This window comes from Acomys russatus, chromosome 24 (assembly GCF_903995435.1).
Source record: "Acomys russatus chromosome 24, mAcoRus1.1, whole genome shotgun sequence".
NCBI classification, from domain to species: Eukaryota; Metazoa; Chordata; class Mammalia; order Rodentia; family Muridae; genus Acomys; species Acomys russatus.
Genome location: NC_067160.1, coordinates 23,681,575 through 23,809,442, shown reverse-complemented (window position 1 = coordinate 23,809,442; position 127,868 = coordinate 23,681,575). Strand labels below are relative to the sequence as shown.

At 39.8% G+C, this 127,868-nt stretch overlaps 3 protein-coding genes, 1 long non-coding RNA gene and 2 pseudogenes across 5 annotated transcripts in view; 2 read left to right on the top strand and 4 right to left on the bottom strand.

The window, feature by feature from the left end:
* Positions 1-1,552: 1,552 nt before the first annotated feature.
* LOC127207302 (prolyl endopeptidase FAP-like) lies at positions 1,553-20,692 on the bottom strand. Of its 2 annotated transcripts, XM_051166682.1 has the most exons (5): positions 20,543-20,692; positions 19,033-19,105; positions 18,621-18,705; positions 2,618-2,716; positions 1,553-1,684 (listed from the first exon to the last, which is right to left on the bottom strand). In XM_051166682.1, exons 2-5 carry the CDS (start codon positions 19,036-19,038, stop codon positions 1,569-1,571), a joined length of 306 nt encoding a protein of 101 aa, XP_051022639.1. In that variant the 5' UTR covers positions 19,039-19,105; positions 20,543-20,692; the 3' UTR covers positions 1,553-1,568. The 2 variants fall into 2 exon arrangements, with proteins under 2 accessions (XP_051022639.1, XP_051022638.1); XM_051166681.1 differs by lacking the exon at positions 20,543-20,692 and having other exon boundaries at positions 19,033-19,175.
* On the top strand, positions 19,043-21,415 carry LOC127207305 (uncharacterized). Its single transcript, XR_007832909.1, has 3 exons — positions 19,043-19,160; positions 20,688-20,832; positions 21,123-21,415. It is a non-coding gene; the product is annotated as an uncharacterized LOC127207305 (long non-coding RNA).
* Positions 21,416-35,377: 13,962 nt separating this feature from the next.
* LOC127207824 (uncharacterized) lies at positions 35,378-35,511 on the bottom strand (annotated as a pseudogene).
* Positions 35,512-44,272: 8,761 nt separating this feature from the next.
* Ifih1 (interferon induced with helicase C domain 1) lies at positions 44,273-94,827 on the bottom strand. Its single transcript, XM_051166132.1, has 16 exons — positions 94,227-94,827; positions 87,037-87,205; positions 81,131-81,277; positions 68,947-69,051; positions 62,911-63,131; positions 57,769-57,979; positions 56,648-56,865; positions 55,353-55,469; positions 53,583-53,706; positions 52,851-53,126; positions 52,122-52,381; positions 49,386-49,535; positions 47,689-47,850; positions 45,209-45,399; positions 44,600-44,690; positions 44,273-44,513 (listed from the first exon to the last, which is right to left on the bottom strand). The coding sequence occupies exons 1-16, from the start codon at positions 94,677-94,679 to the stop codon at positions 44,334-44,336; spliced, it is 3,075 nt and encodes a 1,024-aa protein (XP_051022089.1). The 5' UTR covers positions 94,680-94,827; the 3' UTR covers positions 44,273-44,333.
* Positions 94,828-115,068: 20,241 nt separating this feature from the next.
* Positions 115,069-127,868, top strand: part of Gca (grancalcin) — a 28,045-nt gene continuing 15,245 nt past the window's right edge. Inside the window, exons 1-2 of the mRNA XM_051166672.1 lie at positions 115,069-115,238; positions 123,177-123,350. Of these exons, the coding sequence (XP_051022629.1) occupies positions 115,212-115,238; positions 123,177-123,350 (201 nt within the window). The 5' untranslated portion in view covers positions 115,069-115,211. The remainder of the gene's footprint in view (positions 115,239-123,176; positions 123,351-127,868) is intronic.
* LOC127207580 (leucine-rich repeat protein SHOC-2-like) lies at positions 118,968-122,992 on the bottom strand (annotated as a pseudogene).

Genomic DNA, 127,868 nt, shown 5'->3' with positions numbered 1-127,868 from the left:
AAATTTTAATTTGAAAGTAAGTTGCTTTGTGCTTTTGTCACATGTGTAAACAAGAAGTGAAACAATTGTCTTTTATCTGCCACTTACTCATTCAGGAAGAGTCACTTAAGTGCCACTAACACTAGAGCATTAGACTTTCAGATCCACATATCTGAGCCCTCTTCCATAGTATATTGACTGTATCCTCCTGTGTTTGATTAAACAACAACATGCTACTCTTTGATTTCACCATTTGGAATAGCAGCATAGTTTTGTGAGGTTAAACTGAGCAAGAATTAACTAATGTGTTATGGTGTCAAAGAGTTTTAGAGACACTAGCATAATTCTTCTGTTTCTGATGGATATCAGGATCCCTAAATAAAATTTCTTTACCCTAGAAAAAAAAGTAATTTCTGCTATTTGAGATTAATCAGATATCTAGACTACAAAATGTCAAATTATAAATTATTGTGTATGTTTCAGCTATGAATTATGAATTCATTGAAATTTTTTTATATTTAAATATAGATCTAGAATCCTACTGGTAGGCTCCTCCTCTTTTAATTTCAGTTAAGTTTCTTACTTTAGTACACTAACCTGTGTGTTAATGCATATATCAAAATTAAGTAGTTGATACCTTTGAATAATCACTTTCCAGATATGCAAATTGCCGGTCAGATGACAAACCATAATCTGAAGCATTCACACTTTTCTGAAATTATGAAGAAGTTGGTTAGAATACAGAAAAAACTGTCATAATTTTTTTATTCTAAAGGGTTATCATATCGCTGATACACACACACACACACACACACACACACACACACACACAATTTCAAAGCAATTTTAAAAAGAGGATGCCATATCTAGAGCATATGAGGGAATTTACTAGACACTATGGGAGGATATAATAAAAAAAAACAGCGATTTCAAAAGCACATAATATTCAATCTTGCAGATGAGTAACAGTGCAAATTAAAAAGTTATAAAAGTGATTCAGTACAACATTGCAAAAGCATTAAGCGAGAAGTGACGGAGTTGAGACGAGAGGATAGTTGGTTACAGAGATGACAGGAATATCCTTTGAGCTCAGTTTGAAAGACTAGTAGGCCTTTGAGGGTAGAGATGTAAAGGGCTTGAAAGCCCAGGAAGATAGAACAGCATCAACCAAACATCACAGCTACCTTCCATAGAGCACTTCTTCTATGTTGAACAATGTCCTAAGCACTTTTCAGTGTTATTGAATTTAAATTCTATATTAGCCTAAAGAAGTAATCTTGGCCTCATTTTATGGTAGAAGAAACTGAGGCATAGCAAGCTAGGGTAGTGAAATAACTTACCCAGAGTTTCACACTAACGACAGGAGTTGAATCTCTGTTCACTTCGTCTGGGTTCTTACCTCATATCTTAGGTCACGTATTTACACACAGAGAAAAAAAGATACTATACAGTAGAGCAGAGGAAGAGGGCAGTGGCGTAGAAGAAGGGACAGGGATGGAAGTGGGAAGATGGAGGATGTATCTAAATCACAACAAGAATTTGAATGTGGTCCTGGGTCAGCGGGGTGCTTGCAAAGGTTTCTGGGGGAGTCATACGATGCTGATACATACCATGGTGCTATTACTCAAAATGATATATGATTCTCTTGTTCCAATATTGTAAAGTACTATGTTATCATCCTCAGATTGATGAAGGTATTCTTGTTCTTTAAATACAAAAGAAAGCAAAACAGAAAGTGATTGCTCTTAAAGAAAATGTTTAAAACAAAATAGAGATAAGCCTTGTTTTCTTCCCTGTCCACTAAATAAAAGCTGATGATGGGGGATGGGGCAAGAAAAATGCGTTCTTTCTGCGTCTTTTACTAGCAGCCCTGATCTAACTGATTCAGGGTGCTCAGAAACAAAATTTTATTTTCTCTAAGCCACAAAGAAGACAAACTCGTTTAAAATGGAGAGTTTTTTTTTTTTCAATAATGAACATAAGTTTTATTTGGGCTTTGTTTTGATTTAGCATAACAAATACTTTAAATGAACTTTCTTTTTTAAAAAAAAGAGCAATGACAGTAATCTTGGTAAATGACCCCTTTATAGACACAAGTATGAAGTCATCTACTTAACCTTACCGTTTCTTTGGTTCGATATCTTTGACCACACTCTAATTATAACAACTACGAATATCAATTCTGTAACCCTTAAAGGTATTTTTGTCAGGGTGGGGGCTGTCTTGTCCTCAGATTGTCTAGATTAATTATGGACTCTCTCATAAGTAAAACTCTCATGACTCCCCCTGAGTAGGGACCTGCTCCCCACTCCTAAGAGCGCTGTCACTCACTGACAATATTCCTACACAGCATTCCGAACTTCTTTCCCCATTAAGATTCAAGGTCACCTCCACAACTGTGGAAGACCAGATTGAACGGTGGTGTAAAAGAGCTCCTTGAGTATTCTGAATAATTTGTCTCTTTTTTCATTTCTAGTGGTGAACAGTGGTTCCAGCAATTCTAAAATAGCCTTACCATCAATAACAAAGTATATATATATATATATATATATATATATATATATATATATATATATATATATATATATATACATATGTATATAACAAACTCCCAGTAGATAAGAAATGATCTATTTACCTGAAATCCAATTTGGAAAATATGTCTTGTATGAGAATGTTCCATTTAAAATATCCTTCAGAGTGAGAGCTCGCCTTGTGTTTCTTTCAGCATTGTGAACTTAGGGGCAGGAGGAAACATATTATTAGCAACAAGGTTAATAGCCCAACTACATTTTAAACTTTCTTCCTGAAGTAATCATATGTTCTGCCATTGCAGAGTGCCTGTTTAACTCCTAAATAGACAGTGTCTTTGCTGACAGGGCCACCCAGACTTAGGGAAGTCCTCTGCCAATCTTGGTGGGTGGGGGCAGGGATTAGGTAAAGGAAGGTGAAGACTGTGGGGCGGCTGGGACACTATCCTGTCCTCCAGCAGTAAATATAAAAGTGTCAAGGACTTCTAGGAAAGGAGATAACATTCCAGTCGCCTCGGACCTTACATAACTCAGTCTAAAAGCCAGAAACAGCCTTGAGGTCCCATCTCCTTCTCTGTACCACATTTTCTCACTTGCAAAGCTCAGGCTTGGTTTTCCTATTCTTATTATTTTATTTTATTTTATTTCGTTTTTTTTTTCTTTTTCCAGACATGGTTTTTCTGTGTAGCCTTGGCTGTCTTGGACTCGCTCTGTAGACGAGGCTGACTTCGAACTCACAGAGGTCCGCCTGCCTCTGCCTCCCTGAGTGCCAGGATTACTGGCCTGCGCCACCTCGCCTGGCTCTCTTCGTTTTTCAACGATATAGTTTAGAATTTCTCTTGGTTGAACAAAATCAGCCAGAATTCTTCTTACCCTCTGAAATTTTAAGAAGGGACGTAGAGACTCCAGACAGTTTTCTTAGCCTTGACATGTACATTTACAAAACGGAACTGCACAAGGAGCGCCACATTAAGGGTCTTAAAATTGTATGTAAATTCATGGAAAAGCAAACCTTATATGGCTCAAACCGCACGGAAGTTTCTTCTACATGTGAATCCTTCTGAGCAGTTGTAATCTTTAACATGACTTTATTTCCTCAGAAGCTCACTAGAGAGCCCTGAGACAGTCAGGTTAAGCCAGACAGGGAGTGAGGCAATGCCCTCCCAATGTACCTTAAAGGTCCAGCTGCCGCTCTCCGTCTCTCCCACCTGCTCCCTTCTCCAGGACACCACTTAGAACCTCAAAGCTACAGGAAAGCCCAATACCTCAAAATAGCATTTATGAGTCTGGCATTCACCCAGGTGAAAATAAAACTGTTAAAGATGAGAACCATAATATTATCCTTCTGCTAACAGTCTTGCATAGCTTGCCATGACTCTCATTATGAAGATAAAAAAATTCTAAATATGGACTACAGGTCCTGGCAGGTCTAGGACAGCCCCTCCCACCAGTCTTTCCTGCTCCTCCGCCATTACTTATGTTGACCTCAAACATGCTGGGCTTTTATTTCTAGCCCATAAACACCAGTATTGGTTACTTTTCTGTTGCTGTGATAAGGTGCTCTGACCAAGGCAATTTAAGGAGTATTATTTGGTTTTATGATTCCAGAGGGATAAGAACCCATCGTCACAGGAAGGGCTGGCAACAGGAGCAGGGAGCTGAGACGTCACATGAAGAAGAGGCAGCAAGCTAGATGTGGCATGGGGCTTTGACCTCAAAGCCCACCTTCAGTGACGTACTTCCCCCGGCAAGGCTGAACCATCTAAGCCTCCTAAAACAGCGCCACCTACTGGGAAGCTCATGTTCAGATACAGGAGACCATGGGGGGGAACTGTTCTCATTTAAACCATCACAACATCCCGGTCTGTTTGCAGGGCCGCTGTATCTCCTTCCACCCTCCTTCTTTCCCTCATGATTCCTATTTAGGCTTCAATGTTTAATTTTAGTCTTTTACTTCTGAGAAGCCCTTCCCGACTCTCTCCTTCAAGTCAGGTTTCAATGTTACAATCACAAAGTTCGTGCTATTTCATTTCAGAGACGTTGTCTTTGAAATTAATTCTATGTGCATATATGTGATGATTTTATTAATTGTTCTATAACTTCTATCACACTATGCAACCCAACTCCAGGCTGTTAGGATAAGCTCAGAGACCCTGTCTTATTTTGACTGCCATCGTATCTTCCATGTCTGGCATACACAGATATTTAATAAGCATTCATTGAATGAGTATGTACAGGAAGGATGGATAGAGCCATGTAAGTGTGAATGAATGGTTATGTATTCTTCCATTAATTCTCTATATTGCTTTGGTAAATCTCTGGGGGCCTAGCTTGCTCACCTAAAGATAAGAGATGTTGCAAGAATGCACGGACTATCCCGTTCAGGCATACTAGACTACGCTTGGAAATACAGAGCCCAGGCTGCTTTATTCACCTTAAAGTAGCATATGGGCATGCCCTGTAGTCACAGCGAAGTTGTTAACTGAATGGTGGCATCCTAAGCTATTTTAGCCTATTCGCATAGATGTGCATATTGTCCACACATATGATTATGACCATTGGTTGGCTTGCTGTGGTGGTTTAATAAAATGTTCCCTACAAGGCTCAAGTGTTTGAATACTTGGCCCTCAGCTAATGACACTATTTGAGAGATTACAAAAAACACTTACGATGTGTGCATTTAGTGGGGAGCATTCTGAAGAGAAGAGGAGGAGGGGTGGATGGCGGGGAGAGTGAGTGCTTGGGAGGAGAGGAAGGAGGGGAAGCTGCAATCTGGATGTAAAGTAAATAAATAATAAAAAAGAAAGAACAACACCCCCCCTACCGGAAGAATTTATAGCCTCATCTTGCATCCAATTCCCTTTCTCTCCTTCCTCTCCCCGCCCTTTGCTTCCTGTGTATGGATGGGATGTGACCAGTCAATGTTGAGTGTCCTGCCGTATCTCTTTTTTCCTTACTCCTTTTAAACAGGATTTCACTCTAAAACTGAAGGTAAGCTGTCTACGGGAAGGTCCCAGCAACCCTCCCATCGCATCCTTCACAACACTGGACTACACCTGGCTTTTTTTCCCCTTTAATGTGAGGTTTGAGGATTTCAACTCAGGTCTCCATAATAACACAGCAAGTGGCTTAACTGTCTCCCCACAGCAGCAATAATCTTTAAACAATGTACCCCCGTGTGTGTGTGTGTGTGTGTGTGTGTGTGTGTCTGTGTCTGTCTGTCTTCCTGGGTCTATGTGCATGCACATAGTAGAAGCAGAGGTTAAAGCTGGTGTTTTCCTTTATCCTGTTTTATTTACTGAGAAAAGTGCTCTTGGAAAGCCTAGAGCCTGCTGGTCCCGTAGTCTGGCCATCACACCCATATCATTCTGGCTCTGCTCTACAAAACTGGGGCTGCAAATGTTTGCCACCAGTCCCCAGCCTTCATGTGGGCACAAGGGACCCAGACTTTGATTCTCATTTTTATAAAGCAAATACCTTACCCACTGAGTCATTCACTCGTCCTTCAATAAATTATTTAGACCAATGTTTGCCAAGTAATTTGATCCCTGGGCATTTTTTGATTGTGTTATTATTGAACATGAGCTAAGCCATGGTTTTAGCTATGTGGATCTACCTGAAACCAACACGCATACAGTGAGAACACACTTTCATTCTAGCTTGACCCAATTCCTCAGTTGCTCTTGCACTGCTTTGGCTATTGTGTAGCTCCTTAATTAACATGCCATAGTTAGGCCTGTAAATAAAGTTAGTGCCAATGCTGCACATAGGGCCAATTTTCCAAAGCATTCTTAACACCTAGTCATTTTCTCTTTCACATATTACTAGTCACCTGGTGTTTATTGGATTTCTCAGGAAAATACCCAGAGTTTGCTATTTTCCTTTGAAATCTCTAAATTACATGGTAAAGAAAGGTTGTACTTGATAGAATATGTCATATGATTTCATAGTTAGTCATTTATTTATATGGGCACATAGTCGTTATAAATGCCAACAATCTATTTAGAGAAGTTAGCATATGTCATATTATGGCTCAAAATATCGCTGAAGTGTTTAAATAGCATTAATCATATTACTAACTGCCATACTGAGAACAGTACTTACCTCCAATCAAGCATGGTGCACAGCTTATGTGTGCAGACACAGGATAAATCTCATGGCATACATTGGGATAGAAAGGTCATGTCAAACCCAATGATATGTTTATAGGCTAAGGAAGTGGGAAGTGTAGCCATGCTGATGTTAGGCTGGGCCTGGTTACATCCATCCTTGGTGGAACAGGGAGATTTTAAATTGGGTGTTCTTCTCCTGATGGGATTTGTCAAGTATCTATACCTCAGTGGATATTGCATCTCTACTCTAGGATGTTGCATCAAATAGCAAAATAGTGGAAATAAAACAACAAAGATCATTAGTGTAACACTAACATCTGTCATCTAACCCATCCCTGGTACTACAAAAGTATCACTGGAGCTGTGCCACTTCACCACCTCAGTGTTGAACATGTACATTGCTCATGTCTGGTTAAGAGTTCCATAAGGCACAAAATGCCAAGAATGAAGCCAAAATTAAGGTTTAATTTTTCTTACTAATATGTGCCCTGCTTTTACAAAAAACAGAATCGTAAGAAATATTTTTTGATGGGAAAAAAAACTCTTAAGTTTACAGATACTGTGTTGTTACCTTGTTTTTGATAATTCTCCCTCAAAGATACACCCATACTCATTTTCTATGCAGTAGTCTATATTGCAATACATATGTAAATTATAATATAATATAAATCTTCTTTGGAGCCATGTGGAGTGCTACTTAAAAGATACATTTCTGAGTCTGACATGAACTCTGGTGCCCCATATTTGACCACCTCTCTTTGGTGGGGAGGCCTGGTGGCACTCAAAGAAAGAATAAGCAGGCTACCAAAATGAGACTTGATAGCCTATGACTATATAGTGGGGGAGGAGGACCTCCTCAGTCATAGACCTAGGGGAGGGGGATAGGGTGAAAGCGGGAGGGAGGAAGGAATGGGAGGATACAAGTGATGGGATAATGAGATGCAATCTGAATAAATTATTAAAAAAAGAAAGAAACAAAAGGAAAAAAAAGAAAGAAAAGATAGATTTCTATGCCAGGTGGCCCACTCCTATAATCCTAGCCATTCTGCAGGCGGGGGTAAGAGAATAGAAAGGTCAAGGCCTGTACAGGCTACTGAATATGTTCATGCTCAGCCTAGTCAACCTCATGAGACAACCGGGTCAAAATAAGAAACAGGAAGTAAACATGTATGGCTATAGCTCATAGGTTGAGCACTTGCCTAATATAAACAAGGTACTGAGTTTGTTCTTCAGAACTGCAACAAAGGAAACAGTTTTCTAAAGCCTTGCATGTCCACTTTGGCCTATCATCCTAGCCTAGGAAGGCTCAGGCAGGGGAATTGTTATGACTTTGTAGTTAGCATGGGCAAACACAAAAAGTTGAAGCAAGGAAGTGAACAAACACAATTTTTAAGAAGAATTTGTCCAACTCAAGCTCACTGAAGCAGAGTGTCTGGCTGAGGTCTGGTGGTTGGTAATCTTTTTCTTTTCTATGCTTCTAGCTGATTTTTACTTGCTTTACTAAATCTGCTTTGTTGAAAGCATCCCTCCACCCATCATTAGATCTGCTTGCTAACTACAGATTCCTGGGAGTTCATAAGGCTCTATGGTGATCTGTATGCTGTGCAGAATAGCTCCTATCAGACAAGGCAGTGATCATGGCTCTCGGGAAATATGGATGCTCTCTTGTAACACTTACACTCCTGTGCATTGTCTACAGAGGGATTTCCTTCAGGCATACTCACTTTACTAATCCGGAAGAAGGAGAGAAAAGGCAAGTTGATTGACCCTGCTCCTGATTAAGTGTAAGATCACAGGAAAACATTCTGCTCAGTGTGTGTGTGCATGTGCATGTATGTGTGTGTGTGTGTGTGTGTGTGTGTGTAAAACACTATAAGATATATATGAATAATTAAACAGAACAAATGAGTTTGATTACAATTGCATTAAATCATTTCATTATTCAAATCTTGGATAGATAAATGGATTTTATAATGATTTTCCAAACAATGACCAGTGCTGGAATATAAGCATCGGATGATTTTAGAATGGTCGCTTTGCATTTGTGGTTCCAAACTCTAATAGCTTAAAAGAAATAGAGTGTAACTGTCAAAGCATATTTATCTGTTCTACACAACTGACACTTGCCCATTTAACACTTCATCCTTGGCTGTGCCCTTCAACTCAATTTGGCCCATCTTTGGCATAGTTACTTCTACAACACTTAAACACCCTAATTAGCCATGCTTTAATTATTTGAGTTTTCAACATATTAAGCAAAGCTTAATGTTAGCTCAATTATGTATCTAAGAAATTACAAATCACAAAATGATTCACAGGCAAGTAATGAGCCGCGTAGTCCTAATTCTTTCTTTCTGAAAACTTTGTGTCTTTATGGGGCTGCATCTGCCTTTTAATTTACCAGCCCTACAAGATTGATCGTGTTTATCAGAGTAGAAACATCCAGTCTTCATGATAGAATTTGTCAGGAAACACGTGAAGAAGTATGACATCTTAAGAGGGCACATAATGGCAAGCAGGTCTTTTTGTTCTTATTGTCATGAATGAGTCAGGACTGATGCCACCACGCCACTGCATGGAGTCCAAATAGCCCCAGAACACTGTTCCTATCCTCAAGCCAGCTTTGTGAAGAGCCTATTTTAAAGGAGGCACCATTTGAATCATCACACTGGGTCATGCTTGCTTCTAGAGGAAGTCCAAAGGAACACGAGTTGGAAATAGCTGAGTGAAAAATATACTTAAATCTATTTAAAATCAAATATGAGTCAAGACCGAGAACTTTGGGTGAAAGAAGGGTCTGAAGCAATTTTCTGTCAGGAACAGGATGCATTACAACTTACTAAGTTTTTACAAGTTGCAAGCACTCTCACACATGTGCCTGTTAAGTCCTCACAGTGCTCCTCTGAGATGCATACTGTTGTACACACAATTTGCAAGTTACAACATGGAAACTAGAGAGGCCAACTAGCATGCATGCTTAATGAATGCATTGCAAACCTGGACTCTAAATGCATCTGATTACACAGGCTAACTATTTTAACCATGATAGTTGAACATGAAAGCACACTTGTAGTAAAACAACAACGAATATAAGAATTAGAACAAGAACTAACCAACACACAAGAGGTAGAATAATTATACTCCAAAACATAGATGGGAAGAAAATGAAGAAAGAAATCTGAGCTTATTGTGAGCAAAGAGCTTTCTAGTTTAGAGCACTTACTGTCTGCTCAAAGAGGGGAGTAGCTCTTCATCTCAGAAGGTAGCAACCATACTGAATAACAAGCCACTCAAAGAGGCATCAAGCTTTTCCATAGAAAACTATGAGCACAGGACATGGTTGGCATAGAGCATAAGACCAGGGATACCAGTGCCGTGTGTGGATGTATAAACACAGAAACCATCCTCATCTATTTTTAAGACTTGGTCTCCTTAGGCGGCACATCTTCTTCTAACTGCTGTTTGAGATTGTGATGATGCTTCTTCATGGACACTGCATATGACCTGAGAAGCAGCCACTTTCTGAAGTCATTTCATTCTTTAAGGATGGTACACATGTTTTGGGAGCCACCCAAATTTGTAGAACCAGTACCAAATTTGAACATCACTTCTATACACTACAGATTTGTGTGTGAAATTTTTAAATATCTTTACTTTTACTTCAGATTCAGAAAAGCTAGAGGTGTAGGTCGGTGGGGGGAGGGGGGCTATACATGTGCATGCTGTTGGGGGATGGTCTGATGTATGTTGATGCTAATTACTGCTTGCTGTCTCTGTGACCCACCTTTTGATAAATAAAAAAGCCATCCCACCTAGGCAGGGCAGAAGAGATAGAGGTGTGGCTAAGGGTCCCAAGAAGGAGAGAGAGGAATCCTGGTGGAAAAAAGATATACTGACAAGAAAAAGAAGGAGAAAGACCGGAGGAGGAGGAGGAGGAGGAGGAGAAGGCCACCATGGGTTAGATGGAGGAGAAGTGCATGCTGGCATGGATGGGGAATTTGCCCCAGATGAAGAACGTTAACAAGTATTTGGGATTGTGGATGGGAAGTAGCTTGATAGAAATTAGTAGAACCAGATGGCATGGGATTGGGGCAGGGATCCTATACCTGCCCCACTATGGGAAGTAGTTTAGAGAATTAGTGTCTGCCCTGCCCCAGGTTAACTAAGGCTATTTTAAAATATAACAAGTGTCAATGTCTTAATTGATTGCTAGCTGGGCATACTGATAATACCGGTAATTTGAAAACATTAACACGCAGAGAGAAAGAATGGAGAGGGGAGAAGGAGAGGAAGAAGAGGAGGAGGAGGAAGGCATTTTTTAAAAGAGGAAAGAAAGAATACATGAAATGAAACAATTCTCAGTCTTATCCCGGTTTCCCTGCACAAATGTTACTACCTTCCCTCTACAAATCCCTCCACGGAAACTGCATCTGCCACATTTCCCTCTACTCTGATGGCCTTTCTCCATTTCCTCTCTGCACCACACTTGAGCGAATGAGTTACTTTGCTGCTGTTTCTTTCTTTCTTTCTTTCTTTCTTTCTTTCTTTCTTTTTTTTTTTTTTTTTTTTTGCAGTTTTCTAATGACAGAATGATGTTGAGCTCCACCCACATGCTTACTAGGCACTTGCCAATTTTCTTTAAGTTGTTAATTTCCCTCCTTGCCAGGAGTTGTTACAAGTCTTTAGCTACTCTTCCACCAGCTTGCTTATTGGACATGCTCTCCACAAATATTTCTTCCCATTTTATGGATAGCCTTTTCGCTTTTGTGATGTTGTTCTTAGCAACTTAAAGGCATTAACTTTTGGAAAGTTTGGATTTGGAAAGTTTTGTCTTTTGTGGTTTGTATTATTGGTCACAGTTTAGAAATTATCCCTCTGCCCAGGTCCTGGAGACTTCCCACGGTGCTGAGAGTTTGAATATGTTGACCTTTTATTTAGGTCTTCGAGCCACTTTGAATCTTTAGACACATTAGGTATGTTTTGCCACGTTAAAAAATTTTGTTTTCTGATCACCACACTTGAGGTAGTTTTTTCGTTTATTTGTAGCTTCATTCTAGAATGTGTGTATATATATATATGTATGTATGTATGTATATTGGGTTAATTGTGGCCATAGAATTGGATTGGATTTGGGATGAACCTTCTCCTAGAACAGCCATGCCTTCTAGGGTGGTCCACATAGAAAGAAGTGTGAGGGGAAAGTAGTACTCCCCTTTGCCTGTCCACCTTGCTAATGAGTGCATCTGCTCTATTGCTGCTGCTGTCCCCACCATCCTTTGCTGTTACTGAACCCAACCTTTTCAATCTTCCAACGTGGCCTGAAACCCAGCTCTTCTACAGGAGTCCATTTGGTAGTTCTGAAGCCTTGTAGACTCAGCAGCAATCGAATTGTCCACCTCTCCCACATGCACAGGGCTATTGCTGGATTATCAAGACTGTAGCGTGAGAACCAATCTCCCTTTGTAAATATATCTGTATATGTTGATTCTCTTGTTTTCTTGTTCTGGGCTTTGAGAGGGGTTTTCCTACATGCTGGCACGGAGTTGGCTAAGTAGACCAGGCTAGCCTCAAATTTTCAGCTGTCTTCTGCCTCTGTGTTTCCAGGGCTTCGATCGCAGGTGTGTGCTACTATACCTTGCTCCCTTGCATATTTTTATTGTGAAAATTGTCAGTATTTTCTCAAACCTTTTCTCTGTAATGTTTTAATGATAATGTAGGTTTTGCTCTTTTTTTTTTCAGTTAAGAAGGCTTATTATATTCATATAAAAATGTAAAAACAACCTTATATATTCTGGGAGAAATCCCATAGTTCTGATGCACAATCTTTTAAATTATCACTGAATTTGCTTAACTATCATAATTTTGTTGAGAATTGCTAGGTTTATTGTCATAAAGCACATTGAACTACATTTTCCTCTTCTTGTCTTGTTTTGTTTGTTTTAATATCAGACAACACTGACCTCTAGAATGAGTTGGAAAGCCTCTCTGCTGAAGCCATCTGGGCTTAGTTTTGGAGGGTAATTTAAAAATTAAGAACTCTGTTGGGTTTTTTTTTTCCTTTAAGTTTTTGAGGCCAGGTCACAGCTTACAGCACAGCCAGGTGCTCTGAACTCCAGGCTCATGGCACGGACCCTCCAGCCTGAGTCCTGGGATAACTCATGTGTGACAGCACACCCAGCACTCACTCAGTATTTTTAGGAATTAAAGTATTCCAGTTTTCTATTTATTTTGGGGCAAGTGAGTTAATATCTAAAATTATTGGAGAAACTTGTCTCATTTAACTTGCCTGGATGCTTGTTTGCTTGGCTTTGGTTTGGGGCATATGAGTATTTTTGATCTGTTCCTTTAAAAAGTACTCAGCAGATTGACTTTTCTGCCAAATATAAAATCACAGTTTGAATAAGATCAATTCAGATCGTAATGCTATTTTTTAATTGCTAATAGAAATAAGGTGAATACAGATTGTGAGTTACTCTATGTTGCCCCATCACTTTGGTCAATTTGTGATGATATAAAGATAAGCAATACACTGCTGCGCTTAGATCCCAATTAAACCTCCTGGAGTTTAAAAAAAAGAAAACGGCGTGCTTTTTCACATCCTCAACTTGAACTTTAGAGCCTGTTTGTGTTTTTTTCTCAAGGTATGTATGTGGCTTGGCTAAATGTTCTTGTAGAAGGTGTAATGTAATCATCTTTGGAAATCTGAGACAGGGAAATTTCTTTGGATTACAGAATTAGTTAAAGCTGCTGACTATTTTTGTAATTATTGAGAACTTGGCAACACTCAAAGAGAGTTTGTTAAGACTCATTTTCTCTTTTGGAATAACATTAGAAAAATGCAATCTACAAATTTGATTTAGTTATATTCCACTCAAAAGATCTTTTATGCCCATGACCTTTCTGGTTCTTTCCTTCAACCTTTCAGAATTTCCCCCATATTTCCTTCAAAATAACAGTGAATTAATAAGCTTAAAATTCTTCAGAGATACCACAAAGTTTGCCTCACAGTTGTAAATGTTAATACTGGCAGATCTTAAAAACATTCACATCTCCTTTCAAAATGACTGATTTCACCAATTTTGCTTTTGTTTTTGTTGTTGTAACTTTGTTTTTGTTTTTCAAGACAGGGTTTCTCTGTGTCCTGGACTTGCTGGCCTCGAGATCCACCTGCCTCTGCCTCCCAAGTTCTGGGAATAAGGCTGTGTTCTACCACACTAGGCTACCAAATTTATTTTTGCAAAAAGTAATTGCTGAGTTATAACAGTTATAGTTACCATAACAATAAATTTCTACCTAAAAATAAGCATTGAAGTACTTTACTTCTTACAAGATATTAATCTCTAACCTACTTAAATTATTTATGAATTCAAGAACCTCCAAAAATACATTATATAAGGTAAGAGTAGCAGTTCTTAATGAGTAACAGTGCTAACAGTGACACATGTCCATACAATATCCCTTTCTATGTGTAGTTATAGTCATGAGTCAGGGACCCTGTACTTTATTTTTCCCAATAATGAGGGCTTGCTATGAGCTTCTATCCTCTTTTGTTTTTAAAGTCCTACTTCAGATATCTTATCAAAGAAAGTGTTATAGACAACCTGTGTTACCTTGTATGGGTGGAAATGTGACAAGTTGAAGGCTAGCGAGCTGGCTCAGCAATAAAGGTGCTTACCTCCAGGTCTGATGACCGGAGCTCTGTCGTGGGATCCACATAGTGGAAAAAGAGAATCAAGGCCCAGAAACTGTACTTGAGCCCCACACGGGTGGGCACCTTGGTGCTTTGGTCTGGGAGGGTTGGTGTTGGTATAAGAAGAGGAAGCAACACCAGGGACAAACATACGTACGGAAAAGTTCCAAAAAAGGATACAGAGACCTTTAAGTCTAAGGAAGGCTGCACAAAGAAAAAAGTGGCCACCTTGGTCTTAAACTTTCAGACCCCAGAACTGTGAGGAAATAAAATTCTATTCAAGTTGTTCTGTCAGCCAGAAAGGACTAGTTTTGGTACCGAGGAGGAAGCTCCTGTAACAAAAATTTAAGCATTTGTAATGAAGCCCAAGTCTTAATTTTTTAAATGTGAAATATGACTTTAAAATTGGCACCCAATACAAATTGCTATAAAACATATAAGGCCAAATTGACAGCAATAACGAATGGAGGAAAAAAGTGTACAGGCAGGTAAAAGACTGTCTGGGTGGTTCAAGGCTGAAGCCACAGTGTCCTGTTTCCTCAGGAACCACCAGAGTGCCACCCCCTCCAAGAGAATCTGTGCTTCTCCACATGCTGTGACTCCTTTTACTTCCTCTCAAGAAGCTTCCTACCTCCAACTCCTTTCCTCTTTCCGCAGTTATTTATTTTTTCATTTTAAGACTGCCACACACAGAAAGTTTCTAAAACACTTGTTGTTTTAGGTCCAAGTAGGTGGAATATAGAAGCAGGATAACTGTCAGGGACAAAGGCTACTACAATCATGAATTAAGGAGAATTTCTTAAAAAAAAATTAAAATACGAAACAGAAAAGTCTATGAATCATTTTTTACCACATATATATGCTGGTGTTATTATGGAAGAGAAAGCAGTTGTAGACGCAATTTTTAAGTGTCTACCACATGCTATAAAATTTGAAATAAAAAAAAAAAACATAGCTGAGATCATGAGATGGCTCTGCAAGTACAGGTGATTGCCACCCTGCCTGACAACCTGAGTTTGATCTCAGGAACCCACATGGTAGAAGGAGAGAACCAGCTCCTGCAAGCTGTCCTCTGACCTCCATACAAACATGCATATGTACATTCATATAGACACACATGTAGCCTAAATAAATAAGTGCGATAAAGCATAGCTAACACTTATTTTGTGCTCGTGCATCGCTGCAGGTACTATAAAAAAAAAAAAAAAAAAAAAAAAAAAAAAAAAGGGGGGGGAGAAAAAGAAAAAATGAGGAGGAGGAAAGGGTAAAATTCAGAAAATGTAAATCATGACTCAAAGAAAGCTATAGAGCTGTTTAAAAAATTCTATGACCTTTGCAACTTTCTAATTCTGGTTTTAGGTTTTTTTTTTTGTTGTTGTTCTTTTTTTTTTTTTTTTTTTTTTTAATCATCTTTACATCTCTTGAAGCAAGAAAGTCTGTGAGATTGCCATCAGCGTAGATAAGGGGAACAGAGGACTATTGTGTTGACTTTTCACCTAGTTGCATCTTCCTACTGGAATAAAGGTGATATCAGGAAAGAAAATCCTCAAGAGAGAGAAGGGATGGAGGCAGGAAAAGAAAGAGGGTCACATGAAGGGGCAGAAGCCAAGGATCACATAGGACTGTTGGGTAGAAATGTGTTGTGTTGTCTTCAGTTTGGATTAAAATTAAATTGAGACATTTTTGGAGTTTCAGAAAGAGAAGAGCTGTGACACGTTTGTTTTTAATATGTAGGTGAGCGACATAGCATTTTCATTCACCACCACATTTCCGCCTACTCCTAAGATTTGTTCTCTTGCCTCCAAGACTGCTTTAAGGTGGATGCTGATTCTTTGTAGATTTCCAGCCTAGAAGAGCAAGGCTCCTGTGCCCCAACTTTATTAATTTCACTTATGCTTGTGGTGAGCGGCAGAAATCTTCCTCTGTCATGGTGGTGGTGGCCAATTGTTTTGGGGGGTGCAGAGTGAAGAAGTATTCCATGTTTGCCTTTCTAGGAAAAATTGAGACTACTGACCTTTGAAACTTCAGCAACAGCGTCATGACGGGGGCGGGGGGGTGCTTAGGGAGACGTAGCGCAATAGTGTATAAATATTGGAATGGATGGATATTTCTTGACTTCTGTTGCATTGGACCGGGAGCCCAAGGGCACAGCAGACAAGTGTGCGGTGGTGGCGTTTCTGATGAAGTGGGTGCAGCGACTAAGTTAGCTTTTGCTTCTCTTTTCTGTTCCCTTCCTACTTTTCCCTGACTTCCCACCTCGGCTTCTGTTCTCACAGGCACTGAGAAAATGTAAGCAAGGGTGGGACCCATACGCAGCCTAGACACAGGGAAGGGGTGGGGTGTGAGCAAGAAGAAGGGAAGTGAGAAAGGAGGCCACCATACCAGACACCAGACCTCAGACCCGCTGTGGAAATAAGGGACAATTGGTCTCACTCAGATGCTGTCCAGGTGACAATCTGAGATGTTCTTAAGTATAAGAAGACAGTCACTTTATAGTCCTAAGCATGTTTTTTTTTTTTAACATCTGCATTAGAACTAAATGAATAAAAAAATTTCATCTTGAGGTTAATTTCATTATTTCACAATAACAGGAAATTACTTAGAGAATTATATTTTCCATTGAAAATAGAAATCTGTTATATAAAAAAACAGGACTTTTATGTTATATATAGTTTATAACATATTTTTGAGTATGCTATTCATAAAAACTTGGAAAGAAGATAAAGACTGGGATTATATGTAATTACACAAATGTCTATATCTATAAATGTAAGTATAGACCCAAATATCTATCCTTACATGCTATTTGCAATGGATAAATATGCTTTTCATTGGAAATATACTTCAAAGTACATAGGGCAACACTTGTGGACACAGGAGACTCTCTCAACAAAGTCCACATACTTTGCTCCAAAAACTGTTAATTTTTGAGGGATCAGAATCTCTATTTTAAGCTCTGGTGAGTGTCTGTAAAAAACATAAGATAATCTTTAATAGGTTGGATTAAAAGGGTTAGAGATGTGGCCTAGCACTCAATAGCTCTGGAGTAAGGACATATGTCCTCTAAAACACTGAGGCAATCATCTGGCTTAAAATCAATTTGAACTTGAATTTATTTTGGGAAAGAAAGAAAGAAAGAAAGAAAGAAAGAAAGAAAGAAAATAGGAGCATACATCTCAGTTGCCCAGGAAAAATCTTGTGGAGTGAAAATGCAAGCTAAAAATTAAAAGTGCAAACACAAGGACACTGCCTTATCAGGTTAGCCTCTGTACTTCTAATTCTGTGAAAGTCCCACAAGCATTTTGAACTCTTCAGCTTTTTGTATGTTTCACTTTTTAAAAGCAACAGATAATTCAGAGCTCACATGCTCTTTGGCTGATGGAGTTCTATTAACCCCTCTTTAGTGTCAGTTCACACTAAGCATAGGCATTTCCCGGTTCTTATCAACTTTAAACATTTGTTGTTCCCTGGATCCTATGGTACAGAGTCTGATGCCATTGCAACATGGTTCTACTTTAGAAGCGCAAGTTGCTATCCCTAAGAATTTTCATAACAAAGTCTTAGTTTATTACTGAATTGATAATATTATAATTAAGACATGTTTCAAAATCAGTGCATAGCATCTTTCAGGTGTCAGTCAAGTGACATCATTACCAGCCTAAGCCTTTCTGTACGGGGGTAGGGGAAGGGGGGCCGGAAAGGAACCTATAAAACAAAAACAAAAACAAACAAAAAACCCAACTGATTTATCTTAATAATGCTTGCTTAACTATAACAAGCCTCCCAATTTAATGGTTAATTGCTACTGCATATAGAACAAGACTTTTACTTTTTCTATATGGTTATTCCTGAGATTTCTATTCTGAAGTCTTCCTTAAATTTTTGGAAGCACTATTTAGTGATTTCAAAGCCTCCATAGGTTCTTTTTTTAACTTTTCTATTCTTACTCATTATTTTTACTTGCCACCAGGCAAATCTAGCAATAGAAAACAATGCTAGTTAAAAATACTGTCCTTAAAGGCCTATCAGAGCTTGTCTTCTGCATGTATTTTTGGGGGTGGTGGGAGTGATACACAATAGCCCACAGGTTTTTCTATTGCTGAGATAACACTGTGGATCTCTTCCATTTAAATCCCCAGTGTTTCTGGTCTTGCACACAACATAACTGTGAACTTACACGTCTTCTTAGAAATAACAGGCTTACTTTGGAAAACAGGCACTTAGGAAATGTTCACCCATTTGAGTTCACACATCGGTGCAATTTCCAGGCTCCGCTAGGCAGATTGAGTGAATCAGGAAATTTCTTACCTCTTGAGGGACGTAAGACAATGCATATCACCAGTAAAGCAAATGCAGCCAAGGTGGCAGCTCCCAAGACAGTTTTCAGCCATGTCTACATAGAATGAAGAAAATTAGGCACGGGCTTAGTTCCTACGAAGACATGGTAAGATTTTTGTCTAGCCCTGGGTTCTACTTCTCCTTCCTCACAAAGCTTCCGATTGTGTTCCACTGATCTGGCGGTAATTGCTGGATCCTTTCCAGTTTCTGCTAAGACAAATGTTTCTACAGTATATTTAGAGCCCCTTTCCAATCCCAACACGCACCAGGAAGAGATACTCACACACAAAGCCTCCCCTTCTCTGAAGAATAAAAAGCTCTAAGAAGGCTCAGCCCGGGCAGCCTCTAATCTGTGGGAGTCCCCGAGACTGCACACACTAACCTTCATTTTTCCAGATGTTTTTGAAAGTTAGCCGATTCTCACTGCACAGCGTGGGTCACTGCATCTGTGAAAACTGTTGAAAAGAAGCAAGTCTGTCTTCCAGTTGGAAGCTGAAGTCAGGACATGAGGTTTGTTGGGGTTTTTTTTCCCCCTTTCCACGGACTTTCGACTACCGTGCCAAATTTCGAAAGATTTCTGTAAAATTAGAAACAGATCTTGGGGGCGTTCTTGGCCTTTAAATGAACTATGAGTGGCTCAAGGGACACTTTATAGCCTTCTCATCCTTGTAAATTCTACACTAATATCTGCTCTTGTTGTCATACAGAGGTTGTTTTATTTCACTTTTTTGGGAGGGGAGGGGATTCAGACTTATGTTTCATTTTCTCCTAGAATTCACTTAAGTCCCTTTGGTAACAGTCTTTTCTACACTCCTCCCATTTGCAGTGGAAAGGAGGAATTTCAAATAAAGCAACTTTGTGATAGTGCATTATACACATCTAATTTTTAGGAAGGGAAGAACACTGTAGCCAAATATGGCTTTGGGAGAGAAGTACACGGTGTGACTGCACACTTTTCTCCTGGGAGCCTATGAGGTGCTGCAGGCAGAAATGTTTTTCTTTCAGCACAATTTCTTTGTCCATATAGCACCATATGCACTTTCAGTAAATACAGAAGTTTAAAAATTCAACTGTCTAAACCCACGGCTGCTTTCCTTTAAAGAAATGAGGCGCCATCTGTTGAAATGGAGTATGGGTTAGGTGTGTTTGCACAGGCTAGAAGGATGGAAAGATCAGTGGGAATAATTTACCAGCAGACCTTTGGAAGAATGGAAATGGCTTTACAAGAGTGATATTTTTGCTTTGCTCTCAGAATATCTTCTGAAAAAGGAGAACATTTAGTAATTATAAAGACCTTAAAATAAAATTTAAAAAGGCAAGAAAAAAGAGTGGTTATGTGTATTTCATTTTGGCTAAGTCCACATATTCCGAAGTGATTGGTCATCTTGGCAGATCACTAAAATGACTGATTGAATTCACAGCAGGAAACACACACACACACACACACACACACACACACACACACACACACACACACTCCCTCCACACAGTTGTTTTTTAGGACCTTCTATCTGGACCTGAGCAATTTCCTAGGGCAGATTCTCAGTTTTCACATGGATACAATTACTAAAATATGGCATCTCCAGGTTTTCCACTGATGGGTTTCATCAAAAACTTTTAATACTCTTTGCCTGACTGTGCTGAACTTTATACTGATCTTTCATGAATTGTTTATGAGAAGTAATGAGGAAACATCACTGTAATATGTTACTGTTTGCTTTAGTCGGCTGGTCTGGCTACCACAGGAAGCTTTCGCCGCCATAAAGCAGAACAGTTGCTTGTGAACTTCCTCTCAGCCATTCTCCAGACAGCCATCCCCCAAATTCCAGCCTTAGGAAAGTTCTAGTGAGGAAAGTGAGTCATTAGTGTTACTGGCAGAGAAATGTACTCACAGCCCCAGCGGCTCTGGGATGAGGCCGCTCCCTTTGCAGTTAAGTGAGCTCTCGCTTTACAGATTGAAGCAGTCACTGGGAGTAACCATAGGTGTGCTCTGCATGTACAGACATCTCCATGTGTCCTGATTGCTTTTAATCCCAGATAAAACCAACAGCCTGCTCCCAAACGAAATGCCGTCAAGAGAATCTTCCCAGGCTGGTTGCTTTCTTTGGAACATCCACGTAGTACTTTCTCAGAAGTTCTGTCCCAGTCTGCCAAATCCCAAAAAGTCAACAAGTACTCTGTGGTGAGTGATTTCCAAGACCTCCTTTTCTGTACAGAGAGTAAATGCAATAAATCATTAGGGTGTAATTAAAATGCATACTGCTAGCTTTAGCAATTAAAACCACTGTCACGTGACTGGGATGAGATGCGCTTAGGATTCTAGAGATGAGAAGAGGAGTCCTCAAAGATCTGATAGACTTTATGCAGAAATTGGGGAGCCATAGGAAGCAACATTTAAGTTGAAAGTGTTAGTATGTGTGGAAATTATAGAGATGAATAAACAGGTTTTTTTTTTGTTTGTGTTTTCCTTAGGAAGATGAGTGAATCAAAGTATGACATCTGAAATATTCTTGACTGACTGAACTGTTCTAAGGAGAATGTGGCTGAGTGAAGAAATGAAGATGGGTGCTTGCACATAATTTCATGAGATAGGAGTATATTTCCTGTAACAGAGTCACAGATGGTTACATGAGCTAGCCTGTATCCAAGCAAAGGTGTCCAAAGTATTTGGACATTCAGCCGTTGCAATAGCTTTACCTTTTTTCTCTTTGGGAGTCAAAATAGAAATAATTTTGATAAGGATTTTGTTCTTGTTTTTTCACTAAGGAAAGTGATATATATATATATATATATATATATATATATATAGTTTGTGTGGCTATATATACACACACACACATATATATATATATACATATACATATATGCATACACATAGACAGATAAAAGATAGATAGATAGATAGATAGATAGATAGATAGATAGATAGATAGATTCACACAGGTGTCCAGTCAGTTCTTGTACATGTTGTTGGGAAGACAGACAAAGATAGTTGAGAGAAGCTATTTTCTTAGACAGCAAGCTCTCGTACAAATATGGAAGATGCATCTCCACTTCTTTTTCCTTTTTGGAGCGCTTGCTGAGTATTTCAGACTGGAGTTGTATTCTGTAGGAGTGCCCTGATTGATTGGTAATTTCTTCATGGACCTGTGAGAGGGAACAAAAGAGACACATGACATGTGTGTGTCATCCTAAAGTGAAATTGTGCCATTTGTCAGCATTGGAATTTTTCTCATATACAGAAACAGACAGAATGGCATTGATCAATTAAAAACTCGAAGGAAGAAATTAGGGTAATAGACGCCATGAACTATCTCTTCCCCAACAGGAGTCATGTAGGGCTTAGTTTGTAATATGATGCCATTCTGGTAAGCACATAAATGGTAAATGGGCAGTACCACATGTCAAGGCTATGAACAGACCTTGCCAGAGCATTGGTTGTTTTCCAAAATGACCCTATCTGGACCTGGAGTGGCCTCTAGAGACTCTTATATTGAAGGGTTGGTCTCTAGCTGTGGGAACTCAGGGGAGGTGTTAGAAACTCTAGAAGCTTCAGCTGAACTGAAGAAGGTAGGATGCTGAGACTGTTCCTGCCCATTCCTATCTCCTTTTGCTTCCCAGGCAGTGTGAGGTGAGCAAGTTTGCAGTACCACCCTTTTTCTATAATGTTTTGCCTCCCACAGATGGAGAAACCATGGAGTATTTCAGACCACAGGCTGGAACTGTGACTCAAATTAGACCTTTCCTCCTTTCAGCTATTTATCTCAATTGATGGAAATGATGGAAGGTGATCAATACAGATATACATGTTCCCCTCCCCAATATATCTAATTATGATTTTTGAGAGTGTAAAGAAAAATAATCATTCTGAGAACATAACTAAAGATAGTATGTTTTTTATCTGGGGGTGGGAAAATTAAAGGTTAATTTATTAAACTAAGCAGTGATTTCTTTTTAATGAGTCAATTATAAGAATAGGGCTACAAGTGGAGACTGTACTAGAAACCTTGATTCATATGCTTTCAGTTCAGAATTTGTTTCTAAAAAACCTAAAAGATACAGAGGTGTTGCTCAGTGGTAGCATACTAGGCCAGAATGTCCAACGAGAATCTAAAAGCTTGACATTTAGACCTTCAGTTACAATGAACGTTTATTCCTTATTCTAAACACAGTACTTTAATATGTGTTTTCACTTTACTTGTCTCCAAACTCATTTACTGATTAGAAAACAGAATACAGATAAAATTTAGGTAAGTTGTCCATAATTTGAACAATGCACAATTGGAAAATATTACATTGATTCTTTCTTAAGTTGTTTCTAAAGTGATGATTATTAATTACATTAATGAATATCCCATTGCTTTTCTATTTGGGACACACTTTGAGAGTACCATGGCATTCTTAAAACTAAAGCATATGCAATCCTCACACCCTTGGTCTGCTTCACCATTGTGCATTTCTCAAAGGAGCAGTCTCACTCTACGAAGGCCATGGTCACAGTTGGACAGAGCTTTGTGAGAATTGGCATCTAGTATCAGAGAAATATGTATTTTCTGGGGGCTATGAGATCTCTCCTCAAATATGTGAGCAATTTAAGGAATTTGTCAGATTATCATCAAAGAGATTTCTCAGATTCAAGCAAGAATGTGTCCTGACATCTTGAGAGCATATAATAGCTGTCACATAGTTATAGATCTGAAAGAAGTGGTGTGACATAGTGTCGATGAGAGACGATATCACTTAAACTGCTTTTAAAATCTAATCTAATTTCTAAAATTATGATCTTGATGTAAGGGAGAATATGAAGAAACATGTCTCTCAGTTTATAATTGGTACTCACCACCTTCACATATCTCATAATTAAATGCCAGTGGTTCATTATCCTATCACAATTAGAATGAGTTCTGGAAGCAGAGGTAGCTATCTATCAAATTAGAATTAGAAAGAAAATAACAATCTATTTCCTTGTATGCTATTGACACAAATACTCAGAAGATAAATCAATGCTTCAATTAAATCTGTGAGTGTTTTGTTTTTGTCTTTGTTTTTAACTTTTATTTTTTGGTTTAAAACTCACCATGTAGCTTAGGCTAGCCTCAGTGCTTGATCCATCTGACTCTGCTTCTGGAAGAAGCTGGAACTTCAGGAACTCATGATGGCATCTTTAATGATATTTGAAGTAATCTCACTTTATGTGGTCTGTCAATGGGAAGATTAATCAAACAGCATGCATTTCTACCTTAGCTCATAAAGTATACAGTTTTCTTAGTTTGTGAAGCTAGAGAGTACCATAACTAGTAGTCAATGCTCATTGCAAACTTTTCCTGAGCCTAGCATTTTCATAAGCACTTTACAATTACCATCTATCTCAGTTCATCCTCAGGGCTTACTGCCTTTATTGCCCCCATTTTACAGGTGAGAGCATGGACTTTCCAAAGTTACACAGCCTTTGAGTGGTGTAGATGGAATACACACCCAATTACTCTCTAGTGCAATTTGACTGATCCATGTCAAGGTTCTGGATGGGAAGATTTGAGGCACATGACTAGGTTGTAGGCACATAAGGCACATAAGACTAGAACTTAGAGATGAAAAAAAAAGCAGAAAGAAGTCTTTGGATGAGCTAAAAAACTGAACCTTTTTATGTATTGAAAAGTACATTCCCAATGTGATCAAATGAGAAGGAAAGGGTTTTCATTAAACGTCAGTAGGTTTCAGGTAAAAAAGAAGTCCTTGCTGACAAGAAGAAGGGTAGACTGAGAAAAACTAAGTGGGTAAGAGACAATATATTGCCAACAATTGAAGGCAGAGGAGAGTCATCTTGAGTAACATTGCAAATTCTTTACAAGAGAGCTGGAGAAATGGAAGTCCAAATTCGAAAGCAACATATGCATTGGTGTCTTTCCACTAGACTTTAATGCAGAGGAAAAGGGACCAGTGAAGAGAGTAAAGAAGGTGTCATTGGACAATTGTGCAGAAGGTAAACATCTCTCAGGGACACACTTAAAAGTGATTGATTTGCTTGGAAGACATGAGGAGTGCCAGAGCTGACTTGGAGTTCAGAACAGAGGGTGAGAGGACTAGTTGGACACGAATATATGGACATTTGGCCTTTGTTTGCAGATGAATCTGCGGTGTGGCACTGAAGTCAGGCCAAAAGTAGATTTAGTTTTAAATGATATCAACTTGTTACTTGGAAGTATCAAGATATCAGCACATCAAAGCCAACCAATCGCTCAGCTTCCTGATTTCTTCTATCCCCATAAAGGGGTACATAATTTCATATCGACTCTAAAAAATATAGTTTTATTAAAACAAGGCAAGTTAAAACTTGAAAGCATGAAAGAAAAAATGAATAAAACAAAGTTGAGTAAATAGGGAAAATATCCAAAGGCAAGAAAAACAACAAATAACTGTCAGATAATCCTAAGAATTGAAACAGACATTACTTGAACAATGTTATGTTAAGCCCATCATTACCATCATTTATATAAAAGGCTACAAGAAAATACTTAATAAAAAAGGAGGATCTACCCAAGCATTAGTGTGTGTTTCTCAGGAAGAGTCACAATTAAGTATCTCAGCAGTAGACACAGACAGTGTCTTGGTGGCTCTGAAGTTACACCCAAGAGATCATTAAGAAACTTTTCCTTTCTTGTTGATAAGTGAGATTACAAGCATCACCAACAGAATATAAGAGATGGAAGACAGAATCTCCAAGGTAGAAGATATGACTGAAGAAACAGATACAGTAGTCAAAGGAAATGTTAAATCGACAAAGCTCATGACACAAAACACTTACTCAAAGCCCTAGGTTAGATCCTTAGCACTGCAAAAATAAACAAGAAAATAAAAATAAAACTGACCCCTTTTCACCTTCTGCTTCTCTTACTCTTTCTAGCCCCCAAAGAGCTAATCGCTTCCCAACGTCCTGTGACATTCTCACTTATTATCGTTATTGCTTCTTGGCTCCTTCCCCTATACAGCCCCATCATGCAGATATTTATTTCACTCACATGCCCAGCACTTAGGGACAACGCTTAGCTTACAATATGTACCTAATAAATACTTGTGGTCAAATACACGTGGGAAGGGAGGCAAAGAGGCAGAGCTCTGCTCCTGCTCCTAGGGGGCCTGCTTTGACACCCTGAAGGGGCGGGACACTTCCAGGCATGGTTAGTACATGGCCAAGTTTGTTTCTGAGATGCAATCAGATATCAGCCATTGTTATCATACAATGGCCATGTAATCCTGTGCTACTGCACCAGGGTGGCTTTCTACGTGGGTTGTGTGGTTTAGATGGTAAGTGGAGCATTAGTAAGAGGAGACTTTGCTGCAGCTATTCGTTTTTTTCCCCTATGAGAACCAGGGAAAGTTTACCAGCTATTTATTGGAAGTATCTCTTCTAAGGACTAGTAAAGCGAGAATTAACTGAACTCCATGTCTCCTTTCTGGGACATTTTAATTAGTGAAGTTTCAATAAGTGCACAGTCTAACCAGCAGTACTGTAACCTAGAAACATGGACCTTTAAAGATGTACAAATGTACTAGAATACGATTTAATCATAGAACAACTATTTGATTGAATTTTAGACGTGGCAGAAGCCTGGGAATCATTAGCTCAACAATGCAGACCTGTGGGATGAGTTTTAGTGAGTCATTTACCTAGATTGCATGGATGACCTGGTGGCACCATGTTAAGTGTTAAGTGTTGCTGAAGTTACGTGTTGCAAAGGGCACCTCAGAGCTCTGTAGTGCCTCTGGGGCCACCGGGACCAATGGCTCCCTTCTGCTCAAACTCTCATACAACTGGTCCTTCCTTTCCCTATAGTTCCTCTTCTGGACTCATCCTGTGGTGAAAGCATTCTTGGGGTGGTCTCAGTTATGAGGAAGGATGGAGAAGGACAAGTGAGAAGCTGTGGTCTCCATGGCTGGCATTGTGCTGGCATTGGCTTTGGTGTATTTATTATTCTGGGGAATTATTACACTATGGGAGGATCTTCCCAGTAGCAGATAAGATCAAGCTTTAAGATAAAGAGGATCTTTATTGCTCTACTCTCTGTCCTTACTCAGCATCCTGAAAGAGCTCTCTGCCAATCAGAGGCCTTCAGGAGTCCAGTAGTGAATAGAATATTCTGAGGAGGGAAGGCAGAGTGCCACAAAAAACAGCATTGTAGTATAAATAGTCTCTGGAAAGACAGAGATTTCCAGGGAAGGAAAACAGGTGAGGCCTGTGTTAGAAGATGCAGCATTAATGTTAATGAGCAAATCAGGTATAAACCATGGAACTGACTGACATGCATCTCCACCCCACCGATAGGCCCCAAAGAGCCAGAAAAATAGAGACAGAGCAGGTTGTTCTTAGCGGATGCCCTGCCTTCCATGTGGTGAAGCAATTACTTTTCTCATTGATGTCACCAAATACCTGACAGGAAAGGAACAAGGAAGAGAAAGGGCTTACTTTGTCTAATGGTTTAAGAGAAAATACAGTCCTCCATAGACAGAAGGCATGATGGCCAGAGCGTGAAAGCAACAGAGTGCCTCGTGTCCCTCTTTAGGAAGCAAGTTGAGGAAGACGGCTAATGCTTCAGTGGCCTTCTCCTTGTTACTATTTTAAGCAGTCTGTACCCTAGCCCACGGGATGGTGTTACCTTCATTTGTAGTGGAGGTCCCTTCTTTAGCTAGAACTCTCAGGACATACTCTCAGAAGAAGCATATCACAGTGGCACTGAGTCCTGTCAAGCCAAATGAAGAGCACCAATCACGCTATTCAATCAATGGCCTGTTAGATTAGTGATAACTGTCTCACACTTCAGCCCAATGATGTGACTGCATGTTTTGAACATACCTTCTCTTGCATTGTTATTTTGGTCTTTAGGTAAGTTACTATACAGGAAATGGCAGGTAATAAAAGTAAAGGGGCATGAATGAAAGGGTCAGAAGGAGCTGTGGTCTTGCCTACATGTGGGGAAGTTTAGTTACAAGATACAGATATAAGAGAAAGCCCAGGTCTTTCTTCCCCCGACACCACACTCTTGCCTTGGATGTAGAGAGAGGCAATAGTCTCTCTTAAGCAGAGTTCATTGTACACAGATTCTAAGATGGGGTGATGTAAGCAGGGTTTTTGTTTGTTTGTTTGTTTGTTTGTTCAAGGGGGCATTGTTCTCAGTTCCCTGTACAGAAGTGAAGGAGATATAATCTTACAGAAGGAAATGCTAAATTGCAGTATAATCTTAGAGGAGGCCTCATCCAGCCCTGCCAGGATCTCAGGAGCTGGGATGTCTCATCACCAGTTGTCAAAAAATGGAGTGTGGGAAAGAGACTTGTGATCCCCATCAGTCATCACTTGCTTGGCTTCAAGCCACTCCCAAAGGAGGATGGTCCTCAATACTAGTTGAGGCATTTGACACAGCCTAGGACAATACCTACAGGGTGGCAGCTGTGAATTGTCAGGTTCAGGTATTGGTCCCTGGCCCTGAAGAGTTTTCTGCATCTGCTGGCACTATTCCAACAAATCCATGAGACTGGGGGAATTTATGAGTAATGAAAGTTCATCTCTCAGAGTTCTAAAGAGCCTAAGTCCAAGATCAAATTATTAAGTGTAGGGTGACCCCCTTGTCTCTGTAGTGTCTGATGGCAGATGGCAGAAAGGCAGGAAACTCTACTTACACCCTTCACAGGTGACAGATCTCATATCCCACCATCCTCAGTACATGTCTATTAGGTTCTAGATCTCAACACAAATATGGAGGAAGGTACGTTTAAACCACAGGAGACTCACACTATCTATTACAAACTATGATTTAGTTTTGATGGGAGAAAATGTGTACCACCGAAATGGGAAAGATAAAAGGAAGAAAAAAATAAAAGACTTTGGACTTAAGTAACCTTCAAGGAGTGAGTTGAAAGCTTCACACCTAAACCAAACTCTGTCTGTATCTATCTTTCAAAAAGTAAACTGTCCAGAACTGCCGTATCTTCTGCTGTGACCACCAGCCACACATGGTTACGATCACTTGCATACAGCCTAGAAAAAACTGTATATGTATAAAATATACATCAGCTTTTAAAAACTTGGGGGGGGGGAGAGTGAAATAGGCTACATTATCCTAATAATTTTCACCTTGATAGTATCTCTAAAGAGTTCAATAAGCAAGTTTTAAAATTTCATCTATTTAGCTTTAAAATATGCCTATCAGAAAACTATGAATTTGCTTTTGAGGGATTCTCTTCCTTCCTCTCTCCCTCTCCTTCTCTCTTTCAGTGTACAGGATCAAAGAAAGGATCCGAAGGATGCTGAGCAAGTGTCCAATCATCAAGCTGCATCTTTAGCCTAAAAGAATCTGAAAGTCCTAATGTTATCATTTTCTCAGGCCACAGTTTAAGGTAGATTTTTTTTTAAAAAGCATTTTTTAAATATATCCAGAAACTTATTTCTGGAGTTTTGGAATGTTAGCCCCAAAACGCTTTGCTTGGCTGTTAAGAGACTGTATTGAGAGGCTTTCACCATAACAAAACACTACGTATCGGGTAGTCTAAGTGATAAGAACATGCTGTGTCCCCAACACAAACACAGTTCTGGAGGCTGTAACTCAAAGACCCAAGTACGGGAATGACTGAGTCTTAGAGACAGGTCTCTTTCTGACTTACAGATTGCTACCTTTCTGATTTATACCCAGTGGCAAGAAACTGCAGTTCCTTTTGTTCCTAAATTGGAAATGGACACAGGGTACCTAACATTCACTGGCCACTCCTCCAGGGAAGCAGAGTCCTTGGGAAGCCAATGGGTTGATCTCATTGACTACTAAAAGAGATTCTGATTCACTTTAAACCTTTTCCTCCAGGCAAGAGAATTGCATGTACCATAAGCCAGGCATCAGTGTGCCTAGACTAAGAAGCAGCTGTAACTCATCGAACAAGTTCTCGGGCACGATGACATAGTGATTCCATATGCCAGCAACGGGAGGACACGTGGCAGCGGATGACAGCCAAGCAGAGCTATGAGTCATGTTTAGGGCAAAAATAAGGTAATGCAAATAAATTACTTGTATTTGTTTCTTTCACCAACTGTGCTGCACTTTTGTATTTATTTTATATATTGCCATCGATTTCATGCCAGCAGTATTTTCCTTAGCTAGTGATTTTATTACGGAAGCATCCAGAACCACTCTTTCCTTCCATTCCCACTGCCAATGACCAAGTCCAGATTTCTGTTACCTCAGCCAGAATGATTCCTTCCAGCTCCTTCCTTACTCTTTTTCTTTCCAGTTTTTTTTTCCCCTCTTCAATCTATGATTTAGCCTGTTAACTCCTTGTAGGTCATCTTTTCCAAAACATGTCATTTTCCTGCTCAAGAAACTAGAATAACAAGAAACATGTCATTTTCTTTTCCTAAAACATGTCATTTCCTTGCTTAAGAAACTAGAATGACATCATACTGTCCAGACAGTATGGCAAGCCCAGACACAGTATGGCACTCCATCAACTCCAGACACAGCATGGCATTCCAGTAGACGTGTAAAATATGTTAGTCTTTCTTCTTCTGTCTTTCTCATTTAGAACACACTTCCTGCCCTAACCTACTCTTGAAACTGTACTAAATTAATATATATGGAACATTTAATATATATGGTATTACTTGAATTGCTTTTTCCTTCCAATCCAGAAGGACTTCACAAGCAATCCAGAGCTTTTTTGGGTGATTGCTTTTCTGAACGCCAACTCCTGTGCTCGGTGTCACACTCTCTTGTACACTCATTGTTTTCCTCTGATCCTCTCATGCTTCTCATTAGCAAACTCATACCCAACTGGCCAAGCCCTTGAGGTCAGAGATGCTGGATCGGATCTCAAGTCAGAAACGGAAATTCATATTTATTAACCACTTCCTCTGTGCCAGTCACTGTAAAGTGTGTTTAGCATTTGTTATTCAGAATTCCCTGTGTCGCTCTCCTATGTGTGTGGTGCCTTTGCATCATTCCCATGTTGCCCTGCCAGACAGCCCTGACGACTGACGCCAAATAGCAACAACCCAAGTTGTAGATTTACTGGTGTTCTGAGACAATGAGGGGATTTCCACAAGTCAACTCTGGGCTGCAGCCTCCTTGGCTTGTTTCTGGAGCACACCCCCACATTCTCCATCAACCTTTCCCTCTCTTTCTAGCTACTTCTAAGTGGTCCTATGTTATGCAAGACAGTTTAACTATCTTTTTTTATTCATTCCCCAAAAAGATTAAAAAAGGCTTACTTTAATAAAAAAAAAAATACAGCCTGGAAAGAGTTCTTAAAACAAAGAGACTTTGCTTTCTTTTTGAAGTGTTTTCTTCATGCTTCATTTTCTATGCCACACATGTTTTCCCACCCGATCCTCTCACTAATCCACTCCCCAGCAGCAAGCAATAAACATTTCCTGGCTGTTTACTTTGCACCAGGGCTGGCCTGGGTGTTCTATCTGTTATCTGATTAAGCCTGAGCTATAAACACTATTACTCTTCTTCACATTTTACGAGTTTGAGAACGAAAGTAAGCAATTGTATCAGAAAACTTGAAGAAAAATCGAAAGTGTCCTAGTTTTAAAGATGAGGCAGTTTTACCCAAGAAGCCAAACACTAGATGTTGCTATCCTTGCTGAGTCCTGTGAAGTCACAAGACCCAGTGTGGTCATGGAAATGGCCAATACTGTGCCAGGGCTCCTTGCCTTCTCCACAACAGCAGCCCATTGTCCTCATTCCCGAACGTCCGTACTTGGTCACACAGGTTAACGTCACAGCGATGCACTAGTAGGTCTCTCCTTTTGGAATTCTTGATTTTCCCTCTTCTTGATTCTCCGTATTCTAGTATCAACAAACATCCCATCAAAATACCTCCTATCTGTCCATTGCATCTTTTTCATGCCGATTCACACCGGCACACTAGCCCGACACCCTCCTACTCTCCTCTCTGCGTCCATGCTGTGCCTTCTTCAGCATAACTGCATAGAAAACCAATCCCTTCCACTCCCCTGAGGAAGATCTCAAGTGCCTTCTGATTAATTTGGCCTTAAGTGCAACATTAGACAGTAGTCAACAGGGTCACCTGTGACCTGACCTGTGTTCCACACCAGCTCAATAGCGACTGACCATAATTTTTAGTTGTCCTATTTAACCACTCTGGACGTTTCCTATAGTTCTTTGACTAGAATACATTTAATTTCCATTTAGGACTCAGTCCATGCTGTTGATGGTACCTAGGACACGCCTCTGCTCCCTTTTAAGGTAGTCAGCTGGCTGTGCACATCACCCTGTAAGTGTCACTTCCATTTAGTCTTTTTTTGAGCTTGTGCCCTTCTTCCGACCCACATTTGTTTTCTGAATAACATCTAAATTATTAAATGACTAGTAAATCCAACAGAGACTGGGTGTTTGTGATGACAAACCCTATACTGATTGATGCATGGGTGACATGAGCGGACCCACTGGAGACAGAAAGCAAAATACATAAAATAGCTAGAAAGCAGATTTAAGGTAACATGTAAGAAATGTTTGCCATACAGGTTAAAAGCATGGTGTGTGAGGAAAGCTAGTTGGATTGAGGGAAGATTAGCGTAGGGGCTCATCAAAGTTGGCTTCATAGAGCAGTAAAATTTTACTGTGCAGTGTTGCATATTTAGAAGAAATTACTCTATGATGTTTAACTTGGTATGAACAGAGAGGTCGGCTAGACAAATAACAGCCAGGCATCAGATTGTGAACAGCACACAAGTTGCATGTTCATATACCAATTTGAAATTCATATTAGTAATAGATTTTAGAGTGTAGTAGGAGCTTGGCATGGTAGCTTGGGTTTTAGTTTTAGACACCTAGGAAGCAGATGCTGTTGATTGAGAGTCCAAGGATGTCTAGGCTACACAGTGAGTTTACTGCCAGCCTGGGTGACTTAGTGAGAACGTGTCTCAAAATAAAAGGATAAGGCAACCAAGGTTGCATAGATGATATTGCCCAGCATATGAAGAGCCCTGGGTTCAACCCCCCAATATTGCATATAATGAAGAAAAGAAAACACAGTAGAAATCACACTCTTTAATACCACTGCTATCTCTCCAAACAGTTAGAATGCATTTCCTGTGAGATGGGAAACACATATTTTTGTATCTATCAGTAGTCTATCAAATATTTGCTGTTGTATTGTCATTTTTGGAGATAGGAAAAAATTCGCTTTTTTTTTCCCAGTTAAGTCTAGAAGATTAATTAGTGATAAATGACTATTAATATTAATATTTAGTATCTTTAATGATCCACATTCTTATTGTATGTTGGTGGTAATCTCTGCTTCCATCAGCTATCCATCTTTTCATATACATATCTATGTCTGCCTGCATATCTATTATCTATGCATATCTATCAACCATTGCATGTTCTGAAGGTCCTACTATTGGAAGGATCACAAACCTAGTGCATCCGTCCAATCACAAACCTAGTGCATCCATCCAATTACAAACCTAGTGCATCCGTCCAATCACAAACCTAGTGCATCCGTCCAATCACAAACCTAGTCCATCCATCCAATCACAAACCTAGTGCACCCATCCAATCACAAACCTAGTGCACCCATCCAATCACAAACCTAGTGCATCTGTCCAGTGTAGCAAGAACAGAATATGGGCACCTCAGGCTCACTGTATGCTCAACCATCTCACTCACAAACATGGACCCTGAAGATATCTTGAAAAATAAAAAAAAAATTTTTTTTTTTGGGTATTGGTTTAACTTTGGTCATAAGATTCTGAATACTTCTATTCCATTTAATACGCAGGTTCTATAAAAGAAAAACATTCATTTTAAAATATGGTCATGATGGCTAAATAAGCACTCCATAGAGAATTTCTGTGCTTAAAACTAGAGTCCTATATTGATTCTTTGTAAGAAAATATGTCTTTATTTGCTTTGAAGCCTTAACAGGAGCATTAACATTTCTTATTGGAAAAGTAAGGAATCCTTAACTTATTTGTGTATATCACTGAGGACAGGTTACCTGTATATTAATCATATTTTGAGAGGCCAATATCCTCTGTATTTTATATACCTTCATCATTATATTTTAAACTCACAGGAGCAGTGGAGGGGTGATGGGCCCGTAGAGAAAAATTCAGGAACAAGGTTGTTCATAAAGAATAAAATGTGTTGTCTTTTCAGCCACTGAGATGATTGTACAACTATTTTTTTTGATGAAGTAAATAAAATTTGTGTAGTCATAAAGCACGTTCTGTCTACTTTCTAAGTTATTTGGGTAATTGGTCAAGTGTGTTGAATCATTTCCTATGTGAAATGTAATGCTTATACGTAGGAGTGATTGGCTATCTGGAACTTATAATTCTCTTATTTCCTTAGTGATGATTGTCACAGTCCAAATCAAATCTAGAAGGGGAAACCAGACAGTAATTTAAACAGGTAAAGTTTAAAATAAATCTGCCCTGTGAAGGGATTGGAATAATCATCACCTGGACTCCTCTCAGATATCCTATTGTTGCCATGTGTCATGGAGTTCCTGCAGATCAGTAGTTCTGGTCCTTTTATGCATCCCAACTATTCCTAGATCTTATAGTTTTTGGGACGGACCAACTCAGGGCTCTGGATATGGACCTGGATGGTAGCTGAGGTGGTCAGCACCACCAGGATAAGCTCTCCAGCAGTGCTCCAGCAGGGTCAGCTCTCCTGCTCTCATGTCCTCGGGGCTGTCTCACCCACACCCATGCCTCCAGAGCTAGCTCCACTGTGCCGCTCAGTCAAGGAGCAGGACCCACTATCCTCAGTGTTGCAGTGGTGAGGGGCAGGGCCAGCTCTCATGACTCCAGGGTCAACTCTCTAGACTGCATCTGGTGACAGGAGCAAGTGGGTGAAGGGCATCTCCCCTGCCCAGGCAACCTCACAGAAAAGGAGTGTTAGGGCTGATTCTCCCACCCTCTCACTCTCAGGTGGCTCACCTGTGCCCTGTCCCTGGGGTCAACTATGTTGTGCTGTCTAGGTGAAGTGTAGGGGGTCATTCTACCAAGTGTTGCAGTTGGTGAGGGGCAAGGCTAGCTTTCCCATGCTTATGACCCTGTAGGAAAATTTCCCAAATGCTGGAGTCAGCTTTCCCACTCTTACACCCTTGGACCAGCTCACCCACACTTTGCCACCAGGGCCAGCTCCACTGTGCTGCCTGGCAAATCACAGGGCCAGCTGTCCTGAGTGATGCCATGGGTGAGGGGTGGGGCCAGTTGTCCAGAGGGTCAAAACCAGTGAGAGGCCGGGCCAGTTCTGCACAAGCCGTGGACATTCGCTTGGTCCCCAGCAGCTACCCCAACCAAGAACGTCCCCATGTTCTTTAGTCATAATATCAGCCATGGATATCGACATGGACCCCTGCCCTTGCATAGCCATGACACAAACATGGCCATCAGTGGCAGCTCGGGCTGCGACCATAGTCCCAGGTGGAGGGGCTGACCACTCACAACAGGCTATCTTCTCCTCTGTCTCCAGTTCCATCTCTTCATGATGCGCAAGCTTCTACTCTGCCATCTGTCTACCACATATTTGCACATTGTTGTGGCTCCTGCTGCAAGCTGGCCAACCCAGCTAGCAGGTCCCATGGTGACACCCTCTACGTGCTGCCTGTGCTGTGGGTAGCACTGTGGTCTTCAGGTCTCTGCTTTCTCCTCACGCGTTGGCCTGCCTGGATTTGATGTTTTTTTTTTTTTAACTTGACTTGGTTTTTTATGTGTCCTAGGTATAAAACAGCTTTGGCCACCAAGCCAGGCATCAAGCGAGCATGAACAAAGGACTCTGTCCCTAACTGGTATAGGGACAACACCACCAACAAGGTATCTTTTTGTCCATTGCCAGGGAGTGACCATCATTCTTAAAATTATGATAGGACACAAGAGACCAAGATCCAGATGTTTCTGGAGAAGGTAATATGGGCCACTGAATAACGAAGATGCCATAAGTCCCTGGTGTTTCTTGGAATGTGCCCTGTAATGTACCAGGGAAAACTTCACAACAGATATCTCACTCGAGGCACTAAACACATCTGCCTTAGCGGGTACCAGGAGAGCTGCCTGTTGTAGAGTACTGTCAGTAACAGGTACCATCAAAGCACGGGATGCCGGAGTTACCTATAATGCAAACAGTCAGGAACCAAGAAGCAAACTCTTTCTTCCTACAGTAGCTGCCCAACACTTTGCTACTGCAAAGAAACAGCCATTAAAGGCCTAGGGTGTGTTTTTAGAGTGGCTTCAAAGGTTGTGTTAGGAGATAAAGAGGCAATACATTGATTGCCTTTTTTTGATATTCAGACACTATAAAATGAATATTCACAAAATTTCCCTTCTTCCCAAGCGCTATTACCAAGTCAGAAAGGCCACTTATGGCTTTATCATCTATCAAGCTCCAAATAATGAACAGGCAGAGGCAAAGGATTGCACATGGTATCCCTATTTTTAAGAAAGTCCAGGGGTCCTGCTCAAACTATCGCACCAGCCAAGGACAATACATGCAGTAAACTTTGAACTCCTACACAGATCTACCCAATGAACAGGACATTCTTTACAGATGAGTGGAGAGTGGGGTCTGACTTTCACACGAACTCTGGTGCCCCATATTTGACCACGTCCCCTGGATGGGGAGGCCTGGTGGCACTCAGAGGAAGGATAGCAGGCTACCAAGAAGAGACTTGATACCCTATGAGCATATACAGGGGGAAAGGGTCTCCTTCAGTCACAGTCATAGGGGAGGGGAGTAAGGAGAAAATGGGAGGAAGCGAGGAATGGGAGGATACAAGGGATGGGATAACAATTGAGATGTAATATGAATAAATTAATAAAATATATTTTTTAAAAAGCCTGGCAGAGGGTCAGAGGAATACAAATAATGCCAGGTAATTTAAGGGAGATAATTTCAAAGAATTTTGAGAAAAAAATGTGGTGGTATATCATCGGCTCATGAAATAGTGAATGGTTCTTTACAAAAAAACAATTCAAAGGAATTAGAAGATTTGTGTAATGTGTAATTATCTTTTGCATTTTCTGCATACCAGAAGTTAATATTTAAGTTAGTTTTTAATTAACTTGGCTGTTGGTATTAAGTTCTTTCAAATATAATTCATGCTGAGAGAGATGCAGCCTCATTGGGGTCAAATGGGGTGAAACTGATTTGTAGCATTAATATTTTTGTTCTCTCTCTCTCTCTCTCTCTCTCTCTCTCTCTCTCTCTCTCTCTCTCTCTCTCTTTCTCTCTCTCTCTGTGTCTGTGTGTGTGTGTGTGTGTGTTTGGGGTGGTTTTTTTTTCCTTTGAGAGAAAGAGATATCCCTGGTTGACCTTGATTTCATTCAAGATGACACCCCTGCCTGTGATTACAAGTACGAGTTACCACATCCATCTTCTAAAACCTTTTTTGAGTACCAAAATATATCATACCTCAGCCCAGTATCCTGTGTCTGTGTACTAAGTAAACACTAAGTTGGTGGTGGTGTCCCTATATCAGTCAGGGCCAGAACAGATTGCTATTTCTCATTCAGCCAACCACAGTTCTCCATAGCAGTCTGAACTTCTCCTGAAGAGCCATAGATAAATTTATCAAAGCAGATTTAAAAGTCGTTACTGATTTCCTTATGTCTCCACTTTCATCTTCAAATCTTAGTAGACAGCTATTGGCAGATGACAACAGAATTAATCCCAGCTACTGTTGGAATTGGACCTTAACTTTATGGCATATCTCTCTTTCGTTTTTACGTTTCTGCTTTTGCGTCCTGGATGCAGTGGTAACTGCCTTCTTTGTCTAGCTTTATTCTACTCCTCACCTTTGTGGCCGTCCTCTTCCGTATCCCAAGACACCTCTTTCCTTCTGTGCTTTAAGTGTTTCGTTGCTTCCCGACTCACTTCTCAGTTTGAAGATGGCTTCAGTTTTGTACCCATTGTTAAAACGTTCCCTTCCATCTCCTTCTCTTTCATGCAAAGCCCTTTGAAGGCTACATGAGTTACCTCACTTTCCTGTTCGCTTTCACTGAAGAATATCTACTAGGCTCAATTGCGTAGTTCCACTAAACTGACAATGCATCATAAAACATTTAAAAAATTTTCAGCATTATTTGATACTAGCCATGGGTTTTTTGTGAAAAAGATGTCATGAAGATGAACATAACCACCAGCACTGAGTCTTCCTATCTGCCTCGCTGGCTGCAGAGCAGAGTCTGACACTCTGAGCATTCCTTTCCACAGAGTGGCTTTACAGAAATGACTTTGACCTGGGCACATGACTCTAACAGGCCTGATGCTAAGGCTTCTGTCTAGAAGAACTTGAGGGAAATGGGAGTATTTTTGAAACAGGAGAGGTGTGCTCAAAATGGAGACACATGTGGGTTTCTTTTTACTTCTGGCTCTATCAGAGAATCCTGACCTCTGTTAGATCAAAAGTCCACATCTTCGTCAAGTTTTTTTCCCTCAACTACTTATAGAAGAGTTGAATCTCATTAATATTGGCTTAATATATATGTAGTTCTTTAGATAAGTAAAGTATAGAAATGTTCTTTCATCAAACATTTTTATTTCTGCAATACTGACTGATAGTCTTACCACCTAGCACACTCTTCAAAGCAGAAGTGCTTCTTTTACCCAGACTGTGTTAGAATGACTTGCTTTTCCAAGGCCTAGTGACAACTAATAGGTCATTATCTTTTTGTGGCTTGCTACAGTTACAAGATATTGGTTGTTGACACTTCCACCCTCAGATATGCTACCATCTTTGACATTAGGAAATCTTCCCAACACTCCAAACTCTAAGGTGGTTCTCTTTCCTCTATGGCTCTTTAGTATAAACTTTCTTACTGCATTGTTAATCTGGTCAGTATTGATTCTTAAATACTGAAAGTCATAGAGAAGATGCTCTTATTTTATTCTTTGTTGTGTCTAAAATGCAATTCCCTAAGTAGAAATCTCTTATTTGTATCTAATTCATTAAGTTTATTTATTTTGATTATTCCAACTTTATAGTTTATCTTAAATAAATTATAAGAATGAAACACTGAAAGCTTGCAGCATATTTTATATATATATATGAAAAATCTGTTACCAAATGATTCATTCAGTTGAACCTGTCTTCCTATGTATCAAAGCAATTCCACTTTTTAACATTCACATAAAAACTAAGGTAGTAAACTATATTCAAGTAACGTTATAGCCCAAGTATATTATTACATACAATGTTGAACAGTACTTTCTATGATCAATATTTTCCCCATGGTCCAACATAGGCTTTATTTGTATTTAAAACTTATAAAGTAATCGAGCTAACTTCTGTTCATATTTCATCTTCAAATGAAATGCTTATGGAATAACTGATTTCATGTAAAGAAAGACTTGGTATTATGCTGTGAAATTTTTCTAAATATTGCAAAACAACCTACACATTTCCATATTTCATATTTTAAATGTTTTATTTTTGAGATTATATCATTATATCTCCCCCCATCCCTTTCCTCCCTTTCTCTTCTCCATTTCTTCTCATGTACATCCCCACTTTCTTTCACATTCATGGCCTCTTTTTTTTCTTTTTAAAATTAATTTATTCAGATTATATTTAGGTTGTTATCCCATCCCTTGTATCCACCCATTTCTCCCTCCCTTCTGCTTTCACCCTATTCCCCTCCACTATGCCTGTGACCAAGGGGGACCTCCTTCCCAACTATATGGTCATAGGCTATCAAGTCTCATCTTGGTAGCCTGCTTATTCTTTCTCTGAGTGCCACCAGGCCTCCCCACCAAGGGGAAGTGGTCAAATATGGAGCACCAGAGTTCATGTCCGAGTCAGTCCTCGCTCCCCATTCAACTGTGGAGAATGTCCTCTCCATTGGCTAGATCTGGGTAGGGGTTCGATGTTTATTGCTTGTATTGTCTTTGGTTGGTGCAGTAGTTGGAGCAGAACCCCTGGGCCCATATTTGCCCATCATGATGTTTTTCTTGTAGGTTTCTAGGACCCTCTGGATCCTTCTATTTCCCCATTCTCCTATACTTGTCTCACCTAGCATCCCAATAGGATGTCCTTACAACTATCCCAATCTCCTTGTAAGTAAAGACCTTCATAGGACATCCCTTTTGGGCTAGTGTCCAATTATAAGTGAGTATATATCCTGTGAGTCTTTCTGCTTCTGGGTTAACTCACTCAGTATGATCATTTCTAGTTCCTTCCATTTGTCCACAAATTTCGGGATTTCCTTGTTTTTAATAGCTGAGTACTATTCCATAGTGTGAATGTACCACAGTTTCTTTATCCATTTTTTGACTGAGGGTCATTTAGGTTGTTTCCAGGTTGCTGGTGTGTGTGTGTGTGTGTGTGTGTGTGTGTGTGTGTGTGTGTGTGTGTGTGTATGATTGTATATATTCTTAAATATATAAATACAACCTGTTCAGTCTGCACAATGTCACTTGTGTATGTATCTCTCTTCAGGACTGACCACTTGACATTGGATTAGTGGCCCAGGCTTGGAGTTTGAGACTAGCTCTGGGGGGGATTGGGACAGATGTGGGAAGTGGGGAGGATGTCAGACTCACCTGGATAAACCCTACAGAAGGAGCCACATTTCATATTTTGGATCTTTAGTTCTGAGAGAAATTTTAAGGACTTAGAAACAACCAGATAATTACTATAATTTGTGTTATACAAAAATTATTATTGATAACTCAGTTTTTCTTTTTCATGTTGTTCTTAACACAATCACTGATACAGCATTATTACCAGTTCTTCGGGTGGAGGCAGAACATAATTAAAATCATTCTTAGAACTAGTTAAGTCTGAAAGTCATTGAGTAAATACAATGATGCTTATGTTTACATTGATCTTTGTGTTTTGCCCATAGAGGCTAAATCCTCCCATTAGCCACCCTAAATGTTGCATATTAACAACAACCATGTTTGTTATCACTACTTCTTGGGGTGGCCCTTCTATGACAAGTGTCAATGCGAGAGACTTCAACTTCGCATGTATTTTACTTAAAGATTAAGGGCAGATCTAAAATGTACCATTACCGTGCTGTTGCTACATCTTTGACTACTGCAGATGCTTCAGGTCTTCCAGTAGCTTTTTACTGTGCCCTGTGGCTATTTAGTGCACTTGATAACTGCTGGCATTGTTCAGTTCAGTGCCGAGGTTTCCCAGAAAACCTTTGAAGGAGGTTATTACTTCCTTTGGCCTCAAAGAGATTAAGTGGCTTAATCTGAAAGTTCTCAAACTAGTAGTGATCCACGTCTGAGTCTATCTTATTCCACACTTTATGTACAAAAGTAAAAACATATCTAGCAAGACTAAATAAGGCAAAAAAACAAAGGTGCTCAAAGTTCTTAAGTTGCAAATTAACATCATAATTCTTAGGATTCTTAGAACAGCACCAAATCTGGGTCTTGTTTTGTGCTTACTTCTCTGATTCACGGACTTGTTTACTGATTTCTGGAGCGTTTTATGCTGAGGGTGAGTGAGTAATACTTTCCTTACAAGCTCTCTTCATTTCTGTTCTGGAAATGTAAATGCAGATGAATTCTCAGAAGTGACATCTGGATTTTGTTTTTGAAAAACCATAAAAGATCTCTTCTAAAGAAGTAGCAAAGAGTGGCTTAATATTTGTTGAGTAAGGACCGGGTGACCCCAGAGTACTGTAGCAGGAGTACTAGGGAAGGTACAGAGTGTCACAGGTACGCAGTAAGTGACGGAACTTGGGAAATTGAGATATTGCTCGTTCTCACCATTGTTCTTCCCTAGCTCCCCTAAGTGTGTTTGAGACTCTCACATCGTAAAAGCTACAATGTCAAGGGCGATTCCAACTCCTCCTTGGCTTCTTCAGTTGAGTCGTAAACAACATGTACGACGTCTTTCTCCAGGGCAGTACTTCCTGCTTTAGTGGCTACTGCAGTGCAGAGAAGAAAATATCCACTTCTCTTAGAGCACATTTCACTTGGATTATGTACTTCTGACATAAACTAATGGCTTTTGAGAAATCATTTCATACTCATGGGCTAAGCTTTAGGACAACAGTACAGACAGGGAGCGAGAAGCAACAAGCCATGGAAATGTTAGGGCAGTAAGGAACCCTTCATCCAGATGCTTTATGGCTCGAGAGAACACAGATGTGTGGTATGGAGGTGCTGCAAGCCATTCAAATAACCAAAGGACTAAGATGCAGTTACTGTAAACCTCAGACTCACGACTTTGTGTCATGAGTATATTCTGTTAATCAATGTTAAGCTATTAAAGTGTACATGGACTCTAGCTCAAGTTGCCAGCTATCATCACATACTAGAACACTTTTAACTTTAAAGTAGAAATAACTTTTTACTGAAAAGAAGAAGAAAACATTGACAAAAGGAAACCACTCTGATATTTGTTGATACCTCAAAACAGGATACATATGTTACAGTGATCCATTTAAATACCTTAGGTATTTGGTGTCTTGCATAGTTTCCAAGACATTTTAGAATAAAGCAATACTTTAAATAGAGTCTGACGGAATTTTAAGGTATTTTAAGAAAGCCCATTCTTCTTTTGTCCATCCATATTCCCAAGAGAATGAGTATATTCATCTTGGCTCTGTTCTCATCAATAAAAGATTAAAAATATCTTAATATGGAATTAAACTAATAGATCAAAACTAAGAACGAACTCTGTCTTTACTCTTCTTTGTTCCCGGTGGAGGAAGCCATCCATGAGACTGGTGTCAGTTCAAATGGCTGACTGAAGTTACTGTCTCCAATCTTGGCTTTTATGTGACAATGGAGGGGCTCCATTTCTATTGGATGCAGGCCCAGTAGTGAAGACAACTAGCCCTGTATCACCATCCATGATGGAACTTGGAGAGGCTTTTGTTCTTTACTCCCTAGAATACGTATCAGCCTTTGTTCCCAGCTAAGCCCCAAGGAAAGGCTGGACAGACTGTTGAACTTCTCTCTCCATGGACACTGGTAATTCATCTTACGTGCATTAGAACTGGTATGATTAGGTTGCATTCCAGTTTGATGCTGGGTTTGCAGAAGAGAAAGCTGAGGAAGCATGACTGAAATGGCTTGATGCCAAATTTTAGTAACATTGTTTCCTTAATGTTTGCAGAATGTTTCCTGTTTGTCAAGGTGCTTGTGTATGGTTATCTATACATTATAATAGCAAAAGAGTAAAGAAATGGTTTGGTGGTCAAATTCTAAAATGACCTCCACGATTTCTCCCCAAATCATGTCAGTTCATGCATGATACCCTGAAATATCCCCTTATTTTGAGCGTAGGCATGGCCTATTGGCCACAGGGGGTTAGACATGCCAAAAAGGTCCTTATCCCAGGTGACTGGAGAGTTTACCAGTTTACAAGTAAGATTAAATTTTTATGCCTGCCTATTGATATGATGCCTAGTTCACAGCACAGTGTACTGTGTTCCATTATTATAGTTAAGCAACTTGGGGAGTATCTACTACTGGCCCTGAAGAAACACATGATGTGTGCTGTGGCAGGCTCCTGAAGAGGCCACCGAAAAAAAGCATTCCTAGGATGTGAGAGTGATTCTTAGCAGAAAGAGAAAACAGAAATTGTAGCCAGGCAGCTGCAAGGAAATGAATTCTGAGTGAGCATGGAAGCGGATTCCTCCTTCAAGGCCTCTGGGTGAGAACTGTCTGGCTGAAACCTTGAGTTCAGTCTTGTGAGAAAACTACATCTGGACGTTTGGCCTACAAAACAGCTGCTGTAATAAAAATGGGTGCATTTGAAACCATAAAATGTGTCAATCTGTTGAACAAGACCAGCAAGCTACTCAAGCAGAGCAGATAGCGGAATCAACGTTTCACTCACTGGGAGGCTGGTGAAGCAGGGTTGGGGTAGAGGCTAATTTGATTGTGACACTTAGTGACAGCCTGGAGGGATGGCTCAGTGTTTAAGAGTAATTCTTTCTCATGTAGAAGACCTATGTTTGATTCCTAGCACTCACATGGTAGCTCACGACCATCCATAACTCCAGGTACAGGGGATCTGGTGCCTTCTTCTGACCTCCAGAGGCACCAGGCATACGTATGGCACACATACATACATGCAGGCCAAACATAAATACACACAAAATAAATACACCTGAAAAAAATTAAAAATCAGTGACAGGTCTGAGATTGGCACCTTCGATTCTCATCTGTATTCCAGTATTTTCCATGATACCATGACATTTGCAGAAATGCATATTATTGGAAGATTTTCTTTATTGGTTGGTTTTCTTTATCCCTCCTGTTTTAGTTACTTTTCTGCTGCTGTGACAAAATACTTGAAAAACCAACTTGGGAAGGAAGAATGTATCGTAGCTCACAGTTTGAGGTTATAATCCATTACCGTGGGGAAATCACTGTGATGGAAGCTTGGGGTAACTCGTCACAATGCATCCCACAGTCAAGGAGCAGATGTATGAGTGCAAATGTGAGCACAGGTAGTTTTCTCGGTTTTATACATCCCAGGACCCAAGCCTGGAGAATGGGACCACCCACAGTGGACAGGTCATGGGCATTCCCAGAGGCCCATCTCCCAGGTGATTCTAAATCTCATCAACTTGACAATTGTGATAAACAATTACTTTTACCAACCAGTAAGATTTACGAACCTAAAACAAAACCATCAAAATCATACTCAATGTTGAGTTGGCAACATTTAAAAATAATCATGAATCAAGAGCTAGTCTTCATCACTATACAAGCAGTATTCTGAGCAATCTAGATCAGGAAATCTGATAGGGAGTTCCATCCACTTCTTATACTGTTTCTTTGGTGAGTTATTTTTGAAATCCACTACAAAATTCCTTATTTTAAGACAAGGCAAATCTAAGCCTTTGTGTACCATCATTGTTCCCCAAGCCTAGAAAACAAAAGAGAAAGAAGTCAACATCCAATTTAACATTCCTTTTGGTCAAAATAAAAATGAACCCACTAGAGTGTACTCACTTGGCCACATTTGCAGATAATCTCTCCGTTTGCTTGATAATCAGCAAATTTCTTTTGCAGTGCTTTATTTTCTCTTACAATGTAGAGTTCCCTAAAATTATTGTGGAGAAAGGATCATTAGTGAGATTTGACAAAATGACAACACGCAGCCATGGGTTCATGTTGGAATTGTTAATGACCCACATTGTTGGGTTATCTGGTGCCTTGCTCTTTCTCATCTTCTGCTTCCCAGGATTTTTGTGACAAATCAGATGCATGTTCTCATCCTAAAATACACCTCACAAGTGTGACACTGTCTCTGGGTCTCCTTTGAAGTCTGCTGTTATATTAGCTTTTCAGTCATTAAAAAAAAAAAAAAAAAAAGAGAGAACAGGGATGGACATCCAAACATTTTGATATAAGTACTTTAGATCAAAATGGCTTTGTGTCTTAACATTACTCTATGTCTCAACGAAGATTACTTTCAAAACAGACACAAGAGATCAGAATATATTTGAGGGACTACAAAAGGGAAAGTTGTGAGGAGGGAAAAAAAACCTCACTTTCATTTTATAAGAAGAAATGTTTCAACCCCATTAACCTCAGAAACTTGGATCTTGTTGCACTCACTTGAATTCCGGTGTCATATTCACGTGATGCATCTTCTCAATTACATGGATGTTCTCTCCTGAGCAGACCAGGATACTACAGTTTTTGCAGAGAAGAGTTACTAATGATGGATTGTTGTTGTACTGCTTTGCAATACTTCTTTTGACTTTCATTTTCTTTTCCAAGAGACTTTGTACCTGTAATTTCAAAATCTGCAGGAAGAAAAGAATAAGGAATTGCATTTTTTTTCATAATTTTACGGAAGTAAATGAGCTGAAATTGATATATCTTAGATTGTAGTCTAGAAGATTAAAATGAAGAGACCATGACACCGGATAGATTTAGTATACAATCTTCTACTGTAGTAAACCAAAGTCCAAGTACAAAGAAGTGACGGAGTTAAAAGTGGTGTGCCAAGTCACGGGAGATGTTTGGGTTCATTTTAGACGTTTGATAAAATTTTAACTTTTCAGTAAGACTGACATTTTATGGCATGCAAAATAGATTTTGTCTTTTGTGTCAACTCTCACTTTTTATCAGTGGCTGCCTAAACACTGTTGAAAAGGTGTTGAAAATCAGAAGAGTGGAGCTGCTTGCCTAGTAGCCAATTAAGTATCAGTGCTTTCTCGGACAGTGTACGTGGTCTTCGGTGCTTTTCTTTCTTTCAGCCACCCGTGAAGCCTTGGGAGGGCAGGTCTCTTCCTCAAAGGAGACTGAGAAAGGTAGTCCATTCTAGAGTCCCCAAGTGGATCCCGTGTTATGATTTGAGCATGGCTTGCCCCTCTATAGTCAGTCACGCCGGAACTGAATCCACAGTCATGTGTTAATAAGACTTAATAATTAAAGGAAGCAAAACTTAATGTAGTTGTGTGCTTAGAAAAGGGGCCCTTGAGAAGAGATGGTCTTGGATTAGGATTTAGAGGTAGAACCCACAGGATTGAATTATATCAGCTTTGTAAGGAGAGAGCACAAAGAAGCTTAGATACACATGCATTCTTGCCATAATGTGACAGTGGATCAGCAGGTGAGGCCTCACAGAACCCTCCATGTTCTTAGACCTTATGGATTTAACTCTGAGTCAAACCAATAAACCTTTTGACACTATAAATCAGCCTACCTCAGGTATTTCAATAAAATAATGAAAGACTAATTAGTACAATGTTTTAGTTGACAGATTGGGAGATTTTGACTTGTAAACTATAGATTGTCCTAAAATTGCCCTAGACAATTTAGTAATAACATACCAGCTTTCACAAGAACCTCACTGATTCATTCTGTTTAGTCATAAATATGAGAAATAAGTTTATAGTGGGATTATTTGATGGAAAATGCTTGGTTTGGCTTATATTTTTAAGGGGGTTTTTAAAATGTAAGTTTGTATGAAAACCTGGCCAGGAAACCTTGGAGTTGGTTATATACTTTGCACACCAAATTGAAAGCATCCCTTCCCTTAAACTCTATTTAGGGAAGAGCCAATTCTAATGTTAGGAAACTAACATTCACACCCATATGCAAGGGTGTGAAGCTTCTTCTAAATGGATTGTTTGCTATTATAGGAGTTACAGTCTTTACTTCAGTGGTATAAACGTTTCCTGAAATATTGTACAAATATATCCGTTTTCCCCACTGCATTTCCTTTACCCAATTCAAATAACTGTTAATAAGTTGATATTCAGCTACACGACATATTATATATGCTTCAGACTTTCAGAATCAGCCTCAGTGTCAGTCTCTAAGTGGAACATATCAAAAGTAGCCATCTAGGCAAGTGGTTTACACCATACTTTACTACTCTGAGTTTTTGTTTTGAGATATGATTCACTCAGTAGTCCAGGCTAGAATTAAACATATTATGTAGTCCAAGATGACTTCAAACTCCTGGCGTAATGCTCTTGCCTCTGTGTTTTGAGAGCTGGGATTGTAGATATGAGCCACCAAGGCTGGTTATACAATCCTATCCTAATCCCATAGTGCCGACTCATGCATGACATGCACAACATTGTTAAATTTCTGTTTGTTTGTCTTCCACCATCCTCAACAAGCACACAATAAAATCTCTATTTCACATACCATGGGTATTATGTTTTGTTTATAACTATGTTCTCTGCTTTTAAAATACTGCCTGGCAGACAATAGGCACTTTATAAATATTTCTGTAGTAGAGACACTGTTTGTACATATGGATCGGATCAAATTGAAACTACTAGGTTAGTCCAAATGAGTGAGTTGTACAAATCTTTCTGGAAAATGGCATCCTAAATTTATATTACCAAAGTTGATGTTTGGTTTCCCTGCAATGATCAAAATGCCCTCAGCATTTCCTGCCCTCCCACAGATCATGGGGTTTTGTGTGTGCATCTGGACTAAGAACAAATCTTCAGATGGAAGCTGCTCACTCAGCACAATTTCTGTCTGGAGAAGTAGCCACACAGACATCAGTGGCAACCAAATGGAGCCATTTTCTGATGAAAACTAAACTCAGTGGTGGCCAAGGACCATACCTCACGTGAATACTCCTCTGGTTTCATGTTTTGAACACGGTTTATAGCTGTATACATCATCTTCTCTCGGAAATCATTAACGATCTCACGTTCAGTAACTCCTGAGCCACTGCTGGTAACCAGGACATAGGTGCTTTCATCAGCTCTGGCTCGACCACGGGCCTGGAAACATGAACAAAGAAAAGAAGTGCTATGTCTTGCTCTGAGCTGTCCTGCTTTGGCCCTGGGAAGACAGTCTTTATTCTGTATCCCAGGCTTCAAACCATCTCTCTAGTCTTAGTGAAGGTAGTCATTACCCATGGCTTGTAGACACATTTTTTTTCAAAACTTAAATGTTTTTTAATACAATGTTCTAGAATGATTTGGGCATATCTCAGAAGCCAAAATAACCCACCACCCATCTAGCCCCGTTGAGCCCTGAGCAGCTGTCTTAAACCACAGAAACCCTGAGCAGTGGCTTGGACCAGTGCAGCCATCTATTTGGAAGGGGGATGAATGAGGACAAGGCACATCTCTGACCTTGGCACCGGGGCTTCTGAGGGCAGAACTGTTCCTGGCATGCGACTTGGGACTTTAAGCCCATTTCTCAGGGGAATATATGCAGTAGAGTCAAATTTCTATAGGACTCTTAAGAAGCTGAATGTTAGGTGCATCAATTTTTTTTTTTTTTTTTGCTGTTTTTCTTTAAAATTTTTATTCATATAAACAGCAAAATATGATAATATCCACTTCCCCTTTGGCCCCTCCAACTTCTCCCAGGTCTATCTACCCTGCATCCACTTTCAATGTCCTCTTATTGATTTTGAATGACCTCTGAGGCCACTCATTTAGTGATGTCCATATGCACATGGGTATTGGGCCAACCAATGCAGGATGAACAATCTACCACTGATCAGCAGTGGTGTAGACACATGTTTAATAGTAGAAGCTTTGGTTACCGAGCTCAAGAGCTTAACTATCAACTACAACACCATTCTGAAGGCAAACGCCACTCATATTGTAGCCATAAGCCTCTGACTTATATACCACTACCTGAAATAATCTTGCTTTATATCAAGATGGCTGTAACTTGTCATCTACCCAACGGTGAAAGAAAACTCCTATATTTTAAGAGTAACGTCATGCACTTTCTTCACCATAACTCTTTTACATAGCACAACATTGTTAATATAGATGAGTAAGAGAGCTGTGAAAGTGATAATTATTCATTTATTTATCATATTTGTAAGGGACCCCCACTCAGTATTTTATGAAAGATTAAAAATATGGAAAAGTTGAGTGACTAATGGAGGAAAACAGAACTGTAGGGCTCGCTAAGGTCTGAGTGGGATTTGTGGACAGGGTGGTTCAGGTTCCTGATCCCACTGGGGGGTTCACTGACCTCTTAAGACAGAGGAGGCCTTCTTTGATTCTTGTAATGGGGCCTATATTGTGCATGGTCTTGGATAGTCTTAGGATATAGAAGAGCAACTGAAGTCGAGTTGTTAGTTAAACTACAGGAGGTTGCTACAGGAGTGCAACAAACAGCAGTCATACAGAAGGCATTCCTTCGCAGTTCCTTAAGATGGGTCCTTTAGCCGAAACACTTAAAGTACACTTAAAGTTGAGAGGTTTTGTGTTGGTTTAGTAAAAGGGAGGAGCCCACATAGGAGCACAGGAAGGAGACGGAACACATAGGGGCGGATCTCTGCACATACCTGGACCATGGCTATCTCATTAGTGACGAGACCATACCGGATAACGATATTGCATTCTTTGATGTCCAGGCCTTCCTCTGCTACTGTAGTAGCTATAAGCAGATTTATTTCTCCAGTGCGAAATTTACTAATGACTTCTTTTTGTTCGTTCTGTAGAAACATTTTAATAAATTAAATTTTGTGATGCTAAACACATTCAGATCTTCTAATTAGTAGGAGAAATAATAAATTGCAACTGGTCAGTGTAAATCAGAGGATTAGATCATACACGAATTTGCTGCCATCTGTTTTTGGCAATGAACAAAGACATGATGGTGAGACAACATTTGATTTCCAATCTGGGATTACCACACAATAACAAAAATATTTCCATCCTGCAGTCTGGAGGTGGGAAGACATTCTTTATGCCAAGGAAATAAATTGATGGGCGATTTGAGAGGAAGAAAGGAAGAGGTGTTGCTGGCTGAGAAAAGGCTTTGGCACGATTAGAACAGGGTTTACCTTTCAGTATATTAACGTCAGAGTCTGATATGTAGGTAATAAAATTCACTGAAACTTTTATATCAGTTTTGAGACACAGAAAATTCCCCACATATACCATAGGTCAGTTTAAGAACCATCCAGGAAAGAAACCTATGGATTATTCCATAAAGGACACAGGAGAAAGTCAAAGTATCAGGTGCTTCCAGGGAGGGGAGCTGGAACAGTAAAAAGCAGTGTTGTCTTTAATTTTACTTTGAGAAAGGTTTAACTTTAAGCAGCATAAACTGCAGGTGCTCCACAAGGAGACCAACAGAGCCAACAAATCTGGGCCCAGAGGGACTTGCAGACACTGATGTACCAACCAAGATCCATGCATGGAGAGGACCTAGGCCCCCTGCTCAGATGTAGCCCATAGGCAGCTCAGTCTCTATACGGGTCCCCTAATATGAGAAACATGGGCTATCTCTGCCATGGACTCTGTTGCCTGCTCTTTGATCACTTCCCTCTGGTGGGGAGGCCATGGCAGGCCACAGAGGAAGAGGATGCAGGCCATCCAGATGAGATTTGATAGGCTGAGGTCAGTTGGTTGTAGAGGAGGTCTCCCCTTTTTAGAGGACTAGGGGAGGGAGAGAAAAGGGAGGAAGGGTGGGACTGGGAAGAGATGAGGGAGGGGGCTGGATGTAAAGTGAATAAAAATTTAAAACTATAAATAAAAAAGGTCTAATCAAAAGATAATGTAAATTAAAAGGGATGAGTACATGACTAAAGCATAATTACAACAAGTATTTTTTAAAATGTGACCTTTGAATACACACCACACACACACACACACACACAAAACTTCTGGTCTTTTCATTGGAAGAATGGCTGAGCATATATCTCATCTGATATGGACAGTGAGTGGTCCTTTATTTCCATTCTGTTCTCATCAAAGCTGCTAGCCTATGTGGTATTCAGTGTACACTTTTATCCTTATAATTTGAGTGTGTATTCTCTCATGCACTTTCCTTTCTTCTTAGAGGTATTGTGAGTTTTTATTTGGCTCATCACCAAGAAAGAACATTATAACAAGGTTCCTGATGACTCCCTGGTAATTTCTACCTTATTGCTTCACATCCATTGATCAAAATGACGTCTTTGGGGGGTGGGGAGATGGCTCAGTGCTTAAGAGCACTGGCTGCTCTTCTAGAGGTCCTGAGTTCAATTCCCAGTGCCCACATGGCAGCTCACAACCATCTATTAAGGGATCGTAAGCCCTCTTCCATGTACATGCAGGCATGCATGCAGACAGAGCACTTAAACACATAAAATACACATAAATAAGTAATTTTAAAATTATGTCTTTGATTTTAACATATAAATGTGCCTGAATTTCAAAGAGTACTTGAATAGGAAATTCCAGGCTAGTACTAGGCTCTCAGATCAAGTATATGACTAATTGCTATCAGGACAGATGAGTTGGCTTCGGGTGAGGAGCCACTGCAGTGCGTGGTATTTTGGCTGCAGGCCTAGCGTTAAACCTGATAAGGAGCTACCAAGAGGGAGTGTGCAATGTGTTGGGTGTTAGAATGGGCAATCTCTAATTTTCTTCTCTTACACAAACAGTAAGTGGATTTGGTTTGCTCCATTGTGTGAAACAGTGGTGGCTATCACAAAACTGAAGTATCCCCCACCCTGCCCCCACCTCCAGCAAGACTCAGGGGGAACTTAGCTTTCAGAAGAACATTTAAATGCTTATATAGTTTACAAGTGGCTTTTTCCCCTGTCAGAAGTGTTTCTTTAACCATACATACAATAAATCATATGATTTAAAAAGTTGATGAGAGCAGAAACCTTAAAACCCTGCCCCCAACACAGAAAATACTTTAATTCTTCCAAGTTCTTATAGACTTCATTTTACAAATATTTGTTGCACAGTTTTGATTATAATCCACACATCTTGAGCAGTTTTGAATCTCCACCTGATTTCATACTGTAACTATTTCTTTACGGTGTTGTTAAGGCAAAATTTACTCATTTTTACAAGAGATGCCAAACTTGAGGCGTTCCTGTATGTAAAAAGGAAAGGGGATTCCATTTTAACTTGCCCCTTAACTCATCAAGTACCACCATCAGCCTATCATTAACTCAATATACCAAACCAAGATCCTTCTGTGAATGTATCTCTGAGATGATGGGGGAATTTAGGAACATTAAAACCAATTAGAGAAGGGTAGTTGAAGTTTAAGACATGGATTCCAAAGGATGCCATACCTGTGTCATGGGCTTGACTTCACTGCTATGTCCTGCTCCGATCAGGTGGTGCGCTTTGATGCCAACTTCTGCAAACTTTTCATTTTCCATGATCCACTGGGAAAGTGCATAGGTGCTCTGCCGTGTTTTTGTGAAAATAATTCCTCGAGACGACTCCTCAGTCCTTGTGAATTGTTCCAATATAGTGTTTCTCAATTTAGTGAGTTTTTCATTTTCATATTTTGGGTTCTCAGCTAATTTTTTCAACATTTTCCTGTTATCTTTAAAAATAATTATTCATGTTATCAGCTTGTTTTAGCTACCCCACTAAATACACTCATACACCCTATTGTATGCCATATACACATCCAATTTCTGAAAGAAGAAATCAACCTAATAACTATTAAAAATAAAATTAGTTTGCATCAGTAAATAAAACAAAATATTACACGGGCACTCTTTACATAATGATACACTAAGGCATGACTCATTGTGATATAGTTAGTGCTCAGAGTATTTAATTAACTAATTGTGATAGTCTTCGCAATAAAAGTAGATGATCAAATGATTAATTACAATCACACAATTAAAAGTTAGCCCGGCATATCAAATTACAAACCAAGTCTTCATGGTATTCTTTTTCTTTCGAGATGAATTTTGAGTGCCTTCTGGAAAACTAGAAGGAAGCAGTGAGTCCCTGTCTGAGAGGACCATGCAGGAGCATGCCCTTTGTGCTATACTGAGTCTTACCAAAGAATAAATCCATGAGAAATTCATCCGTTTCGTCGAGTTTCAAAGGTGTCTTTACATTGCCCTTAACTTCATCATCGTGACTGTTAGCATCATCTTCGCTCTCATCATTGTCCTCCAGGACAGCAAACTTCTTTGCTTTCTCATCAGTGTAGAAACTTTCCAGGTGGCTGTACGCGTCGATCATGCGGATCGTGTCATTGATTTGTAGGGCTTCATTGTATTTCCTCAAATGTTCTGCACAGACACGGTCTTTGCGGTTACCGTCCTTAGCAGCTGTGGAAGAATAAACTCTGTGAGTGAGGCAAAGGGCACAGAACTGTCCTAAAAGTGTGTTGTGAGCTTCAATAAATTATAGCTCCAAGGGTCCTGAGTTCTAAAAGGGGAGGTTTTCAACTCCAATGCTTGCGGCTTGAGCTCAGTGTGAGCAGGAGTGTGGACCTGACCCATAGCTGAACAGCTTGGAAAACACGTCAGTAAAATTGCCTTTGAAGACAGAACTGTTGGTAGCTGCCTTGATACTTTATATGTAATAAATGAAAGTGAAAACTGAATGAATTGACGCCTCTTTCCTTAGATGAGGAGTTGGAACGCGTGTGGGCTTGCCCACCACACAACACAGAAACTCTACTTGATGTTCCATTTGCTTTCAGATTGCTTCTGAGCCTAAGAAGATCATCTGAAGTCTTGGTGTAAACACGGGAAAAACTGTTAGATCACAACCCAAATTACCTTTTTTTTCCATTTGAATGGCCCATTGCTCATAATGCTGGGTTCCAAAATCTGACATTGGACTCATTTTGCAGTAAGTTTGAATGCTTGCCATAATTTCTAGAAGTTTCTCTTTAAATGGATTCTAAAAACAATTATACATATATGATTAAAGTTGTTTGCAATGGCATTCATTATCTTTGTCAAAATAATTTGCATATTATAATGTGATTGGTTCAGTATCATTAACTAGACTCTGTAACAGAATAATCTCTGATCACTTCTTTGTTAGCTACAATTGGTTTTTAGTTTTATTTCTACTGTCAGGACATATCAATCCTGACACCATAAACCTCTATCATAAAGTTGCCAAGCTAAATTTTTTTTTAAAAAAGTAATGCTAGTGAGTGTTACAAACCTTGAAAGTTAAAGGCAATTAAAAATATTCTGTTGTGTTAATGTCACAATTATTTAGAAAGCCTTTAATTTTATTTAGGTAATATTCCTATGTAAATACCACGTTTCAGTACTATTACTTCCAAGATAAAAAGCATTTGACATACTTTGGAAAAAATCCAGATATGAAAGAATGTATGTTATGTGATTCAACTTGGATAAAGTTCAAAATCAGTCAAAACTAATAGTTTCCCTTGGTGTTTTGAGAGCCTTGTAATATGTTGTCTTTTTATCTAATTTTTTTTGCATACACTTGGCCAACTATTGAAAAATCCACAAGTCCATATTGTTCTTTTCTATATGCACTATATTCTACTGAAGAGTAATTTTAAAGGTTAAGAAAAAAAAAAAGAGTGGCAAATTCTTTCCAAAAGAATATTCAGAGAAACGTCTTTGGATGATCAAGAATAGAAACACAAATTTGAACTTATCAGGTAAACCCAAGTGACAGAAATGTAAGAGTGAGTATAGTGTAATCAGTGCCAGCATAGTTCTACTGCAGAATGAAATGGGTAAATTGTGGAGGTTGGCCACCAACACTGGTTTAGTGTCCACATTTTTAGTATTATTTACTGCACACATATCCCATCATTTAGTCCCAGTAGTCTTATGAAGTAGATTCTCAATGGAATTTAGCTTATTATACATTTGTAAAATTTATCAAGTTTTAAACTCTACAAAATAAAATATTGGAATAATTTACTAAACATAATGGCCAAATGGACTATAAGTTGATTTTTTTTTAATTAGTGAAAATATTCACCAGAGAAGCGGCAGTATACTCAATATTTCAAATTTTTTTTTTTACAATCTGTTTTCTAAATAAAGAAAACACACAAATCAGTATTTCTGTTGTGATAGCCAACTGCAACAAAATGGCACCCCGGAATGTCAGAAAACTAATCCTGCAAAACACCAAAGCAGTACAAGGGCACTAACTCCCACAATCCCTCTAGGTTAGCTATCCAACCTTCCCCAACCCAATATTCTACTGCTCCAAGAATCATAAGTAGCCAAGTAGGGATGGTAGAGACAATTAGTAACGGTCTCATATTAATTTGGGAGGTAATCCCCCTCAGGAACAGTCATAGGGGAGGGGAATAAGGGGAAAAGGGGAGGGAGGGAAGAATGGGAGGACACAAGGGATGGGATAACCATTGAGATGTAACAAGAATAAATTAATAATAAAAATTTTTTAAAAAAGTTTAAAAGCATAGCTTATTCTATTAAAAATGTTAAATGGGACTATTCAGATGGTAAATGTAAAAGAGACCCGGCCAGCTTCCAATTGGATATGTGTTACCAGACAAAACATATGAAGTGCTCAGCGCATACTTCTCTGGTGTCGTCAGCAATCACAAACTTCTTCCGTGGATCCTTTATTTGCTGTTTAAGTTGACCAAGATTCTCCCTCACTGTTTTAATAGTGAATGCATCAAGATTGGCACATATCTGGAAAAGAGACATTTTAAGCTTTCTTTTCTTAAAGTGGAATGCAAATAGCTTTGCATAAGAAAAGTGTAATATGAGATTTTTTTAGCATAAGTAGGTAACAACGTTTAATTCAAGTAATATGCAGCACTATTTATTCATTAAATTCAGCATTTTATCACTACTTACTATGGATTTAATTGACCAATGATCAATAATATTTGTTCTGATGTCTTCCAAAAGTGTATTCTAAGTCTAATTTTAGAAAAAGATGTCCTTTAACTGTCATTTTATAGCTGAAATACAGGATTTAAAACAATAGAAAAATGTACGTAAATTAACAGCATAGTTAGGTGGTAACTGTTATCTGATTATATCAGGCAGCTGCATTCACAATCAAGCTGATGTTCACGGATCCTAATGCCCGTTCTTTTGTACATACAAAGAAAGCAGCACAAGGGGAGGGTCTGCCTTAGTGTTGGCACACAGACCACAGGTAGGAGTTTGTTCTTTATCCCAGTAATAAATTATATCTTGGAGGCAATCCTTCTCTGAATCTTGTTCACTTTAACAATTTCTACTGAGTTTAACCTACAGTGAGAGGCTCAGGTACTCTGATGTCCTTACCGCTTTAAATGGCACCCCTGTTGGGGAAGCTGGGTGTGTGTGTGGGTGCACCTTTAATAAAAGATCCTGGCATCATCTCTACTTTCAACCCCTTATTTTGAGATGTCTCACTCTGCAGCACTAGCTGGCCTGGAACTCACTATATAAACTCACTGCAATCTGCTTGGCTCTGATTTCAGAGCGCCAGGATTAAGGGTGGGAACGACCATGCTTACCTCTTCTCTTTTCATTTGAGTAAACCATATTCTAGACTGACACATAATGGGAAAAGACAGGGAAAGCTTGCTGCTTTGAAGGCCAGGGAGTCAGCTGCAAGCCATTGGGAGTGAAAACTATCAACTTTTGCTCTGTCCGTATCACAGGTACTTATCAAGAGAATATCACCTCTTTGTAGAAGATTGAGGCTATTATTTTTTCTAGAGGTAAAGCAAATAGCTTTTATTTAACTGATGACACTGGCACTTGAACTATCAACACCACTTAAAATCCTAAAGAGCGTAGGCATCTGACACAGTTTGTTTGCTTGCTTGTCTGTCTGTCTGTTTTGGTTATACACACACTCAGCGACTTACATTTAAAATATGCTTTTCAGCCTCAGATTGCTTTTTGGCTCCTCCAACACCAGGTGAAGCCGTCAGTCCTAGTATCTGTGGCAGCTGGGTTACTGGCTTGTTTTGCTTCTTGAGGGTATTATTCTTCAACTTCTGCTTCAGATACCGTCTCATGATGTTGTTATAGACTGCCTCCTTGTTGGTGTGATGACACTCATCGATGATAACGAGGGAAAAATCTTAACGGAAAAGAGGGAAGGTCTGTTTACCCAAACAGGCATGCTGCAGTGAGACAAGCACTCTGAAGTTAAAGGCGTGAGCTGCCGCTGAGTGTCTTCCCTCGGACAGAATAGTGAGTGATACATCCCTACGTCGATCCGCTGGCTGGTATGACCTGAGCTGTGACTGGCAGCTATGTTTATGAACACAAAGTTCGTGTGTGTTAATCACGACACTGTTCCTGGTAGCTATTAATCTGTCTCAAGATGCAATTCAGAAAGTGGTAGTGAAATGCACACCTGTCTTACAAACAAACAAACAAACAAACAAACACAAAATCTTCCCAGGGCTCCTGTTTGTTCTTGAATAAAAAATTAATGCTAGGCTGATACAGCCTATTTTTGTAACACCAAATGAAAGGAATACTATCTAAAGAGGTATGATTTTGTGTTTTTAAACCTTGCACTTAATTATTGTGATTGCTTGTACTTTTCTCTGTTTTTCACCTAGTTATTTAACCATTCCAAATAATGTAGGCAGGACTGTAGTTTTATTTTATTGTAAAAAAGATAGTTCTCATAAAACCTATCAGCAAATGTGTGTGTGTGTGTGTGTGTGTGTGTGTGTGTGTGTGTGTGTGTGAAGTAACAGAAGAACACTGTGACTGCTTGATGCTTGATTTAGTAACAATGTACTTATGCAAAAGCAAGCCATCCAGTTAAACATTTTCCTGGTTTTGTTCATTTTCCCAGGAGGTACAGCACTTCAGTGAAGCCTTACAAAATAAAAAAATAACTTATATAGCTGAGGTTAATCTTTCTCATGTAAAAAAAAAAAAAAAAAAGGATTTAACAAGCAGCCTCGGTTACTATCTTTAATATCTCTGCCTGTCTTTTCTTCTAACAATACCGACTCCAACCAACCTGATAGCTGCACACCGTCATCTTCTCCACTCTCCCTGTTTAAGAGGGAGTTCTCGAGGATCTGAGCTGTGCTGATAATAACATCATAAGATTTGACAACTTCTGGAAACGATATTTTCAGCTGGGTATCACCGCTTAATCCAATAATGCGATACCATTTCTTTAAAAATGGGTTGAATTCTTTGCGGAAAAGTTGTTCAGCTAACATCACCTTTAAAAAAACAAGAACATACAGATTTTTTTTTTTTTAATTTGGAAAAAAATAGAGAAGAGTGCAAAGTGAAAAGTATAGAGGAACATCAGTCAAAAGACTATATGTGGACCTTTAAGAGAAATATTTACATTTAATCAATGGATTTGATGTTACCATCTTCATAGCATTCTTTCTATTCATCTGTCATTTGTATTAGATGTAGGCATTGTATCTAGAACACAAAGGTAGTTAAGATAAGGCTGACGACTGGAGAGTAAGCAACTCAGTGTAGTTGATGATTTGTTCTATGACTAACAAAACAGCCCATCATACACAATGCAATTCTTCTCCCAGAGAGAAACAAGCAGAGTGACAGTGCAGAGAAGGAACAGCTGACTTCCCAATGGAAGGCTTAGAGGAACTCTGGTAAGCTGTGGGTCAGCCAAGAGTTAAGCTGAAAGTGTAGTTGATACAAAATGGGTTGTTAATTTGTAAAGCAGGGTCAGCTGTGAACAGTAAGTAGAATATTCTTAATTCAGTATAACAGCTCTCAGGATTCTCGTGAGTAGGATTCTGAAGATCCGTTCTTCTCAGTGCCTGGGATCCTCCTAGAGGCTGTCTGACTACAAAGTTGGAAAGAGCAGGAAGCCAAGACAGTAGCACCAACACAATTATTAGGAGAATGTATGGGAGGATAGAGAATGAAATACTACAATGGCTTTGACGTCTGAATAAAAAGCAAAAGGTAGCAAGTGAGGGTGAGAGAGGTGGGAATTCACCTTCTTTCTAGCCAACTCTGTATGCCGCAATATCTACTGAGTGACACCTATAAATGCTCCTCACTCAGAACACCTCTCAGACTGAGCAAGAGACAAGCTAGGTTATCTTATTCCTAAATTTTGTTTTGATCAAGAGGGGGTGTTATCACTTAGTCCAGCTGGCCTTGAACTCTCTATGCAGCTTGGGATGACCTTGAACTCGTGATCCTTCTGTCTCTACCTCTTTTTTGGTGCTGGAATTACAAGGCTGCTCCATCAAACATGACTTTGTGTGGCATTGTAGTGCTGAGGATAGAACTCCAGGTTTCATGTACGCTAAGCAATTGCTCTAACACCTGGGCTATCTTGCCAGCCGGAGTCAGGCTACCTTGAGGGTTCCATTCTAGGAGGACATAAAAGAAAATGGTAGTCCAGGAGTATATGGTATAGCAAATAGAAAGCTGGCAGGGAGAATCTCAAGGCCAGGCTGGCTTCAGCACCCTCTAGTCCTTATACTGTGGTCACCTGATAACCAAGGCACCATTGGATCATCCTAAAACTCACTCTGGGCGGCATTGACTTCCTACTGAAGGACACGGGGGAAGCCAGATGCAAGTCTGACATGGCTAATTGGGAGGTGTGTGGTCCCTTTTGGAGCCTTTTCCTGAGATGTGACAGAGTGCTTGCCAAAACTAATCAAGCCCAACTGCTACCCACTTCTGCTGAATCATATGGGGCTGCACTACAGCGTCTGAAGGAACCTGGGATTCATCTCTCGTGATGCTGAAGCCCCAGATAGGAAATGGAAAGTCTGGGAGCACAGGTGGTGTTTGCGTTTCTCTCTGCACTCGAAGGCTATAACTTTGGAAAGGACGGAGACAAAAGTAAATGGCATTAGAGACCGGGATTTCTGTACTCTAGATTAAAAGTTATAATACATTGCCACTGGGCTGAACACGAATATGCCACCCTTACTAAGTTAAGAGATTTTCTGACAAAAACACCAATAGTTAAAGCTGAAGCTACTTTAATTAAATTTAAAAACTTACAGCAAATAATTATTATACAAATAGGGAGCTAGTGGAAAGACTGTCAGCAATCTCAAGGAAAACAAGAAGGAAGCAGAGAAGGACTGAGAGGTGCTCTCAGCTCACTCAGTGGGAAAATGGCATTTGAAAATTCATATTTTACATGTGGAACTCAAAAGCTTTGATCTTTAATGGGAAATTTTCAGTTATTCTACTACATGGTCACAAATAACTATGAACATTAGAATATCTTTGTTTAGTCTCATAGCTTTTGCAAACAGCCACTAAGCATTTGGATTTTTAAGTACCTACCTCACAGACTATGCTAAAGGAGCATATGGGATTCTCACAAACCACAGAGAACCAATAACATTTGCTTTGATTCTTAAGAGAATCCAATGCAATAGATACAAGTAATGAAAATTATAAACATTAAACGTGCCCATACATGTGCATGTATAAGACTGACCTAGATTTTATGGGTTGAAAGTTTCCTAATTAGAATAAATCATCACATCAAGTAAAAGGATGTTTGTACAAGTTAAGGTACTGTAGACTATTACAAACTTAGATCTAGGGCTGGAGAGGTTGCTCAGTGGTTAGAACACTTGCTATTTTTCTCAGAGGACAAATTCAATTCACAGCACTCACATAGTAACTCACAACTATTTGTAACTCTATTCTCGGAGGATCCAACACTCTCTGGTGGCCTCCATGGGCATCAGAAACACATGTGGTGCACAGACACACACGCAGGCAAAATATTCCTGCACATAAAATAATAAAAGAATAGATCTAAAATGGTCAAATGACATGAGTAAGAAAAATATTGAATGCTTACATTGAAACTTGAAAATTAGTGGCACAAAAATAAATCAAGGTTTTAGCTTAGAATGTATTCTGATGTGTAAATGTACGCCTTCCTCACCTCTCCTCCACTCCACATGCCTAAGACTGCACCTACAACATTTTGTCGAGTTCTAAACACTATGCCTGGGAGAATAAGAGGACACCGAAACTCGAGGGGCCTGGCAATGGTGTTACATGCATAATAAAGGCACTATGCATCACCCGGTACCCACAGGATGCTTTTCATTGTAAAGGGCCATTGCAAAGCAAGAGACAGGGGAAAGAATGGCTGTGGGTTTCATGGAACACATAAGTTTGGGTGAAGGCATGCATGGATTTCTTTGCGTGGCAAATGTGGAAATGGCTGTGATTGTTTTGAAAGACGGGAGAGTAACCTGGGTACCAGGCATTGACCAGTAAAAGTGGCCTTATCTCTCTGCAAAGGAAGAAAGCTACATCATGAAGGTCTTCTCGGCTCTTCTAGTCTACGGTCCTCTGACCAGATAAGGAAAATAAGGAAGGAAATGAATGAAAACTAATTGCTGGTCTGTGAAGCTACATGGTTTGGATAAGATGGTATACATAAGAAAGAGACAGATAAACAGGGAAGAGGACCTCTGGGAAGGGGGGTGGGGGGGTGAGGCTAAGATTCAGAAATCGGTGCACTGCCCAAAGACATCAGTTTAGGTGACTTTGGATTCGTTTGACAACATTACTTCCTCCTACCCTTTGGATCTAGGACTCAATTCTGTCCAATATGTAAAGTATTTGATTTCATTAACTTCTAGGTGATAAAGACAGATAAGAAAATATGAAAATCTAATGAGCCCCTATTAGTCTCTTTTAATGTATGAGTACACACACATACACACACACACACACACACACACACACACACAGAGAGAGAGAGAGAGAGAGAGAGAGAGAGAATCTAATTTTAAGATCAGAACATGGGAGTTAATTTAATTTTATAGACTAGATGACAACTAATAAGTTAGAAAATGTTCTGATTTGTCTGAGGTCAAAGTCCCAGTCGGTAGAAATAGGATTTAAGCTTATTATATTAAAAAGGGGGAATAAATGAAAGGTTTTGAGCAAATAAATATTAGTGTATCATTATCACCAGCAAAAGAAAATTTAAAAATATTGTCCTTATGGTGGATAGAAAGGTATACAGATACGTTTCTTCGTTTTATTTTGGGAGCCCTGCATGTTCTAGACAAGGTCTCTATGTCTATGGGCCACGCCCACTTCCAGGAGAGTGTGTTAGACTCGGAAGGTGCACACGCATCCATGACAAACATTGTGATAGAACTCACTCAGACTGAGGATCTGGCATGTGTTTTTCAGTGTGGCAAAGCATCTTCCTACCGAAATTTTTAGAATGACATCAATCTTTAAAAAATTAACAGGAGTCTTAGGAGTCTATTAGTGTAATTTCTTTCTTTCTTTTTTATTTATTTTTATTTTATGTTCACTGGTGTTTCGCTCACAGTGTATGTCTGTATGAGGGTATTGGACAGACAGTAGCTGCCATATGGGTGCTGGCGACTGAACCTCAGCCCTCTGGAAGATCAGCCAGTGCTTTTAACCACTGAACCATCTCTCCAGCCCTGATGTAATTTCTATAAATGAATATATGATAACAATAAAAAGGCTGATCTTGAAAATCAAACTAAATTTTATTTCCTAGACTAGAAAAAATAATATTTCCAAGTCTATAAATGTATAAATTCTCATCTAAAATTTAAATAAATAAATTTTGTTTACAATGTTAATATGAAGATGGTTTGGGGGATGTTTACAAGATACAGCTTTTCAAGTAAAAGTTCACTAGCAATACATGACTTACCTACACTTTTCCAACATCATTTGCCTATTTAACTTGAAATAGATAAATAGTCACTTAATTTTTTCTTTGTCTTTTGGTCATGCCCTGTATATTCTGGATAAAAAATGATGTACTATATTTCATTAAGGACTAGTGTATAAAGAGACTTTAAAAGGAGGTAGTTGATCCTAGTGCCAGGAACACTTTCAGGTCAAGCATGCTCACATTCATTGGTCTTACAGTGTTTGTGTTGGTAAACTTAATTTTTATATGTAAGTTAGCACTATCTGACTTAATGTTCTAGTTTTATGAAAAAAAATCTATTTTAAGGTGAATCTCAAATTTTAGATATGTAACTTAAAGAGGACGTGACACCTAATTAAATGAATCTGTGTGTGACTTGTTGCTCCAGGTGTTACCGTCCAGCAGCTTCAGAATAAAGAAACAAAAGCGGGATTCCTGACAAAGTCCAGCGGCAGATACCTTATTGACAAGGACGATAACCTTCCCGGATTCAGACGCCTGCTTCTTCTTGTCCAAGTGATCTTTGGTGATGTAGACAGCCACTCTGGTTTTCCCGCTCCCCGTGGGGAGGCAGATGATAACGTTCTTCCCGTCCAGAGCTGGCTGCGCCACTTCCATTTGATAAGGCCGGAGCTGCAGTTCTGGCTCCGGGGATGTTCTTTGTGTCCCTACCCTTTCATCTAAAGGAAGTAAAATGGGAAAGCAGCGTTAGAGAAAGGGCAACAAGAACCCAAGGCCCAGAAGCCTTAAGCCGCAGACAGGCTTCTGCTGGTTTAAGTTCCTTTCCTCTGTGGGCCAAACCAACCCATTTTCTGTTTTCTGTACAGGGAGTGTCCCAGGTGACCCAGGTTCCAATGAATTAACAGCATGGAGGCCTTGAGAGGAAACAACATGGGGAGGGGAGAGAGAGAGAGAGAGAGAGAGAGAGAGAGAGAGAGAGAGAGAGAGAGAGAGAGAGAGAGAGTGAGAGAGAGGGAGGGGAGGGGAGGGGAGGGAGGAGAGCACTTTCCCCTGGGATTGTAGGTTTCTATTTCTAATGCACAGGGTTTCTCAGAACTTTATTCAACCATTTGTCCTCCTGGTTTCTCTTAGCCCCCTACCTGTAAACCAAGAGGAGTTAGAAAAAAATATATAGGAGTGATTATTTCTCACCACTCTCACTTCTATTTTTTTTTTTTTATTAAAAAGAAAAATAACAACTGGAACTACTTCCTTAATCTGCTAAAATATCATCTGACAACTAAATGCCACAAAGCGCGTACCTGCTGTCGTCTGTTTGTATCTGTGCGGCTTTAGAAGCTAGGTCTGCATAGAAACTGGAACATCACGTGTATATAATGTGCATATATATCTTCTTACAAGTTATTTCTACTTTTAAACCTATTTTTAATCTGTAAATGTTTTATAAAAAGCTATTTTATTGCTTAAGGAGTGATCACTAAATATGCCTACATATTCAGTAAAAAATTTTTAAAATATAGTTTGGATACGCTGTTGACAGAATCTACACGTGTGGTACATGTGAACATGGTGGGGGTCTGCTCTGTGTGCATGAGAAAGAGGGGAGGGAGAGAGGAAGAGACAGACAGAGACAGGGTGGGGGAGATCTTTTGCATTCGAGACAACTAGGCTGTAAGGCATATTTAGGGAGCAGTAGGAAAGCACTTCTTATCCTGGCTTCTAATTGATAATGTTTGCATCAACAGATAAGACATAATTGTGTAGTTTTAAACTAAGTCATCATGAATTTTGCCATGTAATTTTAAATTGTAATTTTTTAAATTTTTTTCTTCTTTTATATATCTATTTGTATTATTACACACATATACAATAAACTACCTACGGCAAGAAGAACCATGAAACAATCAGGAATTATATGTAAGTCTCCGTGAATTTGTTCTCCTGAAACCCAAAGCAAAAAATACTACACGTATTTCCATAACAAACATTTTTTAAAACTAGAAAAACACTGGCAAATTCAATGCTAATGCATAGTGACTTTATAAAATGCTAGAATGATGCTATCATAACAAGTCTTGTTTGTAAGTGACCGTGTTTTCCCATTTTATTAGCCTCAAGGGAAGGCTCTAAAAATGCATTGCTTACAACATGGAATGTAGTAAGACAAATATTATTCCAACATAAATGCCCACCTGTGCCCTCCAGCATCAGAAAAGATGAAATGACAGTGCTTATCAGTATTTCACCACACATGAATTGAGTGCTCATTCCCTAGTCAATGACCCCAATAAAAGTAAACTAACACTAGCCCATTAACTTAAAAAAACTTGCTGACAGCTCCATTTCCGCAAACCATCGATTCTATTTAAATGGGTTTTAACTTGCTGAGATGGAGCTATCTGAACAGGTAGGAAAATTCACACCAAATACCACTTAGTGAGACCCTTCTACAAAGTAAACAGGACATTTGCCTTTTACGCATGAATAAGGGCAGATGCAACACATTGAAGCTATGGTTGGGTCATCTGCTGAGTCAGTTAATATGTTTTTTATGAAAAAAATCACCCAGATCATCAGCATTTTAAGTTCACTTTCCCATTACATTTCTATAAGGTTCAGATTTATTTAATGACAACATTTCATCTCCACAAAATGGCTTTTATATGTAATGAAAATCTTAATATTTCTTCTGTACTAAAAGCAGCTAGTACCCAATTTTTCCAAAAAGAACAAGAATATTTATAATGAAAGATATATTTTAGGTATTATCTAAACCAAGACAGAAATTTATATCAATAAATTATCTGTTAATTCTACTGAATCAAAATTTTAGTTTTGATTTTAAAATAATAAACTATCTCCTCATAGTAATTATATTATGTTTTAGTAATAACTTCCCCTTTGATTGCTCTGTTTTCTACTTTATTATTTGGGAGTAAAACTTGTTAAGAGAAACATAAGGAAACCGAAACTCAAGTAACATGAACTCTTCGTGTCACTTATGCACGTGTTAGGGTTAGAAAGTGAAGTGTCCGCACATGCAGAAGACTTTTCATGCCCTGTGCTCTGCTTTAGGAAGACACTCTGGGAGGTCGAGTCCAGCTGGAGGACATGAATAACAGGGCTGCGACGAGGGGGACTCTTTAAGAGTTACAGCTGTTAGGCTGCCAGAGAAAGAAGATAGATAATTCACTCCCCAGCTTCTACAGGCAGGACTGACACTCCGCACCCTGACTTGCTCCACCTTGATGGATGGTGCCCTCTTAAAGCACAGGCTAGAGTAATTCTTGCTTCCCCCAAGTTCTTCCTAGCCAACCATATAGTTAAGTGATGAGAAACATGACCAATACAACCAGTGGGGTTCTGTTATATTATTATAACTTTATAAAGGGTTACCAGAGGCAAAGGATCATCACTTTTAAAACTTAATTCTGGAACCAAAGTTATGAGGTCTCAGTGCTACTGAGCTGGTCATGTGCCACTAATTCGTTCTGTAGGCACCTACCGTAAGCGACATCCTGCTGCAGTAAACTTGTTTCTCTTATATATTTGGTTGTGATCCTAGCCTTTAACAGCTGAGCCATCTCTCCAGCCCATGAATTTGTTTGTGAGAGAATCTCAGTACAGGGAACTGAGGTACTATATAAGTTATCTATAAATAGATAACCATATATATTTTTGAGTCAGGACTAGGAGGTCCAGTGCGCAGTCCAGAGATTTAAGACAGAAAAAGAGTGGATTTGGGAGAAAAGAAAAAAAAAAAAAAAAGAGTTGGGTTCAATGTGAGAACCGCATCCAAAGAAAAATTCTGGGTTAGTGCTAAATATTCTGCCTGATTTTTGTCTTATCACATCTTCTGACACAGGCATGGAAAAATTTATCCACACAAGCAACGAGAAAAGCATTCCATCGTCTCCATCGCCAGAAGGAGAAAACTGGGCTGCAATCAGTGAGCCACAAGCCAATACCAAGAAAAAAATAAAATGTTTGGTTTTGGTTTGTTTATTTATTCTTGGCTCTCTCTCTGATGTACACAATAATATAACTCAATTATATAACCCATATGATTCAATTATATAATCAATATAACCTAAATGATGAAACCCAATAATGAAAATGGTATTTAAAATAGTGACAGGCAGGCTTGGAAGTATGTTGCACATTCCCTTTAAAAATAAAAGCCAGTCAGAGATATTTAAATTATATTACAACATGTAAATGGTCAAAAAGGAAATGAAGTAGAGTTTTAAATAATAATAATATTCTTTTGGAACTACACCATGTGGCAAATTTCATTCTCACATGGATTTTGACAGCTGAGTTATTCTTGGAGAGAAAAGGTCTGCCACTGCGTGTGTTTGAAATTGACAAAGCATCCTTTTACCTATAGTGTGTAACCATGGGGGGAAAACATTCCTATTGGGCAAATATTAATAGACATCTTCTCAAAATAGCAGGAGGCACATTCTCCTTATCAGGTCAATGTGGATTGATAAAAAGTGTCATTGCTTCGAGAAGCAATATATTTTTCTAAAAATGGGAGAAAGAGAAATCTTGTAACCTAATTAGACTATTTAAACTTGAAAAGTGCCTGAAGTCATATTCTGCTACAGTATGATACTTCAATGAAGATCATAATACAATTGTCTTGGTTCTCATTATGTCACCTTTGAAGTGGGATTAATGATGTGGTGATTAAGGTCCCTTATGACATCAGCCTAAAAGGTGAAAACAATTTCAGTTCTTACAGTATTATTCAATAATCTAGTATGCATTTAACCTTCCACCAATTTACCCAAAGCTTTTATTAAGTGACTTCTATACAGCTTTAGTATGCACTTGAGGGTCAAATATTTCATAAATGTTATGATTTCTCAATTTTAGTGCTCACTCTACAAAATCATTGTTTGCTCCTAAGTGCTGATCCAACTAGACCTTGAAGAGAGTCCTTGGAAAATGCACTTGCATTTTAAAATGTTATTTGCCTTTGAAAATGTGTTTGCTTTTCAAAAGTAGGTTGCGTTCAGATTTATCATGTCTTTCATGCCACATTGGAGACTAGAAATCAGCAAATACATTTGCTAACAGCTCTAAGTAGGCAAAATGCCCTGCAAATAGAGGATGCGTTTTATCTATTTATTGAGTGAATGAATATTGTTGAAAAGCCCTTACTTAGTCAAATACAAATTAGGATAGGGCAAGGCAGCTTAAAGCAACCCATATGGATCGTAACTATCAGACTGAGTATATTTAGAGTTCTAGAATCGGTGGCATACAGTAGGAGCGGTAAGTATTAAATTTTACTACTTCATAACAAAGACAAAGAATCACATTCAACCCGTATGAGGAACTTAACACTGACTATACTGAACAGAAAACAAACTGGCCCCTTTTTAATGACAAAGTCACGACTGACATTTGGTGACCTGGCTTTCCTCACACTAACTTGTGAAGGACACAGTAGCGAAGCTGGGAGGGAGAAATATACCGAGGCGTGGTGTAATCCGACTTCAAAAGCTTTTAAGGCAAATGACCAGGCTTCTGCAAAATCTTTTTCCCAGTTGTTGATCCCTAGTTCTATAAATCTTGCAGTGCAGAACAATATGAACCACACAGTGTTTTCTAACTAGAAACAACCCAATCACAAAGAAGAATTTGACAACTTATTTCTTAATTTGTCAGTTTTCCTCTGGTCCTTAATTGGCTCATTGACAGTTAGTTTTGTTTGTTAATTTTTGCAGTGCATTTTCTTCAAGCTTTTAGGCAAATATAGAAAGGTGAATACCAGACATCAATAACTCATCAGCCACAAGTTGCTAGCTGCCCCCCCCCCATTCAGTAATCACACATTCAAGAGATAGAATGAGATAATTCGAATTGATCAAGCTGACAAGTTAGGAAGTTTAATAAGAGAAAGTATTGATAAAGGGGGCGGGGGTACTGGAAGCAGGCATTCTCACTTCCTGCAGGTGTTAGAGGCAGCCAATATGGAGAGCAGTATGGGAGATGTCTACTCAAGTTTTCCTTTAGTGGCCATGTATGATCTGCTACTATTATATCTAAGCTCTATGTGTAATTTCAAGCTAGACTCCCGTTTTAAGAGGGACCCTATTTATTATCTATAGCCACATGAGTTTTATCCAGAGCATTAGTTTTCTGTCATGGTACTTTGAAAATAAAATATAAAAAATAATCCTGTAAGAGAGAAATATACCAAACTTCACAAAGAACTTCAGTACAGTTAAATTAACTGAAGCAGATCTCATGAACACAATAAATGACACCAGTCTATGGGACGTGATTTATGCCTGACCGAAAGATACACACTAGATCAAAATTATAGTTTTCCTTGTAAGACTTGAGCAAGTTATACTGTTAAGGAAAGTAAATGGCAAAGTTCCAAGATGACTCGCTGTTGAAAAATTGCTTTAATTGCATAAATCCATTAGGGAGGCCATGAACAGCCCCTGTGCATTCCACTATATGGTGTCTTATTTCACACTTTTTCAGGTTTACACAACAGTTAGGCAGTACCTGAATCACTTCCCATGGTGCCTGAATCACTGCCCATGTTGCTGTTATGTCCAAGACTTTCATCTAAGCAGCTGACACTTCCTTCTGCCAAACTTGTGTCTGATTCTGCAAAGGAAAACATTTTAAAATATTTAAAAAATATTTCTGAGAATAAACGTATTTTAACTGCACACCTCTACAGCACACAGTACATACAGTTCAGTGCAAGTGGGGAAAGGCACACCCGAGCAAGTATGAATAAAAGGTAAGAGTTTCTCACAGGCTACACTAAAAACATTCCACTACGGATGAGCAGCTGCCGAGAATGACTCAAATCCGCATTACCTACCCACAGTCCTTAACACCCAACGGCAAAGTAAATGTGAATTCCTGCGCATTTTGGATTTGAATTATGTATCTTACCTGTACACATAAATTCTGTCTCCTGAAAAGAGCCTCTAAGCTTAATAGCAGCTTTTAAATAAAAGTTGTTATAGAAACCATTGGGCCGCATTGTGCAACATGACGGTGGGATGAGCAAAGCATAATATTTAATAAAGCATACAGACCTACTGACCAGTTAGAAAATTAACATTTCAGAGATAAATAAACATGAATTTAAAGATCTCAAAAAGAATCTTCTCAAAGAGAATATGACTAACGTTTGGCATTGCATTTGTTAGAGTCCGTGAGTCTGGAAATGTTTCTCTTTACTATAATTACACGAAGCTGCCATCGCCCAAGAGTATGAATGGCGAGTGTTTGCCCTTTCCTGTATCCCAGTGCTGCTCTAAGTAGGCAGGGTCACTTCCTTGACGACCTTCTTCCTTATCCAGCTTATCTCCAAAGATGAATGCCATCTCATCCACAAGGATCAGAGCCAACACTAAACTGAAAAATGTCAGGACACAGGAGTTCTTGAAGCTGACTTGGAAACAGAAAGACTTGTGACGCTTGCTGTACAGGTTGTTTTGATCCTAGGCTCCTCTTATGGAAAATGGATGTAGCACCAGTTACCTTTTTCACTTGGATACCCACTGTGCACAGTACTAGACACAAACAACCTACTGGCCAAAGAGCTTAACTGAAATGAAAGTCAAATGATTGATGTCTTACTAAGGCAGCATCCCATTTCATAACATTCTATAATCAATTTGATTTTGTAATATTTATATTTATAACTTGATAGGCAATTATCATTTCATCTCCAAACACTAGTAAGCTATATTAAGATACTTGTTAGTTATTTAAACTACTATCAGTACCACAGGTTTTTTTGTTGTTGTTGTTGGTTTTTTTTTTTTTTTTTTTTTTTGGCACTGAAATAGAGACAGATGAAAACAAACACATCGTATATTGTTGGGGACAACTCAGGAAGGAGACAGTGCAGGCTCAAAATTCTTAGTGTGTTCTTTGTTTTAAGTGCTTAGTCATTCTGAAGCAGATGTACTTAGCCTCATCATGAAGATCACTTTCCTGAGTGTGTGGTTCATGAGTTTGACAAATGTTTTCAGTCTGCAAGTAGTCACTACCACTGTGAAGATATTTCTATGACCCTACAAGTTCTCTTTCTTTGTTGTCAATATTTTCTGCTGTCCCCTGGGTATCACTGGTCTGGTTTCTGGCTCCACAGTTTTACCCTTTCCAGAATGTCATGTGAGTGGATTTGTGCAGCATACAACCCTCCTTTAACTTAGAGTGAAATATTTGAAAGTCATTCATGCCCTGTGTGTAACAGTAATTTGTTGGCCTTATGGAGTTATGTTCTTGATATCTCCCTATACTTTGACCAAATCCATTTAGATATTGTGAAATTTCAACCCATCCTAAGCAAGTATGTAAGGCACTGTCCTTAAAAATTAGAATCTGAAAAGAAAGTTGTGAAAAAGCTCTCAATGGACATACATACTGTTTAAGTATATTAGCACAACATAAATACACTAATGTGAAAATACTGTGCTTATCAGTTGTCATAGATTAGCTCTGGAACTCAGATTTGAGGAATCCCTCATGATCACACAGGAAAACCTGTATATCTCACAGAGAGATTTTAAATATGGCACTTTGCAATTCCCAGAGGTATGTCTTGTTAGAAGCTCAGAGGCAAGTGTGGGGTAGAACTGTCAAGTCGGAGAGCGTTTTGGGCAGATGTACTGATGAAAAGAGAATATGATTTGTAAGGGAAAGGCAAGGTGTAAAATGAGATGGGAAAATGTCATTGCAAAGATAATTCCAGTTCTAGACATATAGGCCAAGATTTCTGTGGCAAAAAGTAAATTTTGACATACTTTCCATTTGTTATTTTAAATGTAGAATCGAGAGCTGAGGAGTATACTAAAGTGGTTGGGAACATGCCAATAAATACAATCTAGAAACTGAATATTGTTCCCAACAAATTTTCCAGTGTGAGTAGTAGATATGAAAACCATATTTGACTTTTCACTTCATTTTCCAATCATTAGCAATTAAACTATGACCTTAAACGGATTCTTAGGAGATATAAAGTTGGGACTTACCCCAGCTTTTCTCAAGCATATGTAAGTTTGGGGTGGAAGCTTTTTCAGCATATACAAATAATTTATTGATGATAACGTTGTTAATAAATACAGAGTGTGACTGATTAAGTTCATCATTTGGGTTATGTGGATTTCACAATCAAATCTGCACTGTGTCAGAAGAACCCTGAGCTCAGAGCTTTCCCAGATGAAATGCAAATTCTGATAGCCAGCATCTTCTGCAGTAGACACGCCCACTAACAGCTCCATCTTATAGGCGAGGAAGCAATATTCAGAGAGGTTAAAGGATTCAGCCATGTCTCCAGCATCTCAGTGTTTTCTAACAGTAGCAAGTGTGGCTCATAATTTGTGTGGAGAAGGCCGGTAAGCTCCTACGCCCTTGGTGCTGAATGAAAAGAAACTCACTTTAAGAAATCATTTTTTATCGTAGCGTCGTTTTCCATATAAATTAAAACACCTTAGCTTTCCAAGAAACCGGTTAGAGAGACGTTTGCACTTAGCTGATATTTCTGACTCATGGATGGACACAAACTTTCCACTCATCCAGCAACACTCATTTTTGCACACATACTAAGATGGGACTCGTCTGTCTTCGCAGCAACTGGCAGAGCTGACTGTAACAGGAAAAGGGAGGACAGAAAACTCCATTGCTTTGTCCTTTCAAGTGTAGACAAAACCTCAGTTTCTCCTCATGAAAATAATGTAGTTTCCTGAGCAGCACATTTTTGTGAACTTCGATTAATTCTTTCTTAGAAATATAAGTATGAAAGGAAACAAATTTAATAGTAAAGAAAATAGTCTATTTCTAATAACATTAAGACTGCATTCCCTGAAGGTTTTCTGTATGAATTAAATAATTTTCTAAAAAGCGCGCACACACACACACACACACACACACACACACACACACATACACACACACACACACCCCTCCAGAAAAACAATATCAAGAAATTGTTGATGTGTTGTGTTACAAAAACAAAAGACAAAATGTTTTGTGTTTATGTACCAAAAAATTGAATTGCTACAACTGATTTACTTAGGATTCTTTGTTTTTGTCTCTGGAGTTTTCAAAGCAGGCTATTCTGGTAGGTCCTAATATTCACACTCATGTGTGTACTCTCTTAAAACTGACATATAAAATGGGGCTGGAGGCTGGGCTTTGCTGTGCAGAGGACGTGTGCTCTGTTTCCCAGAGCTGAACTCAGCCACCGCTCACAGGTGCTGGTTCTTATTTAGAAATATAGATAGAAGCTCCTAGTTTTACATTTTATTGTAGGAACGATCCTGTTACACCAGGGACAGTTTTGAAGAGAGAAAAAAAAATTCAATTTCTTGACAGTTGTACTTATAATTAGAATCAAAGTTTATAATGGGTTTAATGGACTTTTACATGTATCATTTTCCCCCTAAGGAATTATCAAAGCTATGAAATACATTTGAAAACGGCAGTATATGTCTATAATATAGTTGTCTATACCAAACTTATTAGAACCAAAGAAAGTTATCTTTGTTCAATTAAGATATTTTCAAATTTAAAAAAAGAATAATAACATCACAAATAAGATTAAAAAAAAAACAGCTTTGTTCACGATTACAGTAAATCTCTGAGAGAAACCGTGGGGAGCAAAAAAAAAAAAAAAAAAAAAAAAAAAAAAACCTCATTTAACTTCATTTTTAAAAATATCTTGAATATTTTGGTAATAGTCAAAAATATTAACTGGAATATAAGAAATTTCATATTTTAATGTGTTTTAGACCATAAATACTTTCATAACATTTTAAAATCATTTTGAACTCCCCCCACAAATTTACAATTAAATATTGAAAGAGAAAATAGGGAAGGGGGTTGGTAAGTTTAGATTCATTTTAATGCAACGCCTGCCCTCTGCTGGAATGTACTAAAAACAGCAAGCACTGAACAAGTAATGCTGGGTTTTCTTAAAGGAACTGGGCTTCCTCAGGTAAAACCAACTTCCTTCCCCCAGGTAGACTTTCTCTTAGCCCACAAACTTTTCCCTCTGCAGCCTCTATCTTTTCACTCTCGTCGCAGTCTTTCACAGCTTCTCTGTGATGAAAAGTGGGTTCACATTCCAGCAGGCAAAGGCGGCAGCGAAAAGGACTTCCATGCACCTTGGTGAAGAACAAAGCTCTCTCTTCTGTTCTCCAGGGGGCTGGAGGTGACAGGGTCCAACATCTCACCGAATTTCACCTCCCGTAGTAGTCTTAGGTTTCTCTTGCTTATGACCTCATCTCATGCTCGAACATCACACCTACCTTCTGCCCAGTTTCATAATCTTCCTGTCAAAGACTATCCTGAAGGATTGCAGCACGCCCTCATGTTGGCGCACATGCAAGGCTTGCACAGACCTGTTAAATGTGCTTACTTTCATACTACCAATAATACATATTTCATTTCCTTTAGCAATAATGATCGTTTCTTTGAGAGGAAATAGATTACTTTTATTTTCGGCTCTATGTATATGGATCTACACACACGCTCACATTTTGGTCTGTCATAGTTCGCTCTTTGTGCCAGGGAACATGTGTTCCCACAGAACGGAGAGGAGCCACCACCACCCACCTTGCATATTCTCTCCTGAATCCAAGCTTCTAGGAAATGAGTTCCCCAAAGAGAGAGAGAGAGAGAGAGAGAGAGAGAGGAAAAAAAAATCTTTCTTAGAGCCACAGGCCCACATGGCCATCCGTGGAGCTCCTCTGCTCCTGTTTATAGATTTTTTTTTTTCGTGCTGAAATATTTCAGCTAGAATTAAATTTGAATCATGCGTAATGATGTTGGCTTGACTTGTATCATCTCTGCCTGCTATCCTTTGCTCTGGGGTCCGAATACAGAGAGGCATTATATATATATATATATATAATATATAAAACATATATCTATGTTGTCAGGGTGACTACACCCACCAGAAGGGCTTGTTCCTTAGCTGCCAATAAATAATGGAGGCAGAATGTTCCTGTAGAGTGGAACGACCTTGATGATCATCACACCAGAAGTCCTGACATTAACAAAGACCAGGGACTGCAAGATAGGAGGGGTTGGGTTGGAAATCTTACACATTTACAGGTCCCTGTTGGAAAGGCCGAGGATCTAAGCAGCCCCCACCAGCCGGAAGGGAAGCGCAGGGGCAGATAAATTAAGGGTGCACAGGTAAGGCTCAACAGCTTGCAGGGGCTTAAAGCAATCGCCAGCTTCCACAGCATATGTCTTCTCGCCACTGTGGGCAACGTCAAGTTGTCAGTAGACTCGCCTGAGTTAATTCCTCACGACCAACATCTGAAAGGCCACACATGCATTGTGATGGTATCCTATAACTATCCAGGCAATTAATTATTAATTTTAAGGGAGTTTTTGCCTTGGGGGAAGCAACAAGAGAAATCACTCGGAGAAACACATTGGCTTTCCTTGGTCTTAGAGGCCTTAACTCCCGTTGCTATGTTCTGACACACCCCTTTTCATCACATGTTCGGACACATTTCGGGATTTCTCTTTTACTTCGAGAAGCTTCTTTTACTTCACTCAGGCTGATATGTTCTCAGCTATCTCTGTTCACAAACCTAGCACAAGCCAGCTCTGCGGGGCCCAGGCAAACGTCTGCTCTCCCCTCTTAAGTAAGCTTTCTTCTTTTACGCGTCTTCTCCTGAACCCTTGAACACCTAGGTCTTGAGGCTTTTCTTTTGTTTGTTTGTTTGTTTGTTTTTATTGATCTTCTGTGGGTTGATTACTGCTTCTTTTGGGGATCATGAAATCTATGTTTCTTTGCCCAGAATATATCATTTTTAAGATACAAACACAATGGCCAACTCGCTTCGTTCTTCCTAATAGGCTGCCTTTCCATCCTTGCTCACATCTCAGAAGAGAGAAAGATCTAATAATCAAATTATAATTTAAAATAAAATCTCTGTTATGATTCTGCTGAAAAAGAAAAAACATTGTTTATACTTATAAACTGATGTGGAAATAAACCCAGTCTATGTTACCTACACTCTAGAAATGCACTGCTCAGTTTTCCTTCTGATAAAATGCCCATGGCCTCGTGCTTCAAGTGAGAGTGATTTGCGGATAGCCCTTTTAGGACTACTGGGCAATTGTGAGTCACATAACATGCTGAGTTTGAGAAGAGAAAACATAAAACCCTTTATAAGCACCAATACCAACATCTTCACACTTTTCTCTTTGCCCTCGCCCTCTCTCTTGAACTTACTATCTACCCTTAAATGGCCCCAGGAGTGCTGCAAGTTCTCAGCACTCAGTGATAACTAAATTTAGGAAAATGAGAAGGACAGCTCACTTAATCTGAGACAGTAATATACTGCCTCGGTAATGAGCTTCCCTTAGCTTCAAATCCTGTGGCATTTATTTCTAGAGATCCTAAAAGCCACTAGATAAAAACCGCAGGATAGTGATATGGAACACTATTCTGATCCTTAAGTGCAAGGATAAATCTTGTGACACTTTCACAGACGTAAGTATAGACCAAACCTAAGATTGGACTTTGGTCTATAAAAAGGAAAAAACAAAATAAAACAACAACAACAACAACAACAACAACAACAACAAAAACAACAACAGTGCTATGACAGATTGGGCCAGGGAGAAAGAGGCTGTTTTATAAAGGTCAATTTTTAAACCCCTCCTACAGAACATGATCTATGCAAAATATATCCACACTATATTCCAAAGAATAATGTCACCGGATAAACCTAAGGAGCTGAACATATGGGGGAATGAAAAAGAAGGTATTACAGTCTGAAAACAAGCAGGTTGGTGAGCTCATTAGCTGGGGTGGAATTTTAAAATCTTCACGTGAACGAATATATAAATCAAAATATACACATGCGTTCTGGGTCATGCGCACTGTGTATTCACACATGGCATGCTAGTTACATTATAATTTTCCACACTGGAACAGAGAAATCCTTTCTGTTTATAAATGTCAAAGCGCCCTCTGCTGACCATTCTGAGGTACTTGTATTTCTAGGGTCCAAACAAGGCGCTCCTAAGGGGTCCATAAGAGAAGCCTCCCCAGTTTTTGTTGTTCAGTTCTACGCAATAGAGCTTCCTCCAAACTCAATAATATTTTTCCTGTTTGAAATGTCATTTAGTATACTTTTATTTTGCCATATTACTTTACTTCCTAAAATATAATAATAATAATAATAATAATAATAATAATAATAATAATAATAAATGCCCACCTGTTTTGACAAAGCAAAAACAGATATTTAGAAAGGACTTTTTAAATTTTTCTGTAAACAATCCATAGAATGGGTTAAGTCCTTTTGGAATATTTTATGTTGGTATGGTGTGTGGAAAAAATATAAATTCTGTGGTATTTCTTAGTTCCAAAACAGCCAGTGGCTTCAGAATGCAGAAGTGCCATATTGTTGTTTAGGAGTTACTGCATTAATTTAGGAAATACAAAGCTTTTTAAAAAAACTTTGCTTTATTTTAATTAACAATTGCATTTTGAGAGGGAGACACCATCTTGTTTAAACATTTTCCTTCATTCATGAGAATTTCATATATGTGTACAATAAAATATTGTTATTACCACCACCCATTTCCTCCTCCTGCTTCCCCTAAGCCCCCCATATTTCTCTCAATGTTCCTCCTACCTACCCTACTCCATATGAGGTGTGCATGTGTGTGCACACATTTCTGTGTGTGTGTTTGTGTGTGTGTGTGTGTGTGTGTGTGTGTGTGTGTGTGTGTAAAGGGGGGGGCATCTGTGCTGTTCATTTGGAACTAGAAGCAGTCAGTTCTGAACAGTGAATGAGAAGAAATGCCAAGCCCAAAAAGAGGTGAAAGGGTGAAACCACCATCTAGAACTTTCCACTGGAGAATCCTAGCCTGTCACCCTTAGGAAGAAGGCTAAATGTCATTAAAATTGGTTTAGTGTGAGCCACAGCACTGCCTGGTGAGGGGTGAAGGGACGCAGAAGGTTGTAAAGGCAACTCCTCCATGTAAGAGCTGCTCAGGGTAAATAGACTGAAATGCAGCAAACTGCCATCAACTAAAGACGTATAAACTGGTTCAGAAAGATAATTAGAAATGTCTTGACTTAAAATTACAAACTTCTCTTCTCTTTTATTGCTGCACATAAAAAAAAGTCCACATTTACAGAACATGTACAGCTTAAAGAACAATGAATTATTGCTGTTGTTACTTTTAACAACTATGGGAAATATTAACCCATTGTGTTAGAACACAAAATAAACACACAATATCTTTATCAATAAGCTGTGTATAGTATTATGCAAATATGAGACAAATTATGGCAATATTTTAATTGCTAATATTTTAATTGCTAATTTTAATATTGACTAGACAGGCGAATCCTCTATTAAATTTAGCAATAAATATTGGGATCCAAGTCATTACACAGGTGGAATGCAGAGATTAGTGGCAGAGCATTTGCCCAGCACGGGAGAGGTCATAAGTCCCACCATCAGCACCACAAAACGAAAAAAGCAAACATCAGGAAGTGACTTCTCTAGGCTAAAAGTGGTTTTTGCTTGTTTGTTCGTTTATTGGTAATCCTTGCTTCATAAAATCAGACTACTTAAGAAGCAGGACCCAGGGATAACTGAAGGCATTTGTTAGCAGCCGTGTCTAAAGCAGAGCTCTGAAGCAAAGCTGCTCTGCCCTTGCCTTGAAAGGGCCCAGGATAGAGCTTGACCTTTTCCCGGATGCAGGCTCCGGAAGACCAAGCACATGCGAGGACCACGTAACCTGATGCAGTTCTAGGTGCCTATCTGGATTACTGTGCAAGCTCTTAATAACACGCATTTGGATATTTTGCACTAAAGCTTAGTCCTAAGGTGAATTTCATGGCCAACACCACAGAGAGGGACACTCCACGGAGAGCGGTGGCCTGTTCTGCTGTGTTCCTCACTGCATATGCAGGGTTCAACAGAAGCGTTGGTACTCGTAGGAAGTGTATGAGCTTTTCTGAAGTAAAAGAAGTGAAGGAAGGGAAGAGAGGCAGAGAGGTCAGCATGAAAATAACATCAGAAAGTAAGGCTATCAGAAAACAAAAGCAAAAACAAACCAACAAGAAAAGCCAACTCTTATCGTTTCTACCCACTCAGGGCATTGTTATGACCCATAGCCCACGCTAAGCTTAAGAAAATGAACGAAAGAGTCCCCTGGATGGGAAGGCCTGGTGGCACTCAGAGGAAGGATATCAGGCTACCAAGAAGAGACTTGATACCCTATGAGCATATACAGGGGGAGGAGGTCCCCCTCAGTCACAGTCATAGGGGAGGGGAGTAAGGAGAAAATGGGAGGGAGGGAGGAATGGGAGGATACAAGGGATGGGATAACAGCTGAGATGTAATATGAATGAATTAATAAAATATATATTTGAAAAAACAAAAGAAAGAGAATGAATGAATCTTTATATTAAAGAATAATAGAGAAATTAAACATTCTGGCTTTTAATTTCTCCCACTTTAAAACCTAAGCTAGACAACTGCAAGCTGATGGGATGTCCCTGAGTGCTGTTTAGGATGCGAGCTCAAATGTGAGTGGGTTTATAAGATGGCTAGTGAGCCGTGGTGATGTCAGGCAGCACACACAGACTGTTTGGTAAATCATGAGTCCCCCTATCTGGCTATGGCTGTCTTGGAAAATCACGTTTTCAGAAAAAAGGCACAGGATCGGACACTCACTTGTTGGAGAACACAAAGCCTGTCGTATTGAGGCTTAAATGCTTTCATGCTCTATGCCTTAAACTCTCTCGCCGCTGCCTGGGTGGCTGGGACCAGGAGCAGCAGGTGCCGGTGACCTGGTGACGAAGTTGGAATCTCGGGTGCAATTCTGTGTTTCAACAAGCCCCGTCCACCCGGGGGTTCATTTCTTCATGAACACCTCAGAAGTACTGCCTTTCAAAAAACCCAAAACACATTATTATAATGACACCGAAAGGCCAGTATGCAAGCTGCCTTCCATATATGAGAATTGAAAAATATAAAACAAGGCAGCCTACAAGTGGGAAAGGGAGAATACACGATGTGCATATACAGAGAAATTTCACAATGAATCCCATTAAAATTTTAGTATTAATGTATGTTAAAAAATTATAAGTTTAAAAACCAAATGCTCTGAATGGGGTTAAAAAAACCCACATAAGCTATAAAAATAAAATTATTGATGAGATGATATGTTACATATTTAAATAATTCATATAAACCAGGAGAAAAATACAAATGTCTCAATATGAAAGGTGACAGGTACTCAAAAACAGTCAAAAGAGAAGGGATTTGAAAAAAATAGTACAGATCAGAACATTTCTAATATGAGTCAAAGATCAAATTATCAGTATTTATTGTAACTGAGTTGGCAGAGACTGTAACTGATGTAGCACTCCACAGAAAAGCTTGAAGGAAGCAGGCAGTCCTTTAGTCGGGAAAGCAGTGTATAAATTCCTACAGTGAGAGCTGACACTAAGTATCAAATGTGTTAAAACCATATAAATCGTTTGACCCAGAAATTCCAATTATATATGCTTTTAATGAGTTAAGCATGGCATAAGCACAGAGGGCTCTAAAGGCATTGTTCATGATGCAGTAATTTGGAAACACGCTCAGTGTCAACACTTGTTTAATTGCACCCAAATGGTGTCACTATTACTCAGTCAGTGAAAACCCTGAGCAACACCTAAACCGAACACAGGACACATTACAGTTCTGCACGCAGGTGTGCAGAAAGACAGGCCTGGGCACCCCACATATTACCCACAATGCACACTGTGGGACCATGGGTGGCTTCGGAGTGTTGCTATGCGTGCCAAATTTTCTGCAATGCAGCTTCATTAAACAGAGAGAGCACACAAGAAGGGCCAGCCAGTTCGAGCTAGTTTAGACTAGGGTGTAAAGGCAAGCTGGAATATTTTTAGGAATTTTGTTAGATGCAGCAATTATTAAAAGTTAAATTGTGTAAATACAAAACTTGACAAATTTCTAAGGATAGTAAATGATCAAAACTCATCATTTAATGACTGGACTCCACTCTACTCATATATATTATATATATTATATATATATAATATTATTCCACCCCTCCTCTTCCTTCCAACTGTACCCCTGACCCTGACACACACCCTTTGAAATTCATGGCCTCTTATTCTTCAATCATTGTTGTTATACACACACACACACACACACACACACACACACACACACACACACACACACACAAATACAGCCAGAATCTGTTTAGTGCTATGTCTCTTTATGTCTTTAGAGTGATCACTTAGTATTGGATAACCAACTGGGGGCTCATCCACGAGGAGTGAGTATTAGTTCTCCCTGTTCACAATCACTAATTGTCTGTAGCTCTTCATCACTAGCATATTTGAAAATAACTTGGAAATCACGAAAGATAAGCACACACTGAAGTCAGTTATCACATTAGAATGACAATGCATTTCTCAGAAAGTGAAAATAGAAGCAAAAATGTCCCTATTCGTGCTAGTAATACCATATCCATTTAAAGATATTTAAACCCAAGAGTAATAGTTTCAATTTAATCTTCCCTAAAATATTATTTTAACAAAAATTCTCACTAATACCAGTGTCCAAATTCCCCTTGTGTTTCACAGGTCCTGGTGTCATAAGTGTCCTGACTGATTTTTTTCTGGAAAGCATTTTGATGTGTCACATACCCATGGTCACAGAAGAGTCTGTAAAAGAGGCCTCTGGTAACGTATCCTCTGTGGTCCAGGCCTCTGTCTCCAGACTTGTCTCTTCTATAGCAGACAGAAGGGACCCACTCGCTTCAGGCCCATTGTTGTGAGATGCAATCTCCAACTCTGTGAATAGTAAGTATCAGATGTAAATGACAGGACAACACAGGTTTCTACCCAGTGTGTACAGATGCCATTGGTGCTCTGAAAATAAAACAGAGGTCAGCTTCCCACGCACGGTATACACTTTCAAACTTTGACATTTCCAAAGACTTAGCACGCGTGATTTTCAGTATCACACAATGAGACATATTCTTTTTTCTTTTAGCATGACTACAGTTGAGTATGTGTAGAGCCATCAAATTTCATATAAAAAGGCAAGCTGAGTAAATACTAATCAAATCACAAGGTAAGTGGGATGACTTCCTGTGTGACCATCGTCTTCGAGGAGTCACTCACTGAGTCAGTGACTCCAAGCTCTATTTACGGCTGAATTAATTTAATGGAAATGCAAATTGTGTGGCTTTCTTTAGCTTTTCCTTGCCATTTTGTTCCTGCCTCCATGTTCATGAGATGTGCATCTGCTTTAATGTCAGGCTGAATCCATGTGTTCTGGATCCCTGGGATTTTTTTTAATTGAATGAAATAGTCTATTTTCTCCCCTTTCCCATTTTGAGTTTCCTGCTCTTTGGCCTCCAGCACACAGGAGTATTCAAGTTGCAGCCTGCTGGCCATATGCACAGTCAGCTGTATGTGGGAGCGTATGAATGCACGCCAACACAAACTCATAAACCTACTTAATACATTATGAGTTTTAGAGGGGTGTGTGTGTGTGTGTATGTGTGTGTGTGTGTGTGTGTGTGTGTGTGTGTATGACTACTTTGTTCTTTGTTCCTCTAGTTCATGGTCCTCTGCCTGTGTTTTGTCAACAGTGTTGTGTTGCAATGTTAAAAGGCTGGACAGGCCACGGAGGGAAAATAAAGTCAGGAGTTGTTTGTTTTCTCTTGTAAAACTTCAGCCTGTCATAGGAGTCTGAAGCCATAAATATAATCCTAAACTATCTTTTTCAGATTACCCTATTCTAGACAGCAAAAGGAAACCCATCCTGCCTCGCATGGAAATTTTCCTGAAGCAAACAATTGTAGCTTTAGATAAAGCTAAATTGACAATGTTTATAGCCACTGCTATTGCATTGCTGCCCTGCCCCCTTTAAGACACTAGTCACTCTAAGACCTCAGATCCCACACCCTGAAGACATAGGGCCACTCCACCAACACTCAATTCGTGGTCCCACCTATACAATAGCTGGCTGATGATTCTTCTTGCCACATAACCTACACCAAACCTAAACCACACGGTAGAAATCTTCCTGCTGTCCTCCAAAACGTTATCAAACTCAGAGGATTTCCTGAAGGCTCTCTTTCCTGGGCCCCTCCCTGTCTCTTCACCTTTATTCCTACCCTGAGCTGCTCTTCTTAATGAAGCCCCTCTGTGGTTGAAAAGAAGCCCCTCTCCCCGGTTATGTTGCTTCCCATACATTGTACTGTTGCCTACTGGTGGTCTCCTACCTCAAGGCGCAGTCATGGTCTTGAGGTCTTTTCTACTAACACATCTCATCCCTGAACAGAAATTATGTGTCAGTTCCTTTGAGTAACCAACAATGATGGGAGACCTCTTCTTCTTTATTTAACAGTTACTAAGGCTTAGAAATATGATAGTGGAAAGCTGGAGAGGTAGCTCAGCGATTTAGAGCACTGGCTGCTCTTCCAGAGGACTCAGGTTTGATTTCCAGCACCTACATGACAACTCATGATTATAAGTTCAGGGATCTGATGCTTTCTTTCTTCTGGTCTCCTGGGGCACCAGGCATGCAAGTGGTGCACAGACACACATGCAAGCAACACATTCATACATACAAAAATTACATAAACAGTAACAGATTAAAATAGTTCATTTTACTTTCTACCTACTGCAAAGCCATTTGTATCTATTTGAATTCTCAAAATACCCTAGTTGGTAAGTAATATTATCATCTCAATTCCACAGACAAGTAAGACGAAACCCAAAGAGGTCTAATAGCTGACCAAAGGCAATAGACAAAGAGCCAGGAGCAGATAAGCATATGGATTTCAAGCCTGGGGTCCTCTACCATGGCAACATACCATAGCCTGGGCATTTCAAAGAGAAGACATTTATTTCTCATTATTCTACATATAGTTAATCAACTGTCATGTGCTTCCTGGTGGAGTCATCTCCTTCACCTACTCCACCCTTTTCATTGAGTTCTCAATGCTAAGAAGAAAGGTAATTGTTTTACTTCCTTATCTTAAACTTTTTTCCCCCTGCGGTTGTTGTTTTCTCTGTGTAGCCCTGGCTGTCCTGGAATTCACACTGTAGACCAGGCTGGCCTCTAACTCACAGAGGCCTGCCTGCCTCTGTCTCTTCAGTGTGGGGATTAAAGGTGTGCACCACCACTGGCCAGCCTTAGTTCCTCACTTTAACAGGCCACAGTCATAGCCGATTAGGGCCCCACCCTTAGTACCTTAGTTAACTGTTTCCTGAAGTAAAGTTCAAAGCCCATCTGAATGATCTGCCTCATGTGCAAGTACGACTTTGTTTGACTCATCCTGAGGTAGAGTCCCCTCCAGCTGAGGGCTGTTCAGCTAGGAAATTTTAACTCTAAAATATATAGTCCTGAAACTGGCAAAGAACAACATCCCTTTCCAAACGGGAGAAACAGAAATGAATGCAGGGGTGACTTCTCTTAAACAAGCCCAAAACCTGACAAGAAAGCATCTATAAACTCTTAAAACTTCGGGAATAGCTCTCCTCCATCTGACACTCTACCTTTTTAGCCCCTTTGGCAAAATCACTCCTCTTTTTGTCTCTCTAACTGTGCAGCCATTTTGGATTGTACTGAGCTGTCCACCTACCTCTGAGGCACCTCATTAAAACTACAGGGCTGCTTCCACCATCACGCACAGATGATGGATAACTCCAGTGATGGGTCTGTGCATTCTTTGAGGTCCTTCCTTCTTTTGCTTGAAGAATAGCTTTACATTCTGTTTCTGAAGACCCAGGAGGTCTGACAGCTCCCCCTTACCCACCTTGCTTTTCAATCCCCTTTAGTTGAAAAGTGTGATCTGATCTCTAGCTGACAGAGCTGTCCCTGTCCATAATGCATTTCACAGATGTCTGTGCAGCCACACCTTCATCTCCTCAGAATACCTCTCCCTTAGGATCTGTCTGCTTCTCTATCTCTCTCTATATTGATAAGCTAAAGTTTTCTCCATCTCTTGTGTGTTTTGGTCTCTTTTTGATCAATGGTTCTTTATTTCCTTGTGCATTTTCCACAACTGAGCAGGACAAACCAAACCCACATCTTTGTCATTTTTCTTAGAAATCAACCAAGGTACATCAGTGACTAAAAAGGTTGTCGCACGAGCTTGAAGAGTCTGCACAAAACAGGGAGAGGTAGGCCACACTCTGGTGTAATGGCGATGCTCCCCGTGAGGTGGGAGGCAGAGGCGGGAGAAGGCCTCGTGGCTCTCAGGCCAGCTAGCCTGGTGTGTGCGGAGTGAACCACAAAGAAAGTCTATTCCAGAGACCAAGCCCAAAGTTGTCCTGTACTCTCCGCATGTTGCCTGGAGCACCCAGATACCTGAACCTGCAGAGGGATGCATGGGCGAAGAACGCTCACGAAACTTCTACCTGACTTTTTTCAAGTTTTGATAATTTTAATTAAAATATAATATTATCACTTCTTCCTTTTCCTCCTTCCCTTCCTTCCTATGTTTCCTGCTTCCAACTCCTCCCACGCTCCCCCACACACTTCCTCTTAGACTCATGACCTTTGATTTTTATTGTTTTACACACACACACACACAAATACATGTGCACACACACACACATATAAATATAAAATACTACTTGCAGGGTCTGTTTGCTTTTGCCTGACTGTGATTTCAGAGCTGACTACTTCATATTAGATGATAAATTAGGGGTGTATCTCTGGGAGAGACAAATTCTCTCTCTCTTGGCAGCCATTAGTGGCTCATAATTTTATTTAGTGGTGGGACCCTAGGAAACCTCACCCTTCTGTTGGTATTGTCATTATCTGAGTCTTGTTTAGGCAGCCATATTGTTGGGGTATCATGGCTGTACCTTCCCTGTCCTTTGTGAGAGACACAGCCACACTGCAGACTTCCTGGTATTCTATCTTTTACGTTCTTCGTACATACAGTCCCTGAGTCTTAGGTGCACGAGTTATGATTCAGATGTATCTACTGTGCCTGGGATGTCCTCAGTCAGCTGATGACTGAGAACCAGCTGCCCTTTGAATTGGTCTCTGATGCAAAGGGAAGCTTTTAAAATGCAGGCCAAGAATTACACTTACCCAACAAAGGCAAAGAAAGTGGTTTTGTAGGCTGGGGCTCACGAGTGAGGCTTGTTGTGCAGAAATAGTCGCAGGCAGTCTTATCTGACTTTTGAAAGCCAGCTGGACCCACCCTTCACTAAGTCCCTCAAATTCTTAAGCAATGCCAAAGAAAGCAGACAGTTTCAGGCCCTTAGAATCTCATCTATGTTTGCATCAAACGCTGATACTGTGTAGTATTTACTTGGGGTGGGGAGGGGGCTGATTATACAATGAACTTGTACATCCATTTAGATATTTCTCTCTTCTTCATACTTTGCACGTAGGCTCATTCACGTCATTTTATAATTCTTCAGTAGTCTCTAATGTTCACAGTAAAAACAACCTTATTTTTTTATCCAGTTTTTTTCCTACTGTATTTACCTCCATCTCTTTAGATATAAAAGTAGGTGATAGAGATGATGTTGATTAATCAATATAGACAGTTATAGATGGATAAACCCATGCATGCAATATTAGTGGAAATATTGGAACTTTCTAGTTGAAAAGCCATGGAATTACTATTTGATTCTGAAAGCTGTATTGAAGTCTTCTGATGAGGAGAATGAAATACATTACGTGGTTGAGAACTTCAAACTCCTGGGAAAAAGTGAACATTTTTCATAAATAATCATACACTAAAACATAGTAAAATTTTCTCTTATACTTTAGTGTTATTCAACTAATCACAGTTCATTAATATCACCTATTATTGGTTCTACTTTGCAAAGACAATGCAGAGAAATCATTTACTGGGCGAATAATTTTATAGCAGGAGAGAGACTCCAGGTCTCCTGCAGTTCCACATCCTTGCCACCTAGAACGCCATCTGGGACAAGGTCACTTCATGGCTACTGACTAACGGATAGAAGAGGGAAAAGCGAAGTTAGCATACAATAATTATACCAGTGATAACTAATTTATAAATAGTCGATTTGCACTTTTTTTCCGCACATATTTTGAACACAGGGTACATAGTATGAAAAAAAAAATCAGTGGCACAGTTTAAGTTAAGTTTACAACTGAAATAAGTAAAAATAAGTTATTATTTTAGAATATTATTATGGAATATTTTAAAAATTCATATTAAGTGAAAATTAGGTATGTTGGCAAGGATAAGCCTTTTTTTATCAAGTTCATAAAGAAATATCGTTTCTTCCAGTTTATCTGTATCTCTCTAATGCTAGCCATATCTTGATAAATAAGATTTGCTGATGGACTGTTGCTGAACCGGTGGTCACCTACCAATACCCTTATCCAAAGTGTTGCAGGTGGTGGTGTCAGATATCTTAGCCTTCCCTACACACGGGCTTCCTCGTTTGTGAAAGGAAGGAACTCAACAGTCTATAAAATATCTTCCTATTTAGAAATGTTGATTCTGAAACTCCTGATGTTTGACACTGCAGTTCGAGGCATCATGGAGTTCTCATCCATACTGTATACAAAATCCTCCTGATAAAATTGGAAATACCTTCATTGTCTTCTGGGCATCCAACACCTGTGAGCTCTTGGACTAGTGCGTCATTTCCAGTTTGGTGAAGAACATCCAGAAAAGGAGAAAACCAATTTTCTTTCTGCACGATCCTTCTCAGTAGTTCTCTTACACCTGATTCATTTCCACTATTTCCTGCAGCAGAAATCTGTTATTTCAACAGAAAATAAGAACATATTAAAAGTGGAAGCATTCCTAAGGAAAACAAGGGGTTAAGCATACACATAAACAAAAGCTTATATTCAAACATTAACAAAGACAGCAGGGTTCCATGTAACTATTCTAGAGTCTAGCAGGACAAAAAAAAAAAAAAGCCAAAACCTCCTCTAAATATGTATATGTGTGTGTGTGTATATATATATATGTCCAGAGGACATTTTTTTGGTATTTTTTTTATTAATTTATTCTTGTTACATCTCAATGGTTATCCCATCCCTTGTATCCTCCCCAGAGGACATTTTTAAAGGAAGCTGATGAGGTGGCACAGAGGTTGGAGGCACTTGCTCTAAGTCTCCTGCCGAGTTTCACTCCCGGGCCTCCCAACATGGTGGAAGGGGAAAGCCAGTTCTCAGAAAGTGTCCTCTGACCTATGCATGTGCATTAAGGCACAGGTTCCCATTGCAAAATAAAATTCAAAACAAAAACTTTAGAAATTTGACTAATAAATGCTTTACTTGGGGGCTGGAGAGATGGCTCAGCGGTTAAGAGCACTGACTATTCTTCCAGAGGTCATGAGTTCAATTCCCAGCAACCACACGGTGGCTCATAACCATCTGTAATGTGATCTGATGTCCTCTTCTGGCCCGCAGATGTACATGCAGGCAGAGTTCTGTATACATAATAATACATATTAAATCTTTAAAAAAATAAATGCTTTACTTGAGCTGCTATGAGCAAAGCCAAAAGGAAATTTCCTCGATCTGCATTCATGTTATGCCGTGTGTGTGTGTGTGTGTGTGGTGTATGGATGTGTGCATGCATGTATGTGGATGTGCTTGTCTGAGCACGCATGTGTAAAGGGTAGAGTTTGACCTTTACTGTCTTTTTTATTCATGTCTCTTTATTTGGGGTTTACTTGAATTAAGAACTTGCTTATTTGGCTAGACTGGCTGCCCAGTGGACCACCAGTTCTGCCTATCTCTGTCTTCCAGAATAGCCGACATTTATTTTCAATGTATTATGGGCTTGCTATTTACTTTCATTTATGAAGTTTATAAATGAAGAATCAAACATGGCCTCCTCCCTGCCTGTTACCACTTTGGAACTAAGTCATTTGTGACACAGATTTACCTTCTTCCCTATTTAATATCTTTGATATTTACTATTGCAGTGACAACACTTCTCCAAGTTTTTGGATGCTCAATATCATGAGAAATCATCTTCCCTATTCCTTTTTAGATATGAGGAAGAATCTCTCTCGCTCACACACACACACACACACAGACACACACACACACACACACACACACACACACACACACACACACACTCCTTCCAAAATGTAATAACCATTTGCTTTCTCTTTCATAGTAAGTAGTCTAACAAATCATTTTAAAATACAGATCATCTGTACAGTCATTATCAAAGGACATATTTTCAGTTCCAATCAGAGTAATAAATATATGGAGAAAATGCTAACTCAGCCCAGGCTGGGAAGACACTTGGCCCACCTTTGCTAACACAGCCCAGGCTGGGAAGACACTTGGCCCACCTTTGCTATTTCTGACCTCAAACATGCCATTTCACTTTCCGGGGCCTCACTTTCTACACCAGAACCACGTTCCAGAGAAGTTGTGGGTTTTCTGCATGCTAGCTGTGCTTTGAAACAACCTGTGGAGATGTTTCTTTAAAAAAATGTACAGGAGCTATTTAGAGAGAGCTGATTTAATTCTGTCTGCGAAAAGAACCCAAACACTTGTTCAAACATTTTTTCCCACAATCTTATGTAATTTAATCAGCCTCCCAGATGAGAAGTAATATTACATATTCTCAGACTTTCCAGTCTCTGCCAATCATCTTGATTGAAGTTGCCCTCTCCTACAAAATATACCTAGCTTTCTAGCCTTGCCGTTATATTACATAGCCTCGGTATATGAAGACTCCTTTGGAGTTTTGCAGCTGCACCGGCACAAAGTACTAGCTCTCATTAGCAATGATGGGAAAGGATTTGCTTTTGCAAAGAGTTTATTGGTAGACCATACTTGGTATCCAGAGTGCCCACCTGGATCTCACGCAAAAGGTAGTTTCAGCCTTAATGATTTTAATTACATCTTTATTTATTATCTGTTAGTGGAGTGTGGTGTGGGGCATACCATGTGCTTGTGGAGGTTAGCGAACAGCTTGCTGGAGTGGGTTCTCTCCTACCACATGGGTCCCCGGAAGGGTCAAAGTGGTAGTCTTGGCATCAGGCACTGGCACTTTCATACTTTAAGTGAGATTTTTGTTTGTTTGTTTGTTTTCTGGTAATCTGAAACATACTTGCTATAGACATAAATGAAACTGATCTCAGATTCTCTCTTTTTTTTAAGATGTATTTATTTATGTATACAGTTGTCTTGCCTGCATATACAACTTCACACCAGAAGAGAGCACCAGATCTCATTATAGATGCTTGTGAGCCACCCTGTGGTTGCTGGGAATTGAACTCAGGACCTTTGAAAGAACAAGCAGTGCTCTCAACCTTGGAGTCATCTCTCCAGTACCCTCAGATACTTATTTTAATTCAGCATACCCATTTTTTCTTATTCTATCCTTTAATCACCTTTAACTCTTTCTGACAGAAACAACCAGGGTTTTTCTAAGGACACGGACTTAAGCTTTGTAATTAATATTCTTGTAAAATTCTAAGAATATTCTATTAACCAAATTTCCTTCAACCACTACTCTATCAAGTTTATATTTATTGCAGAATTTGAGGTTTTTTAACCGAGATATTTGAGGATCACAATGCTGTATTTCTTCCCAAATGTTTTTATTATTTGAATGTACTACCTGTTTTTGTTTTGTTTTGTTTTGTTAGTTTCATCAATGTTCTCAGTTTTTAATGTCTTCTTCTCTTGGTATTGGAAAGCATTCCCTTTGAAGGAGTCATATGCGCCCTTGCAGCTGTTATGCTTGCTCTGTTTTCTTAAAATATCATAGTGATATTTAGATCCCAACAGATAAGAACAATAATTTCAATTCCCAGGAGGTTAATATCCATTTACAATTATAGCTGGACACAGAAGGACTGCCTTCCCAATTCAAATATTTTCTTGTGAAGTTAAAAGATGCCCATAGATACCATATAAGCTAATTTATGGAATATGAAACATGGGTATGTTTGTGGGTAGATAGGACAGTCAACTACATCAACAATCAAAATTTGAAGTTCTTTTTCTCTTCAGCAGAAATCAGTAGAGAAAGCATTGTTATTTTCATTAAATATTGGATTTCCAAGACAAATGTACAGTTTAGTACAAAAGTTTTCTCTTTCTCTTATGATACTTTAGGTAGCTATTTAGACTATTACAGTGATCTTTTCAATCCAGCAGAGTTCAACTTTCAGAGAATAGCAAATTTAAAAGCAAAATTCATATCCTAAATCAAGAATTTGTCCATGTTTTAGCAAGTGAATTGCCAAACTAGCATTGCTAATATCTTATCCATATCTTTTTACTTTTTGTCCCCAATGGCCCTTATCTTTCCTAATTTGCCTGATATTATGTGAAGGGAACATGTGAAGGGAAGATAACAGGTGAAGGGAAGACTTACCTGGACATTCAACCTCCTATCAGGAGAGCTAGACTCAGTGTCTATCTGAGATATCATGTTATCTTAGTTCTCCATGTAAAGGAAGGGTATATGATCCCCAAGACTACAGGTGTCCAATGATGTAAGCCATGGCTAGACCATGCATCCCTCTCTCCATAGCTCTTCATAGGAATATTACTGTACCAATGTGATCATGTCTGTCCCAGAGATCTTTGTGATATGCATTGATGGATGCCCCTAAGTTGTCACTAAGTCCCCTGAGGAGAGTGGGCTGTACAGGAGCATTCCATCACTGTGAGAGCTCGTTCTGTTTTGACTGTCTGTAAAACACCTCTTTTAATTATCAGTGAGTCTAGCTTTCTGACTCACCAATGCTACAGACAGTCTTAAACTAGGAAGACTGAACTCTGATTAACACCATAACGTAAATGTCAGGCAAGCACTGCGTCTGTGTTTTTCTCTAGTCTTCTCACATTAGCTTGGTACATGGCAAAGATGTCACTGAAATCATTCAATCTGAAAGAATGAAGAAGTCACTGAGTAGTCAAATATATTCTTGGGTTACTTATCTGAAGTCATCCGGGGGCCAACTAGTGCTGGCAGATGTGGGTTAAGAAGCCAAAATTAATGTAACTGATCAAGTAGAAAATGTCTACTGGATAGCTGCTCAGCCTAATTCAGAAGGGCTACAAAAACTAATCATAAAAGGCCATTTTCAGAATCCCTGATTAATTAGTTAAGTGAAGTTTAACTTTTGATGTCTTTTTGAAGTTACCAAATCTCAAATTTGGAAATGTTATGCTCATCAACTATCTTTTTTCTCAGCATCTAACAAGGTGATTCAACTTATATGTCTTCAACTCGGTTTTCTGTTCCTTAACCTAGGGACATTAAGAGGTAGGCTTTTATGTAGGAGACTTACCTAAATCCCTGAAACTTTACACCTAAATTACAGAGCAAAATGTGTGATAATAATAAAAGTCAATATCAAAATAACATTGATCATTTATGAAGCTTTCTCTTTAATATTTCTTAATTAGTATTGATGTGAGGTTAGAAATCACTGTGTCACTCATTTTCCCAGGTAGACTTGCGATCAGGAAATCAAACCTCACATACAGTAAGATGTAAAGACAGATAGATCTCCATTTTGCACCTTCCCAGCCTAAAGTCTTCTCCCCCCCCCCCCTGGTTTTGTGAGACAGGGTCTCTCTGCGTAGCCTTGGCTGTCCCCAGACTCCCTTTGTAGACCAGGCTGGCCTCAAACTCTCCAGTGATCCACCTGCCTCTGCCTCCCAAATGCTGGGAATACAGGCCTGTGCCACCAGGCCCGGCTCCAGTGATTGTGCCACGCCACACTCTGTTATAAGCTAAACGCTTGATGACCTCTGTATCCATAGAGTCCTCCAAATGTAACACTACCTTCTCATAGTGCTTCCTGGTTACTTCTAGAGCTGATAATATGAAATTAACGCACGAGGAAAACACTGCAGACTCCTGCAGACTCACCCACCACTGGTCCTTACCCTCAAAATGGAGCTCTTCTTGCTCTCCGGGATTCCTTAGAAATGTGACACTGGGAGAAAGTTTGGATTGTTTTTGCTTAGCTGTTGCCAGTACACAAAAGTCCTTCTTACCATCCATCTTCTTCGTGTCAAATCCCTTGCATTACTGCTAGCTGCCTCTGAGCTTGCCAGAATCAAGAGCTTGGATAAAATGTAGCTGGCAGAAAATCAACGCGGGCAAGACAAAAGTGATGCAGATAGGCAGACGTGTTTAGCGTAAATAAGGGGAAGTGCTGGTTCTCTGGCACTCGGGACGTCACGGCATCAAACATAAACAGCTTTGTGGTGTGACTGGACTCCGCTGCTTCTGGACCTCCTAACAGCTACTGTGGCTGGAAATGCCATCTTCCGTCTCCAGCTGGCTTAGAGGCTGCATGCTTTCTTCCAAATTAAGATTCTGCCACAGTGATGTACACATTTGTCACATCCAGCTGGACTACTATAATGCGTTCTAAGCCGGTTCTCAATACACAAGTGATGTGAATACGGCGGCTGACAACAGCGCAAAGCAACTTACTTGTTGGAGAAACTGGACATGAATTTGAGATGCATATTTGGCTCCTGGTAGGGGTTGGCGCTGCTGGCTTTATGAAGGACTACTGATATTAGTTAGCTAAAGGCCAAATCACATTATAGGCTATAGCCAATCGGTGAGATGCCCAGAGTGAAGAATGAAATTACAACTGATGAATCCGAAAGAAGAAAATGTCAAAAGCGTAGCAATGTATGCATGAACCCTTTGACTTATAGTAATGGGATATTTGTCCACATGCTTTCCAAATAAAGACTTTAAATTTCTTTTTGTTTTTTGTTTCTAATGGTGTGTCTCTGTGTAGGGGGAGGTAGAGCACTTGCATGCGGGTGTGGGTGTAGTGAATATGGAAGCCATGGTCATCAGATCTCCCTGGATCTTAGCTGTGTGACACCTGACAGGAAGGTCCCATCCTCTGCAAGAATAGCACTTGCCACTGATCACCAAGACAGCTCCCCAGGCCCCAAACGAGACTTTGAACACTGGGCAAGCAGATACACAGTTCAGCATTTATGCAGAACATCATCACTCTTTACAAACAACCAGCATCAAAAAGTCACAGTTCAACCGATCCGTACAAGCGATACTCCAAAAGAGCCACCTGTCCCTTCACTAGTGTGGAAAACCCGGAGTAGGAGCAGTTGCTTGTCAGTGGCTAGTCTCTGAACTTGAATTCTAGAACATATGGAAACCTTGACGAAAGAAAAGAGAGAAACTAGGCATAATATCTCATCTAGACCAAGACTTAATGAGATTTGCAAACTGTAAGGCATGAATGGGGCACATTGGCCACCCGATAATATTTTAGCTTTGTAGGCTACATTTCCCCCCACCCAACTGTGAAAAGGCAGCTATAAAAGAGTAGATAGGCAACAAGGAAGAGAGTATCAATAAAACTTTATTGACTCTTAAAATTGAAAACAATCAGACAGCCAAAGAACGTTTTTAGCTTCTGGTTCTTAAAATATGAGTAGAAGGCTCGATGTGGTAGGTGGGCCACAGCTAACTAACTGACTACCAGTCTAAGGTGTAGGTGAACTAAATTATAAGATCGACATCACCCGGACTGAAGAAATCATAACGATGGCAGGTCTGCTTGCGTTCTCCTTGGGAGACCAGGACTGAATTGTTTAACTTGCCTGGTTTTTCTCATCTGTTAAAAGGACCCTCTGAGGGTTATTTTGAACAAGAATCATACAAGGTGGGGCGGATCTGCCGATAGAAGGCAAAGACCACTCTCTATAGGGAAAAGCGCAAGCAACCTTATTTTGCACAAAATTTTCCACAAACCCAACTCCATCATCTAAAGTGACACCTACCCGATTTCTGTCCTCAGGTGTCAACAGTCCCTTCTCCGCGCAAGGGTCCAACACGTCATCAATTAGAAGCTTGTCCACCAAAGTGGGCTGTAGGAGGGTCAGTAGGTGGAGACACTCATCATGGAAGGTCTCAGCGGACGGAGACGGCAGATCAGTGAGTGTGGGTTTGACATAGCGCGCAGCTAGGGCGCTGCCACTGTGCTCCAGGGCCTCCACAAACATCTGGGGCCAGCCGGGCTGCCACTCTGCCTTCTCCAAGGTGCTCAGCAGCAGTTCCGCTGCGCTGGTGTTCCCACAGGTGGTGATCTTGTTAAGAATCTGCTCTTTGGTTTCTGTGGGCAGAAAGGTGATGTAGTCCAGGACCGGCTCCACCTGAATGTACCTTTTCATCCTGGGCCTGAAGCATGAGAGGAGATAGCGGAACCTGTTCTCCTCAGAACAGATATTCGACATGGTTGGTTCTCAGGGAATGGGAGAGGAGTCTCTGGGCCCGCTGGCAGACAATCCACAGGTGAGAGAGAATAGGTCCCCGCCTGCGCTGCCTGGGAGCCCGCAGGTACCAGGTGGTCTCAGAGCGCTGGATCAATTGGTGGCACCCGGCAGGTGGGCCAGGAATGCGCGGCTGCAAGTGAGAGTAGACCCGGGACCACGTGCACTCTGCCTTGGCTCAGCCGCCCTCACTCTCGCCCGGAGGTTTAAGTATTGTTTTCCACCCACAGATCCTTGAAGTTGCAGGATCGGTTTCTGTTTCGATTCTCTTCTCCTGACTTTACCAACGTCAGCTTCCGGGCCAGAGCGTTAGTTTCGTGAGGAGGAGGAGGAGGAGGAGGAGGAGGCGGCTTGTGGATGCAACTGGTTAGACGAAGACTTTGGTCAAGAATATTATAGGAAAGTGGAAAACCAGAGGGAAAACGAATTCTCCCTTCTGTTGAGAAAGCAAGCAATGCTCTGCAAAGCTTTATTTTCAGCTGGGTGCTGCTTAGATGACCCGACCCACTTGTCAGTTCACTTGCAGAGGTCTTAAAGGTCTTAAAGGAAAATGAAGAATTGCCTTAAGCCCTGATGTAAAAATTGAGTTACTCTCCTTTGTGGGGGTCGAGGGATGGGGGTCGAGGGATGGGAGTAGGGCAGGTGAAGGGAGGTTCCAGGATAAAGGAGCTCCAGGAGGCATGTCTGCAACCTTCCCCCAGTAAACCTCACACCCAGTGGGGTTCCCAAAACTAATTTGTTCCTCCAAGAGCCGGGACTTAACTATACAAAAGTGAGCGATACTAAACAGCTTTATTTTCCCATGCTCTTATGAGTAGTGTAATATTTATTCAGCTTTGACCTAGGGCTGCCTAGTGACAGACGCATGCTGCAAGCTGACTTTAGCCACTAAGTCAGTTTAAGAGGAAAGCCAAGACTGACAGCTTCCCGTATCCTTTAGTATAGACAACCTTCTTATAATAAAACAAAACAACAACAACAAAAAAATCCCTCAACAACTTATTTTTGATATAGCTGCCATTCTTTTCTTGGATTGAATACAAGAAGTTTTGGCTGAAGCATCTAGTAACTTAATTAGCAACTAATGTACCACCGTGTAGTAAACATCAACATTTGTCTATGTGATCTCAGAGAGGGAGAGAGAGGGGGGGGGGGAGAAAGAGAGAGAGAGAAAGAGAGAGAGAGAGAGAGAGAGAGAGAGAGAGAGAGAGAGAGAGAGAGAGAAGGCATTCACAGTGAAAACAAAAAGAAAAAACAAAACAAAACAAAACAAAACAAAACCAAAAAACCAAAAGCCAAAAAACAAAAACAAACAAAACAAAACAAAAAACCCAGGCAGCTTTGTTTCAGCACAGCCAGCACAGAAATGTGAGTCTCTGCTGTCCATGAAACAGGCAACGAGATGGCCAAATATGGAGGTACATTAACACAATAAATAGAACCTACTGGTCCAGAATCATATGGAGAACGGAAATTGTCAGAAAGACATGTTTAGAAAAATTAATCTGTTAGTGAAGGATATTCACGGAAATCCGGGTAGTCCGGGAAGGCCTGGGGGTTCTTTGAAAACAATAGGAGGATTTTCGAATGTCCATGAGGCTCATGACAACCAGGGCAGCACTCTACACTATGCCCTTGGGTGATTATCTACTTACTATATACATAGCTAAGATCCACTCTAAAGGACTGTGAACTGCAGCCTGTACAATGTTTTATGAGTACCAAGTCTTTGATGAATTTTTTCCTTGAATGGGCATTATGTGTTGACCACAGGGGCGGGCCTCTTGTCAGATACACAGATATTCATGAAATTGCCCAAGTGGTTGCAAGCAAGGCCTTGTAGGCTCTTCCCCTTGTTTCTTCGTAAAATCTTAATATTTCATTACTTAATTCGGGGCATTGACTTGGCATGAGTTAGACTTCATTTTAGTTATTGAATCTGCAAAAGGTATCTTTTCGCGTTATTACAAAATCCAATTCCCCATCTGCCTATGGATTTTGTTCTATATGGCACAGTAGAAATTGACCAATAAACCAAAAATCATTCTAGTCCCTGGCATTTTCCCATCTTCCCCTGGTTTCAAACACTGAAGATTCAGAAGGGATTGATGGTTGGATAACTTTTCTCCATTTTTATTTCTGCCTGATGATTTATCTTCTGCACTTTAAAAAAAAAAGTGTTTCCCTTTAGGTTTTCCTAGCTTTTACTTTCGTCATCATTCCTCTTTTCTCAAAATTAAGTTTCTGTTTCTTTTCTCCTCGCAGAAAAACTTTCTGATTCGCATTTCTTTTTGTCTTGTTCAGAATTGTCTATTTTTTTGGAAATCCTCAAAGATCTGTTTCAGCCCCCATTGGTTGGTTTCAAGTCACTCTTTAGCATCCTGTCTAAATGGTAACACAGGGACAGGTTATAATATAGATTGCTATTTCTAAGATTTTGTAGCACTTTTTAATATTAAAAAAGCAAAAATAGGAGAGTCAAGATGGCTCAGCCAGTAATAGCACTGGCACCAAGCCTGACAACAGGAAATGGACCCTGGACCCACATGGCTGAAGGAGAGAGCCACTTCCTACAACTTGTCCTTTGACTTTGCATTCTCCTAACATGTATGTGTACAGAAGCACGCAGGCATGCACACACGCACGCACATAGACACAGACACATACACACACATACTAAATGTAATAAAGAAGTGGAGATGGTCATAGCTAAAAAAAAAAAAAATGACATTAAATCCAGTTTTATGAGCAAACCCCTTTTGGTGCATCTATCTATATATGTGTTCACTAAAGAAAAAACCCAAAGTATCTAAGTCAAGTGTTTCTCAGTCTTAGCCTAACAGCATGGAGTCATTGTGTGTAGAGACTCTGACTTCAGGGTGCCTGAAGAGCACTTCCACTGTTGGGGATCACACACGAACACAGAGCTACACAAACATAACACGTATGCAGAGGACCTAGATCAGACCCATACAGGCTCCCTGATCTCTGTGAGCCCAGTGGAGTCCCAGACAGTTGATCTGTGGGGCTGTGTTGTTGTGGTATCCTTGACCCCTCTGGCTCCTCCAATCCTTCCTCCCACTCAACCACAGGAATCCCCAAGCTCCGCCTACTATTTGGCTGTGGAACTCTAAATCTGCTCCCATAAGTTGCTGCATGAAGTCTCTCTGGTCTCTCTGATGACAATTGTGTTAAGCTCAGGTCTCAGCACTCCTGTAAGCATGACAAACTACAGGTTAGCAGTTGGTTTTGTGGCTGGGTTGGTGATCCAGTCCTTCCACTTGAGCTCTTGCCTGGTTACAGAGGATGGCCAGTTCAAGCTCCATGTCCAATACTGGGAAAGTCAACTGGAATTGGGGGGGGCGAGGTAGAAACCTAGTGCAATGGAAACTCCACGGCATCTACAAGGGTGACACTAGCGAAGGCTCAGTCTGCTTACTTATAGAAGCCAGGACCACCAGTCTAGGGGTGGCACGGGGCACCATCAACCCTACATCAATCACTAATTAAGAAGGCAGTCTACTAGCTTACCTGCTTACAGTGTGGTCTGCTGGAGGCATTTTCTCCATTGAGGTTCCCATCTCTCAAATGACTGTAGCTTATGTCAAGTCGACTGAAAAGCAGCCAGCACAAGCCCCAAAACAGAAAAAGAAATTCCAGCTAAGTTTATTAGAACTTGACACTCATTACCTAATTATTTTACCAATGCAATTAACCTTTGGGTTCTTAGTGCACACATATAAATTTTTTTTCCCCTAGAAAACATTTTTTGCATGTGAATGGTCATGTACCAATGACTCACTTTTCAAATGTGTTCGCTATAGCTAGGACTTGGCTGGTACCTCTGAAAGCTGTTCCTGTTGTGTGTTTTTATTAAATAGTAGCTGAACCTCAAATGCCTAGGTTGTTCTATTTTATAGTAAATGCTTAATAGGCTATAGAGGCTCAGTGCTAAAGAACAGCTGTACTTGAATAGGATGTGGGCTTGATTCCCAGCACCCACACAGTGGGTTCAGAAGATTTGATTTCCATTTCTGACACTCATACACATAAAAGAAAAGAAAATAATATAAAAAACTAAGTATATGCTCAAGAGCAATCTGCTGTCAAATGTAGCTGGGCTGCCACTGATTTACTCTGTGACCCTGGTTGACATTACCCAATGGACACATCAGGTTTAGATATCTGAGCCTGAATATATTCTGATGGGGAAGCAACATTTCTTATTGCCTCCTGTTTCCCCTGTACCAACTTCCAAACATTGCATTCTTACTCACTACATCAGCAAAGTCTTTAAATATAATGTTTAGATACAGTGACTCCAAATCCCAAATTCCTAATTCATAGTGTCAAACTTATTTTTTTTAATAAAGCATTTAAACACCCAGTGTATACTATGTGACTAATACTCAAGAAAGTTATCTGGGAGCTAGGCTCAGCTGGCAAAATGCTTGCCACATGAGCATGAAAACCTGAGTTCATATCGTTAAAAACCACTACCCTGCCAGGTTAGGTGTTCACTTGCAATCCTGCTGCTGGGATAATGGAGACAGGGGATTTATGGGTGGAGCCTTAGTGTGTATAGGGCAGCTTCCTAGCAGAATTGGTGAGGTCTAGGTTTCCTATGATACTGTATCTCAAAGAATAATATGGGAAGTAATCTAGGAAGATGTCTGATGCCAGTCTCTGGCCTCCACACACCTGCAGAGTCACATAAACATACATGTGCACCCCTATATAAATGAGTCACGTTTGCATGTGGGTACATTATCCCACACACATGTAGGATAATGCATGTGCGACTCCTGGTATAAATGTAAGATTATGCAACCTTGCATTCCTTTGACCCTCTGGTCACATTTTTATCAAATTATTGATGACAGAATGCTGCCTTGAGTGCAATTACAGACATTGTATTTAATATATAATGTTGACTTCTTAACATTGAATCGCTCATAACCAGCACTCTGTGCTTACGAATAAGAGACAACACTCATTTGTACTCATGAGAAGCAACCCAAACAGTGGGATCACCAACACAGCGCAAAAATGTGCACAACATGGCACTAAATGGGCTACAAAAAGGCCCTTGTTTATGTAGCATAGAAGGCAAAACATAGAAGCAGAACTTTGTACTGTGTGATGAGTAATTCATTTTTTTTACTGAAAAAAATATTTTATACAATATATTGTGATTACAATTTCCCCAATTTCTCCAGATCCTCCCCAGTTCTGCACTCACCCATTTGGGATAATGTATTTGTACACTGTGTAAAGATTGTCTCTGTATTATTCAAATGTTGATTTCTGCATTGGTGCAGATATGGTTCAGGCCGGGCTTTGGAATTGTCATTTTTATGAAGCATCTCTTATCTCCATGATGTGTAAACATTGTTCACCATCACTTCTGATTGGTTAATAAAGAGCTGAACAGCCTATAGCTGGCCAGGAAAATTAAGGTAGGACTTCCGATTCCAGTGAAGGGGTCTCAGGTGGGCAACAGAGAGAAGGGAAGTCACCATGAGAACACGGGTGAACAAGGAGGTACCAGAGTGAGGCTAGGATGGCAAGCAATGGACCATGTCTCTAAAGGGTTTAACTGAGGAGCAAAGACACACCTGAGTGTAGGCAGCAGAGAGGCTGGAGCCGCCAGACTGAGCACAGAAGGAAGAGAGGAATGAACAATTGATCCCTGTTAGCCCCCTTTCTCTTCTGATTTTCAGTTGGTGCCAAACTGCTCCAGCCTCCCTGCCTTCCCTTCAGGGACTATGTTCCTCTCTGCTGTTAGCCAAAAATAAATCCTGCTTGCTTCCTTTAAGATGCTTTCTGTCATGCATATGGGCACAGATGTTTAGCCTCAGATGGGATATTTGGTTGGGCTGACTCAAATGTTTCATTGCTGGCGCATGTTGACAAATGCATAATGTCATAAGCATTAGTGTCCTGGCACTAGAGTCCACCAAGAGAAGCCAAAGGCTTGGGCTAAATTCAAAGTTAATTTAAATGAGTAGATTCTTAATGTGAGCAGAAGGAAGGCAGCCTTAGAACCAAACAGCATGCTATGCGGAAGGGCGGGTGTTGGTAAGGTGGGGTCCTAAAGAGGACATTAGAAAGGCATGCATTCCAACTGTTCATGAAATCCACACTGAGCAGGAACATTGTTTTTACTTCCTTCAGTTGCCTCTTACTTTCCACTATATAGTAACAAAAAAGACCATTTCATCCCTTTTCCATAGCCATAAATACTACAGAAGCAATGGCAGCTGTTACCACCTCACATCTCACCGTCTTACTCTCATCTCACTTGCAGCCCACTGGGATCTCCCAGGCACTCCAGCTCAAAAGTCAAAGGCCCTTAAGGGATGCCTGGAGTTCCTTTAGTCTTCTTTGGTCTTCACTCAAGTCTGAGCATTCTGATAAGTGGGATAGAGCAGCTCATTTTCGGGCACAGTGCTATCATGTCCCCACATTGTCTCGGGGGGGGGGGGTCACAGATAAATGTTAGCAAGTGTAGAATCCATAAATGTAAGGTCAGTAAGTAAGAGTGTCGGCTGTGGTTTGAATATGTGAATCCTCACCAATGTTCATTTTGGAAAAAAAATCCAATGAAACAAGGGGGTGATTAAGGTATAAAAATGGAGTTAGTTGCTTATCAAAAAAATTGGGGGTAACTTCGGCTGCTTTTATTCTTCAGTTCTATCTACCACATGAGCACAAAGTAGCAAGACACCATCTAGGAAGCTGAGATGGAGACTTTCCTCAGTCAGAGCCTGCCAGCTTTATCTTGGATGTCTTTTTCTTCCTGTGTGTGTGTGTGTGTGTGTGTGTGTGTGTGTGTGTGTGTGTGTGTGTGTTTTGTTTTTGTTTTTTTACAGTAGCAATAAAAGACTGAAACAATCTAGGCAGGCACTGTGGTGCACACCTTCATTCCCAGCACTTGGGAGGGAGGCAGAGGTAGGTAGATCTCTGAGTTCAAGCCACATTGGTCTACAGAGCAAGTTCCAGGAGTACACAGAGAAACCCTGTGTTGAACAACAAACTAAACCAAACCACAACAACAGAAGACTGAGACAAACTGCCTGTGTATACACTCTACACATATTTTTCTTCTTATTATTTTTTATGCGGAGGCTGGTATTATTTGGGAAACTGGATTATGCATTATGCATTTCAGACACATTTCTGAATTACGTGTAATTCATTTTGACTGACATTACTTATATTTTCACTAATTTGTTAATGAGCAGGTTGTAGCTTGAAGCATTCACCTGCCAAACCAATCGAATTAGACACTTAGAATTTTTTTTAGAATACATTTCCTTAGAATAAATAAATCTTTTATATAGTACATAAAATACATAACTTAATAACAGTAACATCTGGGATACTTTAGAGCATAAATTTCTACCTCGCATTTAGAAAAATTAAATCACATATGACTTCAACTGAAAAGGTTACCTAATGTTTATGAATGGAAGGAAAGTTACAAATCAGGTTATTTGAGTTACTACTGGAAGGGGCTTGGTGATGTCACCCTGTTGCCTGTACCTTTGTTTCCTTTATCTCCTGGCTCAACAAAGAGAATGAACAATGAGCAGGTTCATGTATTGTTCAAAAACATGCCCAACTTACAGTTGTTTAAATTCTATACGCTTTTATAATTAATTTTCTTATATTTTTCTTGATATTATCAAGAAATTGAACTTCCAGCGGAATAGAAAGAACAGCCATTTTGTTGCATGCTTGTTGTGCCCAAGGTGACAGATTCAGATATACTTCAGTGGGTGAAGGTCGGAGACTCATAACTCTCCCTCCCCCAAAGACACCAGATTACTTTTTTTTTTTTTCCCAGCTTTTCACACTAAGGTTATATGGTTGTGGTAAAGTGTTTTCAAATACTGTATGAAAGACTAAATAGAGGATTCTTGTAAAAATGAGTCTTTAGATGACCTCACACTTAATATATTTATACTCTTCAAAGTAGCCAGGTGAGCTTGGCTAGGCAGCTGTCTTTGTTCTATGGGTTTCTCATAGAATCTCGTCGTAGCAAGTGGCCAGATTCTGAATCTGGATGCCGTGCTGCTTGGCCAAGTGAGGGAAAGGGACATCAATGGTAGGCCGCTATTGCTACAACAGGGGGAAAAGAGGGTGGGGAGTTGATAAGGGAAGGGAAGGTAATACGGATATTTTCTGAGATTACAGACGACACCACATTTTATATTACGAAATTATAATGCACCATAAAATAATTTTTTTCCTGTTGCTGCAATAGAACAACTCATAACAAAAGCGACATAAGGGGAGAAAGGTTATTTGGGTTCACAGTTTAAGAGCGCAGTAGGTCTGGTGGTTCATAGGAGGATGTCAAGGAGGCAGGCGATTGAAGCCGCTGGTCACCTGACACACACAATCAGAATGCGGAGTGAGATGAATTGTAGGCGTGTTTTTTTGTTTTTTCTTCTCCTTCTTCTTTTTTTTTCTTTTTATTTAGGCCAGGCCTCAAGCCCAGGGAGAGTTTCAGCCACTTTTAGGACAGGTCTTCCCATCTCAATGAACACAGTTAACATAATCCCTCGCAGGTGTGCTTAGAAGCTTGCCTCCCAGGTGATTCCAGGGCGCGCTGAGCTGACATTTAACGCTACCCACCACATTCTTAATTTTCTTATAAATTCCTAATTAGCAATGTATACACTGGGCATTGGTGTTAGTAATGTATTTGTCTCAGAGCTTGCATACTTTTTCCTGATCTTTACATCTTGTTCAAATTTTCAGAATCTATCTAGAACACATGATTTAATGTTATTTTATTTTATTGCCACAAAATCAGCAAAAAAGTCTCAGGACATGTTTATACTATGTGACCATTATTTATTTTAAAATACTTCAAGTTAAAGGATCTGTGACTTTAATAGACAACAGTAAACCAGGTTATAGGTGTGGATTATAAGTACTGTCTGGACCAGCTTCAGGAAAGCTCTATCAGCTTTATGAGCAGCCTGAATATGTGCTTATAAATGTGCAGCACACAGCTCGTTAGTAACCAAGCGTATAGCACTGCATTTATTTTGTGAAATGACCACAGCGAACCAGAGGGGAAAAAGCCTGAAACTTATCTCAAAAAATTATTTCCGATGTTCCCGGACCCTCCATAGTCAGGTATCACCTCCGACAAACTGGCAGACACAAAACAATCAATGTCAACTCTCAGACATTGTTCTGTTCATCCCTCCTCAGTGAATGAAAAGACATAGCTTGTTTTCTTCGTCAACCTTGTGAGACTCCTCTGCTGCCACCTTGTGGGCATTCGTTAACTAATCTTAGAGGCATTGGATGGGCTTGAGCAAAGCTAGCTACATACATCATAGATTATATTGAGGCAGTTGATAGGGAAAGCAAGTCATTTACGTTTCCCAGTGGGAATTTAAAGCCATGGCTATGATATAAAGTGTTTTTATTTTTATAAAAGCAAGTGTAACCTTCTCATTACCCCCATAGGTCTAATGATCTACTCAGTCTTGGAAAAGAAAATTTAAATGAAGCTGCATAGGGCTCAGATCCTTCGGCTACAGAGTCATTAGAGGAGAGGCACCTGGATGTGAGGGGCAAATTCTGAGGTGGATTTTAGGGATTATTTTAGGAGTGGCCTTCCTATTCCTCTGACCCTAGCTCATGTTGGAAGGGAGTGTCATCATCGACTTTCCTATAGGCTAATCACTCATTCCATTGCAGTTGGGGGCGGGTTTTTGTTTACATGCCATTCCTGGCAAAATTCAGTCCCACAGGCTGTGCAATGTGCTTTTATCCTTCTAAATCTTATGTAACCCATAACAGTCTATAGTCTGGCACACAAAATATGCCCAATATATTTTTTAAAAGATTTCTTTATTTATCATGTATACAATGTTATGCCTGCATGCATGCCAGAAGAGGGCACCAGATCTCATTATACATGGTTATGAATCACCATGTGGTTGCTGGGAATTGAACTCAGGACCTTAGGAAGAACAGTCAGTGCTCTTAACCTCTGAGCCATCTCTCCAGCCCCAAGACACCCAATCTTGAATGACTGAGTGTTAAGTATCTTCCATGTGCTAGTCATTGAAAAAAAAAAACTATATTCTTTTCCAGGACTTTCTACATGTTGCCACTTCTGTTTTCACAACTACTGAGTGGAATCATGAACAAGTTTCTCACTTTTTCCTGCTCAGTATTCGTTGTTATGTTTTTGATAAAACTGCACCAGAATTCCCCAGGCAAAACAACCTCTTTTCCCACTCTCAAACCTTGTTTTGTGTTATTGATCTCTTTCCCATAAAATAGAAATCTGTAGGTCTAGAGCAGTAGTTCTCAGTCTGTGGGTCGCAATCTCTTTTGGGTGGCATGACCTTTTCACAGGAGTTGTCTTTAAAACACATTATGATTCACAACAGTAGATAAATTATAGCTGTGAAGTAGGAACAAAAATAGTTTTAAGTTGGGGGTCACCACACATGAGGAACTGTGTTAAAGGGTCACAACATCAGGATGGCTAAGAACCACTGTTTTAGAGCATCATTAGTTCAAGATAGTCCACATGCCCCCCCCCCCCACCTTAACTATAGCGCTAAGATAAGGATGGGGCCAGAATCCAGTTAGAAACAGAGAGAAGAGAATTAATTTTCTTGTAGTTATTTTTTACAGTTGGCTGATGCTCAATCATGGGTTGAGGGGGTAGGGGTGGAGTCGAGAAGGACCCCCTTTGATGTCCTCTGAGTGGAGGTGGCAGGAACAGCTGGAGTGATATTCATTTTGGGAAAACTGCCATATGCAAGTATAGCCTGATCAGAAACCAACGCTGGACTGGGGTTGCCTGAGTTAATAAATTTGCTTGTCCATATATACCACTCTGAAGTCTTCGTCATAACAGGGAAGGGACTAATACATCTTCGGACAGCAGTTACTCTCATTTTGCAGAAGGAGAAACCTAGATTCAAGGAAGTTGCATGATGCATGCCCATGTTTCACACTCAGCAGCTGAGCCTGTTGCTCAACTGCCAGATCTCTTAAGTAGTTTTGCAATGTTCCTTCCAGAGTTAGTATAGGAACTGCTGAGAAAACCAGTGAACAATATTCTGTTGTCATCAGAGTGGGAGTGATGTGATGAAATACGTATTGAAAAAAATCTAAAATAATAGGAAGAAGAAGAAGAAGAAGAAGAAGAAGAAGAAGAAGAAGAAGAAGAATGTTGCAGCTAAGGTATTGGTAGTAAGTTATTTTCCATATGGTGTGGCTAACATATCATTTGAGTAAATGGCTTTCCAGGACACCAGTCTCGTTTCCTTCTAACCACTTCTTAACTTACCCAATACTTATCTACAATAATGCTCAGAAAGATATTTTATACAGAAAATTGACACAAAAGTGTTACAGAGTCAGGGAATAGCTGAAAAGAAGCAATGTTTGCCTATTCAGGTTTATGATAGATACAGACATGTGATAGATAGATATGATTCTATAGATAGATATGCCAATATAAATAGATAGATAGAGGTCTTAAAAACCTCAGAGACCTCCGGAATATGGCATTTAAAGATATTTTATTAATTTAAGGCCTTTTTTTGACTTGAGGCATGTCACCTCGTGACAACACCCCTTTCTACGTGGAAGAAGATGATGAGCATCATAGGACCTCCGATTTGGAGTCTACTTCAACTGGGCAAAAGGTAATACCCTACTCTCTCTGCAGATAATTGCTGTCTGAAAAGTGGACAAGACTCGGATTCAGGTTAAGCTAACTGCCTACCTCTGACAAAATGGTAAGCAAGTCTTTCATAGTTCTTGCCTCACAGATATCTCTGTCAGGTATATTGGGCCAGAAGGCTGAAGATGATGCTTCAATGTTATAGAGAGATTTTGGGTGGCTATCCAGACATCAAACTGTCTCCAGTTTTGGAAGCTGCTAACCTGCCCTCCCTACTTACTCAGATAATTTTATTCCTTCTCAAGGTTCTGATGAGGTTGAAGATAAGATAGTTTTATTTTATAATTAACCTTAGTTATTCAGGAGTTAAAAATATTTTTAGGTTGATAGATAAAAGATATGATAGAAAATGATTTAGGTACAAAACTTTAGAGTCACCTAGATAGGATGGATAATATTTTCTCAAGTTTACCAAATACATAGAGACTGGACATTATGAAAGTCTTACCTAATATTTTTTATTATTATTTCATAATTGTTCTTACTGTATATAATTTTTAAAATAGCCTTTTTAGTTAGATGAAAAGGGGGAATTGTCTGGTGCTTTGTATTGAATTAATTGCTTTGCCCCACGAGATTCTTACTGTTCTACAAGCGGACCCTGACATATACCAAAGTGATGCTGTGTAACCTTGCCTCCAAAGAATCCCTGATTGGCTAAGTAAAGTTGCCTGCATACTTGTGTTGACAGAAGTGAGTTAGGCAGAGTGAAGGGTCAAAGTCTTGGAGAAGTGAGGAAGAAGAAGAGCAAGAGAAGAAAAGGAAGAGGAAGAAGAAGAGGCAGAGCTGCCATGAGTTAACATGAAAAAACAGCATGTGGCCTGGAAGAGCCTGCTCTGAGGGTCAGTGATACAGGAAAGCATCCCAGAGGCTTGTTTCTATATGTGCAAATATTTATGGGCTATTGGGTGGGAAGCAGACTAGCTAGGATTTATTAGAGAAAGTAGCACGGGATGTGGGCCTGGGAGGTAAAGATGGCTTCGGGGATGGTTTCTGCCCAGCCCCAGAGTTTAGGGCATATTACAAGTCTAAGGGGTAGCTGCACTCAGGGAGGCAGAGGCAGTGAGTTCAAGGCCAGTCTGGTCTACAGAGTGACCAAGGCTACACAGAGAAAGCCTGTCTTAAAAAAACAAAAAAGCAAAGCAAACAAACAAACAAAAAATCCAAAAGATCTAACAGCTATCTGTGTCTTTTATTGATATGGTATCAGGTCAAATGATAGCCCCATAAAAACAATCTATGGATCAATAATAAACAAGAACACCCAATTTTTCTACAACATATAAGTATTTAATATTTCTTGTCTTTATATCTTTTTGTTTCCCACGTGTTCCCATATAATACACTTTCGCATCTTTTAAAAATGTAATTGTATTTTCTTATACTACCAAGTTTGGTTTTATTAGACACTTTATGGGATTACTCTCACATAGATATCCGGTTACTAGATAACACCTTTTCTCTTCTGTTTCCTTCCCTCTTTTTCTCGTGAATTGGTTATCATAGTTTCCATGGATTAGGTGGCCCAAGTCTTTATTGTAATTGTGGTGGATTAAGCTTTAGGTTCATATTCTTTCTCCCTCCCTCCCTCCCTCCCTCCTTCCCTCTCTCCTTCCCTCCCTCCCTCCCTCCCTCCCTTCCTCCCACTCTCTCCCTATCTCTCTGTCTCTAGGTCTCTCCCCCTCTCTCTCCCTTGCCTCTCCACACCACTGTATAGTTTATTTGCTCAAATAATGTATTTATATTTATTTAAATCCAAGTGGACACATTAAAAAAAAAACACCCCTCCCAAAACCAAATAAAAACAAAAACCAAATGCACAGTTCAATATAATTATTCCGTAAATACTTACCCTTTGTAATTTTCCTGGATGCTTCCACATTTCTTACACCTATACACAATAATCATATAGGTTGAGGCTCTAGTTTAAGAGCTGTTAAACTAAGATATCGTGTTAATGTGTGGAACTTGTTTTTCTGCTTCTGATAAGGTCTGGTTGTCCTTGAATGTCTACTCTCCTTCCTTCTCTTCGTTGCTTTGTGTCTAGGAAACTCTGACTTTAATGGGCTGATTCCATGGAGTTCTTCCTCATCTGGTGTCTGATTATAAATCATTGGCAGAAGATCAGAGTCAGGGAATAGAGTAAGTAATTTCTGAGTATTTATTCCCTCCACTATAGTTCATCCGGTTTATCACGCATTGAGATGCTGAAGGTCAGCAGTCAGTGTGTCTCCTTCATACAGAGTCTGACACCCAGGTTTCAGTAACGGCGCCCTGGCCATCCTTGTCTTTGCATCTTCAGCTCAAGGACAAAAATGCTTTACTGATACTTGCAGCAGGGTACTATCCCTTACTGTGTCTCTTATCTATGTGAGTATCTTTCCAATTAAAACTTCACTACAGTCCCTTAGTGTGGTTGCATGTGCCATAGATATTGTTCAGGTGGAAGGGATCGCAACTGAGCCTTATGGTTAGAAGCCAGAAAGCAAAGCAAATGTCCAAGGTAAACTGCGTTCAGTGGATGCTGGTTGACACTGTACTTGCACCACTTAGGGTCCTGGCACCAGCTCTGCTCCTTGCCTACATCAGTACATAAGCCTACAGTCATGAAGAGAAGAAGTTAGGCTTTTTTTCCTTCTATTAACTTCGGGTAACTAGAACAATTAAGTATCTTATTGCTCCGTTATCATATTTTAAGCCACTTTAAAAGATCCAAGAAAGGGACTTCCCTTACCTGTTTGAAACTATGTAAGCTCTGTGGAATAATCAGGCTGTGTTTTATTTTGTTTTGTTTTTTTAAATGGCTAACAGTTCTGACCTGTGTCTTCCTCAGCAAGCCACTTAATAACATCCCAGTTTCTATCTACAGTATCACTAGGACTATTCACTTCAAAAGACAGTTGTAAAGATCGAACATGATAAGGCACACAATGCCATAATGGGCATTGAATGTTGTATTAATAGGTGGATTGCAATTTAATCATTTTTACTACCTAGCTATTCACACTAATGGTTTTACAAAGTTGGGGTGATCTTATTTTATACACCCATGCACCCATGCACAGCGCTTGAGGATTTTTAGCCAGCCTTTTTTTTTTCTTTTTTGCTGATAATATTATTATATTTTTGTATAGATGTGCTGACTTATTTAATTATATATAAGCAAATTACTAACAAATGGGCTTAAGTACTTGGAAACAAAGTGTTTAGCTCACATGGCTCTATGGACTCAGTTTTGCAAGTGTAGGAAACTACGGTGTCTGTATACAATCTATATTCATAAGCGTGCAGCTTGGAGTAAAAAGTTACCACAGACATCTTTCCTGTCTTGCCGGAGCAGCAGATCGTTTTCCAAGGGTTACTAATTATGGTGTTATAGCTCATGCTGAGCCTTAGTTGTGTACACATATTGTGATCAATATTTTTCAAGAGTTTGCATTGAATCCAAATTGCTTAACAGGGCTAAATAACCAAGGCAGGATGTGTGTATTCAGAAGCCTTGTAAGGAGCCCTGTTGACACTTCTCATATGTGCACGATTTGCTAAATTGCTATAAAGTTGGTGCTTCTGCCAACACAGTACTTAATATCACTAGAATTAGAAGCAGAAAACTGTTGTTGAAAGCTTAGCTCCAGAAAGGTCAATTTTTCAAGTGGCTGGTTGGTATAATAAATGGCAAATAGAACTGTTTCTCTCTCTCTCTCTCTTTGTCTTAACGGGTGGACAGCAACCTTTATTTAGCTGCTGAAAAAAGCCATTGCGAACTTATAATAAAACTCCAACGGAGTGGCTTTATCTTATATTGTTGTTTGTATAGCACATAAACATATAAAAATTAATTTCTCAAGAAAGTATGCAAAATTGTGTGTACACATACAAGGCTGCTCTGGCAAGGGACCACACCCAAAGACCTTCTAGGTCTATGTGATCCAGCTGGAACGCAGACAAGCCCTGGATTACAGTATGATCTGGCTGGAATACAGACACACCCTTATTACACACCTCTAATCTCAAACAATGAAAGCAAGACTAGTTTCTGGAAGGAAGCAGTCATGTTTGAAAGTGAGGGGCAGACAAAGTAATGAATCAGAGGAAGATTTGACAGAGTAAGTCAGAGACAGGGTATGTCTGGTTCTCAAGAGAACAGCACAGGGCAGAGGTGACTTCAGAGCAGAGCAGGGAGAGAAAAAGGAGGAGAAGTGGTGGTGGTAGGCGGAGGTGTGGGGCATTGCTGGAGGAAGTTGAAATCCACCCCCCTCCAGATAGCGAGTCTAATGCGGTGAAGACCCCCTTTTGATCCCAGCGGCCCCTACATCCCGTCTGATGTCATAGACCTGGTCCTGCTTTGATAAAAACTTCAAAGCCACCTTGGGATTACCAAAGGCTGTTTTCCCGTTTCTAGAGATAAGGCTCTCAAGATGTTTACTGTAAAGAGAAGCCACATCCTGAGATCTCCTCTTTCACAACTCCCAGGGCTTAAACACCCAGGATTCCCAAGTTGGGGTTGCCTTTTGGACTTTCGGTTCCAGCCTTTATGATCCTTCCCTTTTGAGGTTTCTGGTCCTTTGCCCTTCTCTCTCCTCGGGCCTTTTTGCTCCCTTTTAATCTTTTGGCTTTCAGCTCACACTTCTGCCTGGAATGCACGATGCTTAGAATGCACAGTAAAGTTCAGTTCTTGGCTTTTTGTTGGTGCTGTCTTCTTTCAGCTAGTGGTTCAGGCTGCTGCTTTCTGCACTTTCTAAGCCCCAGAGATACTGAGACTTCCCTCCCTGCTTGAGAGAAACCTCTGGGCCTCTTCTTGCAGAGAGGCCTGAGAACCTGGATTCTCTCTGCCCTAGAGTGCTGGAATCCAGGTAAAGGCCTGCACTCCCTCCGGGGAGAGTCCAGAAGCCTAGGAAGCTAAGACTCCCTACCCTGTTTGTCTGGTTCGTCCTTTCCTCAGCTGCAGTGAAGCTGTTTGCCAAACAAGTTCCCTGAGCAAGATCCAAGCAGCTTCCCCAACCAGCATCCCTGGAGCTCAGAGGTCCTAAGGAGCAGGGGACAAGGAGGTAGTGAGGTCAGTGCGAAGAGTCGTGGGTGTGGCATTTTTTTTTTTTTTAAACAGGACAGTTTTACAGAGACAGATTGCAGACAGAATAGGCCAGGATAAGAGAAGGAGCTGGAAAATGAAAAGATATTGCCAGAGTTCATTTGAGGCCAAGAGGAGCAAGCAATTCAGTCCGAAGCCAAGAGAGAAGCCAGATTGAATCAGTCAGTTTAGAGAGGAGTTTTGAGGCGGAACAACTGAGTTGAACCAGTCAGTGAGAGTTCATAAAGAGTGAGTTTGTTTAGCTCTAAGTCTTGGAGGCTGAAACATCATAGGCCTAGATTGGTGGACAGGGCCTGGGAGCTGAAGCCTTCAAGGTCCGGGTTTGCAGAAGATTAGCTTCTACAGAGGTCAGAATCTTCCAGGCCTAGGACTGGGGATAGTTAGAGAAATGAATGCTGGGCTCAGCCCAAGGCGAGTCTTCACAGAGCTTGGGTATAGCTCTCATTCCCGCTCCCCTCATCTGGGGAAAATAAAACAATATCTACACACATGTATTTCAGAAATCCATGTGGATGCACTTTAGCATAGTGTAAACAAATAAATAGCACAGTGGATCCAAGGTGACACTGTGACAGTAGATATTTACAGCTAAGTGTCTCTTCTTCGACTTACAGATTCTGTATGCTACAGATGCAAGCATATGCCCTTTCAAATTTATATATTTATGTCATATGCCCTAATGTGATAGTGTCAGAGACTGAGTCTTTAGGGGTAATTATTTAGCTGGGGTAATGAGGGGTAGGTCCTCCTGTTGGGTTATTATACCTGTAGGAAGAGATTGCTAGAACTGTACTCCTCTCCTTCCACTCTCATTCACCAAAGGGGCATGATGTTAGGACACAGGGAATGCAGCTGTCTGCAACTCCAGGATCACTCTATTACAGCCCATTGTCCCTAGAGCATCTTGATCTGAAAATTCCAGAACAATGGGAAAACTATTTCCCATTTCCACAGAAGCCCGGGCTGACAGAGCTGCCGTGTGTGTAATCTCTCATAGGCTACATAGACTTAAGGGTTTTCAGAGTTATTTTACATCTATGGTAGGTTACACTTTCAAAGTTCTAGGTCACCGTGCTATCTTTCTTATTCCTTATTTTTATGGGCAGTGATGCTAAAAACTCACTTGTTTTGTAGATCATTTTCATTTCCATTATAAGAATTAACAACTAATTTTTCATTTTTGGACCCTTTTAAAGTAGTCCTCTATGTTTAAAAATAAACTTTTCTGCCTTTTCCCATAGATTGTATATTTGAAGAGAATTACACAGCCCAACAAGAGTCTGTCACCTTAATGTCACCAGCTAAGCTGTCACTCCACTCTATCTAAACTCAGCCATACACCTGACATAGTGTATTCTTGTTCTTACAGATGTTCAGACATAATAACCTCACTAATGACTGTTGGTTTGGCTCTACCTAAAATAAACCACACCTTCTTCAGTCTTCAGTGCACGATTAAATGGGGAATTCAAAATGACCAGTGAATCCTTCTGTGTGTGTTTTTCTGTGTGTGTGTGTGTGTGTGTGTGTGTGTGTGTGTGTGTGTGTTAGTGGCAGGGCAGGGGTTGTGCAAGTGGAGGCCAGAGGACAACCTAGGTGCTCGTTCTCAGTCCATAGATAGCCAAACCATCTGAGATCTACCTTCATCTCTGAAACCAACTGTGCAGCAGTGGGCTGTTGAAATTACAAGCTAATTTACTTTTCACTCCAGTAGAATGCGATAATGACAGTACATGCCTGACATAGGCCTGTATTGAAGACTTACACTCTACAACTTACAATGTCTGTTATTTGGTGTTCAATCTATACTGAATGCCACTTCGCAGAATAATGAACAACTTATGAAAAGAAAAGCATATGATTTAAAGCACACACATACATACACACATATGCATATTTAGTAAAGTTAGCAAATAATATGGAACACATACACACACACATATAGTCTTCATAAAACAGTGTTGCCTGTACAATGCTAACTCAATCATGGAGACAAGTTATTATTATTAGTTTAAAACAACTCATGGACTAAAGTGAATTTTTCACAACAGTTTATAGTACTGGAAAATTTGTAGTTTAAATCTTGTGTTTAGAAAGCCTGCTGTGGGATGTGGAGCTAAAAATCCTTTCTGAATCTACCTCCACTGGCTTTTCTCTAAGGAAGATACATTGTCAGTATTTGGTATTTTGTCCTACTTGCAAGCTAACAAGCTTGCCAGTTTTCATACAAGTTGGCAGAGGCATGGGATTCCTGGATCAGAAACAAAGGACTTCATTACTAAAAGTACAATAGTGGCTTGGGCTAAGCTCCCTCGGACCGGTGGGAGTGTCCCAGAGAGCACCCAGTTACGTAAACAGTGGATTTGCTATCAAACTGGAGGAAATCCATATTTAGGTAAGTTTAGTCTCTTTAAAAGAGCTGTTAGCAAAGGACTCCAAATTTTGTTGTGGAGGGGAAATAGTGTCATTGAATGTAGTCATGTAGCCATGCAACAGACATAGGGAAATTTGATCTCAGCACACAGAAAGGCAATGCACGAGCGAAACTGATTTGATTAAAAAAAAAAAAAAAAAAAAAAAGAATAGACGAATTCTGGTCTTAAATTTGGATTAGCACTGTAACTCTTTGTCAATTAGGATCAATTCGCATGGATCTCTTCTGCTAAGAGTTTATCGCTTGGTGCCTACTGAGTCACACTCTCATTCATTTTTATCAGGCAGGTTTTTAACTCTACATCACTTTCAGTCTATCCCAATATTAGTTACAATAAGTAGCTACTGACACAGAAACTGGCTCTTTCTCAACAGTAGGGTGGATATTAGCAACTTGCTTCTTTCTGCCTCTTCTGATAAAATTGTTTCACAAGGTCCAGAATGTTCTTCCGCTGTCGTACAGCAGAGTGATTGTTAAATTACTCAGCGCTGCAAGGCTGGTTTCCTCTGTTAATACTTAACATTTTTTTTGATGGCCCAGTTTTGTTTTTAATGTTAGATCTTTTCTTTTTCAGAAATACATCAAAATGGTATCAACTCTGTCTTTCTGTTTGTAAGCTAATTTTTGTTTGTTTGTTTGTTTTTCGAGACAGGGTTTCTCTGTGTAGCCTTGGCTGTCCTGGACTCACTTTGTAGATCAGGCTGGCCTTGAACTCACAGTGATCCACTTGCCTTAGCCTTTGTAAACTAATTCTAAAGCTGCCTTGTTCTTCTGAATTTTAGACTTGGAGACACAAAATTCATGAGTTTCAGAGAAAAGTAGGCTTATCCACTGTATATAGAATCGTGAGTAACTGCAGAGTTGGAACTAACTGGTCAAAAGTATGTACAGAAGTCTTCGACAGATCGCATTGGGGTTTCTGAGGAGAAAACAAACTCTAAGCTTTGATGGCCTGGAGCAGCTTTCCACAGAGGGTGGGGAAATGACCGTGGAGGAGGCTTCTGGAAAGAACCAGTAAGAGAGACGTACTGGAATCCATGAGACAGGCTTCAGCCAATCACAGCCGAGATGGGCGGGGCTTGCCTCCGGTAGGGGCGGGACTCCGGGCGGAGCTGGCTCCCAGAGAGCGGAGGTGAGCTGCTGTGCGTTTAGACCCGCACCTGTCGCACACCTGTGCCTTCCTCTGTGCTGACGTTGGCTTACTGGTGACTCGTGACTTTTGATCGCCTGGCCATGGCTTACCCGGGATACGGAGGAGCGGTAAGTGCTCGCGAGCCGTGGTGACCCTGCAGGTCGGGGTTCACTCTCCGTTCTTGCCAGGGCCCTGGGTTTGGTACCAGGCGACGCCCGGACGCTGCGAGGTGCTGGAAGCTGGGGCTGGGCGGGGCCTGCGCCCAGGGGAGAACCGCGAGCATCAAGAAGCGTCCTGGTGCAGCCGGTTTTGTGAAGTGTTTGTGTTTCATAAATTTTGTTTTCAGAATGGAGGAAACAAAGTACCACGTCTTGTTCCAGTTAACCTTTTGTGATTTCTCCCCAACCCAAGCAGTTTTTCTAGCGATTCTCATCCTGAGTTGAGTTTTGATTTTTATAACCACTTTCTTTTAAGTTGCTCAGGAATACTCTGAGATGTACTTTCAGTGCTTCCTAAACTTTTATGTACCACCAAGCGCAATCTGATTTTCTAGACTTTACTTTTGGAAGGGGACGGGTTATTTTTCTTATGTAACAATATCCTCAGCACCTCTGAGTGTTACAAGTAGTTACTGCTGCCTAGGGGTAGACCCTTTCTCTTTCGAAAGAGCCAAACTTTCACTCCTCCCATCAGTGAGGCCGGCTCTCAGGTGGGGCTGTGCAGTGGTCACTGCACTGCCCACAGGAGAGGGTATATTTTCCATGCCTGTTGCCATTTGTTTTTCCCTAAAAAGAGAAATTAATGTTATGTCATAGTTAGTATAGGAGTTGACATTGGTATGTGATTATAGTCCTCAGATAAATAATTCCTACCCCCGCGCGCGCGCTCGCGCGTGCACACACACACACACACACACACACACACACACACACACTATTAAAACTGGTTTGCTCGCACTTACTTGCTTGAATTCCAGCTAACATCATACATTTTCCAGTATATATATTCCCCATTAGTCATTTAAATGTACTGAGAGTGTCCTTAAGGTAACGTTATCACACCACACTTTAATACTTTGTTATATTTAACAAAATAAGAAAATGTTTCTGTTGGGTAGTGCACCTCTATCTAATAAAGCACATAATTCATGAGATGCATTTCCAATAAATCTTTGTTTGTTTAATGATTACTTATCAAATATAGCTTAGGGTGGAGCTCAGTCGGTGGAGGCAGTGCTTGCCTAGCATACTAATGGCCTTGGGTTGGAGCACCCAAACCACATGAACTGGACTGGTAGCCTGGCCTGAAATCCCAGCACTTGAGAGGTGGAGGCAGGAGTAGCAGGAGTTCAAGGTCATCCTCGGCTTGAGGCTTAGTCTGAGCCACAAGAGACCTTGTATAAATTAGTAAACAAAGAATCAAACCCTGCTAGAACTAGCTGAACATGGTAGCTCACTATGTCATCCTAGCATTTAGGAGGCCACGGCAGAACTGGTGAGTTTCAGACCCGCCTGTCACTGCAATGGGTTCTAGGCTATCTTAAGGCACAGTAAAAAATCTTGTCCTCAGAAAGTCCAAAGGGGGGAAATCCTCGTTGTATAATTTTATATTTCATTCTTTCTGTAATAATAAAATTATAACTTGACCCAAAGGAATTTTATTTCTCATTTTGGTTGTAGGAAAGAAAACAAAATAATCATATGCATATTGGATTGTAAGTATGAGGGGAACATCTATATTTAATAAATTTTAAGCATTATATACACAGAAATGTAAAGGATCCAAATTGTTAAAATTTTATATATATATATATATTTTTTTTTTTGAGAAACTGTTTTTTCAAGAAAAGATCCTAGGCCACTACCTCTAAAGTTTAAGTTCTATAATCTTAATACATAGGGACATTTGGATAATGAAATTTATTTTAAAAGTACACATATACATAAGCTCTATGTGTAACTATAATGAACAAATTTGTTTTATAAACAATATTTTTAATTAATACACCACAGAAGAAAGTGTATACTTGGTAAAATTCTAGTGAACTTCTGCAATAGAGGTATAACACATCCAAGCACTATAGTATTTTCTATCTTTGCCTGCCTTTCATTTCTTAGTTGATTTTTACAAATTTGTCAATGATAAACAGATTTTTACCTCAAACGCAGTCCTGAGATTGAGTGCCAGGAAAAGCAAAAGTCCAAAATGTTATCTGGACATTATGGTTTCAAATATTTAAAAACTATTTAAAACACAATGCCCAACAAAATAGGGCAGGGGTACAAAACAAAGCAAAAACAAGCAGACTTATGTAATTATAGTAATTATTCATCATATAAGAAGTGTATTTCAGGATGGTATCTAGGATATAGTTGCTTGTGGGTCTCCTTAATAATTAAAGTGACTTAAACCAATAATACCTAAAATAAGGTACTACATCAGGGGCACACATTTACAGTTTTGCTAGTCTTAAAATCTGAAATAAAAGTAAAATAGTACAAAGAGTACATGCACATCTCATGTAATTTCCATGGAATTACCAGTGGCATCTGTGCAGTGTGCCTCTTTTCCTAAGTGTATAGCCTCCTACCAACAAAGATGTTACTAAAAGTAATGGTACTGAACTAGATTGTTTGAGGCTGGCACCCCACAAAGGGGAAAACTACATCTAGTTCAGCAGCTATACAGCACAGTGTGAAGATACTGCTTAGACACCCATGCTGTAGAACAGAAGATGCTCAGGGAGGGCTAATATCCAAAAGAATAGTACATGGTTAAATAACCTTGAGATATACTGCACAGCAGTCTTTAAAGAAAGACTCATTGTACGAGGATAGGGGAGAAGTCATTAAAGTTACCTATCATGGTTTATGATAACACACACACACACACACACACACACACACACACACACACACACACAGAGAGAGAGAGAGAGAGAGAGAGAGAGAGAGAGAGAGAGAGAGAGAGAGAGAAAGAGATACATGTATCGAATGTGTTCAGATGTAATTTATTTGCCATCTTTTCCAAGTTAAATTTTGTGGATCTGTAACTTCCAGGAAGGAAAAACAAATGCCCTCTTAATTATAAGTTTCCACTGCCTCAAAAGTTAAGAAGCCATATTTATACTAGGAACGGTCTCAATGCCTCCAACCCGAAGATTTACTTCAGACATTTTGTTCTACAATTACTCAGATAAATAAAATTAATGGAAATGTCCATTTCTGAGTGTATTATTTCCAGTTTGCCAGTTGTTTCAACAAATAACTGTCTTTTAATATTTAAACTAGCTACTGCAAAATATTTAAGAGAAGATTTAAACTCCGATCTGACTGATTAAACAGCAAATCAAAACAAGAAAAAAGTCCAGGGATTTACTTCAACTGTAAACAATATGTAAAATTTAAATTTCAGATTTCAAAATGGGTTAAGGAAAGATTCCACCTTCAGGGCCTATTCCATTATAAAGATCTGACTATTGATGAGGGGAATTGTAAGTGAATGGTTGCAAGAAAAATGTTGGCTGGTTTTTCTAAAAGAAATATAACTAACTGTACTATTTTGTCCCTTAACTTTAATAACTTCAGAATTTGCTTCCAACATTTTAAACAGACTGGCATATCAAATTACAGAACAGAAAACCATCCATCAAAATTTAGCAAAGAAAACTTATATAAGCCATTTGTTAAGTTAAAGAATATATAAACGTTTATGATTCCTCTATTAGCAGAAACAACTAGTTCGGTCTTTATGAATCTGCCACATATAAATATACATAAATAGATAAAGATGTAGGTATGAAACATGAATCACAGCCTGTTTTTGAGCAGTGTGTAGGACCAGCAGTTTGCATCAGGTCATGACCCAATATGGACCTGCGTAATGAAGGAAGACCAGCCAGTAACAGTCTCAGGTGGAATGTGACTGAGAGGACCATACTTGGCCCTTATGACTGAAAGCTTGGTGCAGAGAGCTAGCTCAAAGCGTAGGCTGTTCAGGTTGGGGTTGTCATTCAAACACAGTTCAACATTCTCCAGCATCCAGGTTTCTTCAGGAAGATGAGTAGCAGGCCCTCTCATGTGTGAGAGTGATAAGAGAGAGACCAATACTACAGGGGAGGGTGGTCCACTGGTTGCTTGTCAAAAACAGTTTCTGAAAATCCTTAAGCAATTTCATTGCGCAAGGATTTCAAGTTACCTCTTCTGGATCCAGTTCTCTTAATGTCCTGAGGCTTCCAAGACTGTGGCGAAGCATCTTTGGAAGACTGTCTGATAGTATTAGAGCCTCAAGAGAAACGAGCCCAGACACATCCCCTGGGAACTTGGTGAGCCAGTTGGTGCTCACACTCAGTTCTAATATACTGGTCCAAGTTCCAAACTCCAAAAGAAGGGATGCTAAGTCATTGTCCTTCATATTCAGCTTAGTTAGTTGGCACTTTATCTCATTTCCAAAATGAGATCTCGTTGGTTCGATTGTGCCTTCTGTTGAGGGGATAAATTGTGGGAAACTGAGATGGACCCACTGGATATAACGGGAAGTGATTTCTAGCTAAGGTCCAGCTATTTATTTCACAAGCCCGGATAAAAGACTCTCGCGTAGGATAGAAATGTTATTGTTTTTAAAGTTTAATTCCTTAGCTTTACAGCATTTTGATAATGATTTGGGTATTTCTGACAGTCTGTTGTATCTTAGGCCAAGATGGCTTAAACTGGACAGATTTTTCTGTTGTATGTGGGAGGTCTTGACTTGTGCCCCAACTCAAGGTTGGTTATTTGGGTGCAGTTTCCAGTCTCCTTTGGAACGTGTTCGAGTTGACTGTGAGTGACGTCCAGCATGAGGAGATTACATGACCTGCCAGTTTCCACTGTTGGGTTAGGATTTTGTTCTCTGCAGTGCTGTCGCTGCTGAGTTTAGGCAGGTTTTTGATGTCCTTTTCCTGAGTTGGTGGAGTGGCGAGAGAGTCTAGCCCATCCACCATTGAGTCCTGAGTTGGTGGAATGGCGAGAGAGTCTAGCCCATCCACCATTGAGTCCTGAGTTGGTGGAGTGGCGAGAGAGTCTAGCCCATCCACCATTGAGTCCTGAGTTGGTGGAGTGGCGAGAGAGTCTAGCCCATCCACCATTGAGTCCTGAGTTGGTGGAGTGGCGAGAGAGTCTAGCCCATCCACCATTGAGTCAGTTCATTATGTTGTACGTCAAGCATCCGCAGCTTCTTCAAGTTTTCAAGAATCAGGCAGTGACTTTCCACTGAGAACCCCTCTCAGGAGACTGAGCTCCCAGCTCATGCCTGCTGGGAGAGCCTGCAGTTTGTTACTGTGGAAGTAAAGCTCTGTTCATTGAATCAGCTCTTTGATTCATGGTGGCAGCATATGTATAGATCTCTTGGGTAAGCCCAAGCACACCGAGTTTCCTCCCAGCATTTGTTAAGCTGGACTTAAGGACTGGACTTTTTTTTTTCCTAGCTCCATGTGTTGGATTTGGCCATTTGATAGTATTGTCCACTGAAAAACCACCGGTTGGGCAGCGCTGAAATCTTCCTTTCCTCTGGCATCTTTCCCTTGGTTTTAGGTTCTTTTTTCTTTCTCCCCCCCCCCCTTCCAAACGTCTAGAGGCTTTTGACTCTTTATCTCTTTCCTTGGTGGATTGTACTTGGGGTTCTTTCTCTGTAGTCTTTTTCTTTGCTTAAACTATCACACATGGAGACTCAAGCTCAGACAATGCACACGTCTGATTTGTTTTTTTGTTTTTTGTTTGCCAGAAATCCAGATTCAAAGATGAAGAGACAAAAATCCTATGTAGCAACCCCCACCCCAAAAAAAGAATATAGGCAGGGCTGGAGAGATGAGTCAGTGGTTAAGAACACTGCCTGCTCTTCCAGAGGATCAGGGTTTGATTCCCAGCACCCACAAAGCAGCTCACAATCACAGTCGTTGGTAACTCCAGTGCCAGAGGATCTAAAACTTTCTTTTGACCTCTTCAAGTACTGTACATGTACCAGCATGTATGCATGCAAAAAACCTCATACACATAAGCCAGGAGGTGGTGGTGCACACCTTTAATCCCAGCACTCAGGCGGATCTCTATGAGTTCAAGGCCAGCCTGGTCTACAGAGCAAGTTCCAAGACAGCCAGAGCTGTTATACAAGGAAACCCTGTTTTTAAAAAAAGAAAAGAAAAGAAAACAAACAAACAAAAAACCAAACCAAACAAAGCACTCATACATATAAAATAAAATAAATTTTGTAAATCTGAAAAAAGAAGTGTTGGCACAGGAGGCAAATCATCTTGGATTCACAGCCATCTGTTGCGTGTTGGATCTGATAGCACTATGGTCAATTCTGACAACTCATTCAGACTGTTAAATGGTGCTGGGGCTCAGTGAGTCGTGACCTGCTTCCTGAGTGCATCTCCTACAGTTCCTAGTACTTCCTTGGTGCCTTATACTTTCCCACAGCCCAGAGGCACCTGAACAAGCTTCCAGCAGGTTCCTAAGTCATGTGTCTGTTTCTTCCCCATTCCTGCAATTCCTTTCTCTTTCTGCCCTCTGGCTATCTTTGCTCCTGCTGCAAAGATACAGGACAAGGCAGTTTTTGTTCACAATTGAATAATGGACAGCCTTAATGCTTCTTCCTTCTCTGGACTCATAAAAATGCCAGGTGAAATGCTTTTCTAAGTATTTGGCTGGGTTTTTTTTTTTTTTTTTTTTTTTGTTTCTTTAGGTTTTTCCGAGACAGGGTTTCTCTGTTGTAGCCTTGGCTGTCCTAGACTCACTTTATAGACCAGGCTGGCCTTGAACTCACAGCGATCCGCCTGCCTCTGGGATTAAAGGCGTGCGCCACCATGACTGGTTTAAGTATTCAATTGTGTTTCAAGTAAAAAGGGACAGAATGTGGCCATAACAAGAGATAAGTCATCCGTGCTCGGACGGTGAGCACCTGGCCCGTTCCGGAATTCTTGAAGTTTCAGATCCTCAAAGGCAGAAGCGACTGACTACTCTTGTATCTCACAGACAGGTGAAAGTCAGCAGAAAAGATGGCAAGTACTTAGATGGGTGTCGGGCTGTACCAACGCCCCAGTGATCCTTAGCTGTCCACCATCAGTAGTATTGGAGACTTTCGCTCTGGTTTGGAAGAGGACTTTGATTGGACTCATTGTGTTATTTTCTTCTGGTCACTATACTTTTTTAGGGAAAAAAAAAAAAATACATCTCTTAGAGTGGTGGGTACTTCAGCTCTGTGATTCCCCAGGGTTAGGCCATAGTCTCACTGTGTTTACCAGAATTTAAGCTAAGCACATGACTGGAAACATACTTCTTAGTTTGCTATAGGGGAAACTTGGGTTTTACTTTCTGTTTATGTTTGCTTTTAGTTTTGCTTAAAGTCACACTTACATTGTTCTTCTAAAGCAGTGGCAACCTGTGGGTCATGACCTCTTTGTGGTCAAATGACCCTTTCATGGGGGTGGCCTAACACCATTGGAAAACACAGATATTTGCACTGCAATTCATAACAGTAGCAAAATTACAGGTGTGAAGTTGCAAAGAAAATAATTTTCTGATTTGAGGTCACCACAGCATGAGGAACTATATTAAAGTTTACAGCGTTGGGAAAGTTGAGAACCATTGTTTGAAAGGTTCTTAGAGGATAGAAGCTAGAGAGAATGCCCAGTGGTTAGGAACACACCCTGCTCACGTAGAACCCAAGTTCAATTCCCAGCACCTAAGTCAAGTATCTCACAACTTGTAACTTGAGCTCCAGGGTATCCATGCCCTTCTGGCATCTGTGGGTACTTACACTCACATGGCCAACCCTCTCCCTTACATGCATTCCCATAATTAGAGGCTTGAAACTTCTCTTTCATATGTCTTTTACTGTTGAGTACCATGTTGGCGCACTTGTTTAGATACAGAGCTTCCAGCATCTTGCAGATAAAGCTTTAGTGCTGGATATGTTTGGGAGATTTGGTCACTGGTTTTTTAGTGTTCAGGTGATTTCTAGTAAACACTTTCTTTTAAGCCAAGTTTTGTAGCTTAGCTTTTTATTACTGACCTCTTCTTTTCGCTCAACAGTTTGGAAACTTCAGCGGTCAGATTCCAGGGATGCAGATGCAAATGGGCCAGCCAATGCCAGGGGCAGGTCCCAATATGTTCTCGGGTGGCTACCCTGGATACCTGGCATACTCTGACAGCTACTCCCCTGCCGATGACTCCATGTGGACTTACTTCACAGCTGTGGCTGGACAGGTGAGGTGATAATCCTTTTACCAAACACTAGTGAATAAATGATCACCATCCACTTAGTGTGTCATTTAAAATGTCTATAAAGTTTATGTCTTAAACTTACATAGAATAATATTGTTCTTAAGATCAAAGATGAAGGTAGCCATGACTGCTTTATTTAAAAAAATTCTATTGTGTTTGCTCTTGATAATTTCACATGGTTATAATGTGCATTCTTATTGTTAGAGGCTCTGTAATCTCTTCTCATTACCTTCCCATCTTCCCTACAAGTCCCCTTTGCTCAGGCATGATCATCATATTGTTGGTGTTGTTATTATTTTGAGACCCATCGAGCTTAGTTGGGATCATCAGCTAATGTGTAATTGCAAAGTGATGGTATTGAGCAGCAGTGGAGTCCTTAACAGGTAATTAGGGTGTGTCCTCTCGGCAGGATGAAAGTAAGCCACTCATGGCCCCTCTTTCTTCTTGGACATATACTTTTATTCTACAGATACTACCTTGCCTTTTATACTCATCTGCTACATATAGAAAAGCATGTGGCCCTCTCCAGAAACAGCCAGGACCTCTCTGGTTTCCAAAAATATGAACCCAAATAAACTTGTTTTCTTTATAAATGTGCCAGTTTTGGGTGTTTGGTTATAGCCACGGACAGTGGAATATATGGCATAAATACATCACAAATTGAGTATTTACTGCTTGTCTTCCATACGATTGTGTTTTCTTAAAGATTAATTTTTTAATTGTGTGTGTGTGTGTGTGTGTGTGTGTGTGTGTGTGTGTGTATGTGAGCACACATGTCTAAGCATGAATGAGGGTGCCCAGGGAGTCCAGAGGCTGGAAAAGCAGCATGAGCTCTCGCCATTGGCCCATCTCTCCAGGCCTGTTGAATTATATTGTTATTTTAAAATAAATTACTTCATTAATTATACTCTCCTTAAATGACTTTTAAATACAAAACTAGGGCAATTTATGAAAGAAAAGGATGAATACATACAATTTGATTGAATGCAAGGGCATTTTAAAACTGTACGTTAATAACCATAGGAACAATATTTTCAATGTTGGCACCAACTTCATTCAATGTAAATGCACATATCCCAGTAAAAACCTAAGAATGTCAAGTGATGTGATAGGAATCACTTCCATTGCCATACGTTTACTCAAACTTGAGAAATCGCATGTGTTCTCACAGATGAAGTTATAACGTTTTTAGTAATAAGTGGTTTAAGTTGATGGCACATTTTCTACAAAGATTATCAAAGTGATCATGTTGAGGCGTCTCTTTGTTTTAATACAAAAATGAAAGCAAAATTTTATCTTAATGGTGTGATATGCTATTAGCATTTTAGCCTCTAATACTTTGAATAAATACTGCAAGCTAGCTTTATTAGGACCAACAGAACAGTTTGAGCCTGCCAGCTCAGGTCTTTGACTTCACTATGAGTTGTTACTGACAATGCGTGATCATGGTGGCTTTGCCTTTACTTTCACTATTAATACATTTTTTTTTCCACAATTTAGTCTTTTTAAGTAATTTTATAGTACTATCCTGTAAAAATGAAGTGAAATAAAAAAATGTATGCATCTTCTGTGGTTTGAATGAGAACACCCTCACAGGCTCATGTGTTTGTACACTTGGTTGCCAGCTCACAGTGCTGTTTTGAAGGCTGTGTGGACTTGAGTTAAGGATATAGGGCTACAGGAGTGGGATGTGAAAGCCTCAGAGCCAGTCTGCTGCCCAGAGCCTTTTGCTTCTTGACTTGCTAAGATGTACCGAGCCACGCTACAACCTCCTCTGCCATGGACGCAGCCCAAGGCACTATGTGTTCCTCACCATGACGGACCCTGTCCATTTAAACTGTGAGGTGTCAAAGTGAAACCTCTAGTTTCTAAGTACCTTCGTTCAAGTATTCTGGCATAGAGATGAAGTAATCTATATAGTATTATACCTATTTGTATTGGTTTTTTTACTGCATTTGGTATGAAAGAAATATTGAATGAATATTTAGAATTAGAAAGTTTACAATTATGATTTTATACACATGTATAACATGGAACTATATACATATGTATAAGATCACAATTATATTTTATATATGGAAACATGCATGCATATATAATCACCTCTATATTGTATAAATATGTCTTTGCTTCCACCGTGTTTTCTTCCCTTAGTCAGGGAATAGATGTTAGAATCTCTCTTCTGTAAGACAGATCGTAGGAACCCAGTCTTCCCCTGCTTTCAGATTCCTATAAATTCCATACCCTATTTTGTATGCGGTCCAACCGTTTGCTGTGGATACTGTGTGAGGTGAGGATGTTGTGGATGCGTGTGTGAGAATGGAGAAACACACCTCTCTAAATGGGATGTAAAATATTAAAAGATTTCTATTTCCTCAAACTATCACTTGAATCAAATTCCTAAATTTTTATTTTGCCTTTTTTTCTTCTTTTTGGTCCTTTTCAAAATGAATCAAGAATTTTCTGAATGACCGTTCTATTGAGACTAACTATTACAGTATGGAGCATATCATAATACTGTATTTTTGTATATAAATGGATGTAAAATTCAGAGTCACAGTTGTGTTTTATTTGACAACAGGATTGTGTTCTGGAGTATTAGGCAGCATAAAGAGCAGAGATGATGGGACCAGATACCCACAGTTACCTTTGAGTGAATACCACAATGACCAAGGACCTTACCATAGGTCCCACCTCCTATTTTCATCTGCCTGGGGACCAAAGAACTTCTGGTAGACATTCAGCCCAGACACACTACATACTAGGTGATAGGAATTCTTTAAAACTCCATTTCAGTCTTTTGGACCTCTGCCTTCCATGTGATCCATTCTTGACTGCAACTGTGTTGTTGCAAAGTACTACATACATGGTTTTAGTAGTGTGGCTTGAATAGGAAAAAAAATAAGCATTTGAAATAAGAGAGCAAGAAACTCAAAACCTGTGATAAAAGTAGACTAGTAATTGACATGACCATGATTTGATCAACTAACAATTACTTGCATAACTCATTTACCCTAAACAACCTACAGTCGCACTTTCAAAGTATTAGAAGTAAACCTTGTATTATAATTGAGTTATTTGGGTACAATACCTCTTATTAGAGTAGAAATATGTGTATATATGTGTGTGTGTGTATATATATATAGTGTGTGTGTGTGTGAAGAATAGTCTTACATTTGAGTTCTATACCACTCTATCTAGAGTTAAACTTATTTTGCATCTATATATAAAATTCTATACCAGTGGATTAAAAATAACCTTGTGAGTGACAATTGAGGTATTAAGTTGAGGAGTAGATTTACTCATCTACTTTTTGTTCTATCTCTCTCTATATTTCTATATTCCCTCTTCTTTCTTTTCAGCCCCTGTCTCCAAACCTAAGATAATAATATAAAGGAAAAGAGAGACGTCACTGAGTCTAACCTTGTTTTCTCTCTAAATATAACCAATAATAACTTGTAATCAACTCCCATTGATAATAACCCTCTATGGCCCAAGAAAGCAACCATAACCCTACTCAACTCCCCTTAGAGGAAATGGGGCATTGTGTGTGGCAGATAGATATGATTCTATAGAAAGGTAAGGTAGGATAGTTAGATAAGGTCTTCAAAAACCTCAGAGACATGCAGAATAGGGCATTTAAAAATGTTTTTATTATTTTAAAGATTCAATAACAATGAGACAGGTTAGCTTCTGGCAACACCCAGCCTACCTCACAGAGGATGATGAGCATCAAAGAACCTCCTTAGGGAGATGGCTTCAAATGTGGGAAACTAGCCACTGGACAAAATGTCCTTTTTCTACCATAGACAGAATTCTGCCTAAAAAAGGGCAAGCTTGGATGCAGGCAGAGTTGATAGCCAAACTCTGCCAAGACAGGTAAGGAAGTCCTCAATAGTCCTGCCTCACAAATATGTCTGTCAGATATATTGGGCATGAAGGCTGCATATGTTGCTCCAACGTTATACAGAGTTTTGGGTGACTGTTCAGGTAGCAAACTGTCTCTGTCATCTTTTCATTTGGAAAGCTACTAACTTCCACTCCTGGCATACTAAGGTAATCAAATGTATTCCTTCTCAAGTCTCTGATGGAGTTGAAGACCAGGTAGCATAGTTTTACAATGAAGCTTAGTTGTTTAGGGGTGGGTTAAGATGTATTTAGATCTAGATAGATGTTTTAAGTTGATAATGACAAGATGTGATGGAGATTGATTTACATTAAGGATTTTAGAAGCACCAAGATAGGAAAGATGTTTTCTTCAGGGCTATCAAATACAAATAGCCAAAACACTAAGAATGTAATTTTTATATAATTCCTGATTGTGTCATGGTTCTTCTTGCTATAGGTAATTTATTGTATAAATGTGTAATAATATAAATGTATATGTAAAAAATAAAAAATGTTTAATTAGTGAAAAAAGAAATTCAAAACCTAATTCCTGAATTCAGGGTATATAACGAGGGTTTTATGTTAACTTGACATAGCTAGAAAGGTAGGCAC

Coding starts and splice junctions, on each gene's coding strand:
- LOC127207302 (XM_051166682.1), bottom strand. Junction 2,717..18,620: donor TGTCTTACGTCCCTCAAGAG/GTAAGAAATTTC, acceptor CCTGCCCCTAAG/TTCACAATGCTGAAAGAAAC. Junction 1,685..2,617: donor TTTTCCAAATTGGATTTCAG/GTAAATAGATCA, acceptor TTGTATTTAAAG/AACAAGAATACCTTCATCAA.
- Ifih1 (XM_051166132.1), bottom strand. CDS start 94,679: ATGTCGAATATCTGTTCTGAGGAGAACAGGTTCCGCTATCTCCTCTCA. Junction 49,536..52,121: donor AAGTCAAGCCCATGACACAG/GTATGGCATCCT, acceptor ATGTTTCTACAG/AACGAACAAAAAGAAGTCAT. Junction 44,514..44,599: donor TTATCTGCAAATGTGGCCAA/GTGAGTACACTC, acceptor TTTGTTTTCTAG/GCTTGGGGAACAATGATGGT.